At 41.0% G+C, this 144,179-nt stretch overlaps 3 protein-coding genes across 5 annotated transcripts; 1 reads left to right on the forward strand and 2 right to left on the reverse strand.

The window, feature by feature from the left end:
- The first annotated feature begins 13,181 nt into the window (after positions 1–13,181).
- On the forward strand, positions 13,182–63,009 carry SLC2A12 (solute carrier family 2 member 12). Its single transcript, XM_054721772.1, is given in 8 exon segments — positions 13,182–13,441; positions 33,801–35,141; positions 48,327–48,449; positions 53,489–53,621; positions 59,829–59,929; positions 59,932–59,959; positions 60,127–60,273; positions 62,992–63,009. Coding segments are annotated over 7 exon segments (1,854 nt in total). The 5' UTR covers positions 13,182–13,326; the 3' UTR covers positions 60,140–60,273; positions 62,992–63,009.
- An 893-nt stretch (positions 63,010–63,902) lies between these two features.
- LOC103305497 (TATA box-binding protein-like 1) lies at positions 63,903–92,340 on the reverse strand. 3 transcript variants are annotated; one of them, XM_054721774.1, is made up of 7 exons: positions 92,244–92,340; positions 71,201–71,379; positions 68,652–68,734; positions 68,433–68,496; positions 66,537–66,640; positions 66,354–66,448; positions 63,903–64,431 (listed from the first exon to the last, which is right to left on the reverse strand). In XM_054721774.1, exons 2-7 carry the CDS (start codon positions 71,333–71,335, stop codon positions 64,352–64,354), a joined length of 561 nt encoding a protein of 186 aa, XP_054577749.1. In that variant the 5' UTR covers positions 71,336–71,379; positions 92,244–92,340; the 3' UTR covers positions 63,903–64,351. The 3 variants fall into 3 exon arrangements, with proteins under 3 accessions (XP_054577749.1, XP_027997721.1, XP_008160502.1); XM_028141920.2 differs by lacking the exon at positions 92,244–92,340 and adding an exon at positions 91,209–91,498 and having other exon boundaries at positions 71,201–71,273; XM_008162280.3 differs by lacking the exon at positions 92,244–92,340 and adding an exon at positions 91,209–91,287.
- Positions 92,341–119,272: 26,932 nt separating this feature from the next.
- On the reverse strand, positions 119,273–121,803 carry TCF21 (transcription factor 21). The gene is made up of 2 exons (XM_008162293.3): positions 121,354–121,803; positions 119,273–119,583 (listed from the first exon to the last, which is right to left on the reverse strand). The coding sequence occupies exons 1-2, from the start codon at positions 121,801–121,803 to the stop codon at positions 119,494–119,496; spliced, it is 540 nt and encodes a 179-aa protein (XP_008160515.1). The 3' UTR covers positions 119,273–119,493.
- Between the last annotated feature and the right edge of the window lie 22,376 nt (positions 121,804–144,179).

Genomic DNA, 144,179 nt, shown 5'->3' on the forward strand with positions numbered 1-144,179 from the left:
TCCTACATATCTTTTCATAACTTGATAGCTCTAATTGTTTTTTGTTTTGTTTTGTGCTTTTTTGTTTTGTTTTGTTTTTTTACAATTTTTCCAATATGAGATGGGTGTTGTGCCTGCCTGCTCCTCATGCACACTTCAAGTCTCAAGTTCCAACTTATGGCAAATCCCCATCCTTCTTTCTATCTACCATCAATCTATTTTAGAACAAGAATTCAGAAATGAGAAGACTGTCAAAGGAGATGCACACTAATGTGGTTATTTGAACTTTATTTATTTATTTTTAATTTCTTTATTGATTAAGGTGTCACATATTTGTCCTCATCCCACCATTCCCATCCCACACCTCTCCCCACGGATGCCCCCACCCCCCTGTTGTCCTTAACCATTGGTTAGGCTCGTATGCATGCACACAAGTCCTTTGGTTGATCTCTCCCCCCACCCCCTCTACCCTCCCTCTGAGGCCCTACAGTCCGATCGATGCCTCCTTGTTTCTGGGTCTGTTCTTGTTCATCAGTCTATGTTGTTCATCATTTCCCCTAGATGAGTGAGATCATGTGTTACTAGAAATATACTTATAAGAACCGAATGTTAGACGAGCAATAATAGTTATGCTGACAGGCAAATGAATCAGTCTGTAGTGAGTTTCTTTCTGGACCAACAGATCTTTTGAGACCCAGTTTCAATGTCCACCAGTTCCTTATGTGTACATGTCAGCACTGACTTTTCAGCTCTGGAGGTTATTTGAACTTTAAAAATGAGTTTAAATATTTCCTGGTGGGAATGGGCCAGGGGTGAAGGATACACTCATTATCTCCATAGATTGAAAATAAGTATTATTCAACTGTTTGGTATGACACTTAAGCTTATCATGATATGTGACAGATATTATCCACAGACCAAATCTATAGTTTCTTGCTTTTAATTAATATATTTAAACATATATACCTTATTCAGTACTCTGGAAAATACAGATTTAAGTTTATGGTAAAACACTTAGATGTCAGACTTAAAATGTATAAATAAGTACAGAAGTTTTCAAGAGTCTTCAAATTCTTTTAAGGTGTGTTTGAGCAAAAATGTTTGTGGCAACTTAGTAAAGGAGCAGAGTCAGCTTCATATTTTACACATCAGTTACTCTTCAGGACATCATTGTTCAACAACTTGATACACTCATTACCAAGAATAATCCAGGAAATACTCCATCTGTTCCTGCCCTATGTTAACTAAGGCAGGGAAGTATGTAAAGCATCCTATCTAATAAAATAGTAATATGCAAATTGACCATCACTCCAAGACACAAGATGGCCGCCCCCATGTGGTCAAAGATGGCTGCTCCCATGTGGACACAAGATGGCCACCACAAGATGGCCTGCAGGGGAGGGCAGTTGTGGGCAATTAGGGGTGACCAGGCCCGCAGAGGAGGGCAGTTGGGGGAGACCAGGCCAGGAAGGGAGGGCAGTTGGGGGCGGGGGGACTCAGGCCCGCAGAGGAGGGCAGTTGGGGGTGACCAGATCAGCAAGGGAGGGCAGTTGGGGAACACCAGGACTGCAGGGAAGGGAAGTTGGGGGGGGATCAGGTCTGCAGTGGAGGACAGTTGGGGGGACAGGCCTGCAGGGGAGGGCAGTTATGGGTGACCAGGCGAGCAGGGGAGGGCAGTTAGGGGTGACCAGACTGGCAGGGGAGGGCAGTTAGGGGCAATCGGGCCAGCCGGGGAGCAGTTAGGTGTCGATCAGGCTGGCAGGGGAGTGGTTAGGGGGTGATCAAGCAGAAACGGTTAGGGTCAATCAGGCAGAGGCAGGTGAGCAGTGGGAGCCAGTAGTCCTGGATTGTGATCGGGCCTAAACGGGTGGTCGGACATCCCTCAAGAGGTCCCAGATTGGAGAGGGTGCAGGCTGGGCTAAGGGACACCACCCCCCCCCCCCCCCGTGCATGAATTTTGTGCACCGGGCCTCTAGTAGTAAAATAATGATTAAAATAAAACTTCTTTAAGAATGTTCATCAAAAAAATATACTCATCATCTAATTTCCTGACCATGGCAAAATTGGCCATTCTATACATTTTTAATTGCTCACTATAGTGTTTAAAAGTTTTAGCATGTAGAGAAGGAATAGAAAGTACCTGAGTGAATAAGGCAAGAAAAATTATATTTACTAGGGCATGTTAATCTTTGTCCTGTTCTTTATCTGTCCCTTGACCTTGGACTTGTCAGTCCTTTGTCAGGGGTGAGACAAAGTGATAGTTGTGTCTGTAGGACACAGCAGCCCCATATCAAGTTCAGCAGCATAAGTAATTTTGAGTTAACATATGTTTTTTTTTAAACATGTAATCAAAGATAACATGAAGTTAATAATTGTACTATATAATAGTTAATGGCTTCTTTTATAGATCAGTTTTTTTACTCAATAACAATTATGCATTAGAAAAACATTCCTTGTACACCTGGAACTAATATAAAATAATATTGAATTCAAATGTAATAAAAAAATTAAAGAAATAAAAAATATTTTTTAGAAAAAGAAAAAATTCTCCTGAGCCCTAGAAAGGCTCACACTCAGGATAACACCTTTACACCTGAAGAATTCCATTAAGACTTCTTCCCAGAGTGCATACCCTTCCATGCCCAGGATAGCTTAAAGTGGTCAATTCTGCTTCAAGTCCTAGCATAAGACAATGAAATAAGAATTTTGGAGAAGAGGCCATTTATGAATGAAAAGCAAAGTGTCCTTACTAAATAGTAGTTGGGATCTGGAAAACTGTAAAAAGATTGTCTTTGGATATAATAAGAAGAAAGAAGTTTCAATCAAAGGCTTTGAGATTCACACTTAGAAAGGAAGGACATGAGAGTCAAAGGAAGGTCAGGCACAAGTGCAATGAATGTAGTCAGACAGCCTGGAAGAGTCTCCCATTCCTCCACAGAAGTGCCTTCTTCATTGTACTATCCCTGTTAGCTTGCATTGTACGAGGCACATAGTAGACACACAATAAGTAAATATTTGGATGGATGGATGGATGGATGGATGGATGGATGGATGGATGGATGGATGAGCTTTTGAATCAATGTCCTATATTCCCTTTACTCCAGGACCCAAGGACACCTGGTCAGGCATAGGTAGAGCACAAACAAGTAGCTAACCAGAGCCACAACTACTGAACAGAATGGCTGATAAAAGCAATGCCCAGGATTGACTTGGTGCTTTGCTCTCCCTTTTCCTAGGAGATATTGGCAGCCAAAGTGCCATCCTCTCAGTCCCTTGCAGCTGGGAACCTGCTTTTCCTTCTATCTATCAAAAGGAGGAAGCAGAGAAAATCAAACTCAGATTTGAGCCCTGCTGTGAGTAATGCCATTCCATCATACAAATTATCTTAATGGAGATTTCCCAAACTGTGCCTTTATAAAAGTGAATAAATTTTTTTTGGTGGAGAAATTAAGGTTTTGAAATTAAAGAAGTTAGGAGAAATCTACATTAAAACTAGTGTCTATAATGAAAATATTTTTAGAGATTAAAAAAATTTTAGTGACTCAAGAACAGCATACAATATGGAGAGTTTCTCAAAAATTTTACTTTGTATGCAAAAATATATGTTTTTATTGATTTTAAATAGAGGGAAAGGGAGAGGGATAGAGAGATAGAAACATCTATCAGCTGCCTCCTGCACACCCCCTACTAGGGATCGAGCCCACAACCCAGGAATCAAACCAGTGACCTGCTGGTTCATAAGTCATGTTCAACCACTGAGCCATGCCAGCCAGACTCAAACTTTTTAAATGATAAAAGAGCCCTATCATTTTTAAATTTCTCAGAATGCCTATCAACATCTCAAAGGACACTGAAGCTCTGTAGAAGACAAATTAGGGCGTGGTGTCCTAGCAAATTCATTCCCTTCTTAATGCCTAAGTTGATTCTCTCATCTTTAAGTAAGGTATCAACTCTATTTATCAATGGAAAGACAAGGACTGCAACATTGACCCCTGCCATTTCATGAGTAACCTCTCGTATAGAGCAAGAGCAGAACATACTTTTGAGATAACTTTGACAACCTATTTTATGGAGTCACTGTCAGCCATGACAGTTATGTCAAGTGCTATGTCAAGACTGAGGTAATGGGATGAAATGGGATCACCTTTACGAGCGGACTTGAAGGTCCAAAAACACAAGTTTGGGCATTTGGATAAGGACTTTATCCAGACACCGATATGAGTGGGACCTCCACCCCTTATGGGCTATATGACTCAGAGCTCCAACCATCCAATGATCAAGCTTGGCTGTACCATGGGTCACACTTGGAGCCCTTTCAGACTTCTACTCCACCAGACATGTACTGCCGCTATAACCACCTGGCTTGAGACCAATGCCCACTTCTATCACGTAAGCTCCCCCTCTCTGTGTGTAACCTACATGTGACTCTACTGGCTCTTTGGAGAGTTCTCCCTAATAAACCTGGCATTGTGGAAAGGCACAGATGTGTGTGAATGACTCATTTTGGGGATTCTCCCTCGCTCAAGACACTTCTCTAAAGATGGAGGTTGAAAAATAGATCCTTTATACTTGACGCTTTCCCTTCTCACCTTCTGTTGTGGTAAGTAAGGCCAGCCCCCAAGTTTTCATCTGAGAGTTAAAGATCTCACCAGGGGCCTCCAGCTGGGTATGTGGCTCTGTGAAATGTTGAGTCAGGTCATGTTATTGTAAAAGCTGGAGACTCATAGACCTTTCTGGTTTATCACCATTGTGTTAGTTGCCAGTCTACTGTCATATGCTGCTTCCATTCTTATTTAGAAAGAGAGCATGATTTGAATGGACAAATAGACAAAGAGTTGATTCTCTTCTATACTTATTATTGCTGTGTCGTTGATGAATAAATTATATTTACATAGCACCTTAACAGTTTTAAAATGCGTTCAAATACTTTTTCTGATTTTTTTTCTTAACTAAAATTCTTTGAGAGAGTTTATGTTAGGGAATGTTTGAACTCCGGCCAACACTAGCAAAAATGAACTTGTTGCTTGGCTTTGAAGTGATTTACAGAACTAAAGGGGAAAATAAAAAGAACAAAGTCTTGGGAAGAATGAGGAAAGTTCTGGAGAAATGGGTAATGGGAACTAGTGGATAGTCTTTTCTGGGTTTTGCCATAGGGAAGGACTGACTTTTCCACCCAGATGTAGTCCTTCTGTCACCCCTCAAGACTCACATTCCAGAGGTAGAACATCTGAATGTCATGGCAGGTAGTTACAAGCCTACCCCTTGGCTAAGGGATGGTCTACCATAAAACAGCATGTAATTTTTCTAAAAAGAAATTATAAGAAGATTTCCAAAAGAAGAGACCTTGGCAAAAATAATTAGTGGCTTTAAGCAAAGCAAGTGTTTGTCTCCGTATCTTAGAGTTGAGGAAACCGAGGGATGATTTGAATTGTCTAAAGTCATGTGGATACTAAATAGAAAATCTAACATTATAATTTATACTATCTTATTCTTGAACCAGTATTTTTTCTATTATTACCTTATACTTCCATGGAGTCTCTTGGATGCAGCAATAACAAAAGTTATCATTTATCTAGTATCACTGTGGTCAGATGCTGTTCTAAATACTTCCTGTATTAATTCATTTAATCCTCATAAGAACTCTATCAGATGAATGATATTATGATTCCATTTTAGAGGGGGGTATAAAAAGGTTCAGAGCTAATAAGTGGTATGGTCAGAATTAAAACTAAGACTAGTCCTAGAACCTACTTTCAAAATCATGCTGTAATGACACAACGCAAGATCAATTTAAAGTTTTATTGCTTACACCCTCTTCTCCATGCTTGACTCTGACATTTCTTTCAGCAAATATTTTGTGTGGAACTCAAGGTTTCAGACATCATGCTAGACTCTAGAGGAGTTTCAGTGGACAAGGTGGTCACAACATGCCCGCACAGGGTGTACAGTCTAGTAGAGAGAACAAGTTAGTAAATCATTACTAACCCTATATGCTCTATGCTTAACACTATGTCAGTGCTACACTCTGGGCCATGGACACATGGGCCTGCCTGGTGGGATGGAGGTCAGACAAAACTGCACCTTTTAATCTGTGTTTTAAATGCATGATAATGTGGAATATGTGTATCATGAGTTGGCCCAGTGGGTAGTGGGAGAATTCCTGGAAGACCTTCCTTTACCAAGAGAACAAGCACCAGTTAAGTATACAATGAAGTGCTTGTAATTCATCTAAATGAAGTCTAAACCAAATATTTTTCCAACTTAACTGTTCCTAAACCAGATCCCAAATATTCCATGGTCACTCCTATGTCACTTGACATAAGGAATATGTGACAATAAAGATGTCAGTGTCAGGGTGCAAAGGGTTAGTGGTCTTAACTGAGTGCAGTTAGTATTTTGTTTTGCAAACTTTACCAAAGTGTATGGTCATAGAATGCATCGCTGGGCCCCTTCCAGGGCCTCAGAAGGCCAGTGTGAGTGAGGGCCTGAAACTGTGTTAGCTTTGTGATTAATCTGCCTCTGCACATATGAAAAAGGACTCAGCTAGATGAATTCAGACACCAGCTCCAACTTGGAGACTTTGCAGTTAAAAATAATTCCCAAAGCCCTGTTCTGAGTTGGTCCAGCCACCACTGGGCACAGACCTCTCAATATATATATCTAGTAACCTTGAACACTGGACATGGAAGCCAGAACCAGGGCCACGTCCTGGAATGAGGCTTGTGAATCCTGCTACTTCATGCTGCCAGCTTCTGATGCAAAATCCAGGGTGTGTGACCTGCTTGGCACAGCCTGGTCCTAGGTGTAAAGGAAGCCAGAAAAGAGACCTTTTCCAGTTTCTGTGTGGGAGACAGTGTCCTAGTGCCCTCATCATTGATCAGCAAATAAGGAGACATGTAATGAAGGTGGACCAGAGCTCCCAAGCCAATAAAGGCTGCTGTTGTCACACGGCATTGAGCAACTTTTTCTGACATCTGTAGTAATAAAAGTTTAATATGCTAATTAGACCGGACAGCCTAATGACCTTCCGGACGTCCTTCCAGAAGAAGCCAGCGCCGCGGGGGCAAGGCAGAGGCGGTTAGGGGCAATCAGGCAGGCAGGCGAGCAGTTAGGGGCATCAGGCAGGCAGGCAGAGTGGTTAGGGGTGATCAGGTAGGCAGGCAAGTGGTTAGGGGCGATGAGGCAGGCAGGCAGAGTGGTTAAAGAGGCAGACAGGCAAGCAATTAGGAGTGGTCAGGCAGGCAGACAGGCAAGCAATTAGGAGCCAGTAGTCCCGGATTGCAAGAGGGATGCCCGACTGCTGGTTTAGGCCCGATTCCAGTGGTCCTGGATTGCGAGAGGGTGCAACCCGGGCTGAGGGGTCTCTCCCCTCCGCCCCCGCCCTGCACAAATTTTGTGCACCAGGCCTCAAGTTATGATATAAAAGGAAGGATAGGCTTAGTCACTGAATAACTTTATGTGATTGTCTCCAGTCAAAGAACATGGTAATAGTACTAAAGATTTAAAAATTAGAAATAATTTATTTGGAAAAACAGCTGATCACATGGAGAAGGGTGCTCATGTTATATAGCTAAGCAATGCCAAAGCAGACTTAGACCATGCTAATAGATAAGACAGTGCACTTTAAAGGAAGATTATAATTTGAACAACCCTATTAGTTGGCCAAATGCAACTTTGTGCAAATTAGAAAAAGCTGCTCCTTCATGATTTTTATTATGTTTTCTGGAAATATTTTTAAATACATAAATAAGAAAACCTCTGCTGTCTATGAATGGGGATGGCCCCCACTATACTTGTGCAGTCTATAAACTACACAGCAGTACATGCCAGCCCTAATTTTGAAGAACTTTTTTCAGAATTACATAGAATTTTATAACAACATCAAGAAAACAACTTTTAAAGAAAATACTTTTTACACATAACTAAGATTGATAAATTCCTTAAGATGATCTAAGATTACTATTCCAATATATCGTTTATTTTCAAAATTTCCAAGTTCCCTTGTCTCTACCAATATGCACATAGATCTTAAAAAAAAGATTATAATGGTAGTCAGCATGTACTTTTCTACTCTGATTTTCCCATTTAAAAGTACAGAAAGTATTGCTGTTAATGATTTATCAAATAATTTTAGGTCAAGTGAACATATCAATGAATCTAAACATACATCTGTAATCTGAGGAGCTTTAATCAATATTATGATTGGTATTATTCTACACATGAGAGAAAAGGTTATATTTAGAGAGAAAGAAACCTTTAGAGAAAAAGAGCTATTTAGATGGTGTAAACAGGTAAAATAACAAATATTCTTGCAAAAAATCATACCAGCTGGAGTACTTTATTGGAATGTGGCTAACAAAGAGCTGCATTTATATCTGGGAATTTCCCCAGTTGTGTTCACACTGTAATGAACCATTTCAGAATAAACACTCTGGAGGCACATTTTACATAACAGTGCAATGGAATGCACCGCGGAGAAGCAACAGGGAGTAGAGGAAAACATGTGGATTTTGGAATCCAATGGACTTAGACCGCTGTGCTTTGAAATGGTACGTTCTGCAAAAAGACTTGCACAAGGAAGCTTTTAACAGCTTTATTTGTATTAGCCCAAACAAAACAGCCCAGGTGACCATCAGCAGGAACACGGATAAATAAACTGTGATACATTCACTCCTGGAATACTGTTTAGATAAAAGCACAATGAACTATGAGTGCACACAAAACCATGGGTGAATCTCAAAATCACGCTCAGCGAAAGAAGCCTCACACAAGAGTACACACTCTGATTCCATGCTGGGAGGAGCTAGAACAGGCAGAGGTAACATGGAAACTCCATCAGAACACTGGTGCTTCTAGAGGTTAAGGTGGAAAGTTACTCAGAAGAGACATAAAGGAACACTCTGGAATAATGAGATTTGGATTGTACATATGTATGTGCTTTTCGGAACTCATATAAGGATACCCTTAGGATTTGTGCAGTTCGTGTCTCAAAGGAAAAAGAAGAACCTAAACATATATTGAATCCAAGTTGATGATACACACACCAAAGTATTTCAACTTACTTTGACATGCATGAAAAGTAAGATGGATCAATGGATGGATTAGAGAGATTTATATATCGGTAGCTGGGTAAAGAGCATACATAGTAAAATGTTGATTATGGAATCTAGGTTTTCCCTTATGATTGAAAATTGTCATGCTTAAAATATTGGAAAGTGTTTTTTGATCTGAGGTATGTTCCATAAATTTTGAAGTTTCAATTTTTGCAAAATGGAGGCAATAGTGATACCATTATAATAACCTAGTTTTTAAATAAGAGAAAAGGAGTAAAGGGAAGACTAGATAATATAGACATGCCATTTATACAACTCTGTCAGGAAGCTGCAGTTAACATTCTCCAAGGCTGTTCCCCATGATCGCTGAAGGAAGGGACTGGACAATAGACGCATGCCCAGTGAAGTCTGGGTGACATGGCAAGATATTTATCTGTCAGTCACATCTGGGAGCAAGTCAGTGGCCAGAATAGGTGTGGCCACTGTAAGGGTGCAGAATACTTAACTCCTGAACAAAGAAGCGCTCCCCCCCCACCCTTCTCTCTCTCCTGCTTGCCCACACTCCTGGGACTCCTGTTGCAAAGGGCACAATCCCCAGGATTCGTGCATGTGGCTCACAGCCATGTGGGACCCACACAATGGACGAATGGACTGAATCTAGTCTGATGTTACATCAGACCCGGCTCCACCATGGAAGGGAAACTCTGGACACTGATCCTACTTTGGGCTCTGCTGGGGCCCCAGCTGCACATTTTCTAGAACTGGTTTAAGAGACATGGGACTTTGCAAAACGAAAAACATTAATTTCATGCCAATAAAAACCATTCACTCTCCCGTGCAAGTCTTAGAAAATTTCTTAAGATATCACAAGAATCCTATTCTCACTAGTGTCAGGGAAATTGGACCCACTGATTTCTCCAGCAACAATAGTATTTACTTCACAAAATTGTGCATTTTAAGAAAAATTGCCGCCAAAATAGGCTTGGTATATAGATGTTCACATGCTATGTGAAATTGTTTGCCTTCTCTTTCATCCCCTCTTACCTGTCTTCTCAATTTATGTAATGATATGTATTTTTGGATTTGATAGCATTGCCAGTGAATCAGTGGTCTAAAATGGTATGTATCGAAATTAATGAGGCCACGGGGGATGAACTATCTGCTGATTATACATCACTTGAGTGGAGGAATAGCTTTCAATGATGGTAGTGGCTCAAACTCCATGGAGGAGGGACAGCCTGTGGTGACACTTATTTTAAAGAGATTGACAGGGGCCCTAACTGGTTTGGCTCAGTGTCGGCCTGTAGACTTAAGGGTCCCAGGTTCGATTCCAGACAAGGGCATATACCTTGGTTGCGGGCACATCCCCAGTAGGGGGTGTGCAAGAGGCAGCTGATGGATGTTTCTCTCTCATCGATGTTTCTAACTCTCTATCCCTCTCCCTTCCTCTCTGTAAAAAAAAATCAATAAAATATATTTAAAAAAATAAATAGAGATTGACAGGGAGGAGAGAGAGAAAGGACAATGCATTATAAGTAATCCTCATATAGGTTTTGATATTAAAAAAATAAAAAGTATTCAACTCACTTAAAGGCTACATTGTGAGTGCTCGTTTACTTAGATATGTATTGAGGGTCTACTACATGCCTGGTATTGTTCTCAGAGGTGGGGATACCAAGATGGGTGAGTGCACAAGACAGACGTGTGCCTGTTGTCTTGGAGTTTACTACATCCTCGTAATGATAAAGTTAGTTGGATTCATAGGGGTCAGTTTTTTAGCCAACAAATACTTACTATTTACTCTGTGCCAGGCACTTGGAATATCATAATACATCAAATACATAGAGCCCACGCACTCGTGAATCTTACTAACTAGCAAGTCAGGTAGATTTAATAAAATCATTGCATGTAACTATAATAAATACATTGTAAGCGTGCAAAAGACTGTGTAGGAGCAATACAGGTTCTTAAACAGATTTAGGCAGGAGAATATCCCGCTCTAGGCTGGGTCAAAATAATTTTCTCCCTAAACTTTTTTCCTGAGTTAAGAGAGTAAAGTCAGCACAGAACAGAGACTGGGATAGCCAGTCGTCCCAGTCAGGCTAACAAAGGAATGTCAACAGAATTTGGTGCACCAGGAGGCATTGTGGCCAGTCGCATTGTTGCTTAGTCCTTTTGATTTCTTGTTGGCTTATGCCTTAGGAGTTCCTGTACAGTGGGGCTACAGAGAGCAAAGTGAGAATTGTTGAGTTGCTTTTCGCCATTGTAAGGAATTCTGGAATTAGGTTTATCTTTTGCCTAGCCAAAGACTACAGCAAACACCCAACACTTCCATGATGCCAAAAAGCTGCTGGAGACACAGAGCTGGAATTAAAAACAAAACAATTATACCACTGATTCATTGCAAGAACATGTCCCCCAGCTGAGGTCATTAGTTCTGAACAGAAGGAAGATAAAAGCCAAGAAAATATGGAGAACTGGTGAGAAATATGTGTCTCACAGATAAAAACTGCGGCTCCTACAATAGCCACACATTCTGGGCACAAATAAAATCTAAGGCATCGTTGCATTACACACTTTTTTGTTGTTGGTGGTGGTGGGGACAAGCTGATCTGTGGGATTCTGAACTACTCACTTCTTCATCAGGAGGGGACTGAGCTATGTTTGGAGACTTCCCTTTTTTCAGCACTATTAGCAGACAAACAATAGGTGCATAATAAATGCTAATTGAGTTATTACAAGTTTGTTTTTATTTATTACCTGATTCCCTGAAGAGTAAGAAGGATATGAAATATCTAGTGATGAGCAAAGGAAATGTACAGGTGATACATTAATTTAGAGCTATGTTATGATCCAACCAAAATACTGAGAGTGAGTCCTGTGTGGGTTAGCTTCTGCCTCTACCAGCACAAATTTGTCCAGAGGAATGCCTAGTCTGCAAACCATATTTCATGGCATCTTCTTAAGGTCAAGATGGGCTGAAAGTGAAGGAATCCAAGAAAATCAGAGAAGGACAAGGCTGGGAATGTAGCATATAGAAAAGTTAGAGCATTAGGCCGCCTGGCTTCATGGTCTCAGCTCTGCCACCGAACCGACTAGTTGAGAGGCTTCAGGCAAGTTACTCAGCCTTGACTCTTCTGTAACGTGGGTGTCTGCCTCACATGTTTTCCTCAAAAGAGTCATTTGAGTTCATACCCTGATCACAATTTCTGGCACCTAGTAGGTGCTCCATAAATTTTAGTTTTCACTCCTAATGGTTTTCTAAAATAATTCTGATTGCTGCTCAAGATTTTCCAATAAATACGATTTGTGAATACGTAGCTGAAGGCAAGCTATCCTAAAACTCTGTAAGACATTTTCTATAAATATACTCACAAATCAGGAAAAAAGTCCTCTTTCTCAAGGCCTGACCTTGTTTCAGATTATATGACCCATCACACGCACACGTGGGGCACTTAGCCTGGCCTCTCTGAGTGGGAAGCACCCTCCTCCTACAGTCAAGTCTATCACACAACCTGGCAGAGACTTAGGGTCGGTTCCTCTCTTAAAGACAACTGTGCGTGAAGTAAACTGGATTACTTTGCTATCATCCCAGCGGATTAAAAAAGTCCAAATAATCTATGCATTCTGAGTGTGTGCATGCCTGGTCTCGGGCCTTGATTGGTCTGACCGGCTTTGGAGAGGGAGAGAGTACATGAGGCATTCACTGTCGGGTTGAAACAATTGAGATGTTTCATGCTTTGTGCAAACTGGTAAGTGGCATGACTCTTGGAATAACAACAGTCCTGCTGAAAATCGGACACACTTTCCCTTCCGGCGTGTGTTGGCATAGTGTTCCTCTCTCCGCAAGACTAACTGATACCATCTGTGCGTGTTGTGGGCCCTCACTGGCAGCCAGCGTTTGAATCTGCGGCCCTTTGCAAAGGTGCAGGAACCCAGCGCTGCCCCCCCGCGAATGGCCAGACTCGGGGGGTCTGAGCTCCCTTCCTTCCCCAGCCTTTTAACCCCTGGGCGCCGGCCCTGCCTGGGAAGGCCGGCGAAAACAGCGCCGGGAGGACCTGGCCCGCCCCCTGCCTGTGATAGGCTGCCTGGAATAGCAACAGCCTGTGTCACCGAAAAGGGCAAAGCCTTCGGAAATAGAAACAAAGTTGGTCACAAATCACATTGGCTTGGCCCGAAGTTTTTTTTTTTTTTTCCACCTTCTTGAGCAGGCGACCATGGGGAGAGTGACCACTGCTGTCACGGGGGGCAGCCGCGGTGGTTCGGCGCGGAGGGCCGGGCTGTGACTTCTACCATGGTACCTGTTGAAAACACAGAGGGCCCCGGGCTGCTGAACCCCAAGGAGAGCCCGGCCGAGACAGATGGCTGCGACAGAGCCCGCGGCGGCCGGCATCCTCCCTGGGCCAGAGGTAAAGCGAGGCAGATGGGCTGAGCTCGCATCTCACTGTGTGTGTGTGTGTGTGTGTGTGTGTGTGTGTGTGTGTGTGTGTGTGTGTGTATACACGTGAGCGTGTGCTGGGTGCACGGAGAGAAGGGGGCAGGGTCCGGTGGAAGGAGTGACAAGGAGGTATAACCTGACAATTGAAGTTCCACAGATTGCTGAGCCGGGTCCCACCGATTGTGCTGACAGTGTAAGGTGTAAATCTTTTTTTCGGGGCAAGATAGTCACGTGTAAACACACATGCACCCGCACACAGGCATACACACGTGTGTTTTTTTTCAGTTGTTGTCACAAATGGACATCTGTAACAAGTGGACATTTTTAAATCTAAGTAGGCTTCATGAAGTGGTTAGTTACATAATCAATGAACACAACTTTGTTTTTTTAAGTTCCCAGCATCTGTTTGTACTGAATTAGAGCTTTATTCTCTTCGGAGCCTAAAACCGCTGCTGCCTTGCTCCTGATTTCTTTAAACCCAGCCTTTTGAACTGAGGATTCATATTTTTTTCTTCTGGAGGTGAAATTTGCAGGAGTTTTAATTCATTTCAGTTATCTTGGCTACACCAAAGAGAACACCTCTCTTCCCTTCCACAGGTACAGTTCCCACACACATACTGCTTACTTGTAGCTGCCTCTTCCTATTCATTCAGTTTGTTCTCAAAAGGATAGAGACACATGTATGTGAAATGAAGTCAAACACAAATAATTCTCCCCTTCCTATTGCTTTCCTCAGCTCTGCTCCCCCTAACCATATAATACATCCCCAGGCCATATATTGGGATTTCATGAATAACCCAAAACCCCAAATGATACAAAAAGCATTCACCTTGGAGTGGCTCTACATACTTACATTTGCATTGAGGGTTTGTCTGCTCTTGGAGTTCAATCCGAGACCCTCTCACGGAGGCACAGAGGGACACCTCCTGGGGGGCTGAGAAACTGTCCTTCTTCCTTGTCCTGCTCCCTGCTCAGCCTTCTCTTGATTTCCCACTTCTAGTAAAAAATGAATAATATTTGAGGTCATCTTTCAATGGCCCAGTCCTCTCTGAAGCAAGGCTTTCTCTAAGTGTGTTCTCCTGCTCCCGGGTCTAAGGGCAGGCAAGGGAAACTTGTATTTGGGGGTGAAGAGAAAGAGTTACAAAAGTTCTCTCTGAACTTCTGCAAGATTGAGCTGAAGGGCAAGTTGAGGCTGTGACATCAACAAAAAGGTGATAATGATGACACAAAGAAGATGAAAAGAAACTTTTGCCTGGAGAGACCTCCACTGTAACAATTGAAAATTGACTATTTATGTTTGATATGGCTCTGAAAGCACAGTGGACTCTGAATAGGTTAAATAAGGTAAGATGTGTGTATATTTGCAAAGGTTGAATACATGCACAAAATGTAATTTAAAGTGCAACTGTTTATGTTTTTGAAAAGAAATGATAAGTGAATACTATAAATTATCTTTTATTATACAGAAGAGGAAGCCTAAGTGTTTCCCTAAAAGTTTAAATTAATACAGCTTTGATTTGTGCTGTGTATGGTTTATATTTTGATTAATCCAAACCTCTTATTATTACTTTCGTAATTTCTTTCTAAGTTGTAAACATCTCTTGGTACCCAAACATACATACGTATATAATGCATGTGTAGTACAGACTCACTCTGTGGTTTTGACAAGTTACTTAACCTTGGCTATTGGGATTATATTTTAGTTTGTTTGATGAAGATGTTGAGGCTTAAGAAATAATATTTGGCAAATATTCCTTTCGACTTCTTTATATTTTTAAACTTCCACAGTTTCATTCAGAGTATTTAAAATATGCTTACTAATTATCATACTATTCCTGCATTTGAAGGTGGTAAGTTTTTCTCTGAGTTATACAGTCCAGGATGAGATACTGAAAAGAAAAATAAAACAGAAGTCCTAAGCTCTGTGACTGCACCCCTTAATGCTATTCCACACAATGAAAAGCGCTGGCAGTTCTTCCCTGACCAACCCCTCTTAAACTGGAAAGAATGCTTTATTTCAATGACTAGAAGCTAATGAACTGAAATCCATTTTCAAAAATCTATGGCAAAAGTGGGTACATTTTTAGTCAATTTATCCATGTCCGTAGGCATGTTATAATTGGCTTTCTAGGGCAGGGTGGAGCTCAGTCTGAAATCCTAGTGCTTAGAGCCAACAACAGGTACAGGTGAAGTGAGAAACGTGGCCTTCTGCAGCATCACACCCAAGAAGGACCTGAGGCCAGAAGAGGTGTGGTTGGCCCAAGTACATGCAGTGGCTGGTGCTAAGCTGACTCAAGCCCCTCTTTACTGCCTCCTCCCCACCCCACACCCACCCCAGCACTGCCTTTTCTTCTCGGATCTACCCTAAACGTCCGAACCCAAGAACGATATTCACTGCATGGGTGCAGTTCCCAGCACGGCAGGTCCAGCTGCTGACACACCGGAGCCTTAGATCCCTAGGACTGGACTCCCTGATCCAGCAGAAAGGACTGCACTTCATGCTAAGACCCTTCTAAATCCCAGATGCCGCAGGCTGAGATTTAATAAATGCTCACTTCGCTAATCAGACAAATACTCTAAGGCATTTTCAAATATTTTTAAAACTGTGAACTCTTTACGAATGGAAGCTGAGTAGTACATAAGATACGTAATCATGGCCCACCTCGTGGAAAGAGGGAGGTGGGGAAGGGAAGGCCCTGTGTCCTGGCTCTCTCACTGCCCCTCCCCTTTCTTGTAGCCCTGAGCAGGCAGGCTCCTGGCTGGGGATCACACTGAGCAAACCGCAGGTCCATCACTACTCCGGTTAGGCAGGCCCCGTTTCTTTGGTTGGGGCATATGTACTGTGCCCCTACTGAGTATTGGGCTCCCAGACTTAGCTTCACTGGCCTCTTGAATTCAGTCTGGCCCAGCTTTCTCAGGCTTCCTTGGGCAGCCCCAGGGAAAGCCAAATGTAAGAGAGACTGGGGAGACTTTGGGGAACAAACTTATCCCCAGGGAAGAGAGTCAGGCCAACCAGCTTGACCTCATAACAAAGCTTTAAGTGTGAGAGAAGCAATACTATCAATAGACCAGTCCCTTTGGGAACCCAGGTTGGGGCCACTCCTAATTTTCCAGGCTTTCCATAAATTAAAATGTGAAGTGACAAAACCCATGGCAAAAATTATTATGTTTTTCATGGTGCAAAATACAGATCTTGTAACATAGAAACCCACACCTGAAACCTATATGAACATGCCAACCAATGGCACCGCAATAAATGTAATTTTAAAATCTCCCAGTGAAAAAGAAAAGGCAAAAAGTGGAAGTTTCTTAATCAATAAAGAGCATCTACAAAAAAAATATTGTGTTTTAAAAACCTATATTTAACAAATAGATGTCTGATCACAATAACAACAAATTGTTGTGTGTGGCTAGACATTCCCAAGGACGTGACAGGATTTATGGACATGTGAATTTATGAGAACGTACAGGCTCTTGTGTGTGGAAATACAAGCAGATTTACAGATAACCATCTCCCCTTCCACTTCAGTCACTTATCTTTCTGTCACTGTACATTTAACCTCACTTGGAAATCACATCAAAGCTCTAAGCTTGAGGCTTTTGATGACTACAAGGCCTGGGCAACTGGCTTCTCCAAAATCTAGGAAGGGAGAAGGCCCTAAACAAACATGGTGAGAGCTGTTTCAGCTCACCCAGATCTTTCTTTTTCTTTCTTTTTTGTTTTTGTTTTAGAATGAGTGGTATTTATTTGCATGGCATTAAATACCTGAGTTCTTGAGGTCCCCGCTCCCTCCGTCCAGCCAGGAAAGAAGTCCAGCTGTGTCTGTCCTTAGCAGAGCTGGATTAAAGCCCTTGCCCACAGTTTCGGGTCCATGTTCGCACACTCCGGTCCAGCACCAGGCTAGCTTAGCTTGTGTTCCCAGCTGCAGTCCACCAGCCCATGGGGTATGGGGTCCACTTGGCCCATGGCTTCTGGGACGAACTGCCACTGCCCATTGCTGCCCTGGTTGCAAGCCTCCTTAGTGTTTAGAAGATGCATGTGGGGGAAGGAGGGGGGAGGGGGAAGAGTCGGAAAAGGCACGGGTGTGATCTCAGGAGGGAGAGTGCACTGGCTCGCCCAGATCTTAAAGAGCTCTTGTTCCCCTTTAAGATCATGTCACCAAGAAGGGCAGAGAGGTTGCCACTTGGCACAGACCACCTCTTGGCTGTCACAGCAGCAGCAGACACACACTGGTGGGAACCTGTGGTGGCAGGTCCTGGAAAACATGAGCTGCCAAGTAGTGCCGCTGCCCTGGATTGACTGAAATGAGCTGGCAGACACCAGTGTGCATGAGCTGCTTTTACAGTCAGTGTCTCCTCTGATAGGTCCGTGGCCTGTGCCGGCTGTTAATTATTTTAAACATTACGCTCCTATCAGTAAGATTGCCAGCAGGAGCTGAGGCCTAGAGATCCCAGATCCAACATGCCTGATGGTCGCTGATAGGACCCTCATGGGAGCATTTTTTGTGTGAATTCTCAAAGGATTACTTCCTAGTGGTCTAGAGATCTTATAAAAGCCGGTAAGAACAGAATTCAAAGTACAATGAATCCACCCTGGAGCTGCCTGAGGAAATTTCCATTTACAGGTAGATATCAAAGGTAAATCAGCTGATTTTAAATTGCAATTTTTAATTGCTGTAGCTGTGCAGGCTTATATTTCTTGTTCAAGAAGAGTTAGCTCTTAGATCTGGTTTTGTAGGTGGCATTTTCTCAACAAGAGGAACCCAAGTACTATTTAGCCTCAGGGTTGAAAGAGTTCTGAGAGCTCCAAACCTCTATTAGAGTGCAATTAACTTGGGCTTCTCAGAGCCTAAGCAGCCATTTACTCAGATTTTATGAGCAAGAACTGGTTCTATAAGATTCTTAAATTGAGCGGAGTCTGGGCTCCCAGTTTCAGTTTTGTTGCTCATAAACAGTCTTCCCCAAGAGGATGGGTTGTTGACTAAAATAAGGGAATGAAAGCCATGTAAAAGGACACCAAGTCATGGTGATGAGAAAGAGGAAGCGTTGGAGTGGGCTTGTTTGCAAGGAATTATTCGACCTGTGGGGGTAGAACAATAAATTTTCCTCTTACCTTTCTAAGTTCTGGCTGGACTAGTAAATTAACAGGAAACAGGTTAACAGGAGAAAACGACCACCCTTATAACATATGTACCTACAGGGGCCCCAAAAGAACATGAGACTCGAAGACAGATGAGGCAGGTGAGGCTTATGTGCCATCTTCAGCTAAGGAGGGAGAGGGATCTTGTGGTTTGGGACATCATAGGGCAGGAAGGTAATTCATATGCAGATGAAAAGCAAATGTTTGGTAAATAAATGTTTGCGGGGCCACATTTAACAGTGGGACACAGAGAAGACTCTGATCCAAAGGGGCCTTGCTAGGTTCCTCTCTGTCTATCACACCTGGTTCATATTAGACTGTGGTTGGCTATGATGGTAGCTCTCTTCCTGAGTCAGGTCCTCTCTCTAAATCTTACTAGGCAGTTAGAAGGTCAAGGATTCCTAAACCAACGCCCCCGCCCGGAGTCTTTTCTAAAAAAATAACCAGCCTAAAACAATCAATATTCCAAAAGGCATACTTTGGGGTACCAAACCCTTTTACCCCTCAGACCAAAGACCACATAATAATTATTTCCCGTCTCCTATCTTCCCTCAAAAAGTACCCAATAATAGCTAACGGCACAAAACCTGATTCCCTCTCCCACCTCTGATGCTTCCCAACTTTGACTCAACTATATCATCTTTACAGTAAATCATACATTCATATGGGTGTGTTTTTTCTACTTTATTTAGGCTCAATTGTATCATTTTCCTTCTTATGTCACAGCACACTCATTTATGCATGTGCTAACTGGCTATGTCTCATGATACACTAATTTATTTTATACAACTTAAGTAGAAGTAATAATAAGACTAAGGTAACTTATCATGTTATTCTAATTTTAGGAGGTTTCCTTCTTTTTCAACAATGACTCACTTTATACTGTTCTGCCAAAATATCAGGGAGTGTTTATGAGTGTTTTGTTCCTTGAGTAAATCAAATGTAATTTACCTTTAAACGGCTACATCTCGTTGCCCTTGGAAACATTTGTTTCTTAGAAACACGTGTGACTCAGGTCTGCCTGGCTTTGTTAGGCTCTGGGAGTGTAAACTATGTCTGTATTATTTTACCCACAATGGTGTGCTCCTGCACACACCTGTTGCCACACTTTGTGGAAGTTGAAGTCAGGAGCTATGTGCAATGCTAACTTAGTAACCTGCCTGAAATGCTACCTCCGCCTCAGGTGTGCAAGGCTGTATAAGAATAGGGATGAAAGTTGCAATTAGAATCAATTTGAACAGTGAGAGAGCATTCCCAAGCTGGAAAAAAAAATGTTTTATTTCCATTGGGAAACAAAACTGTAGAAACCCCAAGACAAAATCACAAGACAATGTCCCATGCTATAGGCCTAATTATGCAGGTACTGCCAAAAACAAAGGAATTCAAGGATTTATAAAAAGGCATAATTGTTATGGGGGATACAAGTATCATTTTACAATAGTTGCTATCAGTAAGAGAGACTATTTCAAAGTTTTATTTCCCTGTTATAGGTTTTACCCCATTGTTGAGACTACACAAATCTTTGTTGAAGATTGTGAGCCAAGAACTTCCATTAATATTTTCACTTCTTATCTTTATAATAATCCAATGAGATAACATTACCCCCATTTCACAGATAAGGAAACTGAGACAGAGAGAGCAACAGCCATGCACCGGCTACTCTTCTATCTCATTTATTCTCATAACAACTTTATAATGTAGGTAATATTATTACCTTTATTTTAGGAATGAGGACACAGAGGAACAGGAAAGTTAAGAGACACATCAAAGTCTAGCTGGAAACTAATCAGGTGCTCTGATTCCAGACTGTTCCTTCTCCATTATGCCCAGGTGACTCCTAGAGAGAAGCAAAGTGACTTGGTCCAGGTAGCACAGAAATCTGAACCTCAGTATCCTAAATCCAATCCAAGGTTTTTCTCACTTGACCAACCATCCAGCACTGATGTCTTTAACTCCTGCTCTGTTCTGTGATCTGACCTGTGAATTGGGTACCCAGGTACACTCATTTCAGAACTTTTTTTTTGAACATATTTTATTGATTTTTTACAGAGAGGAAGGGAGAGGGATAGAGAGTTAGAAACATCAATGAGAGAGAAACATCAATCAGCTACCTCCTGCACACCCTCTACTGGGGATGTGCCCATAACCAAGGTACATGCCCTTGACCGGAATCGAACCTGGGACCCTTCAGTCCACAGGCCGATGCTCTATCCATTGAGTCAAACCGGTTAGGGCTCTTTTCAGAACTTTATTGAGTTCTAGTTTAGCTAGTTTCCTAATTTTACATGTAACGAACGTGTCTTCTTCTATAAGATTACAAGTTCCCAGGTAAAATATGTATTCTTGGATCTATCAGAGCTCTGAGTTAACCCTATATAAAATGCAAACATGGGGGTAATATAAAATAGGGCAGTAGCCTGGCTGGCATGGCTCAGTGGTTGAGTGTTGACCTGTGAACCAAGAGGTTACAGTTCAATTCCTGGTCAACGCACATGCCCAGGTTGTGGGCTCTATCCCCAGTGTGGGGCGTGTAGGAGGCAGCCAATCAATGACTCTCCCTCATCATTGATGTTTCTATCTCTCTCTCCCTCTCCCTTCCTCTCTGAAATCAATAAAAATATATTTAAAAATAAATAAAATAAAATGGGGCAGTAAAATGTTAGATTTTCAGACTCTCGTTGTGCATCCCTCGTTGAAAGAATTTTCACCAACTAGAGAAAGAGATGTTTCATAGCCCCTTAGAGACACTTCTTTAGAGGGAAGTTTGTTCCACAGTGCAATTCTTCCCATCCTGTCTTGTCATTATTCTTTCTCTTTCTATATCTCTTCAGGGATTACAATTTCTAAGATTCCAGCAACTTTGGGCTAGATGGGAAAAACAGTGTTCATTGCATTTTGGGACGTGAAATCAGTGTAAGAAAGGGCAAAGCCTAGAGGAGCCATTGAGTCAATGGAATGTGCATTCTAGAAGTTGTAGTTTTTCATGTGCTATTTTTGACAAGCAAAGGACCTACAGGCTGTTTAAATAATGCAGGAATAATGTCCCTTAGTCACAGTTAGGGGACCCCAAAAAAATTACTTCCTGAGTCCAACTGAGTCACACCAGAAAAATAACTTCTAAATGTCAGAAATTTGCCTAGTAACTGTGCACAGCAATTGCTCCTCCAGGTCTAAGAGAAGCTTGCAGCTGCAACTGGGCAGCTAGAATGAGGTCAGACACTGTCAGCCTAACAGCTGTTGAAACTCCCTTCTGATTTTCTACCTTTCCTACCTGGAAGCTAAAAGATTCAGATACTCACTTCTCGGCCTCTCTTGCAGCTAAGTTTGACCACAGATCCCACTGATTCTTTTTTTATTTTTTAATAAATCTTTATTGTTCAGATTATTACAGTTGTTCCTCCTCCCCCCCCCCCCCCGCCCCCCATAGCTCCCCTCCACCCGGTTCCCACCCTCTGCCCTTACCCTCCCCCTCACTGTCCTCATCCATAGGTGTACAATTTTTGTCCAGTCTCTTCCCACACCCCCCACACCCCTTTCCCCCCAAGAATTGTCAGTCCACTCCCTCTCTGTGCCCCTGATTCTATTATATTCACCAATTTATTCTGTTCATCAGATTTTTTATTTCACTTGATTTTTAGATTCACTTGTTGATAGATATGTATTTGTTGTTCATAATTTTTATCTTTACCTTTTTCTTCTTCCTCCTCTTAAAGAATACCTTTCAGCATTTCATATAATACTGGTTTGGTGGTGATGAACTCCTTTAGCTTTTTCTTATCTGTGAAGCTCTTTATCAGACCTTCAATTCTGAATGATAGCTTTGCTGGGTAGAGTAATCTTGGTTGTAGGTTCTTGCTATTCATCATTTTGAATATTTCTTGCCACTCCCATCTGGCCTACATAGTTTCTGTTGAGAAATCAGCTGACAGTCATATGGGTGCTCCCTTGTAAGTAACTAACTGTTTTTCTCTTGCTGCTTTTAATATTCTCTCTTTGTCTTTTGCTCTTGGCATTTTAATTATGATGTGTCTTGGTATGGTCCTCTTTGGATTCCTTTTGTTTGGGGTTCTGTGCGCTTCCTGGACTTGTAAGTCTATTTCTTTCACCAGGTGGGGGAAGTTTTCAGTCATTATTTCTTCAAATAGGTTTTCAGTATCTTGCTCTCTCTCTCTTCTTCTGGCACCCCCATAATTCGGATGTTGGTACGCTTGAGGTTGTCCCAGAGGCTCCTTACACTATTTTCATATTTTTTGGATTCTTTTTTATTTTTGCTTTTACGGTTGGGTGTTTTTTGCTTCTTTGTATTTCAAATCTTTGACTTGATTCTTCCAATCCTCTAGTCTGCTGTTGGATATCTGTATATTATTTTTTATTTCAGTCAGTGTATGCTTAATTTCTAGTTGGTCCTTTTTCATATCCTCGAGGGTCTCGCTAAATTTATCAGCCTTTTCTATAAAATTCTTGAAAAACCTTATAACCATAGTTTTGAACTCTATATCCAGTCATTTGCTTTCCTCCATTTCTTTCATTTGTGATCTGTTTCTTTGTCTCCACATTTTGGCTGCTTCCCTGAGTTGATAGAGTGGCTTTGTGTGCTAGGTGTCCTATAAGGCCCAGTGGCTCAGCCTCCCCAATTACCTGAGGTGGACACTCTTGGTGCACCCCTTTGTGGGCTGTGTGTACAATCTTGTTGTAGTTAAGCCTTGATTGTTGTTGGTATCACTGGGAGGAATTGACCTCCAGGCCAATTGGCTATGAGGATCAGCTGTGTCTATGCTGGGAGAACTTCTGTGCTGGAGACACCTTTATGAGACAAGACTTGCAAAAGCCTCTGTGCTCAGCTTGGATGGGGCGGAGTCTCAGGGCAGAGCAGACAGCAATGGCCTCCCATCAGCCCTGCCCTAAGAGGCCAATCCGGGTCTCAGTGTCCCGTGGTAATCACTGCAAGCACCTCTGAGAGAAAGCCGCCCTTGAGTTTCGCCCACTGCCAGACAGTCCACTTTCTCCCCGAATCAGTCTGGGTCCCCAGAGTCTCGCCCGGAACTGGAGTTCTGAGCAGTCAGGAGCTTTTGTCTCCCTCTTGATTGAGAAAGCCAGCTGCGTACTCAGTTGCCAGCCCTATCCACGCACGTGTCTCCGTACCTCTGCCTTCTGCAGCTTCTCTGAGTCTCAGTGTGCTTTTCTCTTTCCTTCTAGTTGTAGAATTTCCACTCAGCCAGCCTTCCTGTGGTTCTGGATGATGTCTGTTTTGTCTTTTAGTTGTAGTTTTGAAATTGTGCGAGGCAGCAGTTTAGGTGTTTACCTATGCCACCATCTTGGTTTCTCTCGATCCCATTGATTCTGGTTAATGAGACATTGGGGTGACCTTGTAGGGGAAGAAAAAACGTTTTCCTCAATCCTTTTAGGGTCCCACGCTGGATCTGAAGATTAAACTGACACAGACAGATTAACCCTTTGCACTTGGATGTTGAGTGTGACTCGACACGGTTAGCAGTAGAATAAAGGAATCGAAAAAAGCAAGCGAGTGCAAAGGGTTAACAGGAGAAAAGCAACCAAATTTCTTTAATACAAGTTTTATGAAATATGGGAGTCTTCATAAGGAAGTGGAGACCCAAAGAAATTGTTAAACCTGAGTATTTTTATGCCAGGTTTGGTGTAGAAATATGATAGGCGAGGGAGTATGAGTGAGTGTAGTAAACTGGGAGAAATTTAACAAGACCAGTTTGTTTAGATTCCTCTTGGCTTCTTTTTGGAGATAAGATCATTCCTTGTCTCCTAGTATAGGGAGGGCACTTTTTACAGGGTTTTATGAACAGCTTCAGGGGGAAGAGTGAGGAGAAGGCCAGAGGGACCCTCCTGCTTCTTAAACTCCTTCAGCTAAAAATATCCAATATGCCAAGATAGCATATTTTGAAGCACTGTGTCCGGAACTTCATCATCTTCCAGGTGCTTCTGGAAATTTCCTTTCCTGATAAAAGAAAAGAAGTCTTGCCCTGAGCCTTCTTCCATTGTCTCTTGCCTTTGAATCTGGTTGTGAGTGAATCTTATGCGTGATGCTGTGGCAGCCACCTTGCACCTACGAAGACAAGTCTGGACAAAAGCCAACCCTCCAAGGAGGTGGGAACAGAAGGATGGATAGGATTCTTGGAGACACCAAACTCAACTTGGTCTTCTCTCTAATTAAACAACAGGTGCCACGATGTTTTAAGCCTTTGCTTGTCAGGCTTGTGGTTTCTTGAAGTCAGAAATATCACCAGTGATTTGTGGGGACTGGGTACAGGGAATGCAGAAGATCTGGTTTTTGGCAAGCATGTTTTAAATACAAAGGCAATGCATGCATTCTAAGATTTCTTTTTACGAGAAACAAGTTTTGTAAAGCATCTGATTTCTGTTTTCTATAGTTTTGTGTTTTTTTTTAAATCAACTTTGAAAAAAGAGACTTAAGTCAACAACATCTAATGAATGATAAGAGTAAACAGAGGTGAAGCTGGAGCTACCTGAGAACCAACATACAAACAGACCTATAGAGACGCGGAAAGAGTGTGAGGAGGCTAAAAGCGCGAGAGAAGAATTGCTATCTGAAATCTGTGATGTGGAGGATAAATGTGAGAAGGTATTCTGTGTTTTCCGATGGTCTTAGGCTCTACAGGTTGAGCACCGCTAGCAGGGTTGCCTAAGACCATCGGAAAACACAGATATTTACGTTACGATTCATTAACAGTAGCAAAATTACAGTTATGAAGTAGCAACGAAAATAATTTTATGGTTGGGGGTCACCACAACATGAGGAACTGTATTAAAGGGTCGCAGCATTAAAAAGGTTGAGAACCACTGTTCTAGATGCACATAAAAAGGACAAGGAGACAGAGATAAGAGAAGAAATCAACATATCTATAACTAACACTGAAAGAATGATTCTTCAATAATCTGGGAGAAAAATACCCCAAAATACAAGGAGAAACCTTTTTTTAGTAGAACTCAACTAGTTGCACAAAACCATAGAAGAAACAAGCACTTGATCCTCATTGATGCTCCACATTGAAGGAGGGAAAAAAGGAAGGAAAGAAAGCAAAGTTCCTATCTTTTTGTCCGAGAAAGGTCAAACAATAGGAGGCACAGAGAGAGTCCACATTTTTGTGGTCTGAGTTTCATCGTATGCTAATGAAAGCATTGCCATGCAGGGGAGGAGTGAATACTGGTTAACTGAAGGCTCACACCCAATATTTCCTACCACACTCGGTCCAGGGGTAAGAGGCAGCCTCTGGGACCTTTGTCAGCTGTGGGAAACGCCACAGCTCATCTCTCCATGGCACGTGCCCTCGGGGAGAGAGTGAGGGAACTTTCTGATTAAGCCAGCGCTCCTCCTTTGCCCCTCCTTCCTGTGTCATCCAACACCTCTACTGAGCTCTTGCATCAGGTACAGTGGGCCCCCATGATACAGACACTTCTGCTCTCAAGGAACTCCCTCTGTAAGGCGGGAAACAAATGTAACTGAGTATAACCGGAGGTGCCGTAAGGCCACGCACGCAAAGGCAAGAGAGGGCAGAGAGATTAATGAGAGGGAGTCTGGGAAGGTTTTGGAGAGGAAGGGACGTTTCAGCTGGATCTTCCAAGATAAACCGGGTTTCTCCAGACTCTTAAGTAAGGGGAAGGCCATGCTGGGAGGGGGAACAGCGTGAAGAGAAGCACAAGTCTGCAAAGGTACACAGCATCTCCCAGAAACAGCACGTGGTCTGTCTGGGCTGGACAATTGATACCTGGAGACCGCAGGGAGGCCTGAACACCTGCTCCACTGCTAAGTGCCGAGTCCGGGCTGACGCATGGGGCTGACATTCAATAAAATACAAATACCCGAGTGACAATGAAACACTTTATGGGCTGTGCAATGCTTTTCATGTTAGCAGGTTAATAATAACAGCGCTGAAAGCTTTAGGGAAATGCTAACGGTGTGCTGTTTAAATGCTAGGCGTTTATGTAAACATTGAGTTCTATATGCTAACCATTACGTAATACTAACCTTAATCTGCTGACCAAGGGCCAGTATTTACTTATCCACTCAAGAAACATTTATTGATTATTCACCTTGTGCCAAAGACCAGAGGTGGGAATACAGATATAAGTAAAGCAGAGTTCTTAGCTTCAGGAAACTAATATGGGAGGACAAACAGGTAAAGAAATGAGTGCCTTCAAAAGTGACAGGTGCCCTAAAAACCCGCATCCCGTGCACAGTGGAAGCACAGAGGAGCCGCAAAATAAGGCAGAGCAAGGTGGTTGTCATGGGTGATAGCACTTGAGATGACTCCTGAAAGATGGGTTGGTATTCGGGGAGAAGGAGCAGAGAAAGGGGAGACCACAGATACAAGGAAGTTTGGGGGCTACTACAAGATTTTCTCAAGCAAAACAAGAAATAGGGGGTCTTTTAAATTTGTGAAGCATTCACAGTTGGTCAAGCTGTATAATTACCTGGTTACCTGTCCCCCGCCCCCCACACACCCACACACACACACACACACACACACACACACACACACCTGGGTGCACATGCTTTTCATGCTATAGGATTGAGTCAGCCAGCAAGTGTTTATTGAGTGTGTATTATGAACATACTCTGTAATAGGCATATGGGGAGAAGGGGGGGGAAAGGCAGGCAGAAACTCAAATACTGTGAAAAAGTGGAGTGTTTCTGTGCATTCCAGTTCATTGTGGTTTCATCTGAGTCCTGGTGAGCGGGGCAGACAATGCAGCTATTGTTGTAGTGGTGGCTGCAGTCTGCTGGCTTGTGGGGCTGCCTGTCCTTTGTGCAAAGCCTCCTGGCCGCGATCTCATTTGTGATAGGACCAGTTTCACTTCATTACCTGATTAAAAAGCCCTCACTGCATCATCAGACTGCTGGTCTCTGGCGAGGCAGCCACACAGGCGGGTAGGCATGACCCAGAGCCTGTGGGGACCAGCTGCTGGTCCCCAGCCAGTGGCCACTTCGGTGATGTCCACAAAGGCTGAGCGTTCCTGATGGCCCTTTGGAGACCACAGAGGTGTCAGGGAAGGGCCACTGTAAATACGCTAGGCCATGAGCAAAATGGCTGGGAAAGCTAACCTTCCACAGGAACATTAAGTGCAGACTGTCTGACTTCAGGGTTGGGTGTTTGTTGTCATTTTTTGAAAAGGCGCTAATTGTGATTCCTCACCCTGCTCTCTCCTTCAGCACTGGCTGCTGCTCCTGTCCACACAGCCGCCCCAGACTCTCCCATCGTGTTTAGGCAAATAGAAATCCCACCTTCCTGCCACATCCTTTCTCTTTCCTCCTGTTCCCTGACAGATTTCCTAGAAGAGTTCTCTTTACTTTCCGGCATCCATAGGATAACATCTTGCTTCTATCATCGTCAGCCAAAAAAGCAGACACAGGAAAACATCCACTCTTTATGTCTCTCCTCATTGTTTTTCTGTGGTAAACTAGCACCAGGAAAATGATCTGTGAAGGAAGCTGAGGAGGAGGGAAAACTTTCCTCTACCCTCAAGGTTCTTCTGGCTGGTCTCATAATCAAACAGACATGAGGCAGATTAGCAGGAGAAAATAAGCCAATTTAATTACATACATATGTATGGGAATGCTGCATACATGAGAGCCAGAGATAGAAAAGGAAATTGAGGTCTATACGACTTTCTAAGCTAGGGGTGAGGTAAGGTACCTTGGGGCTTCAGAAGGCAACTGCAGGGAGAGAGCATATTCAGTAATAAATAGTTTGCCCTGCAATATAGGTGGGTAAAAAGTTATTTCTGGTGGTAACTCCCATAATGGGCCAAACTCCTAATTTAATTTTTTCCAGGTAGTTAAGGGGAAGAGCAGTTTCTCTAGGGCCCTGAGAATCTTGGTCTCCTTTAGCTCATAATAATCTGCATACCCCTGCGGCACATCTTGGGGGACTCATTCTGCATCGCTGCAAAGTTCTAAGGCTATGGTCGGCAGACTGCGGCTCACGAGCCACATGCGGCTCTTTGGCCTCTTGCGTGTGGCTCTTCCACAAAATACCACAGCCTGGGCGAGTCTATTTTGAGGAAGTGGCGTTAGAAGAAGTTTAAGTTTAAAAAGTTTGGCTCTCAAAAGAAATTTCAGTCGTTGTACTATTGATATTTGGCTCTGTTGAATAATGAGTTTGCTGACCACTGTTAAGGGGTCACAGGGATGCCATGTCTGGAGCATTAGGAACTAGGTTTCCACACTGAATTGGAATTAAAATCCCGAGTGGGCAGGCAGCTTGAGGACTGTAGTAGACATGCAGCAGTAACAAGTAGCATTCATGAGGTGAGTGGGGAAGCTAGTTTGGGGTAGTACCCCTTAAAGCAGGGGTCCTCAAACTTTTTAAAGAGGGGGCCAGTTCACTGTCCCTCAGACCGTTGGAGGACCGGACTATAGTTTAAAAACAAAACAAAAAAACTATGAACAAATTCCTATGCACACTGCTAAGTCGGCTGCTAAGCAGGACAGGCAGCGGCGGCAAAAACACCCGCTGGGCCGGATAAATGTCCTCGGTGGGCCGCATGTGGCCCGCGGGCCATAGTTTGAGGACCCCTGCCTTAAAGCATACAAAGGGGAAGGTATACTCCTCAAATAAAATTCAGACAATGAAGACCTTAGCTTAATTCTGAAGCACGTAACCCAATGTTGGTATACACGCCCCCATGTGAGAATAGGATCATAGAATCCTATTACAACTTTTTAAGCTTTTAAAGGCACATTCCCTAGATCAATTAGATAAAAGGATATAAATTTTTTGATTTTGTAAAAAAAGTTTAAGCAATTCTTATAGAAATAACTTATTATATCTCTGAAGAATTATACTCAGTGCTAGCTGCTGGGTCTCAAGAGGGACATGGACAAACTGGGATGGTTTCCAGACCCTTTGCACACATCCCAGTTTGTCAGTGTCCTATGAGCCCTGGTTAAAAGAATTAGGCATGTCCAGAAAGCAGAAGAAAAAGCTGGATCCCTTTGCTCTTGGAAGACATTGCCCCCAGACTACAAGAAGCTGGCTTGCCCGCCATTTACTCCCACTCCTCCTTAATCGGCCACCGCAGGCTCTTTCTAAAGTAGGTTAATAGAACACCAAAGGAAGGGATGCTGGTGTTTCCTGGGTTCTTTCCTTCTGTAGGGAAGCAGTCATTCCCATCTAACAAAAGGGAAAAACTAAGAAGGCAGCATGCATGGTCAAGGTGCCAAGGACAATCTTCTACTCCTTGAGCAGTTCTGGCATCTATTCCCCCACGTCCTTGACTCAGTATCCCCATGCTGTCCTCTGTCACTCTAAATCCCCTTCTAGGGTGCCTCCCTCAATCTGTCTCTCGAGTGTTTCATTCTCCAAATCACTTATTTCTCCAATCTGAATATCAGAGACCAATAGCTAAAAGATACATACTAATCAACACATCGAATATAAATAAAATGAAGAATGACAAGCAGAGATGTGAAGCAATGTAATAATAGTCTTATCCAAATGTGAGAATTTGACCCAATTCTCTTTGTGGTTGAGGATTTTAAGATCATGTGGGAAAAAGAATATGTGGAAACTGAGGACATAAGTGAACTTACAATAGTGAGTCTCTATTATATATACTAGAGGCCCAGTGCACAGATTCGTGCACCGGTGGGGTCCCTCAGCCTGGCCTGCGGGGATCGGGCTGAAACTGGCTCTCTGACATCCCCCAAGGGGTCCCAGATTGCAAGAGAGCACAGGCCAGGCTGAGGGACCCCACCGGTGCATGATCAGAACCAGGGAGGGACCGTGGGAAGGCTCCAGGGCATGTCCGGCCTGTCTCACCCAGTCCCAATCAGCTGGACCCCAGCAGCAAGCTAACCTACAGGTAGGAGCGTCTGCCCCCTGGTGGTGGTCATTGTGCATCATAGTGACAGGTCGAACAGTCAAACGTCGGACACTTAGCATATTAGGCTTTTATTATCTAGGATAATTATATATAATAGAGACTCACTAGAATGTTAAGTTTCTTGAGGGATAAGAGCCACATCTGTTTTTGTTTCATTGGTATATATGTACCCCCAAGTACCTGGAAAAATGCCTGCCATGTAATGTTTCAAATATTTCTTTGTTTTCATGATTAGCTGGATAAACTGCTGATTTAATTTCAATTCAGTGGTTTGTGTTCATAAATTACTTGGATTTGATTGGATTATGGATTATTGCTTTCTTATTTGCTCCTTCATCTAATCAGGGATAGGGCACATCCAGCCTGTGGGCCTTATAAGGCCTGCAAAATCATTTGGTCTGGCCCTGCCAAGGCATTAGGGGTGAGTTGATTAAATGTCTGACCAAATATAGCAGGCTAATTTTTAAGTTGATAATTTTATATGGCCTGAGAATGATGTTATAAATATCCAAATGGTCGTTGGCAGAAAAAAAAGGTTCCCAACCCCTAATCTAAATATTCAATTCTTTTAAAGTTATTTTTTGGAATCTCCCACTTTTCTATATCCCACCAGTGTCCTGGAGATCTTGGATATGTGTGTGGGGGGAAGAGATTTAGAACACCTTTATTTGACCGGCTTCTTTCACTAGAGCTAAGCAGTATTTTTAACCACACTCTGCCCCTGTTTCATCGGGTTTAAATAGCTTTAGCTCGGGCTGTGATCATTGTGTCCAAGCGCATGTTTCTACTTTTTTTACACGCATTTTATTTCTGCTGCTTCTCCATCTCCTTTACTGCTACTTCCTTTTCTAAATGTTGGTACACCCTAGGTCCAAGTTCTAGTCCTACTTCTCCTTTTTCTCTCTTCTGTCTCCCTAAGTGATCTCATTCATTCCCATTGCTTCAAATACCAAATACATGCCCCTGGATCCCAAAGACGTATCTCCATCCTTGACCTACCTTTTAAGCTGCAAATCTCTATACTCAGTCTCCTAATTGGGTGACATTTTCATAAATCTAAAATGGAACTTCTGATTTCCACTGCTCCTCCCCAATCTCTACTCAACCAACTACTCAAACCATTGAGCCATCTTGAGTTCTGATCCACTTCCTTACCCTCCAATTCCAGTTCATGAGCATGTGTAGTCAATTTTTTAACCTCCAAATGAACTCTTGAATGTACGTGCCTTCAGTTCCACTCCTCATTCCCAAGTCTAAGCTAGCATCATCTCTTGTCACGACTAAGGCAATGCATTGCTCCCTGCTACCCATCTTTGCCCTGGAAGAACTCGTCTGCACACAGCAGCAAGAAACTCGGTGACAGCGCCCTCTTAGCAGTCAGTAGGCATTGACCTCATATACTTGGGATACAATAAAAAGTTGTCACTGTGACCTGCCAGGTCTTCATGAAGTGTCCCCTCTGTACTTATGCATGTCACGGATGCCCTCCCCACCGACCTCTTCAAGCTGATGCTATGCCCCACACATGATGTACTGGCTGTCTGACAAGTTTGAAACATGATCTCAGGCCTTGGAAACTGCTGTTTCCTGTGCCTGCAATGTTTTTTCCTCAACTGCTTTTTGTTTTGTTTCTGTTTTGACAAGTTACAGTCATCTGTATACCTACCACCAAAATTAATAACTGTTAATATTTTGCCATTTTCCTCAGCTTTTTAAAAAAGATATATTTTTTATTGATTTAAGAGAGGAAGGGAGAGGGAGAAAGAGATAAAAACATCAATAATCAGAGAGAATCATTGATCAGCTTCTGCCTGCATGCCCCATACTGGGGATCGAGTCTACAACCCGGGCATGTACCCTGACCAGGAATTGAACTGTTCATAGGTCAACACTCAGCCACTGAGCCATGCCGGCCAGACTTCCTCAGATTTTAACATTATAATAATAGAAAAACAGAAGTAACGTTTGAGCTTTTTTCCTTATGTTTCATCCTCTCCTCCTTACTCAGAGCCAGTAATGGATACGGTTGGTTTCCTGCCCTGCATCCATTTCTCCCTCCCTTCTTTCTGACACAGCCTTGACTTCTTTAAGGCACTCACACTTCCTCCAACCCCTCCCTGCACCTTCATGTGCTTCAGCAAAAGCCAATGGTGGCCCAACTGTGGCCAAGAGATAGCAGAATGGTTTCCTGGGAGCTGTGTTCATTCTCCCCAGAGTACACAGTGGGGAGCTGGTAGCACTTCTTGAGGCTCCTACCCTCTTTATCCTGCCCTCAAGCATTTATTTGCCTTTAGAGAACCAGGGTGGAACCGGAGGAGCCAGGCTATCTAAATGTCTGATCCAACACCAAGGCAGGAACTAAAGGTACTCTTGTTTGTTCAGTCTTCATCATGTCATCTGCTGGTCTTGCATAACTGTTGGCTCAAAACTTAGAGCAACATAAACACCACAAATAGAAGGAACTGACTTTCTGAATGTCTCCACCCTTCTCTCAAAAAAGAAAGAAAGAAGATTCTTTCTCTTATAGCTAACCATTTTTTTGGTTAGCATATTATCTTACTACTAGAGGCCCGGTGCATGAAAATTCGTGCACTCGAGGGGGTCCCTCAGCCCGGCCTGCACCCTCTCACAATCTGGGACCCCTCGGGTAGGGTCCCTAGGCCTGGCCTGAGATTGGCGCCTATCGGGGCTTTCCTTCCCCTGGCTGTAGGCAGCTGGCCCCACCCCTGCCACTGCCACTGCTTGCCATCTGTGCAGTGCTGCCCCCCCTCCCTTGCCACTGGTGGCCTCTCTACAGGCGACAGGTTGGGGTGCGATGGCTTGGCTGGCCTGGGCCTCCCTCTTTGCTGGGGGGCAGGGCCAGCCCTGCGAGGGGCCATCTGCCTACCTGATTGCTGCTAACCACTCTCCTGCCTACCTGATCAGCCCTAACTGCTGGCCTGCCTACCTGATCTCCCCTAACCACTTGCCTGCCTGCCTGATTGCTCCTAACCACTTGCCTGCCTACCTGATCACCCCTAACCATTGGTCTGCCTACCTGATCACCCCTAACCACTCTGCCTGCCTTCCTGATTGCCCCTAACCGCTTGCTTGGGGGTAGGGGCAGGGCCAGCCCGGCGAGGGGCTGTGGTGGTCTGGTCTCTGGTCATTTCCATCATGATGCCTCTGGCTTTTTATTATATAGGATATTCTACTTATGTGTGTGTTTGTACTCAGCACTATGAAAAACTTATACAAGGTTAAGTCCCCATTCAGACATAAAGTGTTTAAAATAACAATCAGAACTGACCTCTCTGTTTCTCTCTGCTTGCAGGGTGCGGCATGTTTACTCTCCTGTCATCGGTCACAGCAGCTGTCAGTGGCCTCCTGGTGGGTTATGAACTTGGGATCATCTCCGGAGCTCTTCTTCAGCTAAGAACCTTATTAGCCCTGACCTGCCAGGAGCAGGAAATGGTTGTGAGCTCCCTCCTCATCGGGGCCTTACTCACCTCTCTCACGGGAGGGGTCCTCATTGACAGGTATGGAAGAAGGGCTGCCATCATCTTGTCATCCTGCCTACTTGGACTTGGAAGCCTAGTCTTGATACTCAGTTTATCTTACACGGTTCTCATAGTGGGACGCATTGCTATAGGGGTTTCCATTGCACTCTCTTCAATTGCCACTTGTGTTTACATCGCCGAGATTGCCCCACAGCACAGACGGGGTCTTCTGGTGTCACTGAATGAGTTGATGATTGTCATTGGCATTCTTTTGGCCTACATTTCAAATTACGCATTTGCCAATGTTTCCCATGGATGGAAGTACATGTTCGGCCTTGTTATTCCCTTGGGAGTTTTGCAAGCGATTGGAATGTATTTTCTTCCTCCAAGTCCCCGGTTTCTGGTGATGAAAGGACAGGAGGAAGCTGCCGGCAAGGTTCTCCAAAGGTTGAGAGCCCTCTCAGATACAATGGAGGAACTCACTCTGATAAAATCTTCCCTGAAAGATGAATATCAGTATAGTTTTTGGGATCTGTTTCGTTCGAAGGACAACATGAGGACCAGAATAATGATAGGCCTAACACTGGTATTTTTTGTACAAATTACTGGCCAACCAAACATATTATTCTATGCATCAACTGTTTTGAAATCTGTTGGCTTCCAAAGCAATGAGGCAGCTAGCCTAGCCTCCACAGGTGTTGGGGTTGTCAAGGTCATCAGCACCATCCCAGCCACGCTTCTTGTAGACCATGTCGGGGCCAAAACCTTCCTCTGTGTTGGCTCTTCCGTGATGGCAGCCTCATTGGTGACCATGGGTGTTGTGAATCTCAACATCCACATGAACTTCACCAATATCTGCAGAAGCCATAGTCTTATCAACCAGTCCTTGGATGAGTCGGTGTTTTATGGATCAAGAAACTTGTCAGCCAGCAATGAAACTCTTAGAGAGCCCTTTAAGGGGATCACTTCCCACAGCAGAAATTCATTAATGCCCAGGAGAAATGATGTGGATAAGAGAGGGGAGATGACCTCAGCATCCTTACTAAATGCTGGACTGAGCCAAACTGAATACCAGATAGTCACAGACCCTGCGGAAGTCCCACCTTTTTTGAAATGGCTGTCCTTGGCCAGCTTACTTGTTTATGTTGCTGCTTTCTCAATTGGTCTGGGACCGAGTAAGTATTTTATTTTTTATTCCTCCTCCTTACCCCTTATAAATGCTAATGAATTGCTTTTGACCAATGAGAGCATCCCGCTGCTATAGTATAGAAGCAGGGCATGGATAATATCGGAAGAAAGTATGCCTGGCTTATACCTGCTTAGTGAAATGTGCAAGGCCAATATTCACCCAAAGGGGAAGTTTGCAATTATATGTCCCACAAGGATACTTTAACACCAGTTGATTGGAGGTGAATCAGACTTTGAAAGATATTTATTGTCCCAGAGAATATATTGTTTTATGAAAGCAAAGTTTACTGAGATAACGTTTTTTTTTAACATATCATTCCTGAGTTTTTCATAGGTGAAAGCGAGAAAGTATCAAGATTTTCTTAAAGACACTGTAGTGAGTGCATCCCAGTAATAATGAAGAAGAAGGGAATTCTGAGATGGGAAGGAGGATTTATTTCTTTAAACTATTTTATCACTAGAATAACCTCCCAGGGTACTTTACTGTCCCCTATGAAACAGAGAATGGGAGTCAAGTTACTCCTATTAAACAGAATACAAACAATTTACAGGGAGATAGCTACAGGATGTTTTATTTTATGTAGCCAGTCTACTCCAATGACAAAGTTTAAACCCTTCTCTGGACCAAAATCTCCAGGGTTTGCTAGAATAGGTTGTTTGTTGAAGTTTCCTAGTCTTTTAGCATCAGTCTGAAAGTCTAAACTGCTCTGTAGAGAAGTTGTAAAAGGTCTTTTGTACATCTCCCTAGAAAATAAAGTGCTTACTCTATCATCCTCTACTCCTTCTCTCTCTCTCTCTCTCTCTCTCTCTCTCTCTCTCTCTCTCTCTCTCTCACACACACACACACACAGTTGGTATTAAAACCTTTGTTAATAAGGATCAAGGTCCAAACAAACTTGCTCAGATAAATAGGAGAGAGTACAGTGCCAATCTAGTCAATGACCAAATGCTCTTGGATTTTCTCATAGATGGCTCCAGTGTTTATTTTTTTTCTTCCCATTTCTGCTACCATTGCCTACCCATATGGTTCTTAGGTTGCTAGGAGACTGTAGTTCTCTCCTGTTCCAGGCCTTTCTCATGCCCATTCATCTTCTATACCAGTATTCCTTAAATATCATTTTCCTCATGTCACCAGTGTTCATACACTCTCCATGGTGTCCTACTTTCGGCCATATCAGAGAAATCAAATGCTTTACAAGATAAAAAGATTAGAAATTACCTATTCCAACACTTTTCTTTTATTGAAAAGAAACAAGATACACAGGAGATTGAGATTACACAGATTTGGAAATAAAACCCCAGGCTTTGGAAGCCTAATTCCATGCTTTGCATACACTGTATCACCATTCTTTGAGGGAAGAATTGCATGACTTTCAAGACTCTCCACCATCTCATCCAACCATATCAAGCTGTTTACACAATTCCAGGGGGCACCATTTACACTGTGATTTATGGAATTATGCTCAAGGGCCACCATTCATACAGGAGTACCTATAGACTCCACATGGACAGCATAGTGAACAATGTCCCTGGCATTGTGCAATGAGGCAATACCTTATCACTCTGGGCTTCTTTATTTCCCACTGCTTTCACTTCCTCTACCCTACCCAAAGCTCAATGAAATTCTTCCTACCTTTAAAGCTCAATGAAATTATTCTCTTCTCTAGGAATTCACTTCTTTCTTAGAGGTCTTTATTTGTATGAACTACTAGTCATTTCTCGTGTAGAATAGGTCAGTTCTGGACTATAAGAAGCCTGAATTTAAATCAGAAAACTTGGTTCTAATCCGAGGTCTTCAACCTACTGGCTGTGTGATCTTTAAACCAACTATCTTCATGAAGCTGTTTGTAATCTATGAATTGGGTATAATAATATCTGTTTTATGTCACAGAGTCAGCATCAGGTGAGCAAATGTATGTGTGGTTTGGATGCTACAGGGTATGATATAAATAGAAGCGTATACACATAGTTTAATGCACACTGTAATATAACTTAGTCCTTACTGGTACAGTTATTGCTACTACATGTTTTGGTTTATTAGCTAGAATATGGTTACTGGATTATAAGCTCTTTGAGGAAAGAAATGACATTTTATATTTTTTCTTCTCTCCCTTTAAGTGAGTGTAGCATAAATCTGTTTGACAGCCATGCAGGAACACATTTGTGTTTCTAAGGGGGCGGGGAGGACTTTAAAAATAAGATGCAGATATCGGAAAAATCTCAAGGTGTGCTTCTTTACATGTGTTATCTGTGGGCAAACTAAGTAGCACATAAGTTAGAAATGCTAGGCGGCCAAAGAAACTCCTGTTTCTGCCAAACATCATCACGAGTTCTTTTGCAGAATAATTCATCACATGGGCATGTGACGAAAATCTCTTTCTGTGTTTGCTCCTAAGAAAAGATTCAGGGGAGTTAGTAATTCTTGGAATCAAGTAGTGGGAGGCAGTTAGGGCTTTTCTTTGTTAAGTCATAGTTATTGGGACTTTCAGGCACAGAGGACCTAAAATTAGTCCCAGTTTTTTTGGTTTGTTTGTTTTGACCCCTCTGCTTTTTGCTACAGCCTGGAGAAGTGAGTCCCTTTGAGAATTTCTTAGACTCCCAGCAATACTAGTGAGGTAGCGAATCGCAGAGTTGAAGGGGGTTTTGGTATGGGAAAGGGAAATAGCTTGGTTTCTCCAACTTATAATTGTAATTTCGAGGACTGAGCTAGGTATTCACGCCTGAGGCTGGGAAGCATGCAGGCTGAGACAGAATTCCCAATCAGCCGCTTGCTCGAAGTAGAACAAGCCGCTATTTCCCATCTGTGGTTTGGGGCTATTGATTCTCCTTGAGCTCTTAGAAGGGATTTGAGTAATTTTCCTTTTTTTTTTTTCCTTGCTAAGAGTCATTTTTGTCCATATTCATGTTGTAGTTTATTTTTCTTTTCTAAAGAAAGCATACCACAGGAATTCCAATTTAATCATCAAAACTGTATTCTAGAACGTTGGTATAAGCTGCAAAAATCAGTGGGAGTTTTAAGAAGATTTTTATTAGGAGCAAGATTTTCATACTAGATCTTGAATGCTTTCTAAAATTTATTAACCTAATGTGATTATTCTCAGATATTTCATTTAGAGAGTTGATTGCTTGTAGTAAAGCAAATCCTTTCTATAAATAGAGGTATAAAAGAAAATGCACATGTTGTTCTAAAGTAAAATCACAAGCAAGATTATACCATCTTCATTAAACCTTCTTAAATATGGGTTGGCTTAGAACAGCATTCTTTAATTGAATTATAAATCATGCCATAATTTCTTCTGCCAAAAGAGTGTTTCTATTTTTTTTAGGATTGAGTGTATGTTCTATATCATTTCACTCTCTGGTCCTCTGTTTCCCTAACTGTAAAATAATAGGTTGCCCTAGAATCTGGAATTCAGGAGGGGAAATGAATTTGATACTAAGCAATCTTATGTATTATATGTTAATGCATTTAAAATATTATTGTAAAAAGGAATTCATGGCCCAAAGAGTTTAAGAACTTCGGCCCTGCATTTCTTTACAACTAATACTAAAATTCTTCCATCAAGTAAAATCAGAATATATACTCCATTGCTTTTATTGGGGACTATTAAACACTTTTTTTCCATAACTGATCTTTCACTTCAAAATATGTTCAAAATCTTACCCTTACTCTTCACAGTGTTTCTGGAGTGGTTCCCTGATTGGGAATTCTGTCTCTGATCATTGTTTTAATTTCTTTTAGTAACAATATTTTTCTGTCATGCTTCAAGCATTTGGGTAGAACGGAAGAGTCCTGACATTGTGAGGACGTAGAGCCACATGCTTTATAAGTAAAGCAGAGTTGAGCCCAAACACAAGGCATAAAGTTATTATTTCATGAGTTCATTTGAGGTGATACTTGTGTAGAAACCCAGCCTTCTTAAAATAACAAGTGTAACTCAGAAAAATGTGTGTGGCTGTTCTGTTCACAGTAATTACCAGGGCTTTTCTAAATCCACAGATTCCTACGTCCGTAAAATTAATTAACCTCCTCTTCCATCTCATGATTATATATATATTCATTATGATCAAATGAAAGGAATTTGTCCAAGGTCACATATTAAGTTTGGTTATGAGACTGTGACTGCCATCCTTTTACTCCTTTGTATTCATTCAGAATAATACTGACTGACAGGTGATCCCCAATCATCTGCCCCAATCTCTTCTGTCAAATAAGCAGGAGTTCCTCCGGCAAGAAAGCAACTTGGAGTGACCAACAAAGGAAGAGAGAGGGAAAGCCTGGGGTTCACTGATTCACTCACTCATCCAGCACGTGTGCATTGCTCACCCAGAGTCAGGGATGGCTGAGCGAGAGCCACACCCTGCCCTCATGGAGCGAGTGTGGGGACAGGCAATGAGCAAGAACATGAAGACAGGTACTATCCCAGTTCAGGAAGAGAGAGGTGTTGACATTCAGGTGGAGGACGCGTGATAAAAAATGAAGAAGGATAAAGGAAAGAGCATTTTGGAGGAGCGTTATTTCAGATAGGGTGGCCATAAAAGACCTTTCTGTGATGGTGACATTTGGGCCACGGCTCATATGAAGAAAGAAGGGAGTTTGAAGCAGGGAGAATGACAGGTTGAATGGCCTTGAGAGGGACACGAGTTAAAGGTTTAGGAGAACAGCAAGAAAGCCTCTTGAGGCTGTATAACATGGTGTTTGATTGGGACGAGGCTTTGGCATCATTTTGTGTCCCAGCCCCACAAGGTAGGACTTTGGACAGGTCAATTCATCTCTGTAGGCATCAGTTTCCCTATCTAGAAAATGGGGCGATATTGTCCATCTCACAGTGTAATTGTGAGGTTGAATGGAACAATTTGCATGTGGTTTAGTGTGTGGTCTGCAGCATAGACTCAGTACATTTAGTTCTTAGTACTGTTAAGTATCTGGCTATGGTCAAACTGAGATGAGTAGCTCTGATAATGCCAGCACTGACCTCAGCAGGCATTTTGCTTAAGTCATGTCAGAACACAGGTAGCGCTCCATACCTTATGCTGAATTATGATGCCATGGTCCTCCTGACCTCCCTTCTATAAACCATTTTAGTCGGGTCAAGAAAAAAAAATACATTGGTGGCTTGAAATATGGTTCAGTTCTGGATGACCTACAGTCAAGAGAGCTTCCTAGAAAAACAGACAAGTGGTACAGAAAATCCCTAGGCTTTGGTGAAAGGTGATCAATGTGATTGATGTAGGCTGAGAAACACCCAAAAGCCTACTCGTATAAGTTGGTGCAACTAATTTAGACTCTATGTCCTATGTGCACAAAAATTGTCTTGCTCATTGTTGTTTCCTTGGGCTTGACCCACAATAGGGGCTCCATAAATATTTGTTAGATGAGTCAAAAACATCTCAAAAAGAGAGAGAGATGTTTCTGGACCTCTCTCAGCTTCTATGATTAAAGGGGAGCTCTCTCTCTAGTCTGGGGTTGATACATCCTGATCTCCTCTGGCATGAATCTGAGTCAATATCTAGGGAAGAAGAGATAAACATGGCTTGTGTGGAAGTCTTTGGAAATTTAATAAAAAATTATTATCTGAGTAAAGCTACTCAATTGAGAATTCAGGATCATTTCCAATTGAATTGATGACTAAAGAAAATTCATGTTTTAAATGTACTAAAATTAAGGAATTTAAAATTTTTATGATGCTAAGATAAAATATTAATTCCCAAATATCTATTGTTTTCCCCAAATATGAGACCCAGCCCTTCCCTCTGGAAAAAGAAATAAAGATTGTGATTTGCCATATCACAGGGTGGTTATTCCTATCTTGGTTTAATAATTGAATGTTTTAAAACCTGACTTTTTACCAGAAATAATTTAAGGTAATTCTTTCATTGTTTTCTGAAGAGAAATATGTGAAAATATGAACCTGGAATTTGGGGATTGTTTTTGCTTACTTAATTAGTATTAGAGCTCTTAGAAATATTTCAATGGATTATTTCAGGCTTAAGAATCACATTAAATCCCTCAGATATGAATGGGCAGTCCAAAGTTAATAATAGCAATAAAAGATCTTTGTAGAAAAATTATACCATAGCCACAAGTAATCAAACTCTCAAGAACTGCAAACTGGATGGTATGTTAGACCACTTGCAAACTAGCAAGTTGGCTTGTCACAGTTTTATGGATGTTGGCAAAAGAATGTATGGTCAGAGGCAAAGAACCATGTATTACTGCTAGCAATAGCAATAGCCAGAATATCAGCAGCTGCGCCAGTTCCTCAAGCACCATGAAGAGGGACAGAGGACACCTACATACTTGATGGGTTATTTTAAAGGAGAGGAACCCCAAGCTTAGGGAACCCAAATCTTTTTATAATAGACTGGAGGCCTGATGCACTAAATTCTGCACAGGTAGGGTAGGGTCCCTAGGCCTGGCCAGCAATCAGGGCCTTCCTTTGTTCCGTGCCACCCCCTGGTGGTCAGCACACATCATAGCGAGCAGTTGAATTCCAAGGGGACAATTTGCATATTAGCCTTTTATTATATAGGATAGGATAGCAAGCCAGCTTGATTTTTTTTTTTTCTGCAGGGAGACTTTATCTTTAATTTACTGGACAGTAAAGATACCTTGGCTTCAGATGAGACACTATGTCTATCTTCCTGGCACAAAGGCAGTCAGTGTCTTTGCTTGTAAGACAAGCAGGAGACCCATGGAGAACTGTCTCTCGCCTCAAATATCCCACTTTTCTGTTTTTAACAACAACAACAACAACAACAATTTTTTAAGGTTCAAAGATTATAGAGCCTAGCTTTGCTTGGTTTGGTTTTATGGAGTTTAACCAGCTTTTAGGAGGATGGGTATCAGTAGGAAGCATAAGATCCATCTGCTGTAACACTTAAATGTATCTTTATTTTTAATCCTCACCCGAGGATATTTTGATTTAGAGAGAGAGGAAAAGACAGAGGGAAACATTGATGTGAGAGAAACACATCCATTGGTTGCTTCCTGCGCACGCCCCACCAGGCCCCAGGCTAGGGAGGAGCTGCCCTTGACCTGAATCAAACCCTGGACCCTTTGGTTTGCAGGCCCACGCTCTATGCACTGAGCCAAACCAGTTAGGGCACATTTAGATGTTATACCTAAATAACTCTAGCTCTTCAAATTTTTCATGTGATTTTTGCACAGTTAAAGATTATGACAATTCCAGGGATGTGGAACAATAGGTTCTAATTTAGAAGTTTACTTAGCTGCTTCACTCTAAAATATATTAGTTTTAGAGCAGAGAGGCTTACAGGCCAGAAGGACATCAAATATTTCAAAAAATATTCTTCATATTTCTCCCTAGACCCCGGGCCCCTGATATGCAGAACTATCACAGTTAGTGTTTATCATCCTTTTCCACCATTCTTATGATAATTACATATCTTTACAGAAAAGGTATATTGCACAAATTGTTATTCTTTACACAGGAGAGTTTTGTTATCAAGTGCAGCCATTACACAATCATACTCACACACAGGGTTTGTGTTACCTTTAAGATCTTGCAAACCTTTTATCCCCCTTTTTAAATCTTAGGTTTCAGTAATTACCAATATTCACACTGCTACTGCTCCTTTTTTAGTTAATTAAGTCAGAGGTCATTTTCATTGATTAAAGTGGTGAATTATTTGATCCTCTGGTGCTAGTCATTGAAATAATGCAAAATAAACAAAAAGTAGTGTCTGAATGGTTTTACACTAAATTTACACCCAAGCAAAGGAGGCAAAACTTTTAAAGAAATATTGTACTCTTATCTAATTAAATCCTATTTTCCTCTTTGGAGTCAGATGATGAAGCAGTAGTACCTAACAGAACCAAGGAGTCTAAAATTGCGTTTGTAGTGTTTGGGCAGAATGACACCATCCATCTGTTACCGTCAGCAACTGTTCACATAATACATCAGTGCTGAACTTTATTTCCAGCCCAGCACAACCATAGTCCTATGACCTTGAAACTTACCAATATTGGACAGTAGCAATCTTAAAGAGACAGACTAAGGTTTTAACACTATCTTAATAAGCACAAGCATTCATTTTTTACTTTACTATTTTCCAGAACACAAGGTTACGAAATTTTCCAAGGAACACTTGCAACATTCAAAACTATAAACTTTTCTGATCGAAGTCCAAAGCATCAGGCACGAAAAAGCACGACATAAAATGTTACATCTGAAACTTGACATTCAAGTTATAGTTTAAACCAGAAAATACTAATTGCTTGTAGCTTCCCTTTCCACCCCCCTCACCTCCCTGCCCCCTTGCATTTTGAACACTGATTCAGTGGTCTGCAAATTAGGATATGCATACTTGCGTGCTCCTGGGCTTTATTTTCCAGAATGGTCCTTTAACAATACTTCAAAGGAAATAAATTTGAATTTCAAAAAAATCTGTTCCCCAACATTTCTCCTTCCCCTCTCCCCAGTTATGTGTTCTTCCACTTAAAAGAAAGCACACATTTTACCCATCAGAAATCTTATGATACATGTCACACATTATAAAAACCTCAGAAACACTAATTAAAGCGACAATTGGAAATATTGATGTAGGTATAGGGTGGAAAATGACTCTAATAACTAGATAATAATCTTTTTATAAGCCTAGTTGTTTTCAATAATTTGCTTTCAACAAACCTGAAGTATGACCTATACAGGTTATCAGCTGATATTAGAAATAACTTTGGTTGTTAATTAGATTTGAATGACTTTACTATCATAAAATTTCTTCAACTCCCCATCCACTTTCATTATTCTTCAGAATAATAAATTTTACCTATTTAAAGAGAATACATGAATATGTAATTCTAGAAGTAAGTGACATTCACCTTGGAATGTCTTGGTTTGTTATTTAAGAAATTCAGCTTGAATGAATTTTTTTTTTTCCACAAGGCCAGGAGAAAACAAAACTCAAAGAGACTTAGAGAAGAGGGAATACAAAAAAATAAAAATAAATTAAAGCTACTAACACATCATTGTTGATGTGGGAGATGGTGACCTATGGTGGAGTATATTTTTTAAAGAATATAATTTTCCCACTTAGGGAACTTATGAGGCCAGAATCTAAACATCTGGTTGGAAGGAAAGAAGTGGGCATGTTCTCTTTCTAATTCACATGAAAGTAACCCTTTGCAATGAGAGATGGGTGTGCTGCATGCTATTTGCAAAGGCCATAGAAACCGTAGGAGTTGGCTTCACTCCTACAAAGTATAGGATTGGCTCCTGGGCAAATCAAGTTGTTAAAAAGTCTGCAGCCAAAGCACAGAACCTCCTCCAAAGTTGGTAGGAGTTTTCTGATAAAAGAGTTTCAAAACTTCCATGTGACTTTCAAAACCTGGGGCTACCACACCAGGTGGTTCAGGAAGAGCTCCAGCCAAAAGGAAAGTGTGCCCAGAGCGCCCCAAGGTTTAGATCCGAGAGCCCAGGGAGAGAACTGACGGCCTCGGAGGGAAACACTGTGCCAGTGGCAGCACCATGGAGGAGGGGGGAGATGCCCGTGGCGGCTTCTGACAGCCCCTCTTAATCCAAGTCCATGTCCTCCACTGCACACAGAGCCACTTTAACTTATTGCCCATCACGGTCTTTTTAGGACACTCTGTGCAGCCATAAACACTCTGCAGATTCATCAGAACCAGGCAGGTTCTGACAGGCAGTCTGATTTAATATCATGTGACATGTGAGTCTAATATCTGTGCTCAGTTATCTGCCAGCAAATCCGTGCAGCATAGTGAAGGCCTTAAAGACGCGCAGATGCTGACATTTATAGAGACAGATATTGCTGAGGTAGTCCTGGGACGGTGGGGTTGAAGGTGGAATAATAAGGGTCAAGGAGAATTGTTTCAGGACCTGCTAAACTGTAGTGGCTGAGCTCATGGTAGGCATTCACTATGTCTCTGAATACTCTGTGGATTCCTCCCAAGCAAATAGCACACAGCATCTCCTGTGGGCCATGATCAGGGAAGGGGACATGAGGACAGCCAGAGAGAGCCACCACCTCTCTACTGTGGTGTGTGGTAACAGCTTGATTTTCCTTGGGGGAGAAATTAGGCCAACTCCTTCGAAAAAACATCAGTGGTTTTAAGACACTTTACATTATCAATATCAACATATCAAATCCTCAGGTGAGGGTCTGTACCTTTGTCCGAACTGAAACAAAGCTTCTCTGTCTGTCCTGTTTGGGGCACTCACAGCCCTCGCCCAGGGAACACGGAGGCCTGTGAGAGTCTGGCCCTGTCTTGCTCCTAAGTCTGCCATGGAAAGGCTCTGACCCTTTCAGTAAGTTCTCTCTTGCTGCAGGTGCCATTTTGATTTTTATTTCTCTCTCTCTGGATCTGAAAACCTGTGATTTTATGGTTCTGAAATTATGGTTAAAATAAGATCCTCCTTATTTTTGACTTAGACTCCATATTAGGAGGTGAACTATCCTTGTTGAAACACATCAATTTTGTTGCAACATCCAGTCTATTCGATAAACCAAGGCTTCAGTTCTGGAATTCTTTCTCTGAGAAGTAGAATTTAGAAGGAATTCAGAATTCTTTCTAAAAAGAAGTAGAAGCTTTCAGCAATGCTACATTTCTTTTGAAATGTCAGCTGCAAGGTTTGCCCGACACGTTTCCATGAGAGACTGAGGGAAGTCTCTTTCAGTATTCAGTTCATTGCCCACGGGCTGGTCAGACTGCCCGAGGACGTGGCTCGGTGCTGCATTGCATATGTGCCTCGGAAAGGCTCTGGGTGTGGATCCTGGGTGCTCTTAGGCAAGCTCTTGGCAGTTCAAACTGAGCACTTACAACTAGGACCTCCTGCAACTGCTCCATCTTCTGGTTGGCGAGACCACACTTCCTGTAACAGCAGGACCAGCTCATTCTCATCTGTGGCCAACATGGCTCTGATGACCTCAGCAATGATAATCTCCAGGCCCACTAAATGATTCCAAGAGGCTTCATTATGAAAGGTGGGAAAGGAAAGAACGGGGTTTCAGAGGTGATGAGGTGGGGATGGAAGTAAATCAAGAAAACCTGTGCTGCCAGGCCAGCATGGCTCAGTGGTTGAGCATCAGCCTATGAACCAAGAGGTCAAGGTTTGATTCCCAGTCAGAGCACATGCTGGGATTGTGATCTCCATCCCAGTGAGGAGTGCGCAGGAGGCAGCCGATCAATGATTCTCTCTCATCATTGATGTTTCTATCTCTCTCTCCCTCTCCTTTCCTCTCTGAAATCAGTAAAATTATATATATTTTTAAAAGAATCATTGGTCGGCTGCCTCCTGCACACCCCCTACTGGGGATTGAGCCCGCAACCCAGGCATGTGCCCTTGACTGGAATCGAACCTGGGACCCTTCAGTCTGCAGGCCAATGCTCTATCCACTGAGCCAAACCAGCTAGGGCAAAACTATATATATTTATTTTTTAAAAGAAAGAAAGCCTGTGCTAATGACCTCACTTAAAGAAAACGAATGTCCTTCCCTCGCCTTCTCCTCATGGCTGCTAGAGCAAAAGGCTGTCGGCGCCCTCTGCTCTACCATGAACCATGTTAAATACCCGTGGCGGGCAGGGACACAGGGGCATTGGTCTGTGGTATAGATTGTTCAGCTTCAAAAAGTAGGATCTACATAATTTTATCTTGTATTTGCCCAAGGACGGGTTATTACAAAGGCTTCACCAGAATTATGCAGTTATCATTCTACTCAGAGCCAGAATCTGCAAGAACCTAGTGAAGGTCTTTTGGGGCAAGAAGTGGAGGGGGGGGGGGGTGATATAGAAGTGTGTTTCTGAATTCCCTGTGAATTAGAACACTGAATTAGAACACTAATAATCATGGTCATTTTCTTCCAGGCTTTAAAGATAACCCTATGTAGATTTACTTGGAGAAGATAAACAAGAAAAAAATGTTTTTCCTGCCCTCTTCCATTATTTTTTTTCTCTTACTTTAAAACAGCAAATTGACTAAGAGCAGATGTTTTCTCTACAGCATGGTAGTGTCATGAAAGAAATTAAACTAGAGGCCCAGCTGACTGCATGATTCTGGCATAGGTGGCCCGAGTGGTTGCTGACCTGTGGGACCCTCCCTAGCTTCTGGCTCCTTCCTCCCACAGCCTCCTCTGGGCTAGGATGGTGCAGCTGGCCTTTCAACACAAGGTGACTTAGTCAGTGAGCCAGGGCTGGACAGCTCCTAAGTCCTTCTTTCCTCAGAATCAAACCATGTTTGAACTCTGCATTTAATTATTCATTTGAACAAATATGTATTGAGCCACCACCAAGACAGCACCGTGATTAAAAAGCCTGAGTTCCAGAGACTGGGCGCCAGGGCTTCATGCCACCTCTGCCACTTCTGAGCCCCATGACCTTGGCTGATTATTAACTCTTTAAGCCCCCGTTTCCGGTTCTATAAAAGAGAGTAATAGCTCTTGTCTGGCAGGATTTTGTGAGGATCAGATGAGGTAAGTTTTGTAAATTGCTCATCCCATTGGAGGAACTCACAGCCAATGTATTAGGCAAACTCGGTTTGATAGGCTGGGAGCAGGAGACAAGTTCATTTGCTCCTCGACTCCCCTTTCTAAGTCCATAAGGCAGGTCCTATAAGATTCCCTGTCACTCTCAGATAATAAAAAGTCTTCCGATCGGTGTTCATGCCAAGAAGAGTCTCCTTTCAAAGATTCAAATGTGTTGAGACTGGTATGCTAATCAAATCTTAGAGCTCTATTTAATTTAGAGGTTCTCTCTACTTAGCTTGCCCCAGGCCAGGAAGCACAAGCAAGACAAGTGAGAGTATTATGTTCTACCCACTCAGTAGCTATAATGTTGGATTTCTCCAAGGTCAAGGGCAAACGAGATTACAGGAAAGGGCCCGGAGGCACTGACATTAAGGTTCTGTGCTTGGCAGGTGGCCCCACCCACTGCCCCTCTCATTTGCATTTGTCAGGCCTGTGTCACACACAGCATTTCAAATCCCCATCCCTACTCTGGGGACCACTGTCAGGCTTTCTCAGAGTTCCTCCTGAACCCTTCCTCACTTGGCTGGAGGGAAGGAGGAGGCACATGGCCCTGCTCTCCAACCACAAATCAGGCAAGACTAGGGCAGAGATCCATGGCCCGCCCCTGGGTGTCAATGGCTTTTTGATAATTCTGCTGTCCCCACCCCCTCTGCCTTTTCCTCCAGTGCCCTGGCTGGTGCTCAGCGAGATTTTTCCTGGTGGAATCAGAGGTCGAGCCATGGCTTTAACTTCAAGCATGAACTGGGGCATCAACCTCCTCATCTCGCTGACGTTTTTGACTGTGACCGGTAAGAATGCGTCCTCTCCCACTAATGCCTTTGTGCTCTTAGGACAAATGTAAGAGAAGCACACTCAGTTAAAAAAAAAACAAAAAACATTTTTCTGTGGACATTGTCAAACACATTCCAAAAGAAAGAGTGGCAAGGAACCTGATGTACCCACTACCCAACTTAAAGGGCTGTCAACCATAATTCACTTAATCCCACCTGCTCGTCCCCCCGCCCCCCACAGTATTTTAAGGCACATCTCAGACAGCATGTCATTTGTCTATAACATTTCAGCATGGACCTCTAAACGATAAGGCATTTAAAAACTATAGCCATGCCTGGCCAGTGTGGCTCAGTACTTGCGCGTCGAACCATGAACCAAGAGGTCACAGGTTTAATTCCTGGTCAGGGCACGTGCCTGAGTTGCAGGCTAGGTCCCCGGGTCGGGGGGCATGCAAGAGGCAGCCAATCAATGATGTTTCTCTCATCATTGATGTTCTCTCTCTCTCTCCCTTCTTCTCTGAAATCAATAAAAACATATTTAAAATATAAAACATGAAATAAAAACTATAGCCACAATATCATTATCAACCTTAAAATATTAATAAAACTTCCTTGGTGTCAATATCCAATCTGTGTTCACATTCTTCAAAGTGTCTTATAATTATTTTTTATATTTTGTTTGAATCACAATCCAAATATATAACTTACAATTGATTGATATGTTTCTTGTATTTTGTAGGTTTCATCTTCCATTCTCCTCCCCTCTCCCCTACTTTATATTTTTAATGAAGAAACTGGGTCATTCATCTCATCCTTTTCCCCAGGCGGGATTTTGCTGATTGCCGTCATATCGCGTGACCTCCTGTCCCTTGTGTTTCCTGCCAACTGCTGTTTAGATCTGGAGGCTTGAAGAGATTTGGGTTTTCTTGTCTCTTTGTTTGCAAGCTCCTTTGTAGGTGATGGAGTGTGTCCTGCCATCGAGGCATATCTCGTTTGCTTGTCTCCTGCTTTGTCGCAACCACTTCCTTTGAGCATCATTGCCCAGATCTGTTATTTTCACTCTATCATTCCTTCTAAATTTTTTAAAAAATATTTTATTGATTTTTTTACAGAGAGGAAGGGAGAGAGATAGAAAGCTAGAAACATCGATGAGAGAGAAGCATTGATCAGCTGCCTCCTGCACCCCCCCCCCCCCCCCACTGGGGATGTGCTGGCAACCAAAGTACATGCCCTTGACCAGAATCGAACCTGGGACCTTTCAGTCCACAGGCCGATGCTCTATCCACTGAGCCAAACCAGCTAGGGCCATTCCTTCTAAATTTTTATCTCTAATACTATGCGAAGGAGAAATTTCTTCTATAACTACTAGAAGGAATTTCTAATAAGTAATAGTTATTTGCCTACCCTGAAGTATGGGTCATATAAGAAAGGAAAGATAAATACTTGAAACTTTCTCTTTATTGTTTAGTTTTTGAAATAATGAGATAGTTCCCCAGCATCCTGAAAAATTGCCCAAGGAGTTGAGTTTTCTTCCATATATATATATATATATATATATATATATATATATATATATATGGTGGGGGGGAAGGTGTGGGGGTGGAGAGAGAAAGAGAGTGAAAGAGAGGTTGCAAACAAAGAAACAAGAAAATCTAAATCTTCTTAAGCCTCTATTTTCAACTGGTGTTCCGCAAAAAAATTTTTTTTAATATATCTTTATTGATTTCAGAGAGGAAGGGAGAGGGAAAGAGAGAAAGAAACATCAATGATGAGAGAGAATCATTGATTGGCTGCCTCCTGCAAGTCCCCCACTGGGGTCAAGCCCACAACCCAGGCATGTGCCCTTGACTGGAATCGAACCTGGGACCCTTTCGTCCACAGGCTGACACTCTATCCACTGAGCCAAACCAGCTAGGTTCCACAAGAATTTTTAAAAAATGCAATACCTGACTATTCAGTCAGGGGCACAACCTCTTTCCTTTAGATTGTCAAATGAAAAAATAGTAACAGCCAGCACAACAATAGCTGTCCAGTGTGAATGAATCAAAATTATACTTTTTTTTGTCAGATTGGCAAAAAAATACCATATATTTTGGGTGTGCCGCAGCATTTTAGTAATTAGCTTATGTGTGCATAAGATGAAAAAGGCTGAAAATCGCTGCTCTAGATCTAAACTGCAGTCTACAGGAAACAAAGGACAGAAGGTCATGCGATATGACGACAATCGGCAAAATCCCGCCTGGGGAAAACTATGAGACAAATGACCCAGTTTCTTCATTAAAAATGTAAAGTGAAGGGAAGAAAGGGGAGGAGAAATGGAGATAAAACCTACAGATTTTAAGAGACATATCAATCAATTTTAAGTTATGTATTTGGGTTGTGAGTCAAGCAAAGTATAAAAATAATTATAAAATCATTGGAAGAATGTGAATAATATGCATATATTATATATAAATTCTCAAAAGTAGATGTATATTCAAAAATGTAGATATTTATATATCTATATATAGTACTTCTGAATCTTGTCAACCACTTTTTTTTTTAAGTGCATCTACTTATGGAACTTTTGGAGTTGTTAAATAAGCATGGTTTAAGTTTTTATATAAAATTTTAAAACGTGTGTATCCTTCCTACTTTTTTAGAAATAGCCCAAGATTAAAGGAAACACAGGAACTAGTTATTTACACCAACCATACCTCTCCTCGTCAAATCACACTCAGAGACCTGTGCCCTTCACTTTTTCACACACACACACACACACACACACACACACACACACACGCACACACACCCTAGTCTGCTATTTGATGAGGAGAAAGAGAAATATAAAAGGAAGAATGGAAATGATACGGGACAAAAAAAGCTGACACAAATCTCTGGGAAGAATAGCGAATATATGTGATGAGCTAAAGAAGATGCCAGAGTTCTTCATGGGCTTTTAGAACAAACGTTGGGAAAGTGAATCCACTTTTTACAAATCCTGGGGATAATCTGAAACCTGTAGATGGCATTTAACTGGGCTAAGTTTGAAATTCTCTACTTACTTTCAAATAATCAATTTTCCAAGTCAAAAGCATAGGGGCAGCAAGTCCTTGGACACCACCCTTCCTAGTGCAAGTTCGGCTGTCAATCAAGGCAGTGTCCCAGCGAGACAGACGTCCCCGCAGTGGGCATGACACAGCTGCAGTGCTGTGCTCGGCTCTGAGTAAAGCATTTTTAAGAAGGTGGTTTAAATATTTTAAGAGGGTTGCAGTGTGTCCACCAAGCGAGTGCAATCTGGATGACACGGTCATGTGACCTATTGTTACCGAGCTCAAGGGGTCCGCTGCTTGGGTGTTCCAGTCAAGGATGAGACATGTTAGGTAGTTTCATTTACTTGCAGCAGGTAAAGGAGACAGGAGATGGATATCCAAAGCTCTGCCCCCGCGAGGGAGGCTTAGCCATTGCTCATATGCACTATTTGGTCAGTTACATGTTGTTCCTGTCAAGCTTATCCTCCTTACAGCTTGTCTGCAAAATACTGTGCAAGAATAACCTTTAGTAAGAATGACCCACACCTTGAGACACTTGTCCTCCCTAACATGGCTTGTGAAGAACAGTTGCAGGAGTTCAGGGTGTTTGGCTTGGAGGAGAGGATGCTCAGGGAGGGACGGAGGTGCACGGACACATTTGAACGCTGTCTTGAAGAGGGATGGGGAGAGCCGACCCAGAGGGCCAAGCAGAACCCCCGAACTGGAGTTCCTGAAAGGCAGACTTGCGTGTAGGAACTGAAAAGGAAGGCCTTTGCAACAGGGAGGGGTGGCTCACCATGCACAGAAAATCTTTGGAAAGTGGTGAGCCCCCTGTTCTGAAAGTGCTAAAACAGAACAGGGGACACGTTTGATGAGACAACTTTTTGGGGGCTTTTTACTCTATACTCTGGTTTTATGCCCCAGAAGGGAAAAAGGACCAATTGTACAAGCACTTTATTAAGCACTCACTTGGGTCAAACCCTATGCCGACAGCAAGAAGAGCACAGACGCATCGGTTTAAATAAAACGCCAGGACAGCAGTGCTGTGTCTGCCTCCTGCCTCTCCTCTCGGCACGGCTGACTGACTATACACTAGCTCCTTCCACTGCACTCACGGAACTGCCTCATACATACCTGTCCGGCCAGGTTTCCTGGCTGACCAGCCGTGATTTGTGGTTGCAGCTGCCGAGGGCTGTTTGCACGGTTCCAGCCTGTGGTTGGTCTGAAGAGCCAGCTGCCTCCTCACTACCCCCTGCCACTCTGGACTTTCTGCTGCAGAGCCAGGGGCTGGCCCAATGCAAATGCAGGCTCAAGTGCATAGGGGGCCATCTCTCACCAGTTAGCCAGCTAATGGTTAATGTATCTTGGCCTTGGTCAGTCACTGCAGAGGAACTGTACCTTCGGCTAGAAGTGGTTTGAGGGAAAACTGGGCTGCTTCTTGCTGCTAAATCTGAGCGAGTGCCTTTCATTAGAACCATCATCACTTTTTTTCTGTAAATCCAGGAAGAAGCATTGCGAATACATGAGCTACTAAGAGATAAAATATTGCCAATAGGTAAATGATTTATTCAAATCAGAGTGCAGAAGGGTGAGTTTGTTCCAAGAAAATCCATCTGTATCAATGTGTCTTTTAAGATGTCCATTAATAGAAAGCAAACTGCTACAGCAGTGATTCTCAGAGAGGAATTGTGGAGCCTGAGGAGAGAGAGGAGATATTTTACCTTCTGCTTTATATGTTTCTGTGTTGTTTCCAGTTCTTTTTGCAATAAGCAAAGAGAAAAGCATGCTCACCAAAAAGAGAGCATTGGGTGTGCATTGTGATGGTTGCAAGACTGCTATTTATTCTGCCAGAGGAAGCTGGGGTGGTTTGTAAGCATGAAGCTTTCCGAGGCTGGCTGTAGTTTTAATTTGTGCTGCTATTTCACAGAATACTATCGCGTGTTTGAAAATACATGCTTTTATATATGCTCCAAGAAGCCGCTGTCCACAAGTGGCATCAAAGCAACACAGAATGCATTTCTAACCAATTCTTTTCATCCTCTATAGATCTCATTGGCCTGCCATGGGTGTGCTTCATATATGCAATCATGAGTCTCGCAGCCCTGGGGTTTGTCGTCGTGTTTATACCTGAGACCAAAGGATGCTCTTTGGAACAAATATCAATGGAGCTGGCAAAAACGTAAGTATGATGTGCATTGCTCTCCGAATAGCACTTTTTGGTTAAAAAAAAAATGCAGCTTTTATATACAACCAAATCATAATAACATCTGAAAGTATTTTAGGATATTTTCTTTGGTGTGGAACCATATCTCATAGCATAATTCCAGTTTCTCTGACACGTATTTAGTTTGGGTGACTCAGCTAAGGAATTAGAATCATCAATGCTTTCTAACAAGCGAACTGTTCAAAGCTCTTTCTGCCATGATCAAAGGACCCTCCCATCTCCCCCAGCTTCCCCTGACGCAGGGTTTTTTTGTTTGGGGTTGAGGGTAGATCCTGGAACATAACATCAGGCTCACCTTGCGTTAGAAGCGCGGGCTTCAGTTCTTTCATCTCTATCCTACCTGATGGTCTCTTTAAGCCCTTGTTAAGGCTGAGATTATGAGGAAAATTCAGGCATAAATGTCTACAAATTACTCCAAATAGGGCACAAAGTAAGTTTAAGAAAGATTAAGAGTTTCTTAGGTAATTTGCATTTAGAAAACTGGTTAAATAAATTCCAAATGCAGACATCACTTTAGCAATTTAACTTAGAAGTGGGCCGTAAGAAATTCCATTTCTTTTAGTAGCAGAACTCACGGTTCTAACGGCTGAAACAGGCCTGGGGAAGGGGTGGTGCATGGGGCCAGGAATGAAGGGGAACTGGTTATTCTTCCCAGGAGTTAAAACTTATACTTGAAAATGTAGAGATACTTGTTCTTGGGTTTTAATAAAATGGGAGGAAACAATATATTTATAGTTTGGGACTTTCTTCTAAAGATACTTTCAATCCACTAGACAGAAATGTGTGATTGCTACTGAAATTGTGGGCATAGTGATTCTTCAGCTTATGTCTGTAAACCTGCAGTGATAGTAGGCATGTGTATTTATATAGACCAAACTATTAATCCTGGTTTATTAGGGTGCATGGTCAGCAGGATTGTGGGAAATGTTTTACTTTTTACTTTATACACTTTTAAATGGTTCACATTTTAGAAACATATCACTTTAGTAAAAAGCAGAAAAACTTTTCTTAATTCAAGCCATAAGTTAAACATCAAACTATACAGCTAATTTTTTATAAAGATAAGGACCTGTTTTTATTATTTTAAAAAAATATTTTTATTGATGTCAGAGAGGAAGAGAAAGGGAGAGAGAGATACATCAATGATGACAATCACTGATCGGCTGCCTCCTGCACGTCCCCCAATGGGGATCGAGCCTGAAACCCGGGCATGTGCCCTTGACTGGAATCGAACCTGGGACCCTTCAGTCCGCAGGCCGACGCTCTATCCACTGAGCCAAACCAGCTAGGGCAAGGCCTGCTTTTAAGAGAAAATGAAGATGATACTTACTCATTTACAAAGAGAAATACAATAGTCAGGAAGGCAGCTGCTCTGTGGGTCACAGGATGTGACTTACTCTCGTTGTCTGTGCAACGAGAGGAGGAAGAGGTCTGAGTTCAGATGAGTGAGACACACTGGCTATCCCAAGGCACTCCCTCTCCACCACTCCAGATATTGCTTATTCAGCTCTTTGTGGGCCATCTCCTATGGGCCGGCTCTGGGCCAGCAAAGAACTGAAGATACAGGAGACAAAGAATCCAAAGCTTCTTTAAGAGGCAGGTAAGAAAACAGACGATTTAACACACTGCGTTGGAAGACACAAAGGAAAGTACATTGGGGGATTTCCTCTATAAACCCTTCCTGAAAGAGGTAATTCCAGAGCAAGGTCTTGAAAGAGTTATCTGGGCAAAGGGATTGTGTGGAAGTCATAGGAGGGGTCACACACATAGAGGCCAGTTCACTTACCGGTGGGGGATGAAGGTGGTAGGTTCTGAGCTGGGGATCGAGAGGTGAGCCCAGAGCACAGGGCACAGAGAAGTCAGGAAGGATCTTGATTCATCTTGGTCAAGAATTTGGATTTTATCCTGAAAGTACCGGGGCATCATAAAAGCAGCAGGACAGGGGGGAGGGTAACTGGATTTTTGAAGAAGCACTCTGGCAAAATCTGGGAAATGGAAAGGGGAGATGCCGGATGAGGGAGACCTTTGAGGAGTGTGTGGGAGGAATCAGACAGGAAACTGAGGCTGGTCTTGGTGCAGGGATAGAATCTACACAGCTCGGAGCTAGACTGGAAAAGGCAGTTTAGGGAACAGGGATCTCTCTAACTTCGAGAACTAACCTGGTATACCCTGGGACACTCACTGAAGTCAGACCCAGTGCAGGAGAAAGGCAGGTGTGCGAGGCAGGGGTCTGGTGGCTGGGGACAACCCTCATCAGTTTGCACAGGGTCTGAGGTGCCTATGGGACATGCAAGTGAAGGGGAAAGAAGGCCAGTGTTTACTGGGAGCTGGAGTTGAGAAGTATCTACATTGGAGAAATAGATTTGGTACTCAATACATAGGTCCACAAGCAGGGGCAGATCCCGGTTTTGTGGAGCTTAATAAGCTTTTGAGGGCCCAGTTTAAGAAAAATATCACAAATTATAAATGCAAAATTATACACGACCATGTGCATCTTGGAAGAGCTGTGCGGGTGAGGGGTCCTGGGGCGTGTTTCATTGGCGTTATGGAAAACCACCTTGTGTATATGCACTTTTGAGCTACCCATGTACTAGCTGGGGGAGCAAAATCCCTTAAAATATAAAGGTTTGTTAAAGTTCTTATGAGCAGTAATAACTAAAAAATTGAGCCAGGGAGAAAGTGGTAATGAATTCATCAAAGGAAGCTACCCTATTATCATTCCTTTTTTGCACTCTTTCTTATAAAGTGCAACTTGAAGGCCAAATGTCCCGGATGAGCTAAGGTTAAGAAACTTTTAGATCTACTTTTCACAGGGGGCTCAGAATGAATCAAACTGCAGACCAAATGGAAATTTGAAGGCAAAACTTAAAAGAGAGGCCCATCTTTCCTTCTAGCAGATCTCCAGAATAAGACATTTCCTAAGAACATGTGATCCAAAACTGAACAAAACTATTGTCAGCATCTGGGGTGGGGAAGGAATCTGTCTAAATTAGTAAGACTGAATCAGACACGTTTTTAAAAGAATCAGATTTCTGTTACTTTTGAGTCATGCAATAACTCAAACTTAAAGCCAGACCCTCTCCAAGAAAGGTATAAATTGCAAAGTAGGATAGAACCGAAAGCCAGGGCACTGTCGACCCCTAGGCAGACCACACAAGCACTGGGAGGTTGGTATTGAAGAACAAAACCACATAAGGGCTCTGGTGCAGAGAAGTATGAAAGATGAGGTGGTAAAGAACAATCCTGCATGTTAAACTCATTTATAGCAGCAGGAGTCTGCTGGGGGGTATCCGTGTGGCGAAGCCCCGTACTGACGGCAGGCAAGAAACAAAGCCGCTTGCAGAAATCTTGGAGAATTCCTATTTATGCAACACTAGAGGCTGGGGCTTGTCTTAGCTTGACACAGCAGGTTGGCAAAGGCTTTGAAAATGAAAATGTAAGCAGCTTGAAGTGTGTAGATTGATCAAAGTATGTGCGAAATATGCATGTAGCAAGGTTCCCTAGAGGGAAATGTCAGAGACAGAAATAAAAATAAAAGACATAATGGTACTGAAAAGTCATGGAACCAGCGAAGTAAATGTGGGGTGGCAGAAAGCCCAGGGACCTTGCGAGGACTGGGAAGCGGAAGTTAACCTGAAGACCGAGGAAGGACACTGCTGAGTTAAGGGGGGGTCTGTGAATTTAGGAGTTAAGGAAACAATGAATTAACTTTTGTCACCAGGGAAAGCGAGAGTCCTGAAGTGCGTATCCCGGTGATTTGCTAAGGAGTGAGAAAGGAAACTAATATCAACTCCAAATCTGACACTACACATTGCCTAACATTTTCCTCTCTGGTGTTTGGAGTTGGGTTCTTTTACTTCTATTCCTACCAGCCTGAGAAAACAAATATTCTTCCAAAGTTGTTAAGTTTCTTATAAAATAAAGTGACTCAGCTGAGAGGTTGGGAAAGATTTCAGCAAAAATGTAATCTGAAAGGATTTTAGTTTGAACTTCTGCCTTGCAAGTTAGAAACTCAAAATGGGACATTTGCCACATGTGCTATTTCAGCTGTGACTTTCCTCCAACTTAAGTGGAAACATATAGAGAAACCCAAGTACTTGTTTTGTAAATATTTTAGTTCTGAGGCCTATTTTTCACTAAAAAAACCCATTTTTTTAAAATTGATTTCAGAGCAAAAGGGAGAGGGAGACATAGAAACATCAATGATGAGAGTGAATCATTGATTGGCTGCCTCCTGCATGCCCCCTACTAGGGATCAAGCCCACAACCCGGGCATGTGCCCTGACCTGGAATCAAACTGTGACCTCATGGTTCATAGGTCTATGCTCAACCACTGAGCAACACCGGCCAGGCTCTTTTTCACTTTTAATAATTAATTTTACATGGCCATTTCTCCCTTTGTTCATCCAAATTCATTTATTCAATAAGTATTTATTGAGCATCTATTATGTGTCAGGCATCATTCTAGGTGCTACAGTTAATCAGTGAGTAAAAATAGTGATTGGTGGCTACTTTTGATTTAGTGAGCTGAGAAATTATTCTGAGAGGTAACATTTAAAATAAAATTTAGGTGATAATCAAGAGCCAACAGAACAGTTAGTGCAAAGGATAAAGCAGAAACACTTGAACTGTTCCAGGAATTGAAACAAATCCAGGAGGCTGCAACCTTTGAGATCCAGTTTAGAAATTCAATAGATACTGAGTGAGTTTGGGATTTATAATCTGAGTGATTTATAATCTGAGTGAGTTTGGATTCATTCTAAGTGTAAGGGGAAGCTACTAAAATATTTTAAGCGGAGGAATGACATGATCTAATTTATATTTTAAGGCTTACCACATGCTCCTCTGCAGTCGCATAGATGAACCTGGCTGAGAAAGCACACAAGCATAGGCCTGGTCTCATTGAAAACCATGAACACTGACTTCAGGTGGCCTTCGATGCTGCCTGGCCATTACACACACATCCCTAGTCCATCACTGGCCTCTCTCCTAGGTGGCTGCTCAGTAACACCGCTCGGGAAACCTCCCCACCTCCTCTGCCCTCCTTACTCCCATTGAGGGCCTTGCTCCTGACTTCATTAAAAAAAAAGACACACTCAGAAGGGAACTTCTATAACCTTCCCCATCAACCCTCACATATATATCCAATACACCACCATCCCTCCCGGCTCGCTCTCTCAGCTCCATCATTCCTATGTAAGGTCAAAACACTTCGCTCCCTTTCTCTTCTCCAGGGCATTCAACAACAGTTCTCCCTGCTCCCCCCTGCATCATCCATATTTTACCTCTTTATTAGTATAAAAAACCTGGTATGGTTTTCCCCATCTTAAAAAAAAAAAATAAGGTCTTTCATGTACTCATCAATGCTTCAGCCATACTGGCCTTTCTGCAGGTACAATAATTTACTTGCAATTCTTGGTTCCCTCCCTAACTTGATTCCAGTTTCTGATCAAATGTTCCCTCTTTAGAGATGCCAGAAGCATATGCCACCCCTCCTTTCCCCCCCAAAAAAGTTATTCCTTTCCCCCTTTCCTCATGGGCATTTTCAGTACTTGAAATTACATGCTTAGGTGCTATCTCCTCTACTAAAATGTAGCTTCTTGAAAACAGGAGTCTTTTTCTTCTCTATCCAAAGCCCCTACCCTAGTACCAGGCACGTTGCAGTCACTTGATAAACTGGATAAATTCCAGAAAAAGCTATTTGAAAGGGGAGAGAGGTTCAAAGGTAGACTTCTCTTTTTTAATAAATGTAAAATACTAGAGCACATTTTCACGCTGAGCGGGATAATCCTGTAGAAAAGAATTTAATGCAGGAGGGAACAATGAAAAATAGGATTATGTAGATATATATTTAAAGGCATATTGGCTGAGTTTAAGAAATGGAAAAGAATGAGAGGATCTGGGATGTACCTCCATTAGTCCTATGCAACTCTCTCCTTGGAGTCCTTCTCCGCACATCATATAGGAATGCCTCGTGCCTGAGAAGACCCCACACCAACGTTCTGTGGTATAATACATCAAGGCTCTGCAATAAAAAAATGCCTTTTTGCATAGCTAAAACATTAAAGCCCAGGGAGATTTAAAAAAAGAATAGCTTGCGCTTTTTTTTCAAGTACTATAAACTAAGAATGACATTTTCATTAGTGCCTCTTTCTCTTTCAGGAACTATGTGAAAAACAACATTTGTTTTATGAGTCATCACCAAGAGGAATTGGCGCCAAAACAACTCCAAAAAAGAAAACATCAAGAGCAGCTCTTGGAGTGTAAAAGCTGTGTGGTGGGGGACAACCAAGGTAGTTTGGTCCAGAGACCTACTGGCCTCAAAACCTTATAAATGTTGATACAGTATAAGAACATTTAGTACAGAGTCTTCATACCAATGCGTATTGACCAATGCCATGTTTTGTCTTTAGTGTCATGAAGTTAATTTATAAAAACCTTTCATCTCCACCCACCACAGGTCAATGAGGTAGAAGGCCTCAAGACTCTCTTGTTACTCTGAGCAGGATACCAGGTAAAAAAAATGCTGGCTGGTTCTACACTTTGCACCTTTTCACAGAGTAGCTTTGACAGACTGAACTAGGGATGCGATCACCTTTGCCTTCAGGTGTGTATGCATAGAGGCCAGTTGTGGTTTTATCATTCAGACACATACGTGGTCTAAACACAAGCTTGTGGTTTTTTGCCTACTAAGACACTACTTGCACTGGGTCTTGTGTAAAAAAGAATCAGAACACAGTGTGGACAATTGCACATATGTTCTACATTAGGAGAGGGTGCTGGCTAGGATTTTAGTGATAAATCCTAATTACAGTTTAACAGGCTACAAACATTATGCATCTTATTTTATGAATTGTGAACTACAATGTAATGCAAAGTACCTTACACTTTTGTGAATTTCATATTAGCATTATAAAACAATGAGAAAAACAATTCTTCAATAGCTGAGAAAAATAAGCATGTTCTCATCCATTTAAAAAAGATGAATAGAAAGGACAATATGAAATCCTGGGACCATATTTATTTAGAAGTAGCTATTAGTAAAACATTAGGAGTCAGGCCATTAGATTATTTATCCCAATCTCTAAGCAATTACATTGGAGTTTTCAAGCCAAGCTTATAAAATTCTCTTTGTAAGGCATTCATGATAACTTAATAGCGATCCGGTTTCCTGTAATTATTTGTACTCCTCAGGATTATCACTACCTCAGGTTATGGCATACAGGCTATAACAAATGCTGACTTTCAGATGATTAGTCATAATAAATGACATTCAGACATCAGGACAATTCCCTATGTTCTTCTCTATGCTGAAACAGAGATCACCAACTGTCCCAGAAACTTGGGTTTTCACCCACACAATGAGTTGCTCTCTTGTGCATTTCTCCAGTTGACTTTTAAAACTTGGTGAAGCATTTTACCAATAGAATTTAGATATGATAGAAAATCTACTAAAGAATCTCAAACCACTAAGTAGTAATCCATTACATTACTAATATTGTAAGTTGTGGAAGACACTAAAAAAACTTAATGAGCAACCTAACTTGAAAATGAATACAAAAATATGATTAATCTGAAGAAAAGAGAATCCTAAGAGTCAAAAACAAGGACGCTTTTTATTTAGCCTGGACTTTTCCTCCTGGCACGTAACAAACTATCCCAAGTTTGATATAAGGGTTTATGATACTACATTTCCTTGTAACAAAGTGGAAAACTAACTGTTGTAAGAAATAGTAAAACTAGCCCGGCTGGCATTGCTCAATGGTTGAGCATCAACCTATGAACCAGGAGGTCACGGTTTGATTCCCAATGTTGGGCATGCAGGAGGCAGCCAATCAAGTCATCATTGATGTCTCTCTCTCCCTCCCTCTTCCTTCTTATCTAAAATCAATAAAAAAAATTTTTTTTAAAAAAGTATTAAAAACATAGTAAAACTATACTATATTATCAGAGACTCAGGAGAATGTCTAACAATCCTGGTTCTGAAATGTACTCTCTCGATTAAAACTGGCAGGGGAAGTTATAAGGAAAGATTTGAGATAAATGACATTCAGACTTCAGGACAATTCCCTATGAAGACACTACTTGCACTGGGTCTTGTGTAACATTTCACATGCAAGTTAGAGCATGCATTGGTGTGGTTTTTTCCGCCCTTTATTTGTTTTGAAGAGAAAGTGTGTTCTGTAGAGGATCAATTTAAGAAATTTATTATGAATCTTCAATGGAATTATATTGAGATTAAAAAAATCAAGATAGGTAATCAGTATAAATTTTTGTGCTTTGCCAAGCATCAAAGAATATAAGATATTTAACAAAATTGTTACGTTTTCTTTGAAATTCAAATGCTATATATACTTTAGCTATCTTGGTTTAGCCATTCTTTATTAACGGGCAGGAAATTGTTTATCAACCTATTTATTATGTTCATTATTAGTGATTTCAACTTCAGTATCTTAAAATGCTTTGTAATATTTTTCTTTTCTATTGAGTCTATAACTAAACTAAACACCCAATACACCGCCAATCAGAGCTTTTGATTTTCAAAAATAAAAGGGGAAATACTTCAAATTTGTATGTATATAGTCACAGTTTTTATTTATAAAAACATTCACAGCACTTGTGAAAAGCCAGCAAAAGACACCAACTGGCTCCTTTCTCACCAGCTTTGCTAAATTCCGCGGGTCGTCCAGGCCAGTCAGCCAGGTGCTGCTCCTGCAGCCTGAAACCAGACCTGGCCAGACTGTCTTTCCTCCTCTTTTCCGAGAAAGCATTTTGATGAGCTGCTTACTGATCTACTAGTTTTTAAGTCACTCGAATACTGATTATACGTACCCTGGCCATATAATCATGTTTTTTCCCCCTTTCCATATTCCTTTTTTGGGAACACAGCAAACCAAGGTCACTTATTAATTACTATTAAAAATAAATGGAAAATCTCAAATTTTAAAAGTCTTCACAGAACCTGTAACTTTTTCATTGAATTTTATTCTCTATTTTATGAGGTTATCTATCCTACTGGAACTTTAAATGAAGCAAATAAACACAAATGTAAAAGAAAGGACAAGAGAAGACTGAAAATCACAATTAAGTTTTTCACAAGAAAGAAAATACAAAAGTTGGCCTTTGCCCCTGCTTATGAGGGAGTGAGAGGCAGGGCAGGGGAAGATATAGAGAAGAAGATAAAAACAAAATAATATGTATTGTTCAGTGCAGTGCTTAAACTAAGTTTTCAAGATTTTATAATACGGTAAGGAAAATGTACTAGAATATAGAAGTTAAGATGATGCAATTTTTCACAAAGGTTTCAAACATTTTTGAAATTCAGGTTTTAGAGGAAGACTGTGCTGGAATATTGTCTCTATGGAGAAGCTGATTTGATTCTGGACTAGGTCTTATTTCTAGGTAAAATCACTGTTTATACTAAACTCCTAAACACACAGGGCAGAGCACAACGGCAGCCTGATCCCGCATTACCATTCCCGGGCTCGTGGCCTAGCCAGACAGCCACTGTTTCACAAAGGCATATTTATTACTTTCAGAGTAGCCATCCCATATACTCAGCCACTCTAGCTCCTTTACATAAGACACAGCAAGGGAAAGACAGATCTTGCAAAACGGCTTTCAAGTTCAAATTGAACTAGATTATAATGATACCGTGGCACAGAGGCAACTAGTGGAACTTCTTATTAAAACAGTACAATATATCACCATGTGACAAGACAGTATAGCCTTGAGTACCAACCTAAGATTATTACTTTCCTACAACTAGAGTTGAGTCTTTCCAGGATATAAAGGTACATATGAGGTACAACCCATCATAGCTTCTTTCTTATATCCATCTTGTAAGTAAGAGGTTTCTCTTTTTAAAACTACAAATTCTGTAACTTTTAAAAGATACTTAACATTTTCTATCATATTAAATTAGCAACATAAAACATTACGCTTAATCTATAAAGTTCTATTCTGGTTCCCTAGAATTTATATACATGTTTTTATTTCTAATCTGAAAAAAAAAATCCCTATTTGATATTTGGTAACAGAGAATTAAAAGATACTTTTTATATATATATATATATATATATATATATATATATTTACAAAACATACTTCAAAAAGAAGCCAACACACTTTAGCAAAAGTCTAAGCTTGCAAAGATTAAAAAAAAAAAGAATTATGAATTACAATTTTTATTCATAGAAAATGGGGAATAAAAGTTATATAATGGATATGAAGAGAGACCTTTTCCAAACTTTTATTTGTGCATATTCAATTGAAAAAGATAACTTTTACAGGTTCTTTGGTGCCCATATTCAGCATACAAAAATGTAAAAGACTATTCACAAATAAAACACATTAGCTCAAACTGGAAAAAAACAACAAAACAACTTAAGGTAGTGCACACTGTGACAGCTCTGCTTATGGGGACATGAGAATTACTGCGAAAATAAATAGAATGTCCTTCTGTAAAAGCAGCAATGTCATGTCTTGTAAACTTCCTTTTTATATTACAGCAAAGTTTGAAATAAAATCCAAAGGGACTGGAGCTTTTTACACTGTAGCCGTGAATGAATAAAAGAGTCTATTTTCTCAATTACTGTTGGTCCAGTTTCCTTTTGTTTTGAGTCCAATGTGCAGCAGGTTTTAAAAGGTGCTCAGTTAGGGATTCTAACCAATTAAGTGATGAATTATAAAATCTCTTTCCTGCTTTCAAACACAAATGGGTAAATCTGTTCCACGGCAGTAGCGACAGCCTTTACATTGGGCCCTGAAACAAACACAATGGAGGAAGGGATGAGAAGAGGCACAGAGAGCACTAGGAAAAGCTCAATTCTCACAATTAAAAACACCCAAGTAGTTTGGGGGTCACTGTTTTAAACAATCTACAAACATAATTATACAGATAGTCATAATAAAAACAAAGAGAATAAAAATGTTCCCTGGACAAGGAAAGGAAATCTGAAACAAAAATGATGTTACTCATCTTGTTTTAGGGCACCAGTGTGAAATGAGCATATATAAAAAACCTACACACAAACTATCACTGAGGAGAATAGGAAGTGCTTCAATAGGATTATTAAAGGGAGAACGGGCAAATGGGCCCGGAAAACCATTATCCTTTCGGAGCCCGCAGTCTGGCTTTCTGTTAGGCTACAACTGAAGCTCGCAGGAGTCGGAAGCCCAGCAGAGTAAAACAAAGCTGCTTCCCAAGTGCTGGGACGCGGAGGCTGTTCTAAGCCACCTGGTCCAAAACGCCCACAGCCTACTCAGGCAATAGAACACAAAAAAAGCACAAAGGAATGAGGTGACGCTGGGAATAACTTTTAAAAAATGTAATCGTCCATTTAAATAGCTCAAAAGAAACATGAAAGTGGATAATAAAAAATATTTTATAACATTTTGAATAAAAATGGCTTCACTAACTATAGTTACCACCTTTGAAGTATCCTAAAAAACATACATATGGACCTGATGTGACTCTGATGATCTGAACACATCTTACATTGGTCCACTCCTTCCTGACTCAGTTTACCCCTACACATAGTACAGTGCTTTGCCCGTGGGAACCACTGAGTATGTGTTCACGGAATTTATAGAATTTCATAAAATATTATAGATGTAAATAGATAATGCATCCTAATTAACCAGGTCAGTTGTCTTCAGTCTGTTGCTGTGTTGTTTAAGTATCTATTAACTCAATAAAAGACAGATTTTACATATGCATCATTTTATTCTATACTTAGTAGGGACTTATCTGTAGACTTTGGGGCCCCTCAGAAGTCTGGGTTCTGAAGTACAGAAATGACAATTGAAAGAAGGGAACAAAGAGACATGTTCCTTACCACTCCACTTTTAATTCAGGCACAGCCCTGGCAATAAGCTTGAAAAGTTTCAGAAGGTGTGAAAACCCATGGGATGAGTCAAAACTAAAACTTATTTATTGAGTGTTTAAAGGTGTTAATCATTTTTATTCTCCTTTAAGGATTGAGGGAATAAAAAGAAAAACTCAAGGACACTAAAGAAATCTCCCTTAACACAAATGTGCCAAAAATTGGGTCTGATTCCCAAGTAATGTCTCTGTACAATTTATAACCACAGTACCTTTACAAATCATGCTGCAGAGTTCATGCTACCCTTTGACACCTAGGCCTAGTGTTTAGAAACCACCCCTTCCAAATAGTTGACTCAAAAGATATGTAACAAATAGGTACCAATTATATTTAAATCTTTGCTTATGTAAAACCTTTATAAAGTTCATAAAATTGGATTCTCTTACGAATTTTAAATGGAAGATATTGTAAGTTTAAAAGTAATATTATGAAAAAAATATACTAGAATATTTTTAATAGCTCGAAACTGGAAACTATCCAAATGCTGTGGACAGTATATGTATACACTGGACACTGCACAGCAATGAGAATGAATGATCTATCACTACACGGAGGATGAATCACACTGGGATAATAATGAGTGAAAGAAGACAGAAGCAAAGTACTATGTTATGATTTTAAAACAGTACATGAAAGCAGGTAAAACTAATCTATCATGTTAAAGTCAGGAGACTGGTTCCCCTTAAAGGGCAAAAGTGACTAAAGGGGACAAATTAGACATTCTTTCTATTTTGGTATGGGCACCTCTTATTTCATTCAATACAGAATTGACAAGTTTGGTTTCAATATCATAAAATACCTGTTACTGTGATACTTCCTGTTGAAAAAATCTGTAATGTAGCTCGTAGAGATTTTATCCGATAGCACACAGCAGGATGAAGTTCAGGTTCATAACTACACAAAGAAAGCCACAATATAAGTATTTATAGCCTGACAAGAAATTTCAAATTTGGTAAGTTACTTTGATTTCTCAAAGACTTACCTGGCATGAGGTCTATTGTTCTTTGTGAATTCTGGCAAACGGATTTCAAATGGCATGTTACACACTGCTAAAACATTAACAACCTTAAAATCTGTAAATATTACCTTTAGGAGAGAAATAAAACTCAGTGAATTATTTTGAAACAAAATATCTGCTCATCAGAGAAATCCTTAACAATTAAGTTTCAACCTTTAAAAAGCAAATAAAATAAAACAAATATCTTAAGCATGGACCCAGTATTTTAAGTTATCAGTGATTCATTAAATGCTGTAAAGAAAACCAACTCAAAAACTTTATTAAGAAAATAAAGCCTGAGATATTTGCATGATTGACTTTCATGTTTAGTTTAATATTTTTTATATTTGAAATGGGATATTCAATCTACTGGGATAGGACAGCAAATAGAAGAAAAAAATGAAGGCACAGTCCTCTTCTCAAGAGTTTAAATGGAAAAGTTGTTACGTTAAAACTCAATGAATAGTTGAGTATACTAGTACACTAAACTCCAAAGATCAGACTTTTTCTTATATGCAGTAAGGTAAAATGATCTTTCTGTATGCTTAGATGTTTGTTTTCTTTAGGGGGGCAGAGTGAGGGATAAAGGGATAAAATTGTGCTTTTAATTTACTGGGATGTCTCTCAACATTTCTAATTTTACGCTAAGATAAGAAACTCTAAGGCTAAAAATAATGTCCTCTAAAATTAATAACTTCAGCAAATCCCTGACTGGTTTTATCTTATCTTTTCAAATGTTCCTAGTAAAACCACAATTCTGGATAAATAACCATCCTCCAATTCAGTACCTGCACAAGATAGCTGCAGAAAGCCATAAAATTGTGCAAAGTGGACCCAGCATTTTTTGTCTCTATACCACCTCTCTTCAAGCACCAGGACTCCCACATACACCAGCTCGTCAGTGCTTTCCTCACCTTCTACCTCAGAGAAGACTGAAGTCTTCAGAGGGAAACTCAACTTCCTATCACTTCCCACCCAAATTCAAAAGAGCCTAGGCTCATCTCTTTAGGGACTCGTCTTTATCTTTCATTTACTCATTATCTGCAAGTGACTTAGCAAGTGCATAATATGTATTAATTTTATGCCTTTACAAAATTATATTGGATGAGGTTACCCTGCCAGCGATGGTCACTGTATAAGTGTGAGAGTCTGCCAACCAGTGTGTACATGTCAACAGGGTCCTGCAGCTCTCAGCACATCCTGATATATATATATATATATATATATATATATATACCACTCTTGGGATGATCAGAAATATGTGGGTTTTTTGGTAGTTGTTTTTTTGGGGGGAGGGAGAAGTGGGGCATGTTAAAGGTGAAAAAAACTTAAAAAAACTTAAAAGAGTTAAAAAGGTAGTTAAGAAGTGGCGGACGGAGACCAGTGGATCCTGCGACTGTGGAGGGCAAGCATTTGTAGCATTTTATCTTGTCTACACATGGGGGACTGAGGAGTTTGAGAAATCCAGGAGGAAGAATCCAGCCACCTATGAAAATGACAAATGAGCAACTCGTATGGAGGATGGTTCCCTGTCTCTGAAAGACCCTCCTCAGGGAGAGGAGTCTACATTATATAGTGTCTTGAAGACACAATAAACTTCTTATGGGCTGAAAAAAAAAAGGTAGTTAACTTGTAAGAAAACAAGCCGGTGTCTCTCTATAAGAAGTATCTGAAAAAAAGCCAGAATCCTTTAAAAACATGCACGTGGACAAATTTTGCTACTAACTTTTTATATTGAAGAACTGTATAAAAACCTTAGAAAAAGTTCAATCATGAGAGTAGTTTCTGTCGTGATTTCTTTAGTCTACTAAATTCAATGTTTTAACTTTATAATAATAAATCCGTGAATATTTGCAGTTTGATACATTTTGAAAATGTTACCTGAAAACCTAGTTTCTGCAGACTGCGGGCTAGACGTCTGGCACCAAATTTAGCTTCTTCTTCACTATGGTTTTAGGGGGGAAAAAAAGATTGTTATATAGGAAATCAATTTTATACTGAGGAACATGACAAACGGTACATATGATTTTGTTCCTAAGTCTACAAATGTTCCTTCCATGAGGGGTAAGTCAAAAAATTAAAAACCCAAGTAAAATTTACCTTGTTGCTCCAGTGCAAATAATTTTTCCTGAGGACCAAATTGTAGCTGTAATTCTAGGTTTTCTAAGTTTCATTAATACTTTCTGAAAAAAAAAGTACATAATAAGGATTAATTTTCATATACAGAGTGAACAAAAGTAGGCTTACAGTTGTGAGTATGCGAAACAGTTATTCTTAATAATTATTATTAATTATTGTATAATTTTTCCTCCAAACAACTACAAACATTCTTTGCCCCACCCTGTATGCTTCTGTTCTGTGGCTATTTTAATGTTTAAATACTATTCCAAGCTTACCCACGATCAAAATAACTGTTCCCTACATCATCCAACCATTCTGAAATCAAGTACCATACTGAACAAAAGAATGTATTAATCCAAAAGGACACTTAATTAAAAAATACATGGACTGTATAAATCTCTCACTAATACTTAAAACGCATGAACTACCAAGTATTGTAAACATTTCTTCTCTCATTCCACTCCAGTCACATAACTACAATTTATAATTTGCATGGATCCTCAAATATTGGAAATTTGTTCACATCTCATGAGCTGTGCAGAAGCTGTTATTTTCAACTGGAATATTTTTCCTTCATATTTTCATTTCATTCAAGTTTCTCACCAGATGTCACCTCCACAGAGAGGCCTTCCCTGACTCTTCCACCAAAACACCCATTCCTTTATTGCTCTGCTTTCTTCAGCTTCATGGTATCCATCACTACTTGACATTGACTTACAGTTAAAATGCCTATTACATATTCTAGTTCTATATGCAAATTTTGAAAGCAGGAGAAAAGTTGGAGCTAGAGATGTAATTTTAGATATGAAAGCATTTAAAGCTATGGGTATGGATAAAATTATTTACAGAGTGAGTATAAATAGGTGAAGAACTAAGATCCAAGATAATATGTGAATTTAAGTTTTCATCGCAACTTTTCATTTATGGAAATATTTATCATATGCCCATTCTGTGTAAGAGATAAATGTTTACTGAATAATGTAGCACATAAATGAATCAGATATTTCTCCTTAAAACTCTTGTTTACAGTCTGAGGTTTTCCTTTTCTCTGCTATATGCCATATTATCAAACTAGAAAGTTATTAAATCTGGGAAGACAAAAATTAACAAAGACACAAAGTAAAATCTGAGCTAAAATAAGTATAAAATTTCCAACAGAAGTGGCTGGGAAACATTAGACTGAGTTTATTCTACGTTTGTCTTTCACCACCAGCTTGTCCATCAACTCAGCCTTTTCAGTTAACGTTCCTAGGAAAAATTACTTCCCTGCCATATGGTATATTAAAAGTTTCAAAGTAGCATTAGCAAACTTTTTAGCAAACATATTTATTCCTTTTTTAAAAAATAAAGATGGCATTATTGAACTTGAAAATCTTTAATTGTGGGTCATTGAAAATTTTAATTCATCTTCACTTAGTTTCTAGCACTAAGAACTAATAATATTTTTCCTAAGTATACTGGCATCTAATTTTTAGAGCTTAAATAAAGCCTTCAGATACATTCTTATTTTCATAAAAAAATATATGATATATAATCTCATCATTCTTTGGTTTATAAAAGCCAAATGAACACCCACTGTCATGTATGTTAATCTCAAAACACTAAGGTTAAAAAAGCAAGTTAACAGCTTTTATTTTCAATATTATAGGTTTTACAAAAACTACAATTTAGAATGTACAGGGTAGGATATGAACCATATTTTCAGCAATTTGCTACTGAAAGAATACCAACTATCTTGGCTAATTAAAGAGGGCTATGACAACATGCTACAAAATTTACAATCTGACTTTCTCTATTCTAGGACACCATTCAAATATAATTATCTATATATATAAAAGCCTAAGCAACCGGCCAATGGCCGGTAGCTATGACACACACTGATCACCAGGGGGGCAGACACTCAATGCAGGAGCAGAAACCACAGGCATGGAAACATGGGACAGACTAATGAATTTCAGAGGGAAGCGGGGAGGGAGAAGGCAGGAAGAGATTAACCAAAGATCTTATGTGTACCGGTGGGGTCCCTCGGCCTGGCCTGCGGGGATCAGGCTGAAACCGGCTCTCCAACTTCCCTTGAGGAATCCCAGATTGTGAGAAGGTGGAGGCCAGGCCGAAGAACCTCACTGTGCACAAATTGTGCACTGGGCCTCTAGTATTTAAATAAATATACACGTAAAGTATAAAAGTCGCCTTTTTCAGTCAAAAGAAATTGAGAGAACAGTATAAAATGTCTAGTAGCCAATGAGTTCTTTGGTAAGACTTGGAGATAAGTATCTCCAAAAGCTGCTACTTCATGAGAAAAGGAGCCACTTCTACAGGGCTCACTATTGTATCCAGCACAACTAGCACATGGTAAGGTGCTCATAAACTATCTATAGCAGTGGTCGCGAATCTTTCGGACCTCACGGACCACCAGTGGTCCACACGGACCACCAGCTGGCGACGGCTGCTCTATAGAACAAACACATTTTAGTACATCATCCCTAGTACTAAACAATTAGCATACATACCAAAATTCAGATACTTACTCCAACATCACGCTTATAAATTACATTTGCTCCTTCCAAAGCAATCTTCCTTAAGTTCAAATGGCATCTTGTTCTAAAAACACAGACTACATTTGTAATTAAAATGTCCAATGCAACATCACTGTCTGCATCCATTGGGGTAGTTTAAAAACTTAGCTTCCCACCACGAAGATCACATCCTGAGAAACAAAATAAAATAAAGTAATTAAACTTTAATGTCTTCTGAATTTTTCACAAATAAACTTGAAAATTAAAATGCAAAAAAATCTATACTATTTATTTTTAAATGTTACTCAAATCAAGTCATGTCCCTTATATTCCCCACTAAAAATGCCAATTTTAGAAGATATCTTTAAAATCTAACTTTCATTCCTTAAATTTAATAAGTAACTTTTACACGCCAGGAGGCTGCCAAACTTATCTCCTGCTACTTGCCTATACAACCACTGTGTTCCAGGTGTATCACGGTTATGGCAATTCTCCAAACACGCCAAGCTGAAGGGCTGCACTTTGTGGTTCCAATGTCTAATCATTAATGGCACTATAACCCATCTCACATTTGCTAGGGCTATAAAAAGTCTGACCTATTTTTCACTTATTTCAAGTAAATGACTTAATTAAGTTTAAAGAAGCAGAAATATTATTTATAACACATAAACAAATGGTTCTCATTTACCAGTCATTCATTCATTATTCCCCTACTGAACACCTAGACATTGAGGATACTGGAGAAAAAAGGTGAATGAGACCAAGCTTTTTGTCCTCAAGGAGCTCACAGACGTGTGTGTGTGTGTGTGTGGTGTGTAGGAAGGCGCTCTAACAAGTAGTTAGCACAATACTATTTTTATTGAGATCACAATCTTCCAAAATACATATCATTTTAAAACTACTGACAGGAGCATTACCATAAACAAACAAAATGAGCCCTGGCTTGTACTATGAGCCCTAGCTTGTACTATGCAAAAGACCCATATTCCAGCTAAAAAAATTTTCTTTGACTGGGATTCCACATCTTAAATAAATAAGTAATGATGACTCACCTTACCTAATTTACAAAGAGAAAATCAGGAAATGGTAACAGATATAAATTATTATGTGACTAAATCAATGAAGACGCCAAGTGTCCAAATAAAGAAAATTCAATTTTGTTTTCCTGCCTTCCACTATACTAGAACCCAGCAACAAGCCAGACCAAGACTTCGGCACCTCCACAGGACCAGACTGCATCCAATTCTGTGTGTCAATTGTTCCTCAACTTCATTGTATTTTCTCACTCTTATGTTCCCTACAATCTGCTTACTTTCTCATTTTTCTGTTCTTTGTATGTGTTTAAGCAAACTCAAATGATTTTTATGTATAAGGTGTGGGGTAGGGGTGGCAGTGACCCTTATTAATAGATATATAGATTAATAAGCAGAGGACAGAGGCAGTTATCAATACTGATCTTAAGCAGCAGGCTCAATGTCTGAATAATCAATTACTAGTTATGACAACGTGGGCAAGTTATGCAGTCACTCTGTGCCTTGGTTTTCTCAGATGTGACATGTAATAAGGATGGTGCCCATGAGATAGTACTGGGGGATTATATAAAATGTATGAAAAGTACTTAGCACATATATCTTGGAAATAATAACATAAAACCAAAAGTGATTGTGGATAAAATGAGTTCAAATCAACTGGCAGAACAGAAGTTTCTTAGCATCACTTCCCATGATTACATTATAACTGTGAGGTAGAGGCTCCAAGTTGTTCACCCCAACATCCACTCCATCCTTCCTTCACAAGGAACAGAACCCAGCTGTCTAGCCACATACATTGTGGCATAAATAAAATACTACACATTTCAGGCTCCCAGGCAACAGGTACAGCCAAAAAGTCACATGACTCTGGGACTCTGTCAATAAAATGTAAAATGAAATAGTTTTGTGTCTTTTGGAAAGTGTGCTTAAAGGGACCGATCTAAGCCAGCAAAAAAAGTTTGCCTTTCTGCCCGTCTTCATACTTGCGGCCTGGAGTCTGGATGTGAGAGGGGGAGCTCAAGGAGCCATTTGGGATCATGAGACTCTGGGTAATAAAACTCCTTATTTTCCCTGTACTTCCTAATTCCAGATGTCATGAATATGAGAGAAAATCTATTTCTATTAAGACCCTCATACTGGATTTCTGATGTATGCAGCCAAACCTAATCCTAATTGACACACATCCCATGAGAATAAGCTACAAAAAACACTATTTAAGGAGAAATTACATATAAAGAAACTATGTCAAATTTACTGCTTCACACAGATTTTTTTTTTACATCAAACAGGCTAAAACAAATTCACTTAGATCTACTTCTCTGAGTATTAAGTTAGTAAACTAAGAAGAAAATTCAAGGACAATATGTAGGGTAAAAATAAGTCAAGATAGAAGGGGTAAAGCAAACCTTTGTGAATGCAAAGAAGCCTTAAACTTAAAAACAGATGATTATTTTTATACTGCAGCAACTTAAATTCTAAAGATGAGGTCACACACATAGTTCATCATAAGTATGTACTTCGATGTTTAAACAGTCAAAATGTTAACAATTATTGTATTCAGAGAGTTGGCATCTGAATGATTTTAAAACTTTTTTCTTCTCTTGCTTTGTAGTCTAGATTTATCTTTTTAAAAACAACAAATATATATTAGATTTACTATAAGAAAAATAAAGTTAATTTCATTTTTATTTAAATATAGTTATCAGTTATTTTTCCACTGCCCAAGGTCTAATATGAAGACATGGTTTAATCAGGTGTTTTTTCTTGTTTCTGAAGTAAATACCTAGTATGAGTTCAAATATATCCTTCTAATAAGAAGCAAAGTTCAAAACTGCAGCTGTCCTAACTTCAGAAAATGTTATATTTCTAGCTTTCATTAAAATGCACTGTAGAGTTGAAGCAACTTCTTATTCGATCCATGATTTTACAGACAATAATACACTGTTCTTTAGGTCCTCTGACTTTCTAGTGGCATTTAAAAACTTTCCTTCAGCACCTGAAACCTTAAGCAACACCTGGAAAACACTGCCACCTCCTGGCTTTTAAGACAAATTGCACTTAAGACTTTTAAATTCCACACCAGAAAAGATGCTTCTAAAAGGCCATAATAAACACCATGATAAAAACAAAGCAAAAATTACTCTAAGATATAACTAAAAGCAAAACAAATAACCCTAAAGAAACTAGTATACAAAAAAGTAGATTCTAGCTACTTTAAGTGTATTCAAGTTGCATATGAAGATATTGAGGGAGGGGCCTAAAAGGTTTAACCACAAAATTACCATCCATGATTTAAGAAATGGCAGAGAGGAAGGCTGGATATAGACTAATTTGCAAACACAACATGAACGCACTTGTTCCCCTAGGGATCATTCTTTTCTAAAAGTAAGACATGGCATTTAAACAAACACTTCTTTGTAAAGCTCCCAAAATAGCAGACTAGAAAACAGTTTGTATGGTGATTCCAACCAATTACTATACTTGACAGTCTCCCAACACATGCCTGTGACCAAGATGGAAAAAATAAAGCATTTTGCCTTTGAGAAAGCGGGTGTTCTTTTGCACCTGTTTAACAGTACAGCATATACCTTACTTTTCTGGAAATGGGCAATAATATCACTGTACCCTCCCAGCGTGCTTCTAAGACTTCAATTTAATTACCTATGTCAAACACATAGTACACACACCTCGTTTATTAAATGGCAGCTATTACTGTTTGATAGATTCACATAGTTAAATACTGTAACCAAATAGTATTTAATGAATTGGTACAAAACATGAGAACAATCACATTACCAGACAGAGAAAACTGAGGTCTTAATAGGTCAGGCAGGAGTCAGCAAACGGTAGCCAAAGGGCTAGCGCTTGTTCTATAAAAAAGGTTTTATTGGAACAACCAGGCTCATGTTGTTACATAATGACTGTGGCACCTCTGAGCAGTTCTGACAAAGACCAAATGACCTACAAGTCTAAAACATTACAATCTGGTCTTTTAAGAAGGTAAGTGTAAAAAGAGAGAGGGGAGGGGAGGGGAGGGGAGGAGAAGAGGAAAGGAAAGGAAAGAAAGGTAAAGAAAGGGGGGAGGGAGGTAGGGCTAAATAGTTAACCAACAGGAAGGGTAAGTCTTCTATTAGGTGGGAGATGAGACTAAATGGTTTCTACTATCCCATCTAATTCTAAAGTTCCCAATTCTAACAGTTTGATGAAGACACACTTAGACAAAATTTAGAAATTATATACTAAATTTTTATTTTAATTCTGGAGCTATTATGTTAGTTTAGTTAAATCAATATCCCAATTATGAACTTCCCACTTACCTTCAACATGCTTTTGTGTTCAAAGGGGCAGTAAAGGAAGAAAGTTAGATGCACTAAGGCAGTGGTCGGCAAACTCATTAGTCAACAGAGCAGCAAACCGCAGCTCGCTAGCTGCATGTGGCTCGTGAACTGCAGTTTGCCGACCACTGTACTAAGGGGGGACAGCAGACAGTGAACAAAATTGCAAAACCTTTCACTTGTTTGGCAGGGTAACATTCTGTCATGAGGACATGTTTTCAGGCATGACCCAAGAGCTTATACTTCAGGAACCAGTCCTTGGGGTTGGCATTTTTATTTTCTAACCACATGAAAAAAAGTCAATAATAATATGCTTCGTCACAAAAACCCTTGTATTTCCCAAGGAAAGGATGATATATTATACCAACATCTATATATATGTAAAAGGCTAATATGCCAAGTGTCCTCATGGGAGTTCGACTGGAACTTTGATCACTCACTATGACGTGCGCTGACCACCAGGGGGTGGCGCAGAAAGAAGAAAGGCCCTGGCTGGCAGCCAGAAGGCCCCAATCAGTCCTGATCACCAGCCAGGCTTAGGGACCCTACCAGTGCACAAATTTTGTGCACCGGGCCTCTAGTATAATATAAAACATTTAACAAATCCTATATAATAAAGAGATGATATGCAAATTAACCCTCACGCCCTCACAAGATGGCTGCCTGCAACCAGGCCATCAGGAGGGTTAGTGAGGGACGACCAAACGACTGAACAAGTGGGCTGCATTGGGCGACCAGGCCAGCAGGGGGTTCAGTGAGGGACAACCAAATGACTGAACAAGCAGGCTGCATGGGGCAACCAGGCTGGCGAGCGGGCTGTGAGTGGTGACCAGGCCAGCAGGGGGGGCAGTTGGGGGCGACCAGGTCGGCAAGGGGGGGGGACAGTTGGGGGCGATCAAGCCAGCGGAGGGCGGGGGCAGTTAGGAGCAAACAGGCTGGCATGGGGGGCAGTTAGAGGAGATCAGGCCGGCACGCAGAGGCAGTGAAGGGCGATCAGGCTGGCATGGGGGGCAGTTATGGGCGACCAGGCAGGCGAGCGATTAGGAGCCAGGATTGTGAGAGGGATGTCCCAGATTGGAGAGGGTGCAGGCTGGGCTGAGGAGACCCCCCACCTCCCATGCATGAATTTCGTGCACTGGGCCTCTAGTGCTTAAATAAGAGCAAAAGTATTTGATGTACAAAATCTTCATCACATTATGTTAAACAGAAAGTTAAACTATGTTCACTACCTGTCTCCAACTACTGTATCTCTGACTCACTCTTAATACCAATTCTGAAGACTGGTAAGCATGTGAATAACTTGCATCAAAATAAAGTGTTACACTTTTTAAAAATCCTTATTAAGAAAATTACAAAAAATGTTAATGGAAGTTAATTATCAATAATAACTCTGAGGGTCGCCAGCAACTATCTATTTTTAAAAATAGTAAAGAGCAGTATATTTTATGCTTCAGTCGATAAAAATATTTGTAATTGTGCCTAAAAGGGGGTGAAGAAAATGTAAATGATACTGACTTTTCTGAATAGATGTTAAGGAAAGAGAAGTCGGTGGTTTACATTCTCATGAAGAAGTTCCAATTAAAGGAGAATGAAAATTTGTTAAGTTAAATTAAACTTAATACTTAGTTAATTTAAACCTATATTCATCTCATATTGATAATGTTTAAACAGCAGCCTTCTTAAAAATTTCAGGCCAACCAGCATGGTTCAGTAGAGCATCAACCTTTGAACCAGGAGGTCATGGTTCGATTCCCAGTTATGGCAAATGCCTGGATTGCAGGCTAGAGATCCCTGGTGGGGGATGTGCCAGAGGCAGCCAATCAATGATTTCTCTCTCATTATTATTATTTTTTTTCCTCCCCCTCCCCCTCCTCTCTCTCATTATTGATGCTTTTATCTCTCTCTCCCTCTCTGAAATCAGTAAAAATATATTCTTTTTAAAAAGAATTCCACTATTTCAGAATGTACTACAGTGTATCTCTAATGGAATAAAACTTAGATGTTGAAGATGTGGATCCTAATGGAAGGTACATGTCAGCTGTGAACTATTCCTACCCTCACTTGTAAAATGCAAACCCAATTTCCTCACCACATAATTGTTTTAACAGAATAACAAGCACCTCACAAATTAAAAATGCTCTATTAAAATAATGTCATATTAGTCAGTGATAACATTAGTATTAATCTGAACCAATGTCTAATTACAGATAACAAGAACTATATTTTACTGAATATAACCTAAAATCTGGGGATTCAAGTATCAAGCATATCGAGTCCTTATGTAAAAACAAAATTTGGACAGATTTAGTATTTCAAATTAATGTCTTGATGTATGGCTTTTAAAGAAGATAGCATGTCATTTTCTGGTTACATAAGAAATACTCAAAGAAAAAAAGTCACCCATCATCCTACCACAGTGATAATTACTAATATTTTTCTATGCTTATATTGACACATGTTTTGAGGCTGCTAAATCCACATATTTATCTGTGCATATTAAACAAGACTGGGTTCATATGTATATGCTGTCATATCTAGTCAACAAAGGACTTTGTAAAAACCTTTGACAACCTGAGATATAAAAATTAGCAATATTAAATTGATTAATTTTCTTTGAATGCGAAAGAGGTTTAACTTTTCAAATATTACTACTATTTATTATGTTAACTGTCTCATATCCTTTGTTCATTTTCCTTCTGAGATTTCTTACTGATTTATAAAGGCTCTTCCATGTAAAGAAATATTAGTATTTTGCCTGCTTATGCTATTCTTTTGCTAAAAATGATCTATCCCCACTTGTACACCTGGCTAACTCCCACTTGTTCTATAGCTCAGCATCACCCTCATCCAATCAATTCTATAACAATGAACTGGAAATCTAAAGCATTCGTGGCGCGCTAGGGGATGAAGGTCCAGCAGTAAACAAGACCTGGTAAAAGGAATAGCAGATGCTCTCAGCTCTGAGGTGAGTTAAAAGTATAAACTGTTCGACCCTGAAGGAGGGCCAGCATGGCTAGAGTGGGAAGAGTGAATGGGAAATTGGCATAAGATCAGCCTGGAAATGCAGGGAGGGGTCAAATCATAACTTCTAGACCATGTTAAAACTTTTCATATTTATCCCAAGAGCACGGTGAACTAAAAGAAAAGCAAAAGATGACATTATGTTTTTAAAAAATATCAGTGCCACTTTTGTAACAGGAGAATGGGCAGAAAACTCAGTCAGGGTCTCCAGTGCAGCAGTCCCGGGAGAGATGACTGTAGTAGGCTGATGACAGGGTGAAGGAAAATGGAAAGAAGCAGAGAGAAGAGAGACATTTTCTGGAGACAGAGTGAACAGAGCTTTGAGATTGACTCAAGGAAGAGGGAGCATGACTCTAGGTTTGTGGTCCAAGACACTATTGGCTAGAACAGAAACACTGGAGGAGAGCAGGTTTGCAGGGGATGGCAAACAGAGGAGGAGTACGGATTCTGTTTTAGACATGAGGAGCTGAAGGAAATTGTGAGACATCCAAGAGGAGAGACAGAAAAATCAGATAAGAGTTCATTGCTCAGGATAAGTCTAGGTCTAGATTGGAGGTGAAAATTTGGAAACCCCAGTATAGAAGGTAATTAAAAACACGATGGGTAAAATAAGAAATCAAAGGGACTAAGACATCTGATCCCCAAGACTAAGGCAGAGTATCCCTACTCGGAGTCCATTACCATGTTGCTATGCATACTACTATCACTGCATTTTCCCACAATCTAGTGAATGTTTCTATTTATATATGTTTCCTTGGTTGACAATAATCTTTCCAGATGTATGATCAAATCTTACTTATTTCTGTAACCTAGCCTTGGCATAGTTCCCAAGGCACTAAACACATTCAATACAATGTCTGTAAGAGCTTAACTGTTAGTTTGAGATTATTAAGAAGCAGTATCTATACATATGCACGAATGCATGAATGCGCACGCGCGCGCACACACACACACACACACACACACACACACACACACACACACACACACATTTAATAGCTCAGACTCTGGGGCAGATTACTTGGGTTAAATCCAGACTCTACCATGTTATCAGTCATATGACCTTGGGTAAGTTACTTAATGCTTCTGTGCCTCAATGTCCTCACCAGCAAAATAAGGCAGATAACATTATCCATCACAGTGTTTTAAACACTGAAATTGCAAAGCCCATAGCATAGTACTTACACATGGTAATATGCATTCAAATTTAACTATTCTCATTGTTACTATTATTACTCTCCCTCCTTCATTCTTCCATGGTTAGAGAAATGTTCAAAAATAAAAAGGAGCCCTAGCTGGTTTGGCTTAGTGGATAGAGCGTCAGCCTGGGGACTGACGGGTCCCAGGTTCGATTCCAGCTAAGGGCACATGCCCGGATTGTGGGCTTGGTCCCCAGTAGGGGGCATGCAGGAGACAGTTGATCAATGATTCTCTCTCATCATTGGTGTTTCTCTCTCTCTCTCCCTCTCCCTTCCTCTCTGAAATCAATAAAGAAATATTTTTTCTTTTTTTTAAATATTCTTTATTGATTTTTTACAGAGAGGAAGGGAGAGGGATAGAAAGTTAGAAACATCGATGAGAGAGAAACATTGATCAGCTGCCACCTGCACACCCCCCACCGGGGATGTGCCCACAACCAAGGTACATGCCCTTGACCAGAATTGAACCTGGGACCCTTCATCCACTGAGCCAAACTGTTTAGGGCAGTGGTCGGCAAACTGCGGCTCGAGAGCCGCGGTTTGCCGCTCTGTTGACTAATGAGTTTGCCGACCACTGACCTAGACTCTCGATTCCAATAATTACAGGCTGTTGTTGTTCCTTGTGATTAAGCCCCTATCCCAGTAGTCGGCAAACTCATTACTCAACAGAGCGGCAAACCGCGGCTCGAGAGCTGCAGTTTGCCGACCACTGGGTTAGGGCAATAAAGAAATATATTTAAAAATATAAAATAAAAAGGATTTCATTATTCACTGTGATCCTTAACCTTTGGAGCACAAAAGCAGATCATGTTCTTTCAAGTCTAAAAGCAAGGGGTAAAAGTAAAGAATACAATTTTGATGTATCTGATAATGAAATTGGTATTTTAAAAATAACTAAATTTAACAGTGAATTTAAAAAAATCTCCAGTAACAAAATCATTTCAAACAAACAAACAAAAAAGTTGTTGGTTTGGATTATTAAATTGCAACAAAACTGTTCATTGTATTCTTTTCATTTAAAGTGTTTATCATGTTCATTTCTCCACAGATCTTACATATATCTCTATTTTCCCATATTATGGGTGATCATTTAGAAAACTAGAAAGTTTATCTTTTTCTAGAGAATCTTGATATTTGTCCCAAGTTACTGATAAATAACCACAATTTGTGAGACTAATTTAGCCATTATGCTAATGCTAATAAGACAGCATCCTTTTGTAAAGATTATTTTCTTTCCAAGTATAAATATTAATTCACTAGATAGCTCACAAACCGAATAAACCCTCTCTCAGCCTCTGGTTGGTGTCAGGGTTGGCATGCATAAAGTTCAAACTTCTCTGTATTCTGATTTTTATTTCAAAAGTGTGAATGCAGGGGTCCTAACTGGTTTGGCTCAATGGATAGAGCATCAGCCTGGGAATGAAGCATCCTGGGTTCGATTCCGGTCAAGGGCACATGCCCAGGTTGCAGGCTGGATCCCCAGTAGGGGGCATGCAGGAGGCAGCCGATCAATTATTCTCTCTCATCATTGATGTTTCTACCTCTCTCTCCCTCTCCCTTCATCTCTGAAATGAATAATATATATATATTTTTTTTTTTAAACAGTGTGAATGCAGGGCTCAAACTTGAACTGCTGACAGCTCATCAAAAACTTAAGAGAAAGCACTGCAAGGTGAAAACATAACAGTGAAATTTCCTATTTTGACAGTTTCCTTTTAACTGCTTTTATAGGTTTACCTTACAAAATGCCTGTGTTGATGTAGGCAACCTGTTAGAGGTCTATGCCATTTATGACTGCCATGTTAAGAAAAGGAAGGTAAGCCTGACTGGTGTTGCTCAATGGCTGAACAGCGACTATGAACCAAGAAGTCACTGGTTCAATTCCCCATCAGGGCACATGCCAGAGTTGCGGGCTTGATCCCCAGTGAGGGGGGAGGGTGCAGGAAGCAGCCAATCAATGTTTCTCTCTCTATATTTCTCTTCCTTCCTCTTTTTCTAAAATCAGTAAAAAATATTTAAAAAAAGAAAAGGAATGTAAGATTATGAAATTAGCTCCTTGGAAAATAGTGTATAGAGTTCAACTTATTTTAGTTAAGTTTTTACTATTTGGTAAAAAATGTAACATAAATAAAAGCAAACAGGACTACAGAATAAATACACTTTCCATATATAAGCACGATTAAGAATTTCTGGTTTCACACAGAACTGGTCAGATTTTAAAATGATAAAAATGGAGAACTTGGCTAAAGATCAGAAGAAAGCCATAAATTATTTTATATTGGAAACTAAGTTCTATGAGAAAGACTAAAAGACAATGATTTAAAAGTAGCACAATAGTAAACTGAGTAATTAAATAACAACATACAACTAAAAGAACACATAACAAGAGTGATAAGGAAGTATTCTGATTGGAACATTGGTTCTTAACAAGAAGTTGAAATAAACAAAAAACTATGAAGAGGCTCAACCCCCAAAGCATTGATTAACTAAGGTTTGTAGGGCCCTGAAGTTTTAAAACATTTCCAAGTTGTTTCTAATGGGCACCTGGTTAAGAACCACTGGGCTGAAACACCATACCACAACAAGTCAAAAGAACAGAATTTTCCTTTCAGTAAATAAATCCTTAAAAGGAGCTATAGCCACATATCAGGACTATTTATCAAGATTTCTGCACACTGTTTACCATGTATTGATTGTTTCCTTAACTCAGATTCATGCACTGTATCATCACAATCTGCCTTTGGCCTCTGCATGACATAAAACGTTACCAATGAATGGCTCTTGGCTTAATCCAAAGTCACAGTTGAAACTCCTTCCTACTCGACCTCTCCAGGGCGTAACTGGGAACCCCCGATTCCCAAAATTCTCCCTCTGGCACCACCCCACCCTTGGCTTGGCTTCAGAGGCACCTTTCTTCTTAAATTCTCCTCCTAGCTCAGATACTTTACCATCTACTCCTTAAATCAGAAGTTCTTAACTAAATTCCATTTCAGGCCTGACAGCAATAGGTTCCAGGGTGAGAAACCCTTGAAACTATATATGGACACACAAATTTAAATGTGGCACCTGAGGAGGCCATTGTTTTTTTCATATTCTCAAGAGAGTTTAAGACCCCTGAAGTTTACAATCACCAGATACCAGTAAATCCTTTTCTTTATTCAACTTTCAGGCTTCAATTGCTATACATGAGTTTATGGCTCCTACCATCAATGCTGACCTATCAGAGATCAGAACTCATATTCCTAACTGCCTATGAGGCATATTCATTGAATTAACAAATCCAAAATTAATCCCCTCAGAAATACTTGCTGTCCCTTGATTCTTAATTTTAATGGTGCTACCATCCAACACTTAACACATCTGAGTCAGACATTTCAGAACCATCCCTCATCTCTTTATTCTCCTATACCGTTAACTTCTAATTTGGCTTCTTTTCTGCATCCAAAGCATCAGTGTTTTATTTTAGGCTTTCACATGTCATTACGCCAGTCTTAATGGAACTCTCCGCTTTCCATCTCCACAATCTGGTCCATCCACCAAAGAGGCAACCAGAATTATCTTCCTGACTGTGCCACATCCTGCTTAAAGACACATCTCTTGGCTCTCTCATAGGGGCAAAACAGACTCTAACTTGCTTCGTTATAAATTCAGTGAGCTTCACGTTTCCAAATATACCTTTGTAACCTTTTCTACTTTCAGTACACTTGAGCAGTTTGAAGTTACCAATCCTCTAGCAATAGCAGATCCTTTTGTGAGTTTATATCTGCCTAGGATGCCCTTCCCCACTCCTTCAATTAAATTACTACTCATAATTGCATTCATTTAGAATACAACTAATGTGGCTAGACACTGGGAATATAGCTCAGAACAAAATAGTCAGGTAAGGGACCCGGGCTTCCCTCACAGCCCCGGCTTCGTCCAGAAGGTAGTCCGGAAGGATGTCCGGCTGTCCGGTCTAATTAGCATATTACACTTTTAATATTATAGATTTCACTTTTTGGTATGTTCTGCTTAGCACATGTTATTATTGGCTTTAGTTCGGACCCCCAAATCCTGAAGGGCAACTGTGTTCCAGGAGCTTTGACAAATACAGAAATATAATACATTTCTGATGTAAGGAAAGAATTTAATTCACATACACACACACACACACACATTTGATACATATTTCCTTTCCCCTCCTCTAAGAGTTTTGCTCTCCATTTCTCCCCAAGGGTCCTAACTCATCCATATGCTAAGTTCATTCCATGATAGCTGGTTATAGACTGGCTACCTATCTGTTACTTTAAGCACAGAAACCATCCAATTACACAGGGTTTGATAAAACTATTACTCAGCTCTTTACAAAGTGAGGGTGAGAATACAACGTAAGATAAATTAAGAATATAAGACACTTGAAACTCTTCCAACTTAACAGGCCCAAAACAAAAAGCCTAGAAAGAGTAAATTAAAAGACACATATTCTTAATGCACATACAAATTAACAATTATCCAAGTAATTTTACTCTACGCATTGAAGCAGAATTTTCAAGATTACTGGCTAGCCAAAGGTTTTCTCTGCCAAACTGATCTAAAGATTTACAACAGCAATATGCTGCTGAGAAAATAACACTATTAATACAGCTTTTTGTCAGTAATGAACTGTTAAGATATGTCACATCACTTACCTCAGGCTCCCCCTATCACCACCACCAAAAAAGAGTAGAGAACTGAGTTAAGAAATCTAGTGTGCCTTTGAGATTAGCATACAAAATTTGTGTTGAGGAAGGTTTAATGAATTGGGTCTGTCTTCAACATGGCTGTTTCCTACAACCACCTAACCTGCCAGCAGTGGAGATGCTGGGATGTGGTCAATCCATGAGCAATGATAGGATGCTCATTCCAACTTCACTAGATTGCACCTGCACACAAGAAACTGGAGATATCCAAGAAGCATGCTATAGCCATAAGCAGGTCAGAAAAAAGGCTTTGTGCTTCAACAAAAGTATCTGGTAAACTGTAAAGAATGAGTTAGTTCTTGGTCCACAAGTTTCAGGTTCACCACGAATCTTAGCTGAGGTTCAGACAACGATTGTTTCTATAAATATTGACCATAGTAAAAAACAAAATACCCATCTTCATATTTGCACTTTTCGGTTACATAGTGGCTTTATTAGCTTTATTATCTGAAGGATAGCAACACCTGTCCCTGAAACAGTGTGGTGAAAAGAACACTAGGGAAACATTAACAATGTGTTAGATCTTTATCTCAAAACAGAAGGCTTTATTATGGACAATAGTATTGACACCTTGGAGACATGTTCTCCTAAAAAACCCTAATTGTGTGTGTGTGTGTGTGTGTGTGTGTGTGAGAGAGAGAGAGAGAGAGAGAGAGAGAGAGAGAGAGAGAGAGAGAGCCATAATCATTTTCTGGATTATCTGTATTTTTTAGATCCAGAATCTATGATGGCTATGGGAATAATATTAACAATATCACATCAATACTAAATCTATTCTGGCTAACGCAGTTATTACTCAATAAATCAACAGTATCAAAGTAGACATTACTCTCTTTAAACAGAAAAGCAAATCCACACTCTAAATACAAGCATATTTGCCAATCTTCTTTCGGGAGAGGTATAAAGATCAACTAAAACCAATAAAAACAGCACAATATGGGAGGAATTATAAAACTTTACCCTTGTACATTTAAAGCAAAATATACTTTTAATAACATATTTTATATACATTTCTATAACACATATTTTATATAAATATTATTTCAACTAAAAACCAAGACCTGGATAGGAGCCAAAATAGAAAAGAGTTTGCAATTCACTGTATTTTAGCATAATTATTTATTTTCTAGTCAGCAGTTTCAAATGTACATACTAAAACTAAACTATAATATTTGGACTTAACTTTAAAGTTAACCATTTCAGTAGCAGCCTAAAAAAGCTATAGTCATCAAGTTATTCCCCTGGCTAGGTAGCTCAGCATTTGGTGTTAGTCTTACCATAAAAAGTAATTTTGCAATTTCATGCAGTCATTCTCGAGCCACTTGAATTATTGGAGCCTGGCAGCAGTGTCAGCTCCTGCTAAAGTTACAAGGTAGCCACTATCTAGAACATTTATAGTGACACAGAAAACTCAAGTTAAATGGCTTGACAATGATACCAAGTTTCAAGTTTACCATCATTTAAGGTTATACAAGTAAAAAATAGTGTCTTCTAAAGAAAGACTAATTCTGCTAAATGAAACCATTGGAGTCTATTGCTTTTATTCAGAAGTACCATACAGCTAAACAAGCAGTCAAGTCCACAGGGAAATAGCATTTCAATAGCTTCAACACAGAGCCAGACAAGGCTTTGTTGGCCTTCCTTTTCCAAGAAACAGAGATGTCTCTTTTTACTTAGTCCATCTGCCATAAGTGATAACCAGATGCCTGTGTGACAATTCAAAATTAAAACAAGTGCTTCCCCCGCTACCAAAGTCTGAGAGTAGAGATGAGTGGAATAGTCAGTGCTCACAAAGAATTTCAATGCTTTAATAGAAAGCCCCCAAATCAAAGAAACAAAGCATTCAAGCCATCTAATGGTTCACCTTTAATGTACTACCAAGTACCACTGCTTCTAGCACCAACGGATACTTTTTCAGCTAACTATGCTGAGCATTGTTCCAAGCATTACACTTAGTAACTTGCTCAAGGCCACATTAAGCAGCATCGCCACCATCCTGAATACAAGCAGGCTGTATTCAGAGTCCATTCTCTTAAACTCTACACTAATTCTAAGAAAGCATAACTAATTTTGATCAAAACTGTTCTGTCTCAATGAAAATAGTTGTAATTTATCAGGAGGAGAAAGAGTAACACCATTTAATTAATAAAACAATATTTTACTTCTTTTTAAAAGTTGTGAGTTAAAAACAAAAGCATACCATGGACCGATGTCTATAGACAGATGTTTATGGTGCTAAACACAAAGTACTAAAGTCATCCATACATGTCCCAAGAAAACTCTGTCCTTAACACACAATGGGATTTTCAGTATTCTTTCTTGATGGATAAATATTGCATAGTCTAAGTCACCAGGCATTTGTGCTGCATTTTTGGGGGTGAAATTTAAAAGTCTCATTATTGACTCCTACATGAATTCTGATTTGAACCATCCCAGAGTTCACCTCTGTGTGTGTTTTCTTGAACATTTTACAGGATCCCCAGAAGTCTGCTTCCAGTATAAAACTAGCCATTGAAGCAAATTCTGCATTTTATCACCCTTTAGTCAAAAGATAAAACCAGATGTATACAATTTCTGACATGACCTGATTCCTTTAGAATAATGACATACTTCTGGAATGTTGCTTTTCCACAGTCACACACACACACACACACACACACACACACACCCATCTCTCTTCTAAATAAAAGGTTGATTGTTACTAAGTGGCCTGAAAGACATCAGATATGTATATAATTTCACCCTTTTGAAATTTGTCAAACTGGGAGTCTTGTAACAAGAACAAATACTGTATCTATTCAAGGCAATAAACCATTATTACTACTACTACTATTATTATTTATTTACTTATTTATTTTGAGAGAGAGAGAAATATCAATGTGAGAGAGAAACATCGATTGATCAGCTGCCTACCTCAACCATCCCTACCAGGGATGGAACCTGCAACCTGGGTATGTGGCCTGACCAGGAATCAAACCTGCCACCTTTTGGTTTTACGGGAGTACTCTCCAACTAACTGAGTCACACTGTCCAGGGCAGTAAACCATTATTTTTATTGTTTGAATTGGTTAAAAAAACAAAAACTCTAATCATGTTCAAGAAATGTTTGCTGTTTATAACTAGCAGCTAGTATAAAAAGTTGACATTTTAAGGATCAAGAATTAGACTACTAATTAGATTAGATGCCTAAAAGTTGCCCTCATCCACTAGATTAACTCCCTGAAGTAAAATAAAAATATATCCTTCTATTAACATTAATCTTCAAATACACACACACACACACACACACACGCATGAATACGCAACATGATGACAAGTCATAGTCCTAAACCTCAGGAAACTTCTAATTTAGCAGGTATGGATGAAATCCATACACCAGTAACTATAGCTCCAAGCAGTATGTAATAAAGGATTTAAAATTCAAAAATTTTGTCTGTCATATTTTGGTGTCCATGCATGTCATTTCTCTGCTATCTACAAGTGCAAAAAAGGCACCAGAAGAGAAACACTTTTCATCCAGCTTTGCACACCTGATGTGGCATCAGGTTTATAAAAGGTGCAACAAGTATGGGTATCAGGTTTATAAAAGGTGCAACAAGTATGGGTATAAATTACAGTAAATCTTTATTATTTCAAAAATCACAATATAGCTGAATTTTCAAAACACTAGAGGTTTTAGCTCAGAGACACTATGGAAACACTCTACTATAAATTATTCTAAAATCCATTTAAACTTTATTTTTCATAGCAATAATTTCTTCACATGGTCTATGATGCAACAGAATGAAATGAATCACCAGGTTATTACCGGCCTACTTCATTTAAAACAGCACTGATACCCACTCAACTGTATTATACAATATTTGCTGATTTAAAAAAGGGTCAAATCCATAAGAAATAACACTCTCCAAAAATATTCAGCTATGTGTTTTATATGTATTTCTTCTACTTTATAACAAATTCTATATAGGTATACATCCACAAAAATTTTCCACATGAAGAAAAATTTTTGGGAATCATCACCTCAATTGTCCCCCTAATCTGGCAAAATGTAATTTTGGTCTAACATTCAGGTGCATAATGATCAGAAAAGATTGATGTTAAAAGTTTTTTAGACTAAGAATTAGGAAAATCTAAGGTTCAATAAATAACCCAAAATAGTCTTTTATCTTTAAAAAAAAGTGACTATGTCTACAATCACAGTATTACTTCTGAACTTCTAAAACACCTTCTATTCTAAAAATTTAAATATTTTTCATGGCTTATCTCCATACAATCTTTTGATTCTCAGCATAAGGCTCTTACCTGTTGTACTGCACAACCAACAGCTATTCAGAATGAATACAGAACATCTGACATGACCACTCCAATTCTCCAAATAAAGGGGAGGGACACAGAAGGAAAATGCAACAAAGTGCCATTAATGAAAAGAATATACAGACCAAGGACATGATGACAACTTCCTAAGAAACAGAAATAATACTAATAGCCTAAAAAATCCTATTTTTTATTATGACACAAAGTAAGGTGAGGAAAAAAGACACCAAATGTTGGAAGTGTTGCAGCAGAGAGCAGGGAAAGCAAAAATTGGATTGTGAATAGAGGTGGAAAGTAGGGCTTGACGCCCCACTCAAATATAGAAGGAACAGAGGCAACAGCTAAGAGGTCCAGGTGAACTGAGTGTGATGGCAGCCTTGACACCGAGGGCTGAATTCACCGTCTCGCATACACTATGAAAATTCTGGGGCTGACCATCCAACAGCCTCAAGTGTGATCGTCTCCCAGCACAGCCTTCACAGAAGAACAGCTATATGAAAAGACTAGAGGCCCGGCGCATGAAATTCGTGTGTGGGTACAGTTCCTAGGCCTGGCCTGCTATCAGGGCCATCTTCCCCAGCTGCCTGCAGCCAGCCCTGTCCCCTGCCGCCACGCACCCCCAGTTCCCCATTCGCCATCAGGTGATCGGAGCCTGCGGGCTGCGGAAAGGAGCCAGGAGGTGGTCAGTGCACCTCGTAGTGACTGGTCCAGCGGTCGTTCTGCCGTTAGGGTCTATTTGCATATTACCCTTTTACTATATAGATTATGCAACAGTCCATTCATTAACCTGAAGATGACAATATCAGGTTTTTCTTCTTGGCATCTTAAAATGCAATTTTAAATTTCCCAGTGTTTTGTACTTCCCATCTTTGTTAAAGGAAACTGCCCACCTTTTTACACAGGAAAGTCCTTTAACAAGGGACACTGAACTTCTATTACATGAAAAAGCCTGAGATTTCCGGCATCAAATTCAAGAACACACAGTAGATCATTACAGTTTCTGGGGCTCATTTCGAGGGCAGAGGGTACAAAAAGAGAGGGCTGGACATAAGGATGACACCTTTTTGTTGAAGAAGTCAGGCTTAGCAAAAACGGTGGGGGACAAACAGAAGCTGTGCTTGACATAATTGCTTCTGTGACCTATCAGTTTTATTCTCATCCTTAATCTTCAAGTGTCTGTAAAGAGCTTTGTTCCCATTGAACACAAAAATGGTATTACTGTGGTACGTATATGTGGCCTTTTCAGTATGCCATGGGAAAATCTCATTCGCTGACCTGGAATAGTTTTGGAAAGTATAAAACCTTTAAATAGTTAGTGATGTAAGGCTTAAAGAGGCAGCATAAAGCTGTAAGTACCAGTATTTCACTGGCCATATGAAACAGTAATTCTTTAAACAAGAGAGCAATAAAAGCCTCTTCTCAATTGGAATTAACTGACCATTTCCTTAAACTTTCAAAGAAACTGCAGATTATAGCCAAACCTTCTTGTATTTCTTTTTCAATTTCCCCAGAGAAGCTGCCATTGTTGCTTCACACAGAAATCACACCAAGCCTGTTTCCTTTTCTTTTCTTGAACCGATTTTAAGGCACTGTTCCTCACGCTCACACACAAGCCCACGCTGGTGAACTGCCAGTGTCGCTGGGGAACTGCAGGTGACAGATGCAGTCACGGAGCTCACAGATGTGGACTGGCTGCAGCCGGAGCCTTGTTGCAATGCACACACTGACACAACCCGCAGATGCACATCTCAGCAGAAGAGAGTTTTTAAAACCGTCACTACCAATTGCATTTACTTTTCGGATTCTTCCTGTTATCAAGCGCTTACCCCAATCCCTCTGTCCCGGCTCAGCCCTACCCACAATTCATTCTCTCTTCCTCAGTTTCTAGATCCTTCTTCACATCTTTTGGCTAACAAAAATAACAGCAATAAAGCGGGTCTCTCGACGCAGATGAGATTTGGGAGCCCTCCGGCCGCGGCAGAGGCCACTCAAGTTTTCTGGGAAACAACGCACCCTTCGCATCTTTGCACGACCCTTCCCCGGGTGAGGGCTGCACACGGACCGACAGGGAATCTCCGGCTCCCGTCTTCCCCAGGGGTGGCGAGCACGAGAAAGAAACACCTCTTTTCTTCTCCGACACCCCGTAGGAAGACGCTCCCCGGCAGCGACGCCCCACCCTCCACCTCGCCGTCCCCCAACGAGATCCCCAAATGTCCCCCCCGGTCCTGAGAACCCGACCCTCCCTGGACGCCCGGAGCCGTTTCCCAACCTGAGCGACCCGCCCCCGCACTCCCCGCTCGCAGCCCGGCTCCGGCCCCGCACACCCCGCCCCGCGCCCCGCGCCCGCACCCGCACTCAGGCCGCCCGCTCCCCGCCCCGAGGGGCGCCTCCGGGGTTACCGTGGGAAGAGGGGGCGGCGGCAGAGGACGCGGCGGCAGCGCGGATGCCGGTGGCGTCGGACGCGAAGGATAAGCTGGAGGACGAGGAGGAGGATGATGCGGGCGCGCTCTCCAGTCTCCATGGAACTCCCGCCCCGGCCCGTTGCTAGGAGCCCCCGAGGCACGGGCTCCCTCTTTCGCGCTTTGTTGTTCCGGGTCCGGGGCGGCCGCTGCTTCCCCGCGACAATAAATAGACTAGACGCGGGGGAGCATAGAGACAGCGCTCCGATGCTAGAGCGTCACCGCGCTGGGCTCCCCGCCCCCTCTGTGCCTCGCTAGCCACTCATTTCCGGCTCTCACTGCTCCCGTCACTGTCTCCGCCCTTTAGCTTACTTCCGCTTCCTCCTTCCTGGTCCCGAAGTCCGGCCCCACCTGCCCACGAGATTGTCCAAGTGGGGTAGGGCTTGGGGAGCGGTACTGTTGCTTAGACTTTTGCTTGAGCCGTTTAAAAAGATTTTGAAAAAAACTCTGTGCCCCTTGTGCATATGTGGCTGATACCTAAACTCAAGTACGTAGTAATTTCTGGTGTAAAGTATAATATTCGTGGACTTAAATTTTGTCGAAACCTTAGAGCTTTCTCGTTAGCTCATTCAATTTCTAGAAAAGGTCCACCATTTAACATAATTAGCAAAGCTAGACTTTAACAACTACATTTTCTAAGACATTTTCTGCCAGGGGGGAAAAAAAAAAGTCCTACTTCGCTTTTCCAGTGAAACGTGTTAATGTACGACGTCGCGTAAAGCTCTCATTGAAGAATTCTAATCCTGGTCCTACGGGAGAGCGATAGTTGATGGATGATGGATGGATGGATAGATTAGATAAGAGGGTGGGGGTGGGGGTGGGGTGGGTGGGTAGATAGGAAGGTCGATAGATACCTAGATAGGTAGATGATAGGTAGGTAGGCAGATGATTGATAGATGGGTAGATAGATGGGTGGATGGATGAGCGGGGACCTTAGGGCACACACTGTCTCCTGTCTCTTCGAGATTTCCTTACTTAATTCTGGTGTGCGGTCAGGACCCTGCCGTGGGCGTCGGAGGCTTTTGCGCCGCGTGGCCAGATGCAGGAAGGATGGGCTGTGGGAGGGGGCGGCTGAGGCTGGGACCCGGGTGCGGGGAGGCAGAGGCAGCTCGGGCAGGAGGGCGCTCACGAGGAAGCTGGGCGCCTGGGGACTGAGACCCCTCGGGGCTCTGCGCCCAAGTAACCAGGAGACGACCCGGGGAACCCCGAGGGGGCACACTCGCCAGTTTGAACGGCTGCGGTCCGAGGGCGCCCTCGGGACTCGGGGGTTGGGGGAGTGCGGTGGCCTGAGAGATGCGGGCGGGAGCGAGACTCGAGTAACGCCCGGGGAGCCAGGCGACGCAGAACCCCCGGCGCCCGGAGCCCACCCCCGGGCTGCGCGGGCCTCCGGTTTAATAAAAGGCCACGAGGCGGCCTCCTGGGTACCTGGCCTGTGATGGATGTGAATCGTGGATGAAGTATGATAATGCTGCTCTCCTTTTGAAAGAGAAGACAGGGGCTGACTTCTGGGAGATTGGGGTATAGGAAAGCATTTGGACATTTCATTCTTTAGGGCGTCTACCAAGATGCCTCTTGATCTTTTGCTTCCCCCTCTGAGTGTTAAGGAAAATATCTGAACACTTAAAAGCTCAGTAGAATGATGGCATTTCCGTTTTGTTTCAATTCCTGTACTAAATTGTTTTTGGAATAATAGTAAATAATTACAGCTGGTGTTAGGTAGCGCGAAGAAGGGCTGGATTAGAAAGTAATGTCTGTGGTAGCGGGGAGACAACTGTTAGGAGGTAACATTTCAGCAGGTCTCTAAAGGGGATGGCGATGGGAGGGGTGTGGATAGGGTTCCAGACAGAGGGAACAGGATATGCTAAGAGTTTGCTGTGCTGGAGTTACTAGCTTAGATAGGGCATCGTGGTCAGAGCAAGAAGAGCAACATGAGATGAAGTTGGAGAGAAGCTAAGGTCTTGAATATTCAGTGCCTTGTAGATCATAGAAGGGAGTTAGGGTTTTCTTCCAAGTGCTAGCGGACATGAAGGGTTGTGAGCTGTCGGGTATCCAGGAATGAATGACAGGAGAGAGGCTCTATTCTGGTGATTACTGCAACTGCTGAAAATCAGTTTTACAGCAACAGTGACCCAGTTTTAAGATCTTTATGAGGCACCCTCCTTCCAGGGGGCCAGCAGATACCTGATATCAAGCACATCAATTACTTTTGACTCCCTTTTATCATAGACCAGTCAACAATTTGCTTCACTACAATAGTTTCTTGTATTGGAATTGGATTTGGTTTTGCTGCAAACACCATCTACAGACTTATTGAATGCTTATACATGATCACATTCGCCTATACACCATTCCCCTGACAAAGGACTTCACTTCATGAAAGAAGTAAGACAATGAGATAAAGACCATGGGCTCCACTGGACTTATAATGTGCTCCATTATTCAGGTGCCAGATAAGGTTAAAATATACAGTGATGTTCCGAATCAAGACTCTAATTAATACAGAAATTGACACACAGGCTGACCAAATAGTGAGCTTTATCAGTTAGATCAGTGCTACTTAAAATGTGATGTATAGACCAAAGCCAGTCTGCAAACTGTACTTCTCAGCAATGAAATAGGTATAGAAATTGAGAGGAGCACTTTGAAACTTATAATAATTGGACACTGCTGTGACAACTAAGCATGCAGTTTCATATTTATGAAAGCATTTTTCTGTGTTTGGTTGGTAACTAAAAACACAAACTTGATCCTTCACCACAGATGCTCACTAAGGCTCTAGCTGTATGAACTTGGTTTAAAATAATCTATTGGAATATGTTAGCTACTGCTTGCTGCCCTTAATACTATGAGATAGACAGACTGGTTCAGCATGGCCTTTATGAAAGAGGTAGGCAATAGTAGGGTGATGCTTACACAGTGTTGTTAGGAATCCTTTCTGCCAGTGGTTTATTCTCTAATACTGATGGGGATCAGATATCTACTCTGTCCATTGAAACAACTGAAATTAACCTACATAAGGTTAATGCACTAGGAATGTGAAGACACTGCAGAGTCAAGAATGCCTCATTCCTCAGGAGTCCTCTCAAATATCTTCTGCTGAGGCCCCTTACCATTATGCCAGGTGAGGGGTATACAGCTTAGGGCATAGAATCTGATGCTGTAACCTGGCTTTATGACCCCATTCTGTTCCCTCTGGTTGCCCTCAGATAAAGTCTATGGCAAAGATAGTGAACTAAGATCTAGGGAGATTGACAGAGTTGCCAGGCCAGTTTCCAAGAGATAGAAACCAGAAGGGCAGAGTCCATATTCAAAGCTCACGTCTCAGTGAGGTTTCTGATAACAAGCTAATGGATTTTCCCCAAATGACATTGATTGAAAGCCAAGTAAGATTTAAGGTATTGCCAGGAGACCTCAGCCTGGCAAAAGGCATCTACTGATTATGCTGCCTCAAAGATAATGTCCCAGTCTCTGAATCTGTAGAAATGAATTCAGTTGTCAAGGCAGTCCCAGGAGATTTCTTCTCACTACTCCTCTAAGGCAGGGTCTTTGAGGATAATGGACAAAGGAAGTCTTGCCACTTTGACCAAAGGTCTCATGTCTCTGCTGGAGAAGTGATGTCCTTCTTACCCTTATTACTCTTGTCCAGCAGTTTATGGTATATGCTTACAACCATTGCACATTGAACCTCCTTTTTGCCCCTTCTCATTCATTTTTATTATCTCATCCCCCCTTTATTATATATTTGTACACGGGGGAAATTTTATTCACCATTTAGCTATAGCTGGACCTGATCGAGATTGACTATACTCAAAGATCCTGAATTTGGGCTGGAAGTGACATCGAGTTTCTCCTCCTACAGTGTAGGGATTGAGTACATTTTCAATTGCACCTGTGATAGTTGCTTTATGTTAAGAGAAACTATAGATGATGGAAAACAGTGTGTGTGTGTGTGTGTGTGTGTGTGTGTGTGTGTGTGTACACACTGAGCAGCCAAAGAATGGTGTGTAGGGAACATTTATTGTTTTGTCAGCCCAGAACTTTTCTTTTTGGAAGAGTACTCTTCTCTCTTATATGAGGGAACTACTTCTACTTTTTGCCTACCTCCAATCTTCTGTGGGTCCAAATGGGAGGTGCAGTAGCCACAGTGATTGATAGGTTCATTTCTGACGTAAGTTGGGGCAATTATATAGTCCCTGTACTGTGACTGAGTTATTGCTCTCAGTTCCAATTCACTCTTTATACCTGCTGTGTGAAGATGAATCCTGACCCTTTAAATATGCTTCTTTTGCTAGCTATCACAGTGTTAAACTTTGTCAACTAAGAGTGCTGGAGAGACACTGAAGTGGGAAAGGGTTTTACCCCTTGGTGTCAGGCTCCTGAAGCATAGAAGGCTTCTTTAGAATCTACCTCCCGCATTACTGGTGGCTTCCTCAGCCCCATTTAGGGGTGAAGGAAAATCTTCTAAATGGGCATAATGCGAACAGTATAATTTTTTTAGCTACCATGTCTGGAGTGAGGGATGACCAGAATGGACAGTTATGCTTTATCTAGATGGACAGGGACTTGGAAGGAATAGGATTGGAAGATTAGTGACAAAGAAGTATGGGGAAGAAGCATATGGACAGATGGATTTCTCTGAATGTGAAGGTACACTAAAGATACTCAAATGCAGAGGAGGCTGTTAATCTTGTAGACAGAGTGGCACACTCTGTGGATGTCAGCTAGCCTCTTTCCCCAGCCACCTCAGTGCTTATTCAATTGTAGCATGAACAAAGTGGCCATGGTGGTAGGGATGCACGCTAATCATTGACTCAACAACCTGGATTTCCCCTTACGAGGGCTCACTTTACTGCCAAGTGCCTAACTTGTCAAGAGCAAAGAACAACATTGAATCTCTGGTATAGCCCTATTCCCCAAGGTGATGAACAGGTCATCTTGTGGCAGGACCACTTTCATCACTGAGGGAGCAAAGATTCATCCTCATTAAAATGATCACACTTTCTGGAAATGGATTGGCCTTTAATGCTCGTGTTTTTGCCAGCACCACTCTCTGTGAACTCACAAAATGGTTAATCTACCAGAAGTGCATTCCACACAACACTGCGTCTGATCAGGGAACTCATTTCACAGCAAAAGAAGTGCAGCAATGAGTCTATGTCTATGGAATTAACTGATCTTACCACATACACCATCACTTGGAAGCATCTGGCTTAACTGAACAGTGAAATGACTTGCTAAAGACTTAGTTCTGGCCCACTGGGGAGGCAACACCCTGGAAAAATGGGATTCTTTCTTACAGGATATATTTTGATCAGTGACCATTATATGGTACTCTCTTCCATAGCCAGGGTGCATTTGAATCAAGGTATGTCAGTGGGAGTGGCTCTTCTCACAATTTCACCTACTAACCCACTTTTAGAATTTTTCCTCCCTTACCTGGAAACTTGGACTGCTGCTGATGTGGAAACTTTAGTCCCCACGAAGAGAATGCTGCTTTCTCAGGAGATACAATGGTTTCACTGAATGGGAAGATGAGACTATCACCTGCCCATTTTGGGTTTCTTATCCCCCTGAAACAAAAATTCAAAACAAGGGGTGATCTATTGGCTGGAGTGATTTTTTTCCCCTTCTACAAGTATTTACTGCATAAATAACTCATGTAAATTAATAAAGAAACTATTAATACATTTATATCAATGAAGAAAGTATACAGCAAAGTCACATACAAGCAAATTATAGCAATTTAAAATATATATATATATTTTATTTTTATTGATTTCAGAGAGAAAGGGAGAGGGGAAGAGAGAGATAGAAACATCAATGATGAGGGAGAATCATTGATTGGCTGCCTCCTGCAGCCCCCCAACTGGGGATTGAGCCTGCAACCCAGGCATGTGCCCTTGACCAGAATCAAACCTAGTACCCTTCAGTCCACAAGCCAACGCTCTATCCACTGAGCCAAACCTGCTGGGGCGAATTATAGCAATTTTGGACTCTCTTATACTTACTAAATTAATAACAATAAAATCCTCACCCCTAAGTATAAACTTTTAGTGAACTGCTACATTCAAATAGTGGCACTAATAGGGAAATTGGTTTGCTTGTACACAAAAAAGGCAAAGAAGGATAGTCTGGAACCCAGAAGATTCTCTGGTGATCCTCTTAGTACTTCTGTGTCTAATATTAACGTTAATGAAAAATTATAGCAACCAAAAATAAAAGGTAGGGTGCTTGAGGACTCAGACCCTTTGCAAATGAAGGTTCAGGTCACTCCACTAAGCAAAGGAACAAGCTGAGGTTCTGGCTGAAGGTAGGGGAAATACAGATTGATTAGAGGAACATGAAAGCCATGGTCTTAATTATTAATTACAGAAATGGGGACTTTAGCATCTTGGCATATTTTCTGTTGGCCTATTGCAGTGGTCGGCAAACTCATTAGTCAACAGAGCCAAATATCAACAGTACGATTGATATTTCTTTTGAAAGTCAAATTTTTTAAACTTAAACTTCTTCTAACGCCACTTCTTCAAAATGGGCTCTCCCAGGCCGTGGTATTTTGTGGAAGAGCCACACTCAAGGGGCCAAAGAGCTTCATGTGGCTCGAGAGCCGCAGTTTGCCGACCACAGGCCTATTGTATCATTTTATTCCTTTCTCTCCTCCCGTTTACATTCAAGTTGTCAACAATTCTATTAGTTTGTTAGGGCTGCTATAACAAAACACCACAAACTTGGTGGCTTAAAACAACAGAAATGTATTCTCTCATAGTTCTGGGATCCAGAACTTGGAAATCAAGGTGTTGGCAGCATCAATTGCTTATGGAGTCTCTGAGAAAGAATGTGTTCCATGTGTTTCGACTAGTTTCTGGTGGCTGCCTGGTAATCCTTGGCATTCCTTGGCTTATGACACATCATTCCAACCTCTGCCTCCATTGTCATGTTGTCTTCTCTGTGCGTCTCACTGTCTCAAATCCATCTCTTTTTCCTATTAAAAGGACACAAGTCGTTGATTTAGGGCTTACTCTAAATCCAGAATGATCTCATCTCAAGATCCCTAAGACCCTATTTCCAAATAAGTTCACTTTCAAGGTACTGGGGGCTAGGACTTAGACACATATTTCTGAGGTCACAATGCAACTCACTATGGAAATTAACTTTACAGTTAATGTTTAGGTGACAGAATATTTAGAACTGTGACTGAATTTGAGGATTAATATAGCCAGCAATGGGCTCCTAGTACTCTGTGCCTCTTTATTTTGGGGGAAAGGTGAGCAATTCACTTGTCAATGATAACCGTATCTCATTACATATAAATGCACATTGTTTTGTTGTAGAAAGGTGCAGTAGGAAGCTCAATAGTCAAGCAGCTCCTGTAATGCATGGAGCTCCTATAATGCATGCAGCTTCTCTTCCACCTCCTACAGCACAGGGCAGCTCTCCAGTGCCCCACTCCTGCAGCTCATCCCCCAAAACTTCCCTTATGTGGTTTGGTAGGAGCATGCCTTCAGTGAGACACCGCCCTTTGAACTGCCTTCCCCACACCTAGAGCGTGGGTTCCAGTGAATTCTGTCTGTCAAGCATCATAGCAAATTCTGTTATTCAGTGAGCCATGGCCATGACCTCTCCAACAAGGTCTGGAGCTCAGCCATGTTAGAGGGGTGGAGTCTTCCTTGGGTGCTCCATCTCAACTCTGGGGGTAGTGGCTATTCCTTATAGGTGCTATTCCTATAGAGTCTTCTTTATTTCTTTCTAGCCAATTCTCAACACTCCAATCCCCTGTTATGGTTAATTTTTTTAAATTGTACTATCTCTGCTGAAATTACTCTACGGTTTATCTCCTTTGATTGGACTCATTACTCCTCCTCCCCCCATCCCCCGGCTCCTATGATTGATTGGGAACAGGGTATGCGACCAAGCCAGGTCAAAGAGTGTTCTACCCCAGGATTTATTGAATTGGATCTGGGAAAAAAACAATTTCCTTTTTTGTTATTGAGGGCAATAGGCTGACATATCCTCGTCTGTAAGGAAAAGAACAATACTATGAGGAAATAAAGCTGACACAGAGAGAGAGAGACAGAGAGAAGATGGAGAGAAAAGAGAAGCAAGTGTAAAACTGCTTGGATGGAAAGGACCAATGGTATAAAGAAGTCAGTTCTCTTCAAATGTATCTATAAATTAAATGTTACCCAATCAATAGTTAATTATAATTTTAACACAATTAATCAGATTCTAAATTTTATTTGAAAAAGAAAATGCCAGCATATAACAGACAATTTTGCAAAAGGAAAGTATAAACTGCCAGATATAAAAACATTAAAAATCAGTAATACAGTATAAATGTAGGCAGGGATGGACAAAAATATGAGTTTAGAAGAATAGAAAATATAGATCATGATTTAAAGGAAACTAGTAAATGATAAAGGTGGCACTTCAACTCTGTTGATACAGGGTAAACAATCGACATGGTATTGAGAAAAACATATATAGTCAGATCTTTACTTAATAACAAATAAATTCCACATGGATTAAAGATTTGCTCTGTCTTTATTTTTTAAATATATTTTTACTGATTTCAGAGAGGAATGGAGAGGGAGAGTAAGAAACATCAATCATGAGAGAGAATCATTGATTAGCCTCCTGCATGCCCCCTACTGGGGATTGAACCCACAACCTGGGCATGTGCCCTGACCGGGAATCCAACTGAGACCTCCTGGTTCATAGATCCACACCATATAGATTGACACTCAACCACTTGGATGCTATCCACTTATTACTTAAAGTGACAAGCATTATCAAACTAGGATAGCATCTCTTATTTAAAAGTATATTCACCTCAGACAAAATATATATGCAATGTGATCAAGACTTTCTCTCCTGAACAATGCTAGAGAAGACTTTAAATTCTGTGTATCCCCCTTTTCAGACACCATAGATAAAAGCAGGTAGCAACTGTTGTCTTACTGTTAAATTATTTTTTCTTCAGAGAAAGAAATTACATTATTATTGATCAGGTATTTGTGTTTTTTTTTTCCTCCTGAAACTATACCTTGATTGGATTGCTTGGTTTTGTATTTCTCCTCCAAGAAGCTGTTAGAATTATTTTCATTAGAAATTGATTTTTTTAGTGTTCCTCAGGGATGGTAATTTTATACATAAGGATTGATTTTGGCACATTTTCTAGGGTATGGAAATTAAACACTTATCACAAGTGTTTTCTGGCTCATTTATAACTTCCACCACAACCTTCCTTCATTTCTTTTGTGCTGGAGATCCTCAACCGTTCAAGAGGTTTGCTGGGCTTGGTGTGTTTTTTTTTTTTTTTTTTGTTTTGCCTCCATTTAGAAAATGCTGGGAACATTCTCAGTTCACGCCCTCCCTCACTACTTCCCTCTTCTCTGCGGGTGCTTGTTCAGCTTGCTCCTGAAGGCCTTGTCCCACCATCTTCTTGCCACAGTTTTAGTAGATTCAGGTTCAATATCAAGTTGGTTTCAGAATCCTAAGCTATAGCTAGAAGGGATTTTGTAAATCAATTCCGTTTTATAAATAAGGAAACAAAGGCCACACTACTTTTCCTACTAGTTTCCTCCAGAACGTGGTTCTGCATGGGTTTCTTCTGAAACCCAACACGGATTCAGTGACAATGGGAATCTCTGCCTTGAAAATACAAAAGAGGAAACGAGAAACAAGGCTGCCACCCTGTGGCGTGATAGTAAAACTGAAAGGAGCGGATTGCACAGAGAAGTGTGAGAATTAGGAAAGCATGCAAGGTGAATTTCCATTAATTACAACAGCAGTTGCTATCTTTTGTAATTGTTATTATGACTCATTTAGTGAGATTTACAATAATGTGATGCCCTCTTTAGGCTACATCAGGACTCCGGGCACAGCATTAGACCTAGCCCTGGAGCTGCTGACCTCCCAGGAAGACATAATTGGCAGGATTGAGTCATCTACAAAAGGCCCCTCAGAATATATGTTTTAATCTTAAAAAATAGGTCTAGATATGCACAATTTTATTTTATAAAACAGAATTAAATAAAATGATCCATTATAAGATATTAAATTCTTAAAATTCTCTTCCTACTTTTTTTCACAATCAGATACCTTGGGTGTGATACTCATGTTATATAAATGATATTAAATAGAATTTAATGAATGGTAAGTGGAGCAAATATTTAAATGCTAGTGGCCCGGTGCATGAAATTTGTGCACATTAAAAGGGAATTAATTAGAGGAAATATTTTAATATTGCTATTTGCCCTTTCTCCATAATAGAAGTGTCAGAGATGAAAGAAAATTAGTAAAATGTATATGAAAATCTCCCTCCTGTCAGAGTCTGGGGCATGTCTCGGGACCCAGAGTCAAGTCCCCACCCACCCCCATGTGCTTCGAAATCACCTGAGACCCAGACTTGGCCAGCCCCACCCCCGTCAAGCCCCGCAGGGCGGGGGGTGCAGCCTCAGGTCCCCCGGCCCAGCCTCAGGTCCCCCCAGCCTCAGCTCCCCCGTCAAGCCCTGCCAGGCGGGGGGTGCGGCCTCAGGTTCCCCAGCCCAGCCTCAGGTACCCCCACCCCGGTTCAAGGGCATGAGGGCATGAGGGCATGATGACCATTTGCATTTTAGATCTTTACTATATAGGATTAAGTAGATTTCCTTTCAGCAATTATGTAAGTTCTGCTAGTTTGAGTGTCACAGAAGTGTGCACTGAGACCTATTTTTGGTTAAACTTAAGAGGAGGCCCAAGGTTTGTGTGGAGGCCGCGCCCCCCCCCCCACCTGCTTCCCCCATGGATGTGATGCTTCCAACAGCACACTCAGGGTAAGAAGAAAGACCATGAAAACTAAGCCCTCCAAAATGTTTACTATATCAGCTACTATTCTCATCCTAGACAATTGCAAATTACTCACATCAAGTTCCCGGGATCTGCAGTACCTCACCTAGAATTAATGAGACTGGGGAAGGGGCACTATATCAGTAACTCTTCCCCTGCTAATCTAACAGGGTTAGTAATGGGCTACATCCTGTAAAACAGCTTAATATTCTTAAAGGAGCCAAATTATCTTAACAGAGCAATCTCCTTTATTATTTAAAAGAAGCTGAGAAATATATTAACCTCCCTCTATATTTTTAGAAGTCTAGATAATTTAAAATAAAGATGTACAACAGATGGTGACCGGATGGCCTTATGGAGTCAGACCTGAGCTAGACCTATTTAGATTAAAATTCCAGTGCCACCACTTAGGTGATGACTTGGGTGAAGGTATTTAGCCTCTTCAGTCTTCAGTTTCCTCATCTGAAAAATTGGGTAGTATTATCTACCCACGAGGTGGTGGGCAGGGTTACACAGGAAAAGGTATGCATTGCACTTAGCACAATGCCTAGCACATACTCAGTGCTCCATAAATGGTAGGCTGGAGAGAATCCCCCAGCAGTGGAGATGTGTGTACAACTAGACTTCGTGTGATCACTATGAAATATCAAATTTCATAGAGAAAAATCATAAGTTCTATTGACTTTTTAAGGCATTCATCCAAATGTGTCATCCAAAAAGTAAAAACCGATTGCGAGAAGAATTTCTTAAAGGCTTTAGTGAGGCACCATGCTTTCAGCCTAGAACCTGAAATTTCTTGACATATCACACACACAAAATTAGTCTGTTGGCAAGAAATTAGGCTGAGTTAGTGAACTGACCACATATTTCCCCAGTTTCAGGTTTTTATACCCATCACTTACTGTGTGTTCTTAAGCTTCAATTTCATCATATGTTAAAGTAAAGAGAATGGTAGCATGCACTTACATGTTGCTTACTATATAATATAGTGCACATTACATTATCCTACATCAGGGAGGTAATGTATGCAAGCATGTACTCTAAATCAAGAGTCAATCATGTTTTTTGTTCCCTTGGGATTCTTTGATGACTGTGGTATCTGGAGGAATCCTTGGGAAGTTGATTTACAAATTTTTTTTTCTGCTAAATAGAAAAGTAAAGTCACAAGAAGATAATGGTTTTGGCAGTGTTCCACTTATCAGTGTATTGCCTCTCAGCTCCCAATCCACTGTTCTGGAGCTCTATCTTCTAAGCATCGCTCCTTTGCAGCTGGTACAGTATTAAGATTTGTCAGTAGAGGGCGCTGGAGGGACACTGCAAGAGGAAAGCGCACTCTTTCTGGTTCACCCATTGTGCTCCTTCCCGCAGTCTCCTTCTGTGGCCCAGCCTCTGTAGGCTAGGCTCCTACAGCACGTGTAGTGACCAGCAGCACCTAGTGGCCAGTGGAGCACAGCACTTCCCTATGAGGACCTCTACCCAAGATCTTCTCTGGTGACATCTCTCTGGATGACTGTCACTTGCAACATTCCCTCTTAGGGTTCCCAATTTGCCAGTCTCTGCTTGCCTGGATCCAAGGAGAATGTTCCCTGTATGCTAGTCCCTCCTCAAGTGCCTTGCTTGCCAGCCTCTGCTCAGACCAGCTGTGGACCAGCTCTGGCCCGGAACAATCCAGGGATCTTTTCTTTCCAGTGGACCATAGCCTGTGAAGGGGGCTTCTCTTCCAAGTGTGTTCCATCTGTGGATGAACCTCCTCAGCCCCAGGGTTCTCCCTTTCTAGTTAATGCTCTGCTTTAGTTAATAACTTTTTAAATTAAACTTTACCTGTTCAGATGACTGAATGGTTTCTGCCCTCTAATTGGACATGGACTACCAAGGTGGGTCCTTCATCCAACCTCCCTGAAAACCAATAAACTTGATTTTACCAAAAAAGTACCTTTCTGGTGACAAAATTTCTTCCGGCCCTCATATATTCCTCGGAAGTTCTGAATATAGAATGGAGATTTTGTTTCATTATGTCAATCATGGCCCTTTTGTCAATCTACCCTTGATCCAGATGTATAAATTTTACTAAACGGTCAAATCTATGTCGATGGGAACCTCCAAATGTTATGCCTTTTCCAGTTAGTAGTTGATTTAATTAGATCAATTCAAACCATTCTAGAACCCACCTTACTCACACTGCAGTTAATACCTTCAAGCCAAGGTATTTGGAAAAGGCTTTCTGGAGGAGGGGGCATTAGAGTTGGACTTTGAAGGCAGGATAGGATTTCACAAAACTGAAATACAGCCACGATCATGGGCTATTTTAGACATAAGGAAAAGATACAGAGGCATGCTTGTTTACCTGGAACAAACACATCAGATAGGGAAGATGTAGGATTAGAGTTGGGAAAGTAGAGTCAGATCATGAAAGGCCTTGCATCCAAGGCAAGGAAACACAGATACTATGTTTTCAGGCAGAGTCTGTGTCAATGTCGTATAGATTCAATGGAAAGTGATCCTAAGACTGAATCAAAGGCACTAATAAGAAACTGTTATATTAACCAAGATTTGAGGCAGTCTGGACCTATAATAGAACAATGGAAGGTAGGGGAAATATAAAGGAAAGAAAAGATGTATAAAAACTATGTAAAGGAAGAATACATTGTTTGGTGTATATAAGAGAGGAAATCTTGATGCTCAGTTTATGTGTGGCACAGAAAATGGGATCATGGGGAGAAAGAATTAGTGTTAATCTTTCAACTTATTTGGAAAAGAAACTCCATATAATAAATATAACTGGTTTGCTGATGCTTTCCAAAATTTATTTACTTATTTATTTACCCATTCTCCTATTGCCTCTTTAAAAACGTGTTCAGTGGGAAAAGTCTTTTTTATTCTCCTGAATGAAAATTTGGCAAGTCCTATAACTTTTTGTGCTAATTCTTAGTACACAGTTTAAAATGTCACACAATAAAAATAATAATAAATAAATAAATAAATAAATAAATAAAATGTCATGGAATCACAGTTTAGTAATTTGGAAAGTATTAATAGCAGTTTGGAACCATTTTATGTTTTAAACCTTAACTCCTCAGAACAGGCCTGCCTGAGGCTAGAAGTAGAGAAGGAAAATATAGTTGGCCTCATCTCAGTCTCTCCTCCCTGCGTTTTCTCTTCCTCTAGTTTCTGACTCCCAAAAGTTGAAATAGGAAGCAGTGGGTCCAGAGACTTAAAAGAACAGAGCCTCGTTCTAACATGCTCTGGACCTGGCAGATGTTCAGAGCCAAGCTTCCTCTTATGGGCACTCTCCTTTGCCCAGGCAGATGCATCTCCACTTCTGGAGGTGACCTGAGGCTCTATCTGTGGATTTTAACTTACTGCTTGTATCCCTCTGCCTTTCTGCTTGGATTGGGCTTATGATGACCTTGCATCTGCTCTTTCTTTCCCATGGGGGACAAGTTCTGGGTATATGGATCCCAGCACAGTATCTCAGATCTGGTTCTGCCTCCCCCAGTTAACTCCTATGACTTCAGGAGGGAGCCACTGCTCTATCCCCAAAAGAACACACAAAACTCTCCGAGTAGCCCTAGGGAATCTCTACAACCCCATGAGATAGCAGACTCCTCCTTTCCCCCTTGGCATTGGGGTGGGATGGCGTTCACACATTAGCCCCAAATCACATACAATATCTTCTTCCCCAGGAGCAGTGGTTCAATATTTTATAACAAATAAAGAGACTTGACTGTACTAACATTGCCCTGGTTCTCAACCTTTCTAATGCCTCGACCCTTTAATACAGTTCCTCATGTTGTGGTGACCCCCAACCATAAAATTATTTTTGTTGCTACTTCATAACTGTAATTTTGCTACTGTTATGAATCGTAATGTAAATATCTGTGTTTTCCAACGGTCTTAGGCTCTACAGCAGGTCATGACCCACAGGTTGAGAACCGCTAGCAGGGTCACCTAAGACCATCGGAAAACACAGATATTTACATTAAGATTCATAACAGTAGCAAAATTACAGTTATGAAGTAGCAACGAAAATAATTTTATGGTTGAGGGTCACCACAACATGAGGAACTGTATTAAAGGGTCGCGGCATTAGAAAGGTTGAGAAACACTGCCCTAGAATCTCCTGTATATTCTTTTCTAAATTCCATTGTGTAGTAACAACCCAATTTCCTTGTTCATCAGGGCAAATCACTCCTGCCAATAGAGTAACCACTGTAGTGACATCTTTCAAAGAAACTTAAGTATTTGTGGACTGACATTTCTATTAGGGCTTATGAACAACTGGGTAGATTAGCTTTGCTGTCTCTAATCATTATGCCAGTGAATCCTGCCTTCCTCCAACATCAACCATCACCACAGTTTTTAGGACTACTCCCTGTAGTCCTATAAATAGGAAGCTTTCTCTAGAGTCATGACTTTTTTTTTTTTTAATGCTAGAAGGAACATTAGAAATCTTCTTACTGATCTTTAGGAGGGAGACCAAGATGGCGGCCTAGGCAAGCACCTAAACTGCTGCCTTGCACAACAATTTCAAAACAACAACTAAAAGACAGAATGCACATCATCCAGAACCACAGGAAAGCTGGCTGAGTGGAAATTCTACAACTAGAAGGAAAGAGAAAAGCTCACGGATCAGAGGAGCCCAAAAGCTCTGAGGTACGGAGACGTGCACGCAGAGAGAAAGGGGGGCCGAGTGCCTGGCTGGCGGGAGGGGAAAGGAAGCCCCCGACTGCACTGAACCCCAGTTCCAGCCGAAACCCCTTGGACCCAGGCTCATACTGGTGGAGTCTGGACTGCAGAGAAAGACACACGGAGACTTGGAGACTCAGGGGAGCTGCGGCGGGCAGGGGTCTGCAGACGTGCGCGTGCGTGAGTGCGTGCAGAGAGGTCTGACTGCGGAGGTTGCCACAGGCTTTTCCTAGTGGAAGGGAGTTGGAAGCTCCTGACTGCACTGAATCCCAGTTCCGACTGCACTGAAACCCAGTTCCGGGCGAGCCCCTGGGGGACCCACACTTTTACAGGGGGATTCTGGACTGTCAGGCTGAAACTCAGGGGAGCCACGGAAGGAGGCGCATGCACAAGGGCAGGGCTGACAGGAAGCCAAGACTGTCTGCTCAGCCCTGAGACTCCGCCCTATCCAAGCTGAGCACAGAGGCTTTTGCAATTTTGCAAGTCTGGTCCTATAAGGCTGTCTACAATACAGAAGGTCTCCTGGCGTAGACACAGCTGATACTCACAGCCAATTGGCCTGAAGGTCAATTCCTCCCAGTGATACCAACAACAATCAAGACTTAACTACAACAAGGCTGTACACACAGTCCACAAAGGGGAGCACCAAGAGTGTCCACCTCAGGTAACTGGGGAGGCTGACCCATTGGACACCTAACACACAAAGCCACCCTACCAACTCAGGGAAGCAGTGAAAATGAGGAGACAAAGAAACAGATCACAAATGAAAGAAATGGAGGAAAACAAATGACTGGATATAGAGTTCAAAACCACGGTTATAAGGTTTTTCAAGAATTTCCTAGAAAAGGCCAATAAATTTAATGAGACCCTCGAGGATATGAAAAAGGACCAACTAGAAATTAAACATACACTGACTGAAATAAAAAATATTATACAGAGACCCAACAGCAGACTAGAGGAACGCAAGAATCAAGTCAAAGACTTGAAATACAAAGAAGCAAAGAACAATCAACCGGAAAAGCAAAAAGAAAAAGAATCCAAAAAGTTGAAGATAGTGTAAGAAGCCTCAAGTGTACCAACGTCCGAATTATGGGGGTGCCAGAAGGAGAGAGAGAGCAAGATACTGAAAACCTATTTGAAGAAATAATGACTAAAAACTTTCCCCACCTGGTGAAAGAAATAGACTTACAAGTCCAGGAAGTGCACAGAACCCCAAACAAAAGGAATCCAAAGAGGACCACACCAAGACACATCATAATTAAAATACCAAGAGCAAAAGACAAAGAGAAAATATTAAAAGCAGCAAGAGAAAAAGAGTTAGTTACCTACAAGGGAGCACCCATACGATTGTCAGCTGATTTCTCAACAGAAACTATGCAGGCCAGACGAGAGTGGCAAGAAATATTCAATGTGATGAATTGCAAGAACCTACAACCAAGATTACTTTACCCAGCAAAGTTATCATTCAGAATGGAAGGTCAGATAAAGAGCTTCACAGATAAGAAAAAGGTAAAGGAGTTCATCACCACCAAACCAGTATCATATGAAATGCTGAAAGGTATTCTTTAAGAAGAGGAAGAAGAAAAAAGTAAAGATAAAAATTATGAACAACAAATACATATCTATCAAGTGAACCTAAAAATCAAGTGAATTAAAAATCTGAGGAACAGAATAAACTGGTGAATATAATAGAATCAGGGGCATAGAAAGGGAGTGGACTGATAATTATCAGGGGGAAAGGGGTGTGGGGGGTGCAGGAAGAGACTGGACTAAAATCGTACACCTATGGATGAGGACAGTGGGGGGGAGGTAAGGGCAGAGGGTAGGGTGGGAACCTGGTGGAGGTGAGCTATGGGGGGAAAAAGGAGAAACAATTGTAATAATCTGAACAATAAAGATTTATTAAATAAAAAAAAATAAAAATAAAAGAATACAGAAAAAAAAAAGATCACCATCTTTAGGTGGTAGAATGTATAGTTAACATCTATAGTTGTTGCACAATCTACAAATAGTAGGATCATATAAAAGCATTCATTTTTACTCACTATTCTTATACCTTGAGGTTTGACCAATACATTTTTGAAAAGAATTCAGTCAATTTAACTGTCTGGCTTTAAAATGGTTTTTTAACATTAAAAAATAAATGCCATATGTAAATACAATTTTTAGCCAAATTTGCATTTGAATATGATGGCCTATTATACAATGCTACCACCTGTGAAAAATGAATCAATCATAATTTCATAAGACTTAGATACAGTAAAACGATTTATAATGTAAAATAGAATTGTAACATTTGGTGATTATCAAGACTGTAAGCTGAATAAAATGAGAAGTCCCATCTGTTAAAAAAAAAAAGAAATCTTCTTACTGGTGAAGAACCCAAGACACAGAGAGATTAAATGATCCAGGTCAGAGCAACTTGTGCTAGAGCCCCCAAAACCCAGGCCTGTCTATGAGCTTTTGAAAACATCACTTTTTAAAACCCTTATTCTAATAAATTAGAATGTACCTGATATAAAATATTGAGAAAGATATTGAAATTCAGTAGCATATAATTTGATTTATAAGGCTCAAAAAAAGAAAAAGATAGATTTTTGAGACAAGATCTGGAAAGCTTATAAATTGTTTGAAGGGTAGGACTCTGAAATGATGCAGAAGACTTGGCAGGTGAGAAATGAAAAGTTAAGCTCAGTTATCACAGTGCTTGGCTAACTCTAAAGATATATTATTTATTTATTTAATATATTTTTATTGATTTTAGAGAGGAAAGGAGAGGGAGAGAGAGAGAGAGAGAGAGAGAGAGAGAGAGAGAGAGAGAGAGAGAAAACATCAATGATGAGAGAGCATCATTGATTGGTTGCCTCCTGCATGCCCCACACTGGGGATTGAGCCTGCAACCCAGGCATGTGCCCTGACCAGGAATCAAATGTGACCTCCTAGTTCATAGGTCAATGCTCAACCACTGAGCAACTCCAGCCAGACAAGACCTATCATTTATAGTTTTGGTGTTAATTATCTATATATATAAAAGGCTAAGCAACTGAGTTGGCCAGTAGGTATGACGTGCACTGACCACCAGGGGGCAGATGCTCAACACAGGAGCTGCTGAGCGACAGCAACTTTGCAAAATGCCCTCTCATACTCATGGACCCCTGGTGGGTGTGGTGGTGTCAGACTGCCAGTTTTGTCCTGATCCCTGCAGGCCAGGCTGAGGGACCCCACCTACTAGAGGGACCACAGGAGGTTGGCTCCAGGGAGTGTCCAGCCCATCTCGCCCAGTCTCGCCCCACTGGCCACTTTCTAGTTAATTTCCTTTCAATGTGCACCAATTTGTGCACAGGGCCCCTAGTCCAGTAATAAAGGCACATTTTTGCTAATGCACCTATCATATGCTATCATATGCTATTCCGCCCCCCCCCCCCACCTTAGGACTGAGAGCACATACTAGTATTTGTAAAATGGCTAGTTATATCAGTCTAGCAAAATGATGGCCCATCATATTTAGTCCATCTCCAAATGGCTTGAGATTCAATTTTAGCCTTAGGAAAATAAAAATCTCCAGGGCAACCACCTTAGAGGTAGAAAGAAACCTTTGAAATCACTTTCCCAGATATTTCCCCACTACTGGGAAATGAATTAGTCTGGTGTAGAGGCAGCTGGGAACACTCCATGTTGAACTAGTTTCGTGAATGGCAGTCTGAGTTGCCTGTAGCCTAGATGCAAGAGTAGGGCAGGGGTAACCCATCTTTCTGGAAACTGGTACGCTTGGTGCTTTTCAGAATATAAGGTTGCCATACCCTTCCAGGTCCTTACATAGAAGAGATTCTGCAACTACTGGAGAGGAAGCCCAAAGCTGGAGGCCATGAGGGTATTACCTTATTCATCTATTTCCAGTGCACAGGGTCCTGCATAGTGTATACTCAGTGATGGTGCATGGAATGAAATGAGCTATTGTATATCATCATTCTCAGATGAATTATTTTTTATATTCACACATTTCAAAAATTGGGATGCATCCCAACATTGGTCTCTTTGTTTGAATTATCTACATTGTTGGTATAACCCATGCTGGGTTTAATTGACATTAAAAATGTCTTTAAAATATTATACTCTGATTCAGTATTGGAAAATGTTATTTTGTTATATAGATAATAAGTATAAAATATTATTATGTTATGCACAGGAAAGCATGGAGATAGAAAAGTAGTGTGTAGGAACAAAGGCCCTTGTCACTGAAGGAATATCTATTATTCTGTATTTTCTTACCAAGTAACATCCAAGTACTTTACAGAATGTAAGAAAGGAAGTAAACTATAAATAGATGACCCCATTAAATTTTGTTATTAAGATATGTGCAAAGGATTGCCCACCACATGCTGTATTAGTTTCCTGTGACTACCATAACAAGTGACCACAAACATTGCCTTAGCAAAACAGAAATTTATTTTGTCTTAGTTGGCCAGAAGTTCAATATCAGTTGCACAGGGTCAAAATCAAGGTGTAAATACAGCCCCACTCCTTTTGGAGGTTCTTGAGGAGAATCTACTACTCACCTCTTCCAGCCTCTGGTGGCTGCAACATTCTAACCTCCAGCTCTGTCTTCACAGCACTTTTTCCTCTCCTGTGTATTGAATCTCTCTCATAGTTTCTCTTATAAGGACACTTGTAATGGTATTTCAGACCCACACATATAATAAAGGATCACCTCTCCATCTCAACATCCTTAACTTAATCACACCTGCAAGGACCCTTTTTACAAATAAGCTAACATTTATAGTTTTCAGGGATTAAGATCTGATATCCTTGGGTCCAGTATTCAGCCTCCTACCCATGCCAAGCAACAGATCTAGAGTCAGAAAAGCCCCCGCATTTCTAAGAATAGGTGAAGGAAAGGTTGGAGTGATTAATTTATGTTCCCTTCTATCAAAATCAAGAAAGTGAAGCTTTGAAATTTGTAGAACAGGTATCAGTGATTTGGAAAAAAAAAGTCACAGTGACAATAAAGGAGAACTCTTCTGAGAGATATTCTTAATAACCCAGAGGACAAAACTGGGTAGTAAATCACTAGATATTGATAACTCAAAGTGAGAAGTGACTCAAAAGGGCCAGATTCTGAATATAAAGAAGTGTTAGGTAAACCTTAATAGTGCAAATTAATTCTAAAAATAACCTGGAATCTCCACCCTTTTCTATATCCATGCTTTATTCAATGTTACTTTGCAGCTTTTCCAAAATGGGTAACCTGTTTTAATCACACTCAAGATGACCTGAAGCTACTGGATTATCACAAGAATTTAATAATTGTTTGCTATTGACTAGATAACTATCTAAGAAAAATGCATATCATTCTTTCAGGCATTTTGGTAATCTAATGACTTGAGGAAGAGGAGAAGAGAGGAAGAAAACCAAAATTAATTAATTTGCCCATCACTTGAATATAGGAAGCTCTTGTGACTGGCATTAGCTAATAGAACCCAGGCAAAGTGATGCTATGCCAGTTCTGAACCTAGGTCTAAGAGGCCTTGTGAACTTCTGTTCCTTCTTGGGTCTCCCTGAGGACAAATACAGGCTAGTCTACTGGATGGGGATCTGTCACCCTCATCACTCCAGTCAATACCCATCCAGCCACCAGACATGTGAGTGAGGTCATCCTTAACTAGTTAACTCTCAGATCACCAGCCCACAGATATAACCAAGTCCAGCAAGAACAGCAGAGTCCATCTCAGATCAGCAGAACTGCCCAACCGTCCTCAGACCCATGAGTAATAACAAATGTTTATTGTTTTAAGCCATTAGATCCAGGGGTGGTTTATTGTAAGTAAAAAACTGATACTTGATGGTGGAAAATCACTAGATTTTAATTACAGAGTGAATAACTAGGAATAAAATGCACTCTTAATATAAAACGTTCTTGTAGTATTTTAATGAACTTATTTTGCTTATAATTTCCCTTTTTGTATCCTTAATGGTGATAGAAGATAAAATAAGTCTAAAATAGGTCTTTAAACAAGTATAAAATAATTCTATTTGGGGAAAAAAAACATCATGTAATGTTCTTTTTTTGGAGGCATTTCTTTCCTTCTTAGGGTTATAATCATCCTTACTTTTACCTGAGGATTCTCCTATGTTCAAGACTGGAATCCATTTCAGTTTTAATGAAATACAAAAATCCTGTACTCAGATTTCTGCTACTTATTCACTATATAACTTTTTAAGATTTACTTCCCCTCTCTGAGTTTCAGTTGCCCTATATGAAAAATGAAGATGATTATACCTCCTTGTTAGGGTTGTTTTGAAGATAAAATATGAATGTGCTCTGTGTGATGCAAATGGAGGAGAAAATTAAATGAGCTGTATCTATGCTGTTATTTCTTAAATATGCCCAATAACTGCATTTTATTGGCTGAAAAGTAGTGGTGACTTTCTCAATGAAATTGTTCTTTTCCATAAAGTAGAACACTTAGGTTTTATGAATATATGCTTTCATGCTGTTATTCCTACCCTTTCCCCCATCAAAGACACAATAACACCTGTGAACATGACCTTTCCCCAAATGCATGTTGCTCACCATTGGCGTAGCAGAATAAAACCAGGTGGCCACAGGCTAACAGCCCAGCCCTGATTGCAATAGATTATATTTGTTGCAAACAGATTTGGAATTCTTGTTGCACCCAGAGTCTCTATCTCAAAAATATTTTGCCTCAGCAACAGCCAACCTGTTCACCCATCCCCAGCCAACTATAGCTGACAGAACAAGAGGCATACATACAACTGACCTGAAGCGTGCAACATGAGCTTATCTGGCAGACAGGAGTATCTCTAAAAAGCTTATTATTAAGCTTCATGCATTCATTTTTCTTCAAGCACTTACCATGTAACTGTCACTGTGCTAGGTGCGAGGGAAAGCAAGGTTAACCAGCCAGACATGGTCCCGGCCTGCATGGAGCGAGGATAAAAAGATACAAACTCAGTAAAGAAAGTAAAAATTACCTGTTATTGATAAGGTGATAAGTGCTGAAACACAGAATTAGGAGCAGGATCCACTGCAGATAATGTGGTAAGGTCTCACTGAAGAAAGACAAGACCTGTATGATAACCTGTTTTAATCACACTCAAGATGACCTGAAGCTACTGGATTATCACAAGAATTTAATAATTGCTTGCTATTGACCAGATAACCAACTATCTAGGAAAAATGCATATCATTCTTTCAGGCACTTTGGTAATCTAATGACTTGAAGAAGAGGAGAAGAGAGGAAGAAAACCAAAATTAATGAAAGCCTATCATGTACCAGACAGTGCCCACATACATTATCCTACTGAAGTAGTCATTATTATACCCATTTAATAGATGGAAAAACCAAGGTCCTGAAAGGGCAAATACTTTGTCCAAAGACTCAGTCAAAAGCCCTCTCCACTGTACTGTTCACTAGATGTAGGTGTACATTACATCTGTAAAAGGCAACAAATGACTTCCTTATCACCAACTGGATTAATTTTAAAATAAATTCTGTGAACATTTTATTCCTAGTGTTTCACATTATTTTCACTCTTCAAAGCAACTTTTAGGTGAACGATTCTGATCTAAGGGCCATATAAATTCAACACTGATAATGTCATTTTCAACAGTAAAGGGAAAGAACAGATTGCACCTGAGTATCAGGGAGGGCAGGGCAAACATCCCACCTCCAGTTGATGCCGTCTAGTCCCATCATGTCTGTTTGCTTTCTTCTTTTTTAAGTTTATTTTTATTGAATGCTTGCTGTAATCAAATAGGCACCTAGACTTCAACATGAGGGGTTCCGTTTCAGTTCCAGCATAGCAGCAGCCTCATGGCCAATTCTTAGCTCCAGCTGCCCTCTCTCATGTCTACTCTCTTCACCCGAGTCCGAGTTAATGATTCAACACTGATTGAGGTGCCAGGCACTATGATGGGTGATGGGTACAGAAATGGTGTGACGTTGCTCTCCAGGAGTCTGTTCTCACAACTCTTGGAACATTCTAAAAGGTGGGACTCTCCGCCTCTCCACCCCTTTCTCCTCCTTCTGCCCTGGGAGGGCATCTCAAGCCTAATCCCAGGGGTGGCTAATCCTTCGGTGAACCGGCAGGAGGGTACCCAGCGGAGCCGGCCAGATCTAAGGATCAAAGGCACGTCACATCATTTCTGTACCCATCACCCATCATAGTGCCTGGCACCTCAATCAGTGTTGAATCATTAACTCGGAACCTGAGGAAGCCGGCTGGGCCCTCAGAAACGCCGTCAGCACCGCCCGAGGTTCCAAGGGCAGAGCCAGCCTTTGGAGGGAAGGATGAAAAGCTAAGAAAGGAAGTTTGACTCGCCAACTGCGTGGGATCTGCGAATCCGCTCCCCGGCGGTGTGGGGTCGTAACCCCAGATCCTTGCCTGGATCCCAAGCTGCACACGCACCCGGCAAGGGACGGCGACCCTGCGGGCTGTGTGCGTTCGCGCTCGGAACTGGGACCCTCCTTCCGCTTCCTCCCTCCGACTTCCACAAACTCTTTAGGGGTGTGTGGAGGGGGGACGGGAAAGGGTGAGCAGAAAAGCCGCCGAGGAGTCCTTCCCCCTCTGCCTCGGGGCTCGGGGCTCTCCCCTGCTCATCCCCCCCCCGCCCTGCGCTCACCCGCATCCGCCTCACTCCTGCACCTCTGCGCTCCAACTGCAGACCGGCATCCAGAGAGCTGGACGGCTAGGGCCCCAAACCAGAAAAAAACCGAAAACAAATAAAACCTCCTCCCACTGGGGCGAAGGGAAGGTCTTTGCTGACCTGGACCCAGGGACCCTCTTTGCAACTGAGGAGTCGCAAGAGGCTTGGGACCCGGGTTCCCAGATTCCTCTCTCCCTTTTAGAGGTCGCCTCCGAGGCCACAGCAGCCCGGCCCCAATGCAGCCAGGTCTTAATTCATCACCTGAGGACTGACATCTGTCCTGGAGCGCCGAAGGGGAGCGCACGCGCGCCCACACACCAGGATCGCACAATGGACTTCCCGGTTGTCATTTAAGCGCGAAGAACACACGGCAATGCCATCGTGGAGTGAATAGAGAAGTAATTGAGACCGGAGCCCAGAACGTGCAGCCTCTTAAGAAAACTTCCCAAATATTTTCTTTCCCTCTGCATTAACTTCTTTTGTTTCTCTAAAGAGACAGATCCCCAAACAGTATTCTCCCAGTGTGGTCCCAGGACCAGCAGCAGCAGCAGCATGGCTTGGGAACTGGGTAGAAATACAAATTATGGGGCTCCTCCCCAGATCTCTTGAATCTGGAACTCGGGTGGATGGAGCCCAGCAATTTATTGCCTCCAGCTGTGCAGGCGATTCTGCTACCCACGGAAAAGCCCTGGCTTCGAAGTCTGCTCTGGCAGTGTTTCCCGCTGGTCACTGGGTGTAACCAGCTGGGCCCACCTGGTTTATCACGGACATCTCTTTTTAGAAAGATGTCTCCGATCTGAGAGTGGGAAACCCTGCTAGATGCACTAGTTACTTGTAAAAAGTCACATAAGCTATGAGAGAGAGAGAGAGAGAGAGAAGAGAGAGAGAGAGAGAGAGAGAGAGAGAGAGAGATGGGACTTCCCCAGCTACAGTCCATTTTCAATATCTGTCCCCTCCTCCTGAGAACTCCCAGACACAGGCTAACTTGAAGCACTTCCTTCCCCCTTCTACAGCCAGTTTCAGATGCTCTCCAGGTTCTTCCCGGAAAGCACCTTCTAAGATAATTTGCATAACCAAGAGGTCACAGAGAGAACACTCCCCACTCCCCACTCCTCACCCCTAAATACAATGGCTTGTGGCAAAGGGGGAACCCCTTTCCTTCTCAGGCAGCCAAGCCTCCTATTCAAAGCAAGGCACTCCAAGTTCCTGGGCTGTGGGCAGGTAGACTGGCGGTGGAGCCCTGTGGGGACAGACTCCAGGAAAACGAGGGGCACAGGGAGGAAGGGTGTGGTGGGTGTGGGGGTGCTGATGAGGCACTTGGGGAAGGAGAGATGTTTAGGCTGGGGATGCCTGTGTGGGGCAGTGTGGGGCAACCAGGTTTTCACGTTCTTTGGGCTACTGGTGGCCACAGCACAGTAATCGCCACCTGTATTGCTTGTTCCTTTCAGTGGACATCTGTGTCATCTCCAGTGCACCCAGGTTCCAGGGCCGAGGCCCCGACGGGTGGGGCGTCCCAGCAGCCATACAAGTACATCCATGGGTGGTAGCCCTTCTATTTGCTGGTCCCACTCCCGATCTTTGCTCTCGAAATTTTTCTGGATTCAATATTTGTAGGAAGCAGTCACGTTTGTAAAGTGCTCTGGACAAATTTGGAGGACATTGGAGAAGGGTAAAGGTGAGAGAGAGAGAGAAAGAGAGGGAGAGAGAGAGAGAGAGGTTAAACATAGCATCCAAGGGAGGTGTTTTGATTCTTACAATCGTCTGTACATTATAAACATACACTCTTTGGAGCTTCCTGCCTGAAACACATTCAGGTTGGATCTAGCATAGACAGCTCACTGCCACTTAATAAAAGTAACAGATATTTGCATGGATCCTTTCCTCTAGAAATCAATTGCACAAATATAATCTCATTTGAGCCCACGAACGCTTTGTGAGGCAAAAGAGGGAAAGTATTATTATTATTATCACCTTGATCCCCATCTGCAGAGACGAGAAAACTGATGACCAGGTTCCCTTTTAGGAAAACTGGACCCAGAACTAGAGCTTATCCCACTTGCTTCAAAATCATAGCCTCCTGTCTCAAGTTTAAAGCCAAGGTTTCAAATGATAGGCAGGAAGCACCGGGACTTTCATAAAAATTGATTTGCATTTTGGGGTCCTCAGAGAAGGAGCACTACTTTTTTCCTCTATGGGGCCGCCTGAACAGAGTGCTCAGAATTTTGAGCTTTTGGTTTGTAAAAAACCCGAGTGGGAGCTTAGACAATGTGCTGAACTGAAACCCCAAAAAACGGAATCATGCTGGGACTCATCCCGGACTTGAACTCTGGCCCGTGGAGGTGAGGGCAGTGTCCCCTGGTAGGAGAATTTGGGGATTAGGGAGGTGTCCAGATCTTGAAATGCGCTCTTCAAGGTCCAATGTGGGGGTGGGGGGAGGGAGAAAGGCACCCTGAAAGCCCTCTGAGAGGCCTATGACAGGCAGGTGGCTGCGGCATCCCCGCAGTTCCCAGCCCCCGGAGAATGAATTGCACTTGGTAAGGTGCTAACTGATCACCGGCTGGGGATGGTTCCCTCTTCGGGACAAGCCCCTTCTTTGAGGGCCTAGCTGAGGACTCCACCCCTCATCCGCCTTTGGGGTGAGTAGAAACAGGGGAGCTCTGCCTCCAGGTACCCAACTGAATCGAGAAAAAGAAAGAAAGAAAAAACCCGAAAAGAAAGAGCAAACGAAGCGGAAGTTTCAAGGCCCTCTGCGAGGAATAACAGTATAAATAACCGAAGACGTCTTGTAAACACTGCGGTCATAACCCCGAACATTAAACAGCCTCGGTGGCATCTGGCTCGGGGGCTGCCGCGGGCTGCGCTGGGGCAGCGGGGGAACCGGGTCCCAGGCTCCCGGGCCTCGCCTCTCTGTTTATCTCAACTTAATCTTCCCCGACGAGCTGTTCCGCAGCCTGGAAGATGTTTAAAGTAAAACCCAGGCCGCCGGAAGTCGCGGCGGGGAGCTGTACGCACTGGCTAACCTTAACGGGAAAGGCAGGCAGGCTGGTTGTTGAAATGAATTAATTATTAATAAGAAACGTGTGATGTATGTGGTAGCGCTTTGAAGATCGGAAAATACCTCCTAAGGATTATGGAATCGACACTTTTCACGAGCTCCCAGCATTTCTTCATTGGTTTCTAACCGTGGGTAACAGGTCCTCGCCTGGAAAGTTACAAAACTCGGGGTTGACCTTCCTGCTCACGTCAGCAATGATCTGGTGGAATACACCAACACCAGGGTTTCCTTTTCTGTGTAACAATAGCTTGAACCCTGCTCTTTCTCTGTTTGCAGTTACATTATTTCTAATTGTACTAATAATAACCTGGAAACCTGGGAGCTCACAGGTGCTTTTGGAGTTTCAGTGCAAACCTGATCTGGACCATCAGAGTGGAAATCGGATTCGATCCTCTTCTACCTCTGGAAGTTCGGATGGAGGCGCGAAAGAACCATTTTTATTATCAAGCTTCTCCGTAGTCCTTCACTTTTCTATTCCACATAACATTTTTTTTTTAAAATCACACCAATGTCAGGGCTTTTAGCAATATAAAGAGAGATTTATTTTCAAAAGTAGAAAAACTTGTTTGAAAAATATATATATCTTTGAGTGAAATTACTTTATAAATGTGACTGTCAAAGTCAGCTATTCTATGATCTACACTTTACAACATATTGTACCAAAGATACACATCGATAGGCTCTTATTAGCTGTTCATATATTTATAATTACATATTGCACTTGGACCAGCAAGGCTCGCAGAGTCATTCTCGGTACCAGGAATAAAGTTAAATAGATGGGAATCGTTGGAAGCACGACCGATCTCCTCGGGTTTGGAAACGAATCTCCTCGTCGCTGTAAAGTGTTCTCGCTCGCAGGGTGGGCCGGGGACAGGAGCTTGGCGGGCGGGGGGGAAGCAGAGGCAGAGAGCAGGGCGGGCAGGGGTCGCCTTCGCGGGGCCCTTCCCCCGGGAGGGGAGCGCGCCTTTCCCACACGCGCACCTCCGAGGTCAGGACGCCGTGGTTCCACACAGGCGGCTCGCGGTCACCACTTCCTTCAGGTCACTCTCTGGCTTCCCGGCCACCATAAAGGGCCACGTCTGCAGGAGAGAAGGCAGTGGAGGAGGTGAGTGGCCGCGGAGGAGGGATGGGGTGGGTTCCCGGGCCCAGAGGGAAGGAGAGGGCGCGGCGGGGGCCGGCAGGGAGCCTCCCAGACCCGTGATCTCTGCGGTTCCCTCGGAGTCCCAGGGAGCCTCGTGGCTGGATCCAGCGAACAGCGGTGCTGGCTCCGGGCACAGCTCGGGGAGGCAGCGCGAAGAGGAGATCCCACTTCTTGGGGGCAAAGTGAAACCCAAGAGAGGAGGCCCCCCCGTTAAGCCCACAGAGGCCCGTGCAGGGCGCAGGGCGGAGGCCGAGCAGGGAGCCCAGAGGACTTCCCGACGCGCCCGCCTCGCCCCTCTTCTGCGGCCGTGGTCAGGCTTCCTGGACCTCCAGCTTTTAGCCCCATCTATCTTCCCCCTGCCGACTTTCCTGTCCTCCATCACAAATGCGGGCTTTGGCCACAGATTCCGAATGAATCGCTACCTCTGAAGAAAAAAAAAAAAAAAAAAAATACTAATGAAAGAATATACACTCATATGTTATTTAAGATCATCTTCCTGCTGGGCTGAGCCAGGACAGCCTTCTCTCCTCTTCTCGGCGTTTTAGAATAAAGCTCACGGAAGTTTCTTGTTCAAAGATAAAGGCAGCAGTAAAATGTCAATGAAGGCACTACTTTCATTTGACTTCCAGATTTTAAAAAGCTATGGACTCATTCGGAAAAACGAACTCTTAATTGGAGGGGAAAAATATTTTTTTTCGAGGCAAAATGTGGTTTTGCACCCCTCCCCCCAAATTCTGAAACTAACTCGGTGTGAAGACAATTCAGATCTTCAAACCTCTCTCACTAGCGCTGGCAGATAAGACGGCTTGTAAGAGGCAAACCTCTCCTTCTTATCAGACACAAACAGAGGTGCTAGGAAGTGTTGTTTTTCTTTGGTGCCTGTACGTTTGAAAATCAAATCAAATGAAAAAAAAAGGACCAAATAGATTTCTTTCACAGTAAAATGCATTTGAGAAAAACAGTAGGCTCAATGGGCATTACTTTTAAAAATAAAAAAAAATTAAAATGTTCTTAAATCTTGGATGAAAGTGACCTTTTCAGTATTATTTATTACACCCGTACCGGCGAGAATGTACTAATTCCTCTGGTTTTTGCTAGAACTTCTGGGATTTTAAAAATGTCAACCCACCTACAGGCGAAGCGCAGAATACTTAAGGGGTTGAGGACTTACATGACAATTGTGGGGGACATGATGTGTCCATGTCTAACGGTCCTATACGTGCTTGAGAAAGAAACGAGAGTTGGGTGGTTTTATTTACAAGAACTGGAGGGGGACATCGAGTTCCACCCTTTAGCTAAAGGAAGAATAAAGGGATTAAGAAAATGCCCCCTTGAACCCTGGTCAGTGTTCCCCGTCCCGTCCCGCACCGGTCCCTGCACTCGAGCCCTCCCGGCGCGGGTGCCAGGGGATCCTCCTCTTTGCCAGCTCCGTCCACTTGCACACTCCTAATTGGGCTGCCACGTCAAACACTGGCATAAATCACCCCTGCTCCGGCGGCTCGCAGGGCAGGGAGCGAGGGCCGTGGGGGGATCTCCCGCCACGGTCCCTGGAGGCGCTGGGCGGGAGGGAGCGGAGGTGCGGGAGTCCCGGCCCCGCGCTCACGCTCAGCGCAGACAGCACCACCGCGGGCGCCTGGGCGGCGGGGCGGGGGGAGGGGGGGGGTCCCCGGGGGTCCCCGCCCCGCCGCAGCCGCCCCGGGGAACTTACCAGGTTGACCGGGTGGATGTACCCGTTCTCGTATTTGTCGTTCGCCAGGATCTGCCTCAAGTGGGCGATGTAGCTGGACGCCAGCCGGAGCGTGTCCAGCTTGGAGAGCTTGGTGTCCGGGGGCACCCAGGGCAGCGTGGTCTTGAGCCTGGAGAAGGCCTTGCTCAGCACCCGCATGCGGGCCCGCTCGCGCGCGTTGGCCGCGTTGCGCTGGACCTGCTTCCCCTCCTGGCTGACCCCGCTCAGGGGGCTCTTCTTGGTGGGCGCCTTCCTCCTCTTGCCCAGGCCGCCGCGGCCCTTCGGCGGAGACCCCGCCTCGCAGTTGGAGCTCTCCTCGGTGCTCTCGTTGGAGGTCGCAAACTCCTTGTGCGAGTCCATTTTCAGCCCGTCGCAGTCCAGCATCTCCACTTCTTGGAGGTCCTCCACGTCGCTGAGGGAGCCGGTGGACATGTTTGCGGGAGAGGAGGAGAGGGAGAGAGGGAAGGGAGAGAGGACAGAGAGACCCGGAAACCCGTGGGCCCCCCTAGTGTGCAGTGTGGGGCAGCCACCGCGTGTGGGGAGCTGGAGATGGGGTTCTGGTTGGGTCTCGCACCCCTTTCCCCTTCGCGGAAGGCACCGCCAGGGCCAGGGCTTCTTAGGGAAGGAAAGCGACGCCCTGCTCCCCCAGCCCCGGAGCCGTGGCCTAGAGGAGTGTGAGAGCGCGCTGAGGAATTTGGTGGACACTAGGAATTTATCTGGGGAATAGAGAGGCGGATCCTTGCAGCCCAGGGGAGGGGCCTCCCAGGCCCCAGCGACGCTCTTAGACCCCTTTCCCAACCGGAGGGAAACTCTCACTCACAGGCCCCGGTTTCCAACTTGTAATGTAAATCTACTCAACAGCAACACGAAATACCAACACCTTCTTCCCCTTGGAGCTGGGCCTAGGAGGAGCGGGGCGCACCCACAGCCCCTCTCCAGCGCTCATCCGCCCATCTCCTCAGGCCTGCCTTCCCCCCTAAGAGGTCATAGCTGCTTGTATCGAACTTTAGGAAAATGACCAGATCTTTCTCCCCCCCCCACTCCCACCCCGGGTCTTCCACCCATGAATCTCGCAAGCATCCCTCTTGCCTCCCCCTGGAAAGAAAACGCCACTTAGAATCCAGGCAGAGATCAGCTACCTCTTGCCAACACCCTGTAAGACTACAACAGTCTTATCAAGAGATCTTCCAGCCTCAACTGGGGTAAATGAAGAAACAAGTTCTTCGTAGAATCTTTAGGGGGAATGTCAGAAAAAGTACCAAAAAAATTCACCTGCCCCTGGTCACTTTAAAGATATCAAGGAACTGCCGGGGTGTACAAACACACCACCATTGCACACCCACAGGCAGCCACACACATATTGGGAGTGAGGGGACTGAGGTAGGGTAGCATGAGTGTGTGGTGATAACCTTTTCTTAACTGAATTAAAAACTTTCCCCTAGATTTCTCTCTAGAGTGTATTTCATATTGTCTTAAGAATCAGTTGCTTGCAGACATCACCTGGTCCGAGACTTCTTGTTTTCTCCCTCCCAATGCTGCTGCCTTTGCCTCTCTTTACATCCTCACGTGAAGCTGACATTCCAAAACACTAAACAGAATTATCCCTTTGGGAAAGGTTCTTTTCCATTCCTGACCCCGGCCCGGACCATCTTTACTAGAGAATAAGAAAATCTGGGGAGTAAGAAAGCGAGGGGAACCAGAGACCAAGCGATGGAATGAAATTGATGAGATGAAACTGGATAGACTGAAGGCATGAATCCCTCTTACTAGTACTTCCCTGGGTTTTGTTTCCCTGCAATTAGGCACTGAAGATGAGGGGCTGAAGCAGCGCATAAGCGTGGCATCTGAGCTTTTGGCCGGGAGCCTGTACCCCTCTCCTACATTAAGATATCATATCTCTAATCCTGGGCTCAGCTGGGAATTCGCTAACCTCTAACGTTTTGTTTTGTTAGCAGGGTCTTGTTTGCTTTCCCCCTGTGCTGTAAACTAAACAGATTGTCAGCAAATCAGTCTTTATTAATGAATTAGTGAGACCCCCCCATACCACCATAATATCTTTGCCTAGGATTCAAAATTTGTTAATCACCAGTGTAGAGATTTATGAGCTCTCTTATTTTCTGTTGTTTGTGCAGGTGGAGATTTAAATGACCATATCCACCACCAAGATTTATTGCGAGGGTGATTGATGTTATAAACCAGGAAAAAGACTCTTCCCACAGCAGGGATGACAGAAATATCAAGTTGAAGTTGCCTTTGTCCTCATGCACAAATGACCCAGTCCTAGAACGCAGAAAGTATAATAATTTAATCTGAGAGCCAAGACAGTATTAAGAGAACACCCAGCAGGCCTGTTAAATTTTCCCCCACTGATTCCCAAACTAGTTTTCTTTGATTTGCCCTCCCTTTTCTCAGTCTTGGTAAGACATGAAAGTTAAAGTTATTTTTAGGCTAAAAGAACTATGTGAAATGGGTATTGGCCAATACTTTATGAAACGTGTGTGTGTGTGTGTGTGTGTGTGTGTGTGTGTGTGTGTGTGTGTGTAGCTCATGAGATATATGCAAAGTAACCACAGAAAATGTATTTATTTAGGCTCTGGAATGGGATAATGATTAAGAATCAGAATGATGGCCTTACTGTACACCAGGCTATGAAGCTGTAAAAGTTTTGCTTCTTGGAGTCATTCTTTTTTGGGGAAAGGGAGAAGGTGTGGTTTTCTGCTACACCTGAGTTTATAGGCCAGTCAGGCTGTCTGGGGGATAGTAGCAATCATAGTAATCCATACCACTGAATAGATTTCTGCTGTCTAATTTTCAAGGTCTGCAACTTAAAAACAATTTCTAGAAGGGAACAAAACTAGCTTCATGCCACATGCTGATTTTTGTGCCTAGCAATTATTATTATTATTATTATTATTATTATTATTATTTAGATAAGCAAGAATTAAATACACTTATCCTGCAGTGATACATTTTGGCTGGGAAGGGTAAGTTAGTTGATAATGAACTTTGGGGGTGTTTGCAAAAACTTCCTAAGGGATGGATGCCAGTTTGGGAGCAAGTTGTGAAGAAGGCTGTTATTTAGGTATCTTGATGTGAAGTCGTGAAGAAAGTAGATTAATATGAGTAATACTTTTTTCTTTTGACATTTTGTGTCTATTCCTGCTAATAAACACTAAGGGACAAATGGGTGAGGGAGATGACTTATTGTTGGATTCTACTAAGGAAATCAGTGAAGCTGTAACTAAAGCTGTGCCAAATTCTCCCAAAATATAAACTACATTCTGTGAGAAGAGAAGCACGTTGGAGAAACTGTATGAACTCTTTCAATAACAAGAAAAATACTTTGAACATTACTGTTTCAAAGCACTAGACAGAAAACTTGTGGTTTGAAAGCATGAGGTCGTTATTAGAAGTTCTTACCTTTCTTTTAAGAGAGTGTTTATGCCCCAGAGACATCTGGCCAATTTGTTGCACACTTCTAACAATTTGCTTTTCAAAAAAGGGCTATCTCTGAAAGATTTCAGTGCAGAGGAAAATTTATCTTCAAAAGTTGTAAAATGAAGATTAGGCATGGAATGTGTCCTTGAACTTAAATCCTGGTTTATCTACTGGTAAATTTTCAGGAAGTTCAAATTTGACTCAGTTGCATTGGATGGAATAATTTGCTTTATCTTTTATGAGAAGGAAAACATCACAGGCTTCTTTTGAAAGGACTTCACATTCTCTTTCCCAGGGAAGAAAAATATGCTCTAAATTCAAACTTTAATTATTTTCTCATACTGCCCATTATCTGTCCAGGAGGCACATAGGTTTGCAAATTGGCCAAACTGCCAATTCTCTCTTTTTTCTCCACTTCTAATGAACACTTCTTGATGTGTCATTCTCTTTATTTGATGGCAAACACCGAGCTGCAACAATGTGCTGACTTTGTATGCAACTCTGCACCTCTTTGTCTATTCCACTTAATTGTCACTGTACCCTTGTGTGTTGCTGACCAATTGATTTTCATCTTCTGCTCAAAAGCCTCCTGAAATCTGACTCTATTTTATTAAAAATTTTGTTTTTGTTAATTCTCACCAGAGGATATCTTTTCAATTGTTTTTCAGAGAGATTGGAAGGGAGGAATGGAGGGAGAGAGAACAACGAGAGAGAGAGAGAGAGAGAGAGAGAGAGAGAGAGAGAGAGAGAGAGAAAGAGAGAGAGAGAGAGAGAGAGAGAGAGAGAGAGAGAGAGAGAGATCTATGTGAGAGAGATACATCAACTGGTTGCCTCCTGCATGTGCCCCCCAGAGAACAAACCTGCAACCCAGCCCTTTGACACAGGCCCATATTCTTAACTACTGAGCCACACTGCCCAGGGTTATTTTATTAAATTTTAATTTACTGTAAAGTGACCATTATGTCCCATTACTTGTACTAAATTATAACTGTGCTGGCCTATTATTTTGGCCTCCGGAGTGATTGTAGTACTAGTGAGTGAGATTGATGGCTAGCTAAGGAGATCAATAATGGTAATGTGAAGTGTTGCTGTCATCTTTGCCTGATATCATTTATGATCAATGGTTCATAAATGCATTCAATTATCAGAAGTCCTTGCCCTTACCGGTTTGGTTCAGTGGATAGAGCATCGGCCTGCAGACTGAAAGGTCCCAGGTTCGATTCCGGTCAAGGGCATGTGCCTTGGTTGCTAGCACATCCCCAGTAGGGGGGTGTGCAGGAGGCAGCTGATCGATGTTTCTCTCTCATGGATGTTTCTAACTCTCTATCCCTCTCCCTTCCTCTCTGTAAAAAATCAACAATATATATATATTTTTTAAAAAAGAAGTCCTCTTGGTGTTCATCATACTCTAACCCTCTCTTTTCACATGTAATTCAATGAACTGTAGGTCAGATGCCACAACACTAAGATTTAAAGCTGGCAAACAACATACAAGTCTAAAGAAAGACTCACCATGGTTCTTTAGACCCAAGAGGTAACCTTGAATCAGACATGCTCCATAACACAACTTTGAAAGCAGGCAAGTCTGTGTACATGAAGGACAGAGTTTACCTTAATGAGCAAGTGGGCTGAAAAAAACTCAGGCATAGAGTGAGAGGTAAAAACTTTACAAATCCAGTTTAATGTTCTCCTAAGTCTTCTAATTCTAGGATATTTTTTATTAGATCTACTTAATATTAGGAAAGAGAGGAGGAAAAATCGAACAATCCTGCATTCTCTCATTTAATGTAGAATCTCTCCTTTCCCTTGTCACTACTGCAGAAAGAGCTGCCACATGAAATGAAAATCGTAATAGAAACGTGTGCCACAGACTTCTGCCATAACAATGAAGCTTTAGAAAGATTTGCTTGAGCGATGATTTTTCTGTATTTTAATGTAAAGCCCAAGAGCAAAGCCTCCCAAGTTTTCCTAAAGAGAATAAATCCAGTGGATGATATGAAAGATACCTGTAAACCACTTATAAGTTAAATATTGCTTATTGATGGCTAGAAAACAGATACAGGCCAACTTGCTATCAGCTTCCTTCCTATCTGGCTAGGAGATGGGCACTAGAACCATGGACTTTGCAAGCCTGGTTTAGTTGTATGGCCAGAGCCTAGAGCAGGGCTGGTACATAATATGTACTTAATAAATAGTTTAGCGATTGGATGAATGTTCTAGACCATAGCATATGGGAAGTACAGTGCCAACTGTGAGATCTGCACATTATTTAAAGTACTAACACAACTCTAAAATACAGTGGCTCAGATAAACCATACATTTATTTCTCTCTTTCTTAAAGGCAGGTGGTCCCAGGTGGATGGATGATTCTCCTCTACAAGGACACCAAGGACCCAGATTTCTTCTATCTTTTACTCTGTCATCCTTTGGGAGGTGCCTTCACATGTGTAGGTGAAGTCAGCTTACCCTCACCGGCCCTCAAGAAGGGGAGAAAGGAGGCTGGAGGGCAAGCAGGTTCCTTATACCAATGGGATGTGGAAGTTACATATCACTTCCTCTTCCATCCTACTGGCTGCCCTCTTTAGTTGCAAGGAAAGTTTGGAAACATAGTCTCTAAATATACTCTGCTAAAACTCAGGATTATGGGTCCATTAGTAAAAAGAAATGGAACCAATTCAGTTTCTGCCAGTGTATTTGTAAGCATAAAGGATAAAATTAACTGTATATAGAGGAGAATATTTTGTTTGATAGAAAATGCATAGCACAAATTCTCTATGAAGTTTATAATTAGTTCAAGTCAAGTATCCATGGGCTTCACTTCTTATTTGGAATTCAGAATTAATTGAAAAATACTGAACAACCTTTTTCTGACTACATATCTGAGAACACTCATCAATGTGATCCATTTCAACTAATGTTGTTACTAACTTACACTCAATAAAATGGCTTTATGGCTTTATAAAATTACTGTTTTTGAGGAATTACCAGTAAAAATGTGCAGGTTGTTTACCAACCAGCATTGGACCTCACTAAAGTCCTCTAAGTTGCTTGTTTTAAGTGCTATCAATCTGATCATGCAGCAGGTATATTTATAAGGGCATAGAACAAGTAGAAAGCTTCTTTTTTAATTTTAATTTTTCCAACATACTTTCAAGGTTTGATAGTAGTTTATTTTCTTAACTCCAGTTGCTATAGCAAATACCATTGACTGGGTGTCTTAAACAATAAATGCTTGTTTTCTCACAGTTTGGGAGATTGGAGTCAGAGATTATGGTACTAGCATAGTTAGTTTTTGGTAAGAACTCTATTCCTGGCTTGCATATAGCTGCCTATTTGCTGTATCATTAGATGATTTTCCCTTTACTTTCGGGAGAGAGATCTTTTTCTCTTCTTATTTAAGGACACTCAGGAATCCTATTGTACCCAACTCTATGACCTCATTTAACCTTAATCACTTCATAAAAGTTCTATCTCCAAGTACAGCCACATTGGAGGTTAGGGCTTCAACATAAATTGAGGGTGGAAGATACAAATTAGTCCATAGCATTTATTTTTAGAAATTATAACTGAAAAAAGGTGGTTTATTATTTTCAATTTCAAACAACACAGGGCTCTTCTGTCATTTGAGAGTTTACTATATTCTAATGTCATTATACCAATGACAACGATAATAATGAGAACAAACCTCAGGCTTTCTTTGTCTTGGTTTTCTTTTTTTGAGGAATCATTAGGATGAAGAGCTTTAAATCCAGATTCATGGTCTATGACGAGGAAGGTCATCTGATACTCATTCCTAAAATTTGCAAAGGACAGTCCTCTGAAAGAGAGAGAGGAGGGTCATTTTATAGTTAGAAGCTCTAAATCAATTCTAAAGAACCCATTAGTAGAAGAATTTAGGAATTCTTCATCCAGTCATTTGAATATACCACAGAGCTCCCACACAGAAATAGACATGGGTTAGATCAATTCAGTAATAAAATTTGGCAAACATTTCTTGGGTTAGTCTATAAACAAAACAAACAGTTGATTGACTGTACTGGGATCTTTTTAACTGGTCACTCTGACATATTTTAGATGAAGCCAGTATTATTTTTAACTAGAATGTTAGGGAGATATTAACCTGCCTTTCACATGAATACGTTTTTTTTTCTTTTAACCCAATTGCAAGACTGACCACACTGAGAACAACCTTCCCAGGATAACACTTCTCAAATGAATTTGGACAGGAGAGTAAAACAAATATTGAATGGAAAATGACCTGCTCACATCCCATTAAATTATAACATAAACATTCTTAATAGAATTTTAATTTTTCTAATGTTTTTTTCTCTTAAGATATTATGACATAGTAGAACACCAAGGGACTGGGTCCAAGTTCTGCTTATACAACTAACTAGCTGTGTGAAATTAGACAAGTCCCCTAACTTTGCTAGGTCTCGGTGGGTGTCCTATCACTTAACATGGTAACAGCAGGGATGCGTTCAATAGTGTTTTGGGTGTGTTAATTGAGATGATATCTGTAAGTGATTTAGTTTGGTGCTTAACATATAGTAAACACTTGTAAATATTGGTTGTTGTTATGGTGATCATTGTTTTGACTATTATCTCTATGGCCCTTTTTAACAATATACTTCCAGTTTTTCCCCATTTGTACTTGGGGCTGGTGTAAGATTATAAAGGATATATGACCTTCAACAATAACAAAAGAAACCCCTTTCTAAAAATTAAAATATGTGGGGGGGGGAAGAGAAGGATTTTCAATCCTATTATTTTGGATGAGAAGCAAATTATGTTCTCAATCACCAAATTAAGAATCTATTCAGTATTAAACTCTAATCATTTTAGTCTTTCCTTTCACTTTCTGGTGATTTAGATGATCGTTTCATTAATGATCATTCTTTTTTGCTCCAAATTAAATTTATGAATTCCTGACCGTGGCAGAATAAAGATATAGCATGTTTCCTAAGGGCCTCACAGTAGGTGATTGATATCGCCTAGATTTGACCCTGGGAGGTAAAAATCAAAAGTTTCTTTGCCATGCTAGTAACTTAAAAACAAACAAACAAACAAAACAAACAAACAAAAACCACAAAGAAACACATAAACAAAACTATCACCAAAGATTAAAATGCAGATACAACTATTTTTATATTTATTTTAAATTGATGCTGGGTTAGTATCTCTTCTGAACGTTTTGTGATTTTAAAAAGTTATGGAATTCTATTAATAAATGATGTTCTTGCTGTCGAAGAAAGAAATGCTTGGTCAAACATATCTTTAAACAATTTTTTTGTTCTTTCAGTTGGTGCTATTACTTCTACACATACCTTGAAAGGTCAGAATATACTCTCCTTTTAAGATTTTTAAACAAATCTTTAATGAAAAGGTGACACAGATATGATACAACCAATGGAAATTTGTTCTGGGCACAGGCAAACATCCCTATTGTTTGACTAGATTTGGTCAGATTCTAGTCTCAGTGACCTTTGGGGCTGACTCTTACAACATGGAAGTAAAAGTGTATTTCTGTTATTTCCTTGCAGGGTATTATCAAGGCAAAGGTCTTTTGTTTGCACAGCAGGTTTGTAAGAATTATGAAATGCCTTAAATGGTCTAGTACAGTGGTCAGCAAACTGCGGCTCACAAGCCACATGTGGCTCTTTGGCCTCTTGAATGTGGCTCTTCCACAAAATACCATGTGCAGGTGTGCACGTACAGTGCTATTGAAGGAGTACCCTAATTAAGTTAATAACAATGTACCTACCTATATAGTTTAAGTTTAAAAAATTTGGCTCTCAAAAGAAATTTCAGTCGTTGTACTGTTGATATTTGGCTCTGTTGACTAATGAGTTTGCCGACCACTAGTCTAGAAGGGCATAGGCCCATAGCATAATGAGCTGTCTGGGTCTACAAATTTATAGTTTAATACTTTACACTCTTTTGAAAAATATAATTTTAGCACATGACCTTGATGGGTTGAAGATAGGGTAGGGATGTCAAGCAAACCTTTTTCTTCCACAGTTCTTTTTTTTTTTTTATTATGGGACTTTGGTGAGATATGAGAACTGACTTAGGTCTTGAACAGCAACTTACACTAACAGAAATCTACTAAATCGTGGGAGAAATGCTAAAGAGTGACTTTAATGAGAAATTCTCTAGGTGAGCTATCATCACTAAATTCTTTAGTGATGTTTGGTTCAGATGTGCTCTTTTTAAAAATAAAACTGACATATAAAAACAACTCATGTTATATTAGACTTCCATCTTTGATACCAGAAGGGTTATTGATATATAATAGATGAAACTAGTTAAAAGAATAATATTATCTTAAAAATCTCTGTTGTTTTTTAAAATCCTTCACTTATCAAAAAACGGCATATTGAAATAAAATATTCTCTCTCACATCCTAGAATACTCCTGAATTTTTAAATCAAGTGACTGATATCTATTTTTTAAAAATATATTTTTATTGATTTCAGAGAGGAAGGGAGAGGGAGAGAGAGATAGAAACGTCAATGATGAGAGAGAATTATTGATTGGCTGCCTCCTGCATGCTCCACACTGGGGATCGAGCCTACAACCTAGGCAGGTGCTCTGACTAGGAATCAAATCGTGACCTTGTGGTTGATACTCAACCTCTGAACCACACTGGCAGGGCTGATATCTATTTTTTTAAAAAAATATTTAGAGTGCCATAGAAAGTCAGACCTGTTGGGAAACCAAATATATAGAACAAGATTCTTTTTTTCATAACAAAAGAAAAATGAATTGCAAACTTTGGGTGATAGCTATTTCAACACACTGTCATCTTACACATTCTCTGCAGGTACAATGATGAGAATGGTAATATTTTAAATTTTTTTTTTGAGTGCGTGTTTCTGGAGCATTAAACTCTACACTAATACACTGTACTTACATTATTTCTGTATATGTAAAAACATTATAGGACTTTTCATCATTAGGACAACTCATGCCAATTTTTTTCTTCTTAAATATAAAGATAACAGAGACAAAACTGGTTATTTTGGAAATGAGCTTAAATGATCTAAATTGCTCTGCACACATTATGATAAATTTAAAATCTTTTTTAAAATTTTAGCCTTCTTTTGTTATATTTTAGCTCTGGATCTGAGGTAAAAAGGTTAATTTTTGTTTAAAATTATATCCAAAAGAATGGGATTGATTTGGCCAAATCATCCTATTATCTCTGGCTTTCTATCATTGGTTTCCTTTGGAGACTTTGGTGCATGATGTTCTACTTCAATTAACAACTACCACTTCCCAAACCAAACGCAACTGAGAGTTACAAACTTGTGGAAACAAAACACTTAAATGCTTCTGAGCAAAGGAAAGAGGGTTTTAAAAACAGCAGGCAAGACATAAGTTATAATGCGGGCTGTGGGAAACCCTATAGTGTAAGTAGCTATTGACCTGTCCACAGAGTTACTGAAACCTCTCTTGGAGCTCCAGGAAGGAAAATAAAGTGTTAGTAGAAGTTTCCTGTAATCTTTCCTCCTCATGACATAGGATCCCTTGGGAAATCTGCTGCTCTTTTAGGATATCCCTCCTCTGTGGAGAGGTGGTGCTCTTCCCAATGCCATATTCTATGTCCCTTAGCAAGTAATCCAACTCACTCAGATGCAGTCCTCATGAGAGGGTCACCTCGTGTTGCCCTTTCTCTCTCAGTGCAGTTTTACTTTTAAATTGGCACATTAAACTGTTGATGTAAATGCTAACTTTTAGCAGACTGAAGCTTTTTCTTCAAAAGCCCAAACAACTAAAAGAGTGGATTAATTAAGTGAAATCAAAACAAACAAACAAACAAAAACAAACAAACAAAAAGAATCAGATTGAGTATGTTAGGGACATTAGGACAGACATCATTTCCATTTTTAATAACTTTATTGTAGTATAATTCACATATCACATAATTCATCTGTATACTTAAAAATTTTAGTAGTAAATTTATAGAGTTGTGCAGCCATCACTAAAATCTAATTTTAGACCATTTCTACCTCTCCAAGAAATTCCCTCTTGCCCATTTGTAGTTAATGCTCACTCCTATGTGCAGCCCCAGGTGATTACAATCTGTTTTCTGTGTCTATAAATTGTCTTTTCTAGACCTATTATATAAATCATAGAATGTGTGATCTTTTGCATCTTCTTTCTTTAACTTAGCATAATGTTTTTTAGTTTTATCCATATTACTGCACATATTAGTAAGTTGCTCCTTTTAATTGATGAATGATATATACATATATATACTGTATATACACATATATATGTTTAAATATATTTTTATTGATTTCAAAGAGAGAGAGGGAAACAGAGTTAGAAACATCAATGATGAGAGGGAACCATTGATCAGCTGCCTCCTGCTTGCCCCACATTGGGGATCAAGCCCACAACCCAAGCATGTGCCCTGACTGGAAATCAAACTGTGATCTCCTGGTTCATAGGTCAACCACTGAGCCAGGCCAGTTGGGCAGGCATTTTTGAATTTTAATTTTTAACCAGGTATTTGGCATAATATGGAAATACAGATCCAACTAACAAACAGAACTTTGACTTTAGTATTAACAGCTATATGTTAAGTATTTTAAAGAGAAACAAAATACTTTTCCTTTCACTTCTGAAACCATAATGGAGTATAATAATTAAAATAATTAGATAATTTTTCCTCATAGTTTTTGGAGAATTTTTCCCAGTTTCTATTTAGTTTCTTATGAAGATATCGCTGTGGTTTGTTCTGGGAGGGCTGTAATAGAGTTAGCAGCTTTTTCTTTATAACAATAACTCCCGAGAGAGAAACTATGTTCCCACCATGAACGTTTCATATAGACACAGGCTAGGATATATTCTTTCCATGACTAGTCCCCCAGATTACATTAGGTATGCAGAAAGAGATGCACAATAATATAAGATAGCAAATAAGGGCTTGATATTATACAACAGGAAAAGTATGTGAACTGCAACTATACTTAACATTATAGATAAATTGTAGGAGTATGTTGAATGAAAAAAATCAAGCCATAATGGACTACATACAGTATGATTATTTAAGGGTATGTGTGTATGTGTATATATATATACATAAAACTCCTATATATATACACACACACACACACATAGAAACTTAGGGAATGTTGACCATATAGAAACATAGGGAATGTTGAACACAAAATTCAGGACAGTGGTTTTATGTTAGGATAGTAGGGGAATGTGACTGAGGGAGCACAAAAATAGGCTCACTGCTGTTGGCAATGTTTTAGTCTTATATTGAATTCTGGTTCTGGGTGTTTGTCTTAGTCCATTTGGGCTTTGTAACAGACTACCGTAGACTGAGTGGCTTATGGGAAATGAAAATTTACTTTGCACAGTCCTAGAGGCTGGGAAGTCCAAGACCAAGGCATTAGGACAGAGTGAAAAGACTGTCTTTTCACTCGGTCCTTGCATAGCGGAATGGCCCAAGGAGTTCTATAAGTCTTTTCTATAAGGGCACTGATTCCATTTATGGGGGCTCTGCCCTTATGTCCTAACCACTTCCCCAAAGCCCCACCTCCAAATAGCATCAGATTGGGGATTAGCTTTTAATAAATATTGGGAAGGGAAACAGTCTTTAGCAGTGTTTCATAACATACATATGTATTTCTTTTGTATGGATCAATTATTATATACTTATGTCATGACATAAACAATAAATCAAGCTCAATATAACCACATGAGTTTTAGAAAGTCACTAACTTATTATGTCCTCTCAAATAATGTAAAAACTAATAAAGCCAGTCTGTTGGCATTGAATACTTCAAATGCTAACACTCAAAAGAAGAAACTCTACTATCCGCTCTCCATGAGTATACCAGGAAGAACTACCCGTGATAACATCAGTGAGGCCAAACAAGTTTTTACCTACTGGGCTGAATATCTTTGGGGTTCACTGCTCTAGCTTTTGGGAATCAGAATCACACTGTCTTTCTCATTCACCTTTTGAGACTTTTCACTACTCATTAAGCACCTCCATTAGAAAGGAGGGAGGGAAAGGAGAGGAGGTGAAATTCAAAACTCCCAATGTTATTTCAGTGTTGGTTAGCAAGCTGTGCCGGTCAGAGCTTGGGACAGATACTGAAATTAATGGCCATACTAAATTATTTTGGTTATCTTGAAATTCACTTTAAGGTGTCCTTTCTTACATTATTTAGGTGGAGTTTGAAATAAAATAGAGCTTTTGGATGTGATCTGCATCAAGTGACAGAAAACCCATCATTATTTAACCAAAGAAGGGGATTCATTGGCTCTTACAGGTGCACAGTCCAAGGATATACAGTAGTACTTGGTTCAACACATCAGGGCTTAGCACTTAAATTCAGCATTAGGTCTCAGCCCACATTTATCCTCTACTTTCTGCTGTGTTGATGTCTGTATCAGGCTCCAAATGGAATCAGCATCACTGCCTGGAGGTCTAGTCATACCGCCCCCCCCCCCCCCCATGATGTATAACCTTGGTAGAAAAAGGGAATGTTTTCCAATAACTCCAGCAAAAGTTCTGAAGTCAGTGATTCTTTTTTATAAGTATCTTTTTATTGATTTCAAAGAGGAAAGGAGAGGAAGAGAGAGAGAAAAACATCAATGATGAGATATAATCATTAATTGGCTGCTTTCTGCACACCCCCTACTGAGAATCGAGCCCACAATCTGGGCATGTACCCTTGACCAGAATCAAACCTGGGACCCTTCAGTCCACAGGTTGATGCTCTGTCCACCGAGCCAAACCAGCTAGGGCTCATGCTTCTGACAGGCTCACTAGATACTGCACAGATTAACCCTGATACATGCAAAAAAAGAATGAAATAGGACCATCTTCTTACACCATATACAAGAATAAACTCAAAATGGATTAAAGACATAAATGTAAGACTCAAAACAATAAAACTCCTAGAAGAAAACAGGGCGTTAACTCTGAAATTGCTCTTAGTAATGTTCTTTCTGATATTTCTCTGCAGGCGAGGGAAACAAAAGAAAAGTAAACAAATGGGACTACATCATTTTAAAAAGATTTTGCGCAGCACAGGAAACCATAAACAAAACAAAAAGACAACCTACTGAATTGGAGAAGTATTCGTCAATGATATGTCTGATAAGGGATTGCTATCCAAAATTTATAAAATACTCATACAACTCAACACCTAAAAAACAAACAATCCAATTACAAAATGGGCAGAGGATCTGAATAGACTTTTCTCCAAAGAGGACATACAGATAGCCAATGGACATATGAAAAGATGCTCAGCATCACTAATCATCAGAAAAATGCAAATTAAAACCACAATGAGGTATCACCTTATACCTGTCAGAATGTTTATCATCAATGAATCAACAAATAACAAGTGTTGGGAAGGATGTGGAGAAAAGGGAAGGAACACTTTTGCACTGTTGGTGGGAATGCAGATTGGCGAAGCCACTATGGAAAACAGTATGGAGTTTTCTCAAAATATTAAAAAAGGAACTGCCTTATGACTCAGCAATTATACTTCTGGGTATATATCTGAAGAAAACCAAAACACTAATGTCAAAGAATATATACGCACTCTTATGTTCATTGCAGTGTTATTTACAATAGCCAAGATATGGAAGCAACCCAAGTGCTCATCAATAGATGAGTGGATAAAGAAGATCTGGTACATATATACAATGGAATATTACTTGGCCATAAAAAAGAATGGAATCTTAACATTTGCTACAACATGGATGGACCTAGAGGATATTCTGCTAAGTGAAATAAGTCAGTCAGAGAAAGACAAATCCCATATAATTTTACTTGGAATCTAAGGAACAAAATAAATGAACAATTACAATTGAAACAGACTCATAAAAACAGAGAACAGATTGATGGTTGCCAGAGGGGAGGGGATTTAGCTGAAAAAGGTTAGGGGATTAATAAGTACGAATTGTTAGTTACAAAACTAGTCATGGGAGGTAAAGTATAGTATAAGGAATATATTTAATAATATTGTAATAACTATGTATGGTGCCAAGTAGTTTCTGGAAATATCAGGGGAGAACACTTTGCATAGTATATGATTTTCTAATCACTATACTGTATACCTGAAACTAATACAAAATAATATTTAAAAATATCTGTGGCTACCTGTTCTCTTTAATATTTCTCCAAGGCACAGATAAATGTCTTGAGTAGGTCATATCTGTGACCTCCACTTCCACCTATTCTCATCTTTATGTCTTTACCAGTATTCTGAACTTGCTCTTTAAGGGCCATCATTAAATTTCTAAGGATAAAAATAGTGGCCTTAAAAAAAAAATCTTTTTTTTGTTTCTTCCTAGAACACTAGTTGCTGGCTTATTATTGGTTTACTAGAGGCCCGGTGCATGAAATGCATGCACGGATAGGGTCCCTAAGCCTGGCAGGAGATCAGAGCTGATCAGGGCCTTCCTACCCCAGCTGCCAGCTGGGGCCTTCCTTTGTTCCACACTGCCCCCTGGTTGTCAGCACACATCATAGTGAACAATTGAATTCCCGGTCTCCAGGTCAAATTCCCAAGGGGACACTTTGCATATTAGCCTTTTATATATAGAGATTATAAAAATTATGTGCAGTTTATTACCATTGTATCCAAGTAGTTCATAAGAATAGTTGTATTGCAAAGCTTCAAACAAAGCAGAAGTACCCTAATCAAAATATGACACTTCATATTTTTCTCTCTTCTCCAGTGTAGTGGTCAACCTGAAAGTCCACTAAATACTATATTCTATGTATATCAATCAATCAATCTAGATATGTAGATGTGTACATGAATATACACTGAGTGGCCAGATTATTATGACCACCCCAGCAGTACTTCGTTGGGCCACCTTTTGCCTTCAGTACTGCGGTGATTCTTCTTGGCATTGACTCCACGAGATGTTGAAAGGTGATGCGAGGAATCTGACACCATGCCTGATAAAGAGCACTGTCCAGTTCTGTGCGGTTTGATGGTTGTGGAACCAGTTGCCTGATAGCTCTTTTAACTTCGTCCCACAAATGCTCAATTGGATTGAGATCTGGTGATTGTGGGGGCCACCTAAGCAAGGTAAAGTCTCCCTCCTGTTCTTGAAACCACTCCTGCACAATACGAGCACTGTGGCATGGCACATTGTCTTGTTGGAAGAAGCCATCTCCATTGGGATACGCCATCAACATGATAGGATGAACTTGATCAGCAATGATACTTAGGTATGTTGTGCTATTCAGACGTTGTTCTACATGAATTAAAGGGCCCAAATCATGCCAGGAAAACATGCCCCAAAACATAACACTGCCCCCACCAGTTTGAAGGGTTGTACTCATGGATGTGGGATGCATGTTTTCATGCTGTTTCCGCAAAATTCTCACTCTGCCATCTGCATGCTGCAACTGGAAACGTGATTCATCGGACCACATGACTTTTTTCCAATGCTTGACTGTCCAATCCTTGTTTTCCTGTGTGAATTGGAGACATTTTATCTTGGTAACTGCAGACAGCAAAGGTGTTTGAACAGGCCTTTGGCTTCCATATCCCATACGATGCAGTGTACGGCTAATCTGCCTACAAACATCAGGTGGTCATAATAATCTGGCCACTCAGTATATATCTTATATATATTATCCAATGCTTTTTATTTTCATCTTACATATTTGGAATATCACACTATATATATTTCCACGACTTACTTGTAAATTTAACAATATGGCTTGGAAATCTTTTCATGGTAGTAAGCATAGATCCATCTCATTTTAATGGTTATGTAGTAGTCTATGGTATTACTGGACCATAATTTCATCACTTACTGATTGATGGACATTTAGATTGTTAACACTTTTTTTATTGTTATTTCAAATAACAATACATCATTTTCTCTATATATTTCTTTAGTTTTTTCTCTTTGCTTGGATCCTGTGACATTACATAGTTTTCATTTTCTTCACACTATCTTTTATCATTTGTTTTGTTTTCGCTGTGTCTTCTTATACAAATCACCTAAATGTGGACATTTCCCAAGGTTCTGTTGCTGGTTTTCTCATTTCTTCCCTTTAGATTTAATGATCACATCTATTGTCAAGTCTTTATTATCATTCCTAAACATACTGTTCTCCAATTAGGTCTTTACTTTGGATTTAATTCCTAAAGGCTAGGGATGGATGTTTACGCCTCCTGGCATTTTCATATGAATATATCTCACAGGCAGCCTGTCCACAACTAAGCTTTTTACTTTCTCCTTCAAACTAATTTCTCTGTGTCAACATTGATGATTGATGAGAAGGAAGAATTGGGATTACAGTGAAACAGACTTTTCAGAGGCGTCCAGCCTCATCAAACCAGTCTAGGCCCAAGTTATGCAAGAGGATCAAAATAAAGTTTATAATAATAATAAAGTAAAACCTTAAAAAACCCCACTAACAAACAAGCTTCAAATAGAGAAAATAAGATAGTGAGATAGCAACAATTATCTGTCAGAGCCTTGTATATTTTCAAAAATTATGGTGGCCAAAATCCAACCATCAAGAGGCCCAATCAGATCATCTTTGGTTAGGATTCAAGTCATCTTGGATAGTGTGAACAGACACTGGGCCTCATATAATTAGTCAGTTGGTCAATAACCCAAATTAACCTTGGCTGGTCTGAGAAAAGAGACTTTCTTCTCCGAGTCTTGTAATATTATTGAGAAGGGCTGATATTCAGCTGGTAAGTACAGCGATGGCTATACCAGTGGATAAAATGGAAATAATTCCATTCAAGTTGGTAAATACTCCAACTTTGCTGTGTGCCTCCTCAATTCTCCCTTGCACTTCTACAGATCTCCCCTGACTTAGTTACTAAAGGTTTATACCTGGGACAAGTGAAGGGGCAGGGAGGTGGGGGAGCTTCGGAGCTTGTTTCAGTACTGTAGGCATCCAGTTCTGCATCGTCAGCAGTACTAGTTGTTAAATATTTTGAATATTGTCTGTCTAGTACATGGAAAATTATTTTTAAAATGAAAATAAGTATAGGAATGATGAAGGGGCAAATTTAAATTCAAAGTATTAATACATTTTAATGCATTTTAGTGCAGTAAGAAGTTTTATAACTATTGTGATCATTTGTGTGAGTTGTTTGAAGTATTTAAATATATATAATGTGTAAGATTTGTAATTGCAATTATTACTTTTTAAATATATTTTTGTTATTGATTTCAGAGAGGAAGGGAGAGGGAGAGATAGAAACATCAATGATGAGAGAGAATCATTGATCTGCTGCCTCCTGCACGCCCCCTACTGGGGATCGAACCCACAACCTGGGCATGTGCCCTTGACTGGAATCAAACCCAGGACCCTTCAATCCGCAGGTTGATAATCCATCCACTAGGCCAAACCAGCTAGGGCTGTGATTGCAATTAAATGTGAGAATTTTGATTAAGTAAATTTGAAATCATTATTGAAATGGTTAAACATTTTTGTTAAATTATAGATTTTGATTATGAGTTGTATAATAGTGTTTGTTTTTAATAAAACTATAAAATCAATAAACTGATCAATATACAAAGTACAACAGGAATTATTCCCGTCCAAGCAGGACTCTCCTTAAATATCCTATATAATAAAAGCCTAATATGCTAAGTGTCTGACCATTTATTCAACTGTTTGACCAGTCACTATGATGCACACTGACCACCAGGGGGCAGATGCTCCCACCGGTAGGTTAGCTTGCTGCTGGGGTTCATCCGATCAGAACTGGGTGAGACGGGCCAGACACGCCCTGGACGAATCTGTGCACTGGGTGGTTTCAGCCCGATTCCCGCAAGCCATGCTGAGGGACTTCACTGGTGCACAAATCTGTGCACCAGGCCTCTAGTATAAAATAATACTATCAATGCCTATAACAACCCATGCCTGCTGTCCATTCTTCAGGCTCGCTTATTCATTTGGCAAACGTTTATTAGAACTTTCCATATGTCAAGTCATGTCAAGACCCTGTGGACTTTATTATTCACATGCCTCTTGTTCATCTCATCTCCACTTTACTCATTAGGTTATAAGGCAAGGTGCTTAGTTAGCCACAGCACACTGTTTAGGGCAGCAGACTGTACTTGCAAACTGTAAATCATCAGGTGCAATGTTGGATGGGATTTATTTTTTCTTTAATTTCACGCACATTTTTAACACAGGCATTTCTCTGACTTAAGCTATTTTATAGATTTAAATTTGTGCTCCAAATAAAATTAAGTTTGTTGACTGCAAAATAGGTTTTAAGCGGAAAGAGTTCCTTAAGTTCATTGCAACCCTTGTCTTCTTTCAGTGGACTGACTGCTAGAAAAAAATGGGTACCTATGATGGCAAAATTTGTTTTGGAGCCAGATACAAATAAAATTTAAGTTTTGGAAAACCTGAAATTTTAGATCCATAGAAAAATATATTTTGTAATAAATTGTGTTAGGATAAATAAGCTATTCTTTACTTCACTGTTGAACCCATGGACCAAAGATTTAAAAGTAAAAAAATTAAAACTGTGTGGTGAAGGCCTGGGAGCGTCAGGTGTGGGGGGGAGGGGGTCAATGGGAAAAAAAAGGGGGAATTCTATAAAACTTTCAACAATAAAGATAAATTTAAAAATCAAAACTGAAAAACTACTAGAAGAAAAGTGAGGAAGTTAAAAAAAGTAGTGTGTGTGTGTGTGTGTGTGTGTGTGTGTGTATGCATCGGAAAAAGGACTTTGTAAGCAAACGTAAAACCTGAAGGCATGCAAGAAAAGACTGATCAATGTACTTATATATACATTTTAAATATAAACAAAATCAAAAGACAGACTTTGAATAGGAAAAAGATTTGAAGACACATAATAGAAAAAGGACTCATTTTCTTACTTGATTAAGAATTGCACAAACCAATGTGAAAAAGCAGACAACTCAAATAGCAACATGAATAGAAGATGTAAAAGACTTTTGGTTGTGTAATGTTTTTGTATTTTAAAATATATTGTCTGCTTTTTACATACATATATATATGTATGTAAACAAACTTTTGAACAAAAAAGTAGAATACCACTACCCTGTGATAAACCACCATTATATATATCTTCCCAAATCTTTTCTATGAATATATTTTTCCAAAAAATTTTAGTATATTTTATAATAATCTATTTTGTTATCTTACATTTTTGTATGTCATTAAAAATTCTTCTATGGCATAATTGAGTGGCAAAACCAGTTTTCATGTTGCATATATTTGTTCCTAGTGTTTTGTTATTGTGATGTTCCTATGTAAAATCTCTGTCCATATTATTAATTCTTTTTATTGAATAAATTCACCAACATAGAACTACTAGCATAAGAGGTACATGCATTTTAAAGTCTTTTGGACATCTTCGGTTGATCTAATTTACACATTTTCAGGCAGTATTTTGTAGTCACTGTTTCACTCACTGGATTCTTGTCAAAATTGGGTATTAACATTTTAAGAAATACTGATTAATTAGATGATTGGAAAAAAATCCTATTATTGATTTAGTATTACATAAATGGTTACTGTTGAGATTGAATTTCATTATACATGCATACCGACTTTTGAGATTTTAGGCATCTATTTAGAGGAAATAAATGCTCTATTTGGTTAAAATAATTATCTGAACAAGAAACAAATGATCTGATCATTTTCATTTCCATAATCACTACAGTATGTATTCATCCAGTCAGTTTTAGGAATAGTGTCACAAATAGTATCTTAAGTAAACTTTTAACTAGCTGCTATTAGTAAAGGGACCTATATATGCAAATTCACCCAACAGGCAGACAAGAAGAAAAACCTGATGAATCATTACAGAATTTGGATGGTTCTCCAGTGTTCTTGCTGTTGGTAGACTTTTTACAACTGTTTCCTATACTTTTTTTTTTCCTTATGATTTCTTTACATGCTAACCTGGATAATTTAGAACTCTCCCTTCAACGGGTAGATTTCATTTCCAACAGTCAAGGGAAGACACAAACAGCTCGGTGTTACACTGTCAATTAAACCAAGGTGGAAGAGGGGGAGGGTGGGCACGGTGATAAATGAGCAGTCATTTCAATGTTTTCTTTCCAGCAGAAATCAGAGCCAGATTACACTTTATCTCATCCTGACTTTTAGCAAGATAGATAGCCACGCAAAATTTTCGGGTTCAAATAGTCTCCATCAAAAGGGCTAAAACCCTCATCTTCTGGCCACGCTGAACTTTCATCTTTTAACTGAAGGGATCCAATTTCTTTTACTGAATAAGAAAAAAAAATTATTCAAATTACTAAAGAGCCTAGTCTTAGCTCTTTAACCAAAATAAAGGCAAACAAAGAAAGAAATTAACATCATTGCTAGATGCAGATTATTTTTTTGTTTGTTTTTGTTTTTTTAGCGACTGTTCAAAAAGGACTGTTTCAGATCCAGAAAGCAAAGTGATCAGGTTTACTTGTTACCAACAGTCTGAGTTCTTGTTCAGAATTATGCATTAGGTATCTAGCCTTAAGTTTCTGCATGACCTGATAATACAGTATTGGCCTGAAACCCTAGGCGACAAAAACTTACATTAAAAGCGAGGGAGAATTCCTTTTGATTGCATTTCAAGTTAGAATTTTCCGTACTTATCTTTGTTGGTTGATCTTTAGTACAAATGTCTTGTTTTTAAAGAGCTTTAATTTTTACATATTAATGACAAAGAAATTAAGAGAAAAAATTAAGTTCGAAATTATCGAAAAACACGAATTTGGTGGTGGTTTGTTCTTTTCTTGTTAGAGGTATTAGGGTTGTAGGCTTTGGAGTGGATCTATTGCAGACTCGGTGACACCAAGGTCTAAGTTATCTTCAATTAGGAACCAGTAAGTACATTATGGTCGCATTCCTTATTAAGTAGTGGAATTAAATTTCAGGTTTAAATCATTTGTCAGTGCTTAAAAATAATAATAATAATAAAAAAAGACTTCCAAAGGACCTCTCTTATATGACCCGGATGCTGCCAGACCAAACGATTTTTTTTACCAAGGTGGACCCTCCAGGGTGGACTCAGGACTGGTCACCTGTAGGGCAACCAGGCCAGATCGCAGGCTGGGGAACCTTCCTGAAATCTGGCGGTCAGGTGCCGCCAGAGAGGGAGCGGAAATCCCTGAAGGGCCTGAAGGCGGCAGCCCAATCCCTCCAGCCGGGAGAGGGCATCTTGGGGGGCAGGGGCCGCCGCCGGGCACAGGTGGAGACGCGCGTCTCCACGGAGGTGCGCGCCCCTTCGAATCCAGTCGGGAGCAGGTGGGAGGATCCCGATTTCCGCCCCAGCACCGCCCGGGTCAGAGGGACTGTCCTCTCTCGTTTTGCCCAGTCAATTTGTCAAAGCCCCGCATCGGATAAA

The sequence above is a fragment of the Eptesicus fuscus genome, chromosome 10, assembly GCF_027574615.1.
Source record: "Eptesicus fuscus isolate TK198812 chromosome 10, DD_ASM_mEF_20220401, whole genome shotgun sequence".
Classification (NCBI taxonomy): domain Eukaryota; kingdom Metazoa; phylum Chordata; class Mammalia; order Chiroptera; family Vespertilionidae; genus Eptesicus; species Eptesicus fuscus.

Coding starts and splice junctions, on each gene's coding strand:
- LOC103305497 (XM_028141920.2), bottom strand. CDS start 91,330: ATGGAGACTGGAGAGCGCGCCCGCATCATCCTCCTCCTCGTCCTCCAG. Junction 71,274..91,208: donor CGCCGCCCCCTCTTCCCACG/GTAACCCCGGAG, acceptor CTGTGTTTTTAG/AACAAGATGCCATTTGAACT. Junction 68,735..71,200: donor TTTATAAGCGTGATGTTGGA/GTAAGTATCTGA, acceptor TTTTTTTTTCAG/AAAGTATTAATGAAACTTAG.
- TCF21 (XM_008162293.3), bottom strand. CDS start 121,803: ATGTCCACCGGCTCCCTCAGCGACGTGGAGGACCTCCAAGAAGTGGAG. Junction 119,584..121,353: donor ACATCCACCCGGTCAACCTG/GTAAGTTCCCCG, acceptor TCTCTCCTGCAG/ACGTGGCCCTTTATGGTGGC.